Genomic DNA, 144,179 nt, shown 5'->3' with positions numbered 1-144,179 from the left:
ATTTATGTCTTAAGTAATTAACTTTACTTCGTCTCTCACAAAAAATTTGATATTATGTAATAGCTCTACAACTCAGATCCTTCTACTAACTGTCTTTCAGGTTTCCATTAGCCTACATGTCATTCCCAAACAGGTCTCAATCCCAAAGTGATCTTTACTCTGCACGTACAGTTTTAGAAAAAAAAAATGGTTCAAATGGCTCTGAGCACTATGGGACTCAACTGCTGAGGTCATAAGTCCCCTAGAACTTAGAACTACTTAAACCTCACTAACCTAAGGACAACACACACATCCATGCCCGAGGCAGGATTCGAACCTGCGACCGTGGCGGTCGCGCGGTTCCAGACTGTAGCGCCAGACCCGCTCGGCCACCAGCGGCCGGCACACAGTTTTCGAAGCTGTTTACTTTGTTATTTAGCAAGTTTGAGATTAGTACCTTTTTTGCATGTGTAGTTTTCTTTTCGTAAAGGTAAAATGAGAAAACAAGGAGAAAGAACTGCAGTAACGGCACGTGGCGGAGGTGCTGCGAAAGTGAAGAAGTTTATATATTTATGAAAATTTGTAATATGGTAGCAAAACTTGCAGCAGGCAACAGGAAGTACTATGTCATTCCCATTGTCTGAAATCTAAGGACATTGAGCCCGACATCAAAGATAAAATTATGTGAGAATGTAGATAGATGGTAACATATGGGGCATGGAACAGAATCATAGACAGCATCAAAAAGGAATGAAAAGCTGCTACAGAGAAGTGAACCGCTGTGTGAAAACGGGAGTGAAAGATTTGGAAGTAAAATGGGAGAATGAGATGGGGAGAACACGCACAAGATATAGAAGAAGCAAGAGCAGTGACGGCATAATACTAGTGGAAATAAGATGGAAGAAGAGTGAATGGAGGGTAAAACACGATGGGTAAAAGAACAGTTAATGTGAAGTGGCGGATGTGGCTCGTTAAGGTGCAAGATGGAGACAGTTGGGAAGAGAGATGACTGGATCACTGTTTTATTGGAGAGCCGATGAGTATGTAAAGGCCGTAAGAATGTAAGTAAGATTTTCCTTTTGTATGTCTTCTTGTGTCACTTTGCTTCCAAGTCGGACGAAATCTTTAATGTTTTCTGTGTGTTATTCCTTCTAAGATAAACCGCGAGTCATTTTTTGATACACATTATTTGTGCTTTATTTCTCTGGAATCAAAATTCCTTCCCAATCACTTGTTTAACCGTTTTTACAGTTCCGTGCCTCAGTCTGTGAAAACGGAACCCTTGGAGGATCCCTTTGTTGTCCGTCGGTCCGTCTATCTGTCTGTCCGACTGTTAAGAACCCTTTTTCTCAGGAACGGCTAGAGTTCAGATTTATGTTAATGTTAAGAAGGTCTATGGTCCCTTGTATCTGTAAGAGTTGTAAGCTTCTAAGTCAATCCAATAAAAAGATACAGACATTTATGTCACGTATTTTGAAACGCGGAAACCACTCATCAAAACATCCCGCTGACTTAGAATCATGAAATTCGGCAATAAGCAAGGTTTCACAGTACAAATAAAGGAAAAAATCCGAAAATTGTCAGTTTGTAACTGCATTACACGCAATTATTTCGTTTTTTATCCGTCTGTCCGTCTTTTCCTCTGGGAGAGATTGCTGTATCAAGTTCAAATTTATATCACCTACTAAGATCTATAATCCGTTGGCGGTGTAAATGTTGTAAGCTTTTAAATCAATGCAATCAAAAGATACGGTCAGTTATGTTATGTATTTTGATCATTGAAAATACCGTTATCAAAGCCCGTAGGGTGCTTCCCGGTGACCTGGAATCATGACATTTTGCGAGAAGCAAGGTTTCTTGTTGTTGTTGTTGTTGTTGTTGTTGTTGTGGTCTTCAGTCCTGAGAGTGGTTTGATGCAGCTGTCGATGCTACCCTATCCCGTGCAAGCTTCTTCATCTCTCAGTACTTACTGCAACCTACATCCTTCTGAATCTGCTTAGTGTATTCATCTCTTGGTCTCCCTCTACGATTTCTACCCTCCATGCTGCCCTCCAATGCTAAATTTGGGGATCCCTTGATGCCACAGAACATGTCCTACCAACCGGTCCCTTCTTCTTGTCAAGTTGTGCCACAAACTTCTCTTCTTCCCAATTCTATTCGATACCTCCTCATTAGTTATGTGATCTACCCATCTAATCTTCAGCATTCTTCTGTAGCACCACATTTGGAAAGCTTCTATTCTCTTCTTGTCCAAACTATTTATCGTCCATGTTTCACTTTAATACATGGCTACACTCCGTACAAATACTTTCAGAAACGAATTCCTGACACTTAAATCTATACTCGACGTTAACAAATTTCTCTTCTTCAGAAACGCTTTCCCTGCCATTGCCAGTCTACATTTTATATCTTCTCTGCTTCGACCATCATCAGTTATTTGGTTCCTCAAATGGCAAAACTCCTTTACTACTTTAAGTGTCTCATTTCCCAATCTAATTCCCTCAGCATCACCCGACTTAATTCGACTACATTCCATTATCCTCGTTTTGCTTTTGTTGATGTTCATCTTATATCCTCCTTTCAAGACCATGTCCTTTCCGTTCAACTGCTCTTTCAAGTCCTTTGCTGTCTGTGACAGAATTACAATGTCATCGGCGAACCTCGAAGTTTTTATTTCTTCTTCATGGATTTTAATACCTACTCCAAATTTTTCTTTTGTGTCCTTTACTGCTTGCTGAATATACGTATTGAATAACATCGGCGAGAGGCTACAACCCTGTCTCACTCCCTTCCCAACCACTGCTTCCCTTTCATACCCCTCGACTCTTATAACTGCCATCTGGTTTCTGTACAAATTGTAAATAGCCTTTCGCTCCTTGAATTTTACCCCTGCCACGTTTTGAATTTGAAAGAGAGTATTCCAGTCAACATTGTCGAAAGCTTTCTCTATGTCTACAAATGCTAGAAACGTAGGTTTGCCTTTCCTTAATCATTCTTCTAAGATAAGTCGTAATGTCAGTATTGCCTCACGTGTTCCAATATTTCTACGGAACCCAAACTGATCTTCCCCGAGGTCGGCTTCTACCAATTTTTCCTTCGTCTGTAAAGGATTCGTGTTAGTAATTTGCAGCTGTGGGTTATTAAACTGGTAGTTCGGTAATTTTCACATCTATCAACACCTGCTTTCTTTGGGATTGGAATTATTATATTCTTCTTGAAGTCTGAGGGTATTTCGCCTGTCTCATACATCTTGCTCACCAGATGGTAGAGATTTGTCAGGACTGGCTCTCCCAAGGCCGTCAGTAGTTCTAATGGAATATTGTCTACTCCAGGGGCCTTGTATCGACTCAGGTGTTTCAGTGCTCTGTCAAACTCTTCATGCAGTATCGTATCTCCCATTTCATCTTCATCTACATCCTCTTCCATTTCCATAATATTGCCCTCAAGTACCTCGCCCTTGTATAGACCCTCTATATACTCCTTCCACCTTTTTGCTTTTCCTTCTTTGCTTAGAACTGGGTTTCCATCTGAGCTCTTGATATTCATACAAGTGGTTCTCTTTTCTCCAAAGGTGTCTTTAATTTTCCTGTAGGCATTATCTATCTTACCCCTAGTGAGATAAGCCTCTACATCCTTACATTTGTCTTCCAGCCATCCGTGCTTAGCCATTTTGCACTTCATGTCGATCTAATTTTTGAGACGTTTGTATTCCTTTTTGCCTGCTTCATTTGCTGCATTTTTATATTTTCTCCTTTCATCAATTAAATTCAATATTTCTTCTGTTACCCAAGGATTTCTACTAGCCCTCGTCTTTTTACCTACTTGATCGTCTGCTGCCTTCACTACTTCATCCCTCAGAGCTACCCATTCTTTTTCTACTGTATTTTTTCCCCCAATCCTGTCAATTGTTCCCTTATGCTCTCCCTGAAACTCTGTACAACCTCTGGTTTAACCAGTTTATCCAGATCCCATCTCCTTAAATTACCACCTTTTTGCAGTTTCTTCAGTTTTAATCTACAGTTCATAACCAATAGATTATGGTCAGAGTCCACATCTGCCCGTGGAAATGTCTTACAATTTAAAACCTGGTTCCTAAGCCTCTGTGTTACCATTATATATTCTATCTGATACCTTCTAGTATCTCCAGGATTCTTACATGTATACAACCTTCTTTTGTGATTCTTGAACCAAGATTTTTTAGTACAAGTAAAATAAAAAAATCAGAAAATTGTTAATTTGTACTTGTATCAAACGAAAAAAATTATTTGTCGTTGTTTGTCGACGTGTGTGTCTGTTCATCTCTTAAGATCCCGTTTTCTCTGGAACAAGTTGGTGCAATTATGTCGGAAACCAAAGTCTATGGTCCCTTGGTTGTGTAAGAAATTTAAGTAACGCAGTAAAAAATACAGCAATTTATGTCACATATTTTGATAGTAGCAAACTCACTCATCAGATCCTAAAGGGCTAGAGCTTCGGTAAGAAGCAAAGTTTAGTGGTGTAAGTAAAGCGAAAAAAAATCTTGAACTTTTTAAATTGTATTCATATCACATAAAAATATGTTTTTCTATGTGGACACACATTACAGTCATCATCCGCCAAGAACATAATAGACGAACAACATTTTATGCAAACATAAAATTAAAGTAAGTTGTAGTATTGTTTTAGTAAGTAAATAAAAAGTGCTTTTTCAAATCTCCTCTCTCTTTGTACATATACTGAATTCCCCTGCTCTCTTCTTTTTGTATGTCCATGCTAGTCTGAGGAACTATCGTAGAGATTTTGATACGGTCTTGGAATTCCCAGTACCAGAATCTTGCCGCTATAGATATCGATAGGCAAAAATAATTGAGAGTCTCGATTCCCAGGATTGATGAACTACATATACGTGCACATAATTAAGTTTGTACGGAACTCTCAGTGCGCGAGCCCTACTCGCACTTTTACACAAGTTTTTTACGTTGTCACGGCCTAGCTTCCGCTTAGAACCGGTGTTTTCAAACTATAAGAAAAAAGTTTGTGACATGTTTTAGCGCTACGCTGTATCACCGCTATTAACGTTTCTCTTCATAATCGGTTGCAGAGAATGTAAATATACAAAACAGTTTTACCTTCTATGGAATGTGCAGAAGACCCGACAATTTTACCCGCATCTGCGATGCGTCCCATAGCACTGCTTGCATGCTTGCAACACAGTGCGACCTCCCTTCGTTGTCTGCCATTGGTCTGTCCTATTACTTCACTGCTGTAGTAGAGTCGGTGGAAGAGGCACACTGACAGTGGCAGTTAACCAGGCGTGGCTGCTTCGCGCGTCTACCTCAGTCAGACGGGTAACACGATTTGTTTTCGTCACTGTGGTAACACTTCAGTCTTGTCGCAGCGCTGTAGACGATTGTCGGTTTCGTCTGCAGTCGTTTGCTCTTCGCAGTTGTGAGCTGACAACAGCGCTGCCAGCGGCACACTTCTTTCGCCGACTCAACGTTGCACCGAATCACCGTAGAATCGCTCTGGCGGATACGCCGCACAGTGAGCTGCTTACTTGTACTAAGTCTAACCTATTCCCTCAACAAAAAGCAGTGACGGTATGTTACATGCACACGTTAGTCCTGTAATGTAAATTTCATATTAGTATGTTATTAACTGACTTTTAGTGATAATGGTGACATGTTTGTGGTAAATTTTCAGTGTTCTGTCACCTTGAAGCGGAATACTGAAAATTATCATACAAGCGTTTTTCAGGCTTAATTTTTAAATTAGTGACGATATCAACTTTCGAGTCAGCACTCTTACATGAAAGCATTAACTGTCGATAAATCATTAAATGATGTTTAATTATGGAGATAATTATTGTCAATCATTCCAAGAATGACGTACCTTTATAAATCTCCGATACGCCTCCATGAAGTCTTGTGAGAGGCCGTATCGAACGCTAACTAAAGTCGATGGCAGCTACTGCGATCGTCGATATTGCGCGTGACGTCAAAACGATGTCACGTACGCGTGAAGTGTTGCGAAACGAGCGTTACCCGTACGTTTACAAAGCATAATTAGCTAAGCAATGATAATGTTGCATTTCACTGATTGGATTTTGCAGTGAATTATATCTTTGGTCTGCGTATGTTTTGTTGTTCGTATGTACTACCCATTTTCGTATTCCAGTTTTTCAACAAAGTTTTGCCGGTTTAAAATATACACGAGAAACGTCATTTATAATAATTAATCTAGCTCCTCTTTACGTCTAAAAAACCAACACCATACAGCCGAGAAAATTGCAATTGCATTACAGATACTACACAGAATACCGAAAGAACATACCTAAAGAGTTGGAGATATGTTCACAATTACGTGCATAAGACTATTCACACGAAATACTGAGCGAAAACACAGACTTTAAACACAGATATTATCTGAAAGACGTTATTGGAGTACTGGGTCACCAAAAGGGATAGTACATATAGACAACAAAAGATACTCAGATCAATGATACAGTACGTAGCAAAATCTTATCACTGAAACATAACACTGTCGTTGCTTATCTAATTACACATTCTAAACATTTAGCATCACAGTAAACGAAATGTCTAGTAAATGTCAAATCGTACTTTGTAGTAAACAAACTATCAAATAAGTGTCAAAATTTATCAGATACGTTTAGAATTACTACATGGCACGTAATAACTACGAAATAGGCAATGACAATTTAATATAGATTGAATATGAGCATAAAATCAAACTAGACGCAAGTATCATTGTGTGTTTTATTCATACGGACAATCATCGAATGTGCAGATAGTCTCACCAATGTTGGATTCACAGATTACGTGAGAATGGCAATAAAGCCAAAACAGTTGTAGTAAAGAATATTACGAGGAGTCGTACCACCCAAAATGACAAAGTTTGATGTTTTTACTTTTATGCAGATCATGAGAATATGGGTAGTTATACTTAATTTGGTGTTTTTCTATTGAAATATTCGAATATTTACTACTTTAAACCAATATTGAAAATAATCATTCCACTGACACTTCTGAAACTTTGGTTTGCGTCATTGGTGGAGAGTGAACCTTACGATGACTTGTCAATTACAAAACTAGGGTGCATTACTCATGTGCAGAAGAGGATGGTCACGAGACTACGTAGACTAAAACGGCAACTGAGAAGTACTAAGTTATCAAATGGTCAAAGCATAAGGCGTCGACGGACTGACAAATAAATTGAGCAGATTACACAATATTATGGTATGGCTTTCAGAAGTAACAGGTATAATTTAGATGGTATGAAGAGAGCTGTCCGGGCATTTATTTCTCCAAGCTGCCTACAGATGCTGTGTTCCATTGAGTGGTGTAAATACCTGGAGGCAAAATAGAAAGATAAACTAGACGCTTTCCCACACAAAATTACTAAACTAAATGCAGTTGTGCTTGCCATGGAACCTGTGTTTCAGCGCTGTTGAACAAATGTCTGAAAGGCAAACACAAAATACCAACGAATCTTTAAACATTGTTGTATGAACAAGGATGCCAAAAAATGTTTTTGTTGTAATGTCAGTCTTCGAACTTCATGTTTTTGACACTGCTCTTACTTTTCGCTGTTTCGGGAGACTACAGGGTCTGGAGCATCTTTGAATTCATATAGGTTAAAACACCACTAAAAGTGTGATGGACTTGGACCAACTGCGAATCATGAAGGCAGAGCTTGCAGCAAACAGTATGTCAAAAGAAAGCCAATAACACTGGGTCAGAAAGATGAAGAAGGAGATGAGGACTACCAGCCAGGAGGATCCTAATATATTTTGTGTGCATCACTTGGCTGTCTATTAAATTTTTTGTCTTTAAAAGACAATTTTCTCAAAATTACATTTTTAGTGTAAATGCCCATTTTTCACAGAAACACCTGTGAATTATTTACAACATTACACAGATAGTACTATGATGTTGTAGGTCTCCTTTAGTAGCATCTAGTCTGATGGTCAAAATTCAAGAAATTAAAATGGTGAAAATTTAAATCAAAAATTATTTGTTTAGGAAAAAAATCATAACTTTTTTCCTAACTGTCATTTTAAAGTGACTGTAGAGCAATATGTCATAAAATATGAGAACTTATGGTAAAAACCTCGCATTTACATATTCAACAGTTCCTGGACAAATGGAGCATTTATACAGCCAATAACACATTGTCAAGATAAGCTGGTACGATTCCCCTTAAACCTATTTGAGATAGTCTGGACATTCGAAAGTTGGCATCGGTATGTAGAGCAACTAGATTTGTTTATTGCCAACAGGAAACGGAAATTTAAAAATGGGAAAATAACTACAAACAAAGCTGTGGAACACAGAAAACAATGTATATAAAGACCGAAATCTGAAAAAACACATTCCTGCTGCTAGGTCCTCATAGAAGATCTGCGTTAGCGAGCCACAATTTTATTCTTCATGCGTTCTGAAGACGCTTTCGTAATCAGCAAATTTCCAACTGTTCTTTTTTAAAATTGTGTATATATTACTCTTTGCGTCCCACAACTCTGGTCATAAATGTACTGCATTTATGAAATTAATAGTTATGTCAGTGTACTGGTGAACCGCAATAAAATATTAACATTATTCCAAACTAACTTAATGAATTTCCTCGAGTCCTTCAACCAAAGTGTTACAAACGTCTTGCACCAAGAGACAAATCGATGAGAAGTGTGCTGAAAACAGGCAAAACAAACTTCTAAATGAATCACCACTGGCCAACAACTGAAAGGTGGTCTCCAATCTGGTCGTAAGAGGTATACAGTTCTTAATATTGGTGTTCAGCTTAACAATTCTCTGACGAATTGCTCTCAAACTATATATTTAAAAACGTGCTTCAATATTTTGGAAAATTCTCTTATCCAGAATCAGTCCAGGAGTCCAAATTTCGGACGCAGACTGCTTTTTAACAATAAAAAAAAAACACGAGCTCCGATTTCTCTTTTTCTTCATAATGTATTTCCTTGTAGAAAGTAATTGCAGAAGAGCTATGCTAACTTCCATTTGCTAGCTCTCATGCATTTCGCGGCCATAGTGTGGCTCCTTAAACATTTCTCACCCACAAAGGTATCGCTGCGAACACCGCCAGGCGACATGAGCGGCAGTATTGCCTGTATGTGTGGCTGCAATTCGTGTGGCTGCAATGTTACGGCCAATATAGCCGACAATATGCAATTTTGATGGTCCATGTAGGAAAGAGGTACAGAAGGTGGCTACACAAATGAAAATGGGGAAATTACTAGGTCCTGGAAATGTACCAATAGAGTTAGTGAAGTATGACCCAAAGATTCTGCACGATTATCAAAGAAAGTTATGTGATAGATGTGGAATGGTGAGGTAATTCCAGCAGAGTGGCACTTAGATAATTTAGGACCTATAGATAAAAATGGAAGTAAGATAGTTTGCAGCAATTATCGTGGCTTAAGTGACATGATCAGTTAGCAGGCTGTATGAGTGAATTTTAAAATCAAGTATGAAGAAGATTACAAATGAAGTTAACTAACGCAGTGACTTTCAAAGGGGTAAGTCATGTGTGGATAATATCTATACCCTAAGACAGATAACAAAGGAGGGATTAGAAAGAATTTAAAGCAGTCATTTTGTCTTCATAGATCTTCAGAAAGCATATGACACAGTGCCACTAAAGATATCGTTCGAGGTGCTATGGTCAGAGGAACTGCCATAAAATTATGTAAGGAATGTCATAAACCCTTAGAAGTCAGCAGAAAGTGTTATAAAAGTGGGGAAATAAATTTCTAGAGATGGCTTCCGAATAACTAAAGGACTGAAACTATGATGCTGTCTGTCTCTCATACTCGTAAAGATGTATGTGCAGGAGGCTCCGAATTTCTGTTGCAGATTGTATGTGAGCATGGAGATTGAAGTACGGAACCAGTACACACTTTTACTTGCTGATTATCAGGTCGTTGCAACCAACAATGAAAAGCATATCTTACATGCTTAGGGAGTGTCTGGAAGAATATACAGAGTGTTTCAAAAATGACCGGTATATTTGAAACGGCAATAAAAACTAAACGAGCAGCGATAGAAATACACCGTTTGTTGCAATATGCTTGGGACAACAGTACATTTTCAGGCAGACAAACTTTCGAAATTACAGTAGTTACAATTTTCAACAACAGATGGCGCAGCAGTCTGGGAAACTCTATAGTACGATATTTTCCACATATCATCCATGCGTAGCAATAATATGGCGTAGTCTCTGAATGAAATTACCCGAAACCTTTGACAACGTGTCTGGTGGAATGGCTTCACATGCAGATGAGATGTACTGCTTGAGTTGTTCAATTGTTTCTGGATTCTGGCGGTACACCTGGTCTTTCAAGTGTCCCCACAGAAAGAAGTCACAGGGGCTCATGTCTGGCGAATAGGGAGGCCAATCCACGCCGCCTCCTGTATGTTTCGGATAGCCCAAAGCAATCACACGATCATCGAAATATTCATTCAGGAAATTAAAGACGTCGGCCGTGCGATGTGGCCGGGCACCATCTTGCATAAACCACGAGGTGTTCGCAGTGTCGTCTAAGGCAGTTTGTACGGCCACAAATTCACGAAGAATGTCCAGATAGCGTGATGCAGTAATCGTTTCGGATCTGAAAAATGGGCCAATGATTCCTTTGGAAGAAATGGCGGCCCAGACCAGTACTTTTTGAGGATGCAGGGACGATGGGACTGCAACATGGGGCTTTTCGGTTCCCCATATGCGCCAGTTCTGTTTATTGACGAAGCCGTCCAGGTAAAAATAAGCTTCGTCAGTAAACCAAATGCTGCCCACATGCATATCGCCGTCATCAATCCTGTGTACTATATCGTCAGCGAATGTCTCTCGTGCAGCAATGGTAGCGGCGCTGAGGGGTTGCCGCGTTTGAATTTTGTATGGACAGAGGTGTAAACTCTGGCGCATGAGACGATACGTGGACGTTGGCGTCATTTGGACCGCAGCTGCAACACGGCGAACGGAAACCCGAGGCCGCTGTTGGATCACCTGCTACACTAGCTGCGCGTTGCCCTCTGTGGTTGCCGTACGCGGTCGCCCTACCTTTCCAGCACGTTCATCCGTCACGTTCCCAGTCCGTTGAAATTTTTCAAACAGATCCTTTATTGTATCGCTTTTCGGTCCTTTGGTTACATTAAACCTCCGTTGAAAACTTCGTCTTGTTGCAACAACACTGTGTTCTAGGCGGTGGAATTCCAACACCAGAAAAATCCTCTGTTCTAAGGAATAAACCATGTTGTCTACAGCACACTTGCACGTTGTGAACAGCACACGCTTACAGCAGAAAGACGACGTAGAGAATGGCGCACCCACAGACTGCGTTGTCTTCTATATCTTTCACATCACTTGCAGCGCCATCTGTTGTTGAAAATTGTAACTACTGTAATTTCGAAAGTTTGTCCGCCTGAAAATGTACTGTTGTCCCAAGCATATTGCAACAAACGGTGTATTTCTATCGCTGCTCGTTTAGTTTTTATTGCCGTTTCAAATATACCGGTCATTTTTGAAACACCCTGTAAAAAGTGAGGTTTGAAAATTAATTTTTAGAAGACGGAATTTCTATGTTTACGGGGAGCAGGGGAGGAAACCGGACACTGGCGAACAGTAGAGTGTGTGTAGAGACTTTAAGTACCTGAGTCGTATCTTATTACGTGATGGAAAATGCGACAGAGATATCCGGCAACGGATCAGGTGAGGAAAGGCAGCTAATCAGAAATTAAATCCTACAATTTACCCTCAAAAATGAATTTATACTTAAGCGATTATACAAATCCATCGTGGAACCAGTACCAAGTTACGGGAGTGAGTGTTAGCAGAAAGAAATGAAAAGAGACTTTGAGTTTTAGAAATGGACCACTTAAGAAGAGCCTATAGAATTTCCCTACTTGACCGCGCAAGAAATGTGGAAAAAGAGAAGCAGTGCATACTCTTTATACTGTAAGTATGATAGACAGAACAGAAGAAAGACAGCCCGTATGGTCAGTGTTTCAAGAGAATGGAAGAAAGACAGGTGCCCCAAGAGAACACTTTCATGACTAGCTCCTGGAAAGAGAATAAGTGGAAGACACGAAATGGGTGTCTAATGGGTATCCAAGAAGCGATGGAGAGAAAAAGAGTAGAACGGGGTGAAAAAGAACGGCACTCGATGACAGGGAAGCGGAGTGCGGCGACGGCTGTAAGACCACCGCGTCAGACAGAAGAGTAAACGTACCTTAAAGGCGCTATAAATAACCATCCATTTTTTCACACTAAAGAAAAGGGAAGTGCCATGTTTATGCGATAATGTGTTGTAAGTGTTACATCCTGTATCTGAGCCCCAAGTAAAACTCTGGATTTTCCTAGTTACAACTCCCATTAGTGAAGTACGTCGAACAGTTTGTCAGAGGAAGTGCAGTGGATTTTAAAACGCACACTGCGGCCTCCCGGTGGATGATAAAATTATGAATATCGCACCTCTGCAGAACATTAGAAGTCAATATTTGCCGCTTGCGCTTGACAGCTACATTAGCGAACACGCGGCGCTGACGGACTGACAAATCGGGGGCTAGGCGAGCCTCAGAATGGAAACGAGCTGTGAATGCAGCGCCGCCCTGTGGCCCGCCACGGGACAAACGCAGTCGAATTAATCAATCAATCAATCAATCAGTCAGGCCCAGCGCGCCGCGCCGGCATACAGGCGTCGGACGCGTGGCGTGCACCCTGGCCGCTGCTCATTTGTCAGCTACTGTCGACCGCCGGTGGGGCGCGTTATAAAGCCCGCTCCTACCGCGCGCGCGCAATTTTTCTTCTCCGGCGAGAATAGAACAAGCTTTCGAGCAAGGATTATTCGGTTTGTCATCCGCTCTTGTCTTAGCACTCCCCGCGTCGCTCGTACACTGTTATCATTCATTATCTTGCACGAGCGTCTGACAAATCCTATTGAGCTTTCTTCTCCCACGTCTCTTTCATCGGCACTGTACTCGGTAGACTAAGCAATGCAGCAGAACACGCCCTTTCATTTATCTTCACGGGTTTCAATTTTTTAACGTGTGTAGCACACAGGGTGTAAATAAATTTGAGCCTCGCCGTCTAAATAATCGGGAAGTATGCTATATATTTCCCCCATTCATCTCGAAATTATTTCTGTGATAAGAACAGGTTATAACACAAGCCCATTTATTAGCACATTAGGCTCACATTCGGGAGGACGACGGTTCAAACCCGCTTCCAGCCGCCCTGATTTACATTTTCCGTGATTTCGCTAAATCGCTTCAGGCAAATGTTCTTTTCAAAGTATACGGCAGATTTCCTTCCCCATCCGCCCCTAATCCGGTGGGACCGATGACATCGCTGTTTGGTTCCCTCCCCCAAATCAACCAACTAGCCAAACAAGCAACCAACAAGTCCATTTATCCCTAGCTAGCTGAGTTCCCGGCGTCACACAGGTATGTATTTATTCCAACCTTCTATTAGTACATCTTCTCCTTCCCCCTCTTCTCTTCATCTCCTCCTTCACACTCTCTCTCTGTTCACATCCTCCACCTCCCACATCCTGTCCATCTCTTCCTGCCATTCTCTCTCTGTCAATCTCTCCTCCTCCCCCCTTTAATTCATTCTCCTCCTCCCCCCCTCTCTCTCCATTCTCTTCCCTCTTCCGTTCGTCCATTTCCTCCTCCCCCTCTATCTACTCCTCCCCCCCCTCTCTGTCCATCTCCTACTCCCCCCTTCCCCTTGTTCATCTCCTCCTCTTCTCTTTCTCTACCCATTTCCGCATTCCTCTCTGTCCATCTCCTCCTCATCCCCTCTATCTGTGACCTTAATCTCGTTCCCCCACCACCCATCTCCTCATCCCTCCTTCGCTCTCCACATCATCACGCTCATCCTACTAGGAGGCTGGTGGTTCTTATCCCCTCAGGATTTCTCTCCACATTGTGACTAATATGTGAACCAAATGCGGCTGAAACCGTTCCAGGGCTGCAGGACGAGCTTTTTACCTGTGGCTTTGCCCTCCTACACACATGTTAAATTTATTTCACACGTATTTGTAGACAAAATAAAATGTTATAATGTGTGTGAAATCTTATGGGAAAACTGCTAAGGTCATCAGCCCCTAAGCTTACACACTAGTTAACCTAAATTATCCTTAGGACAAACACACAGCCGGCCGGTGCGTGCCGAGCGGTTCTACGCGCTTCAGTCTGGAACCGCGCGACCGCTACGGTCGCAGGTTCGAATCCTCCCTCGGGCATGGATGTGTGTGATGTCCTTAGGTTAGTTAGGTTTAAGTAGTTCTAAGTTCTAGGGGACTGATGGCCTCAGATGTTAAGTCCCATAGTGCTCAGAGCCATTTGAACCATTTTGAACAAACTCACACGCCCATGGCCGAGGGAGGACTCGAACCTCCGCCGGGACCAGCCGCACAGACCATAACTGCAGCGCCTTGGACCGCTCGGCTAATCCCGAGCCGCATTTGTAGACATATTTCACCTGTATCTCTACCAAATTTCGCATTGCAGTTTCATTTTTACTCTGCTGAATGTTTATGACATCATATTTCTGGAACTACGTTCTGTACAATGATATAATTTTGCAGGTACAACCTGCTGTGGCTACTGTCTGCGAAATATGTTGTGAATAGAGTTAGTAGCAAAGAAGTAACAAAATGGCTCTGAGCACTATGGGACTTAACTGCTGTGGTCATCAGTCCCCTAGAACTTAGAACTACTTAAACCGAACGAAGTATAGTGTTAAACCTCCTGATAGGTGGTGTATTAAACGTTGGTATAAACAGTTTACAGAGAATGGGTGTTTGTGCAAAGGGGAAAGTTCTGGACGGCCGAGAATGAGTGATGAAAATGTAGCACGCATCCGGCAAGCATTTGTTCGCAGCCCAGGAAAATCGACTCGCAGAGCTAGCAGAGAGCTGCAAATTCCACAATCAACTGTATGGAGAGTCCTACGAAAAAGGTTAGTTATGAAACCTTATCGTCTGAAATTGGTTCAAGCACTGTCTGCAGCTGATAAGATCAAAAGAATCGATTTCTGTGATTTTATCCTTGCTCAAATGGAAACAGATGAATCTTTCGTTTCAAAGATTGTGTTTAGTGATGAAGCAACTTTCCACACTAACGGGAAAGTCAACCGTCACAATGTCTGTATATGGGGCACTGAGAATCCGCGGGAAACAACTCAGTATGAACGTGACTCGCCTATGGTGAACGTTTTCTGTGCCATTTCAGCCAATACAGTTTTTGGTCCCTTTTTCTTCGAAGGTGCTACTGTAACTGGACTACAGTATCTGGAGATGTTAGAGAATTGGCTGTTCCCTCAGCTCGAACAAGAAGCACAACAATTTATATTTCAGCAGGATGGAGCGCCACCACATTGGCACTTATCTGTCCGTAACTACCTGAACGTCAACTACCCGAGGCGATGGATCGGCCGCCAGGCAGCCCGTGACGGAGCACTTCATCACTGGCCTCCAAGAAGCCCTGATCTTACCCCCTGCGATTTTTTCTTATGGGGGTATGTTAAGGATATGGTGTTTCGGCCACCTCTCCCAGCCACCATTGATGATTTGAAACGAGAAATAACAGCAGCTATCCAAACTGTTACGCCTGATATGCTACAGAGAGTGTGGAACGAGTTGGAGTGTCGGGTTGATATTGCTCGTGTGTCTGGAGGGGGTCATATTGAACATCTCTGAACTTGTTTTTGAGTGAAAAAAAAACCTTTTTAAATACTCTTTGTAATGATGTATAACAGAAGGTTATATTATGTTTCTTTCATTAAATACACATGTTTAACGTTGTGGTATTCTTTTTGAATCACCCTGTATATTGACAATACAGTTAGTGTTAAAGGAGTAATAAATTGAAACACTATGTTTCATGCAGCAGTTTTACTGCATGAACAGCGAAAATGTTGTAAACGATCAAGTGTTTTCCTTTAATCATTTCGGTTAGGTTGAGGTGGGGTGGGGGGTGAGAGGGGGGATGGGGCCCATCAAAGAGAAAATTTTCGTAAAGGATTGAAACTGTACGTAAAGTTTGTTGCAAGGTCACGGTCTTACAGTCGTCTAGGGCCAATGTATTATGATCGCGAGCCGAGGAGAGGCACTTGAGCGCTTACCTGCTGCCATAGCCCATTATAGCTATTTCGCAGCACAGTCCTAGCAGATACGTTCGTCGTGCGCTCCACATTGATTTCTGCGGTTATTTCACACAGTGTTGCCTGTCTATTAGCACTAACATCTCTGCACAAACGCCGGTGCTCTCGGTTGTTAAATGAAGGCCGTCGGCCACTGCGTTGTCCGTTGTGATACGTAATGCTTGAAATCTGGTATTCTCGCACACTCTTGACACTGTAAATCTAGTAATATTGAATTATCTAACTATTTCCGAAATGGAAATCCAATGCGTCTAGCTCCAACTATTCATCGTTCAAAGTCTGTTAATTCCCATCGGAAATCTTTTCACATGAATCGCCTGAGTACAAATGACAGCTCCGCCAACGGATTGCCCTTTTATACCTTGTGTACGCGATACTATCGCCATCTGCATATGTGCATATCGCTATCGCATGACTTTCTTCTCCTCAATATATTGGATGTATCGTCTGGACCACTCTGCGCTTAGCTTATTAGGTGCCTTCACGATGTACTCTGACTTTTTTTGAAAACGTATGAATCTGGTCAGTGCAGAAAGTTGCTGTAGTGCGTGTCACGGCAGAAGGTTGCACTGTTTTGAATCGCTCCGTGCATCCCCGATAGTATCCCACAGCGTCCAGTGCTTTCACTGATGATCCAATTTTAATTCATTGCTGTCCAGAGCAACATTTATTAAACCTTGGCAACATCGTATCTGCCTCCACCTGTTAGCAAACGTCAACCGCTCCACTTTCGTGTAACACTCTCTCTCTCTCTATCTACACTCCTGGAAATGGAAAAAAGAACACATTGACACCGGTGTGTCAGACCTACCATACTTGCTCCGGACACTGCGAGAGGGCTGTACAAGCAATGATCACACGCACGGCACAGCGGACACACCAGGAACCGCGGTGTTGGCCGTCGAATGGCGCTAGCTGCGCAGCATTTGTGCACCGCCGCCGTCAGTGTCAGCCAGTTTGCCGTGGCATACGGAGCTCCATCGCAGTCTTTAACACTGGTAGCATGCCGCGACAGCGTGGACGTGAACCGTATGTGCAGTTGACGGACTTTGAGCGAGGGCGTATAGTGGGCATGCGGGAGGCCGGGTGAACGTACCGCCGAATTGCTCAACTCGTGGGGCGTGAGGTCTCCATAGTACATCGATGTTGTCGCCAGTGGTCGGCGGAAGGTGCACGTGCCCGTCGACCTGGGACCGGACCGCAGCGACGCACGGATGCACGCCAAGACCGTAGGATCCTACGCAGTGCCGTAGGGGACCGCACCGCCACTTCCCGGCAAATTAGGGACACTGTTGCTCCTGGGGTATCGGCGAGGACCATTCGCAACCGTCTCCATGAAGCTGGGAAACGGTCCCGCACACCATTAGGCCGTCTTCCGCTCACGCCCCAACATCGTGCAGCCCGCCTCCAGTGGTGTCGCGACAGGCGTGAATGGAGGGACGAATGGAGACGTGTCGTCTACAGCGATGAGAGTCGCTTCTGCCTTGGTGCCAATGATGGTCGTATGCGTGTTTGGCGCCGTGCAGGTGAGCGCCACAATCAGGACTGCATACGACCGAGGCACACAGGGCCAACACCCGGCATCATGGTGTGGGGAGCGATCTCCTACACTGGCCGTACACCACTGGTGATCGTCGAGGGGACACTGAATAGTGCACGGTACATCCAAACCGTCATCGAACCCATCGTTCTACCATTCCTAGACCGTCAAGGAAACTTGCTGTTCCAACAGGACAATGCACGACCGCATGTATCCCGTGCCACCCAACGTGCTCTAGAAGGTGTAAGTCAACTACCCTGGCCAGCAAGATCTCCGGATCTGTCCCCCATTGAGCATGTTTGGGACTGGATGAAGCGTCGTCTCACGCGGTCTGCACGTCCAGCACGAACGCTGCTCCAACTGAGGCGCCAGGTGGAAATGGCATGGCAAGCCGTTCCACAGGACTACATCCAGCATCTCCACGATCGTCTCCATGGGAGAATACCAGCCTGCATTGCTGCGAAAGGGTGATATACACTGTACTAGTGCCGACATTGTGCATGCTCTGTTGCCTGTGTCTATGTGCCTGTGGTTCTGTCAGTGTGATCATGTGATGTATCTGACCACAGGAATGTGTCAATAAAGTTTCCCCTTCCTGGGACAATGAATTCGCGGTGTTCTTATTTCAATTTCCAGGAGTGTATATATATCTCTCTCTCTTTCTCTTTCTCTCCCTCTGCCTCTCCCTCCAAATGTCTGCCGAAATGCTAAACACTATAATTATTTGGTTTGACGACTATAATTATAGGAGGAATTTCTTTCTTTCCTTCTTTGAAGATCGGCTTTGTTGAATGTCGTATAGGTTGTGACATTCCTCCTAGGGCCAGCCTAGCTTGGAACTGGAGAGGTGTGTGGGATTCGTAAGTCAGCAGACGGTGGACCAGGTTACGGCTGCGGCGCTGGCTTTCCTGGGGACATCAGTTTCAGCTGGCTGGGAATTCCAGTTCAATGGAATGAGTCCAGCAAATAACCAAGATCTTGGCGACTTAGTGTAGTGCTGTGTACAACAGCAGGCTAGCAGTGGCTCGTATACGCCAGAATGACGTCCAACGACCGGCACCATGTGTAGGATTAATTTTGAATCCATTGTGCGGGACCAGTATCCGGTCACACACCCTTTTCAAGCGGCACGCTAAGTACCGTTATTCCACCTGAACGGACTGTGAGCCACGTGACAGAAACGATCATTGGTATACGTGCCGCAGTGCAGCTTCATGATGTTAAAATCAAACCGCGGCCAACTTTCTGAACGTCCACAAATTACTGAAGGCCAGACAGAAGTCTTGTTAAAATATATACGTACCATTGTAAGCGGTGCATGTGTGACAGTCTGTTTAGCTTACACAACAATACTCAGAGCATGTCACTGGAGAAGGGCAAGTGGCCCGATAAGAGTCAGAAATAATGGATTTAAAATTTATCGTAAACATCTGATCTCGTCATTTTTATTGTTAAAAAATAAGTTCCTGAGCTTCGTGCGATCAGCACAGCACTGAGTTTAAGTAAAATATGTAAGTAAAATGTGTAACAAACTAATTATAAAACACGGGCGCCACAGCTACAAATGTAGTGGAAGACAGTTCAATTTTGCACCCTGTTTGCTATATAATCACTGTCATTTATACCACGATCAGCTGGTTTTGACTGTTTACATTTTCCAGTATATACGCCTGTACTCGTAAATTTACGTCACCCTCTGTTGATATTTTTTAGTGCGGGATGAGGAGGAAACGGCGACCGGTCGGTGCAGTTGGTCCTTCATGGCCTGTTCGTGAGGAGTTTCTTTCTGTTGGTGTCTTTTAATATGTAACGGCTGCCATTGCAAAAAAGGGTGACAACAACGTTTCAGACAGATCAGCGCTTCTAAGTAACATTACTGCTGTAGTGGTGTATTGTAATACTCCTTGGATGGGAGATGTCGGCAAATATGTTAAGTGATAAACATATTCTAATTACAGTTAAGGTCCAATGAAATTCAAATACTCTCAATGACAATCAATACTTCATTCACAATAATGGCAACCTGTGGCAGTCTCTTAATAACATGCCAACCTGTGGGAACGCAGATCTGACAAATCTAACCTGAAGCCTGAGGGAAAACTGAAATAATCCAGCAAGTACTTAGTGAATACATGCAATTGGTTAACATAGAATAGAACTACTGGATGTAATATGTAGAACTATTGAAGGTAATACGTCACATCGGTTGCGGATATTGGAACCAAACTGTTCATGACTTTTCAAGGCAAATCTTCAAAGTGGGGTTCTAAGATTGTAAATTATGAATTGACTTGAAATTCCCTATATCTCACATGTCAGTTGCCCAGTCTCGCCATAATGTAGCTGTCAGGGAACGAAGTACTGTGACTTCAGTCTGTGGTAGCGGCAGCAGCCCTGTTCTGCGGTTTTGAAAACGGTCTAAGTTCCCAAAATGCATCAGATCACCTGGTGACTGAAGCCGGCGAAAATGGAGGACTGGTAGGAGTAGTGCTCCAAGACCAAAGTCTCTTTAAAATAGGTATCGAGACGGGAATTGAGACGAGACAAGACGAGATAAGATGAGACAAGTGAGTAAAGTGATCTCTTCGCGAAAGAGTCTGGCAAGAAAACTTCACTTTGCCGCTTTTCTTCTCATACGCATAATTTGATTCGCTGGGCTCTGAATCTTCCAAGCTCTGATCGACCATAATGCTCCATTGAGAACTCATGTCCCATTCCATGGGCTATGATTTACTTGGTTAATCACTGATCTCCATCCTCCCATTCTCTTGTGAAAGAAGTCTGTGGTGTCACCGCCAGACACCACACTTGCTAGGTGGTAGCTTTAAATCGGCCGCGGTCCATTAGTACATGTCGGACCCGCGTGTCGCCACTGTCAGTGATAGCAGACCGAGCGCCACCACACGGCAGGTCTCGAGAGACTTACTAGCACTCGCCCCAGTTGTACGGACGACTTAGCTAGCGATGCAACACTGACGAAGCCTCGTTTATTTGCAGAGAATATAGTTAGAATAGCCTTCAGCTAAGTCAATGGCTATGACCTAGCAAGGCGCCATAGCAATTGATAGTTATCATATGAAGCATGTCTCATCAAGAACGATGTATACAAATGATGGATTAAAGTTAAGTATTCCAGAAGCTACGTACTTTTCTTTATAGCATTCATTACGTATCCTGTTTCAGAACTCACGCCATCCTGCGTGAGCTTATAGCGTGCATTTCGGCCTTCTCTAGCAATATAACAAAGTCACTTCTTGCTATTCCTGTCTCTCTCCTTGACCAACGAAGCAGCTTTCTGTAGTCACTGTCTCTCTGGAAACACTTCAGTCGAACCAATGTCCATGGATCTTACATTATCAAAAATATTTTATTTGTTTGTAAGATTTATGCATTCAGTGGCGCCTCACGGATTTCAAAGTCCTAGGTTGGGATTTTCTTTCCACATGCAAGATACCGATCTCCAGGATCCATCGAAAAGACAGCTTTCTGCGTTTGGCTGGCTGACAGTAGCACCTTCCACTACAAGTTCGTCTTCGTTCCACCTTCTAAGAACATTTGCGAACTGTTGTCCATCTCCATGGTGGCGTCCTGTGATGTCTCAAAGGAGCATGTCTGCGACAATGATTGCCTCCTCACACTAGCCTGCAAAGAAGGGCTCAGCAGGGTTCTGGACTGTTCCAACGTTCGGCTCTGTGCCTGTGACAGCCAGTGTGTCTCCAAAACATTCCCTTATTTCCAGCCAGCATGCAATTCTGTTTTAGGCTACTGCAGAAGCTGACAATCACACAGACATTTAATATTAGTTCATTTCTCCAATTGCAGTTAATTATTCAGGTCGAAGGTGGGTTTCTAATATGAATTTATATGAATTTACACATATTGCGGGACTGTTCAAAAATACCACCTACAACAGTACATATATAAATATGCCGCGCGGGATTAGCCGAGAGGTCTAATGTGCTGCAGTCATGGCCTGCGCGGCTGGTCCCGGCGGAGGTTCGAGTCCTCCCTCGGGCATGGGTGTGTTTGTTTGTCCTTAGGATAATTTAGGTTAAGTAGTGTGTAAGCTTAGGGGCTGATGACCTTAGCAGTTAAGTCCCATAAGATTTCACACATTTTTTTGAACATATATAAATATAAACATTCACAATATATTGTACAGAATATTCCTCAGCCTGCAGTGGTATGACACAGTCCAGTTTGGAGAAAAAATCTGTCCAGATATATACAGACAGGCAGTCACCACTGCCGAGTTGATCACATCTTTCGATATGTACCAATGACATGGAGCCGTTCTACACACTGAAGAACAAAAGAAACTGGTACACCTGCCTAATGTCGAGTAGGGCCCCTGCAAGCACGCAGAAGTGCCGCAGCTCGACGTGCTATGGACTAGACTAACGTCTGAAGTAGCGCTGCAGGGAACTGACACCATGAATCCTGCAGGGCTGTCCATAAATCCGTAAGAGTACGAGGGGTTGGAGATCTATTCTGAACACCACGTTGCAAGGCATCCCAGATATGTTCAATAATATTCATGTGTGGGGAGCTTGGTGGCCAACGGAAGCGTTTAAACTCAACGTAGTGTTCCTGGAGCCACTCTGTAGCAATTCTAGACGTGTGGGGTGTCGCATTGTCCTGCTGGAATTTCCCAATTCCGTCGTAATGCACTATGGACATGAATGGATGCAGGTGATCAGACAGAATGCTTACGTTCGTGTCACCTGTCAGAGTCGGCTCTAGACGTATCACGGGTCCCACGTCACTCCAACTGCACACACCCCACACCATTACAGAGCCTCCACCAGCTTCAACAGTTCCCTGGTGTCGTGCAGGGTCCATGGATTCATGAGGTGGTCTCCATACCCGTATACGCCCATCCGCTCGATATAATTTCAAACGAGACTCGTCCGACCAGACAACATGTTTTCAGTCATCAAGAGTCCATTGTCGGTGCTGACAGGCTCAGGCGAGACGTAAAGTTTTGTGTCGTGCAGTCATCAAGGGTACACGAATGGGTCTTCGCTTTCGAAAGCCCATATCGGTTATGTTTCGTCGAATGGTTCGCACTCTGACACTTGTTGATTGCCCAGCACTGAAATCAGCAGCAATTTGTGGAAGCGTTGCACATCTGTCACGTTGAACGATTCTCTTCAGTCGTCGTTGGTCCCGTTCTTGCAGAATCTTTTTCCGGCTGCGGCGGTGTCGAAGATTCGATGTTTTATCAGATTCCTAATATTCACGGTATACTCGTGAAATGGTCGTACTGGAAAATCCACACTTCATAGTCACCTTGGAGATGCTGTGTCCCATCGTTCGCGCGCCGACTGTAACACCACGTTCAAACTCTCTTAAATCTCGATAACTTGCCTTTGTAGCAGCAGTAATCGATCTAATAACTGCGCCACACACTTGTTGTCTTATGTGGGCGTTGCCGACCTTAGCGCCGTATTATGTATGTTTACATCTCTCTGTACTTGAATAAGCATGCCTATACCAGTTTCTTTGGCGCTCCAGTGTATCTTCGTGCGGTAGCGTTCTCGCTACCCGCGCCCGGGTTCCCGGGTTCGATTCCCGGCGGTGTCAGGGATTTTCTCTGCCTCGTGATGACTGGGTGTTGTGTGATGTCCTTAGGTTAGTTAGGTTTAAGTAGTTCTAAGTTCTAGGGGACTGATGACCATAGATGTTAAGTCCCATAGTGCTCAGAGCCTCCAGTGTATCTTTTGTTGTTGAGTTTAAAATTACTACAATATATGTATCCTACATCACTGACAGAAATTAGTACATGTTTATGTCACGTCATACACTAAGTCATTCCATAAAATGAATTTAAAATTTTGAAAACAAATGTTTTCAGGTATTGAAATTAAAAATTTTCAAAAGATCAATGATGCTGGATGCTGTCATTGAGTATCAAGAACGTAACTTTTGACTGTCTGGGAACTTATTTGCAACATAAATACTGCTCCATTTCATCAAATACGCGGTTTAAATACTGCATACTGTGAATTAGAAACATTCACGCTGCACATCTGAATTCCTGCCCCACCCAGGAGAGTGAGCCAGCTCAGTTCACGCACTAAGCTCGTGTCAGAGAGTAAGCATTTCTGTGAATTTGGTGAGAGCAGTGCTATGGTGAAGCAGATTACGGTCCGACGTACAGAAGTAAAGTGACAACTTCAGCTTGGAGTCAGTGCCAGGGGCCGTGGAAAGTAGCTGACTCCCCTCGGTTCCATGCATGGAACCACAGCCGAACTTGTATGGGTTTTGGCGTGGCTGGTCCAGGAAGTACCGGTGTCTGCACACTTCCGTATAGATGGAATAAGTCCGGAATGTATCACAAAGATACCACAATGGATCTCACAATCAATAATAAGTCGTGTCATCCAAACATGCACAAAATGGGCATCTATTTTCAGCCAATGCTGCGTAGAGTCATTAGCGTTCCATTAGAAAGATATGAGGTAGAAACAAAATTGAGAATTCTGCCACAGGTAGCTAAAAATAACAATTTCAACAATAAAGAGTAGGTATAATGTACGCAGATAAATTGAAGACAAGAGAGCAACAAGTGACATGAAAATTACCGTGGCTAAGGAAGATAAGTAATCAGGTAAACCAAATACGGCCCGGTACTGTATGTTAGTAAACTTTCGGACAGAATCGCGCAGATTATTAGAAGAAAACGACAGAAAATATCAACTTCTGTACGGAATGTACATTAAATAGGTTGGCGTGCCACACAACCTCTCGTTTAGATCTGAGAACTACGAAATTAACGGTAACGGATATAGCATATTTTGTATAGATCAGACGGGACTTAATTTCAACACCAGATGTAAAGAGCACACTACGTTGACTGAGGGCAGTAATTCCTAAGACACCACACATTTAAAAGTGACCACTCGCCCTATTTCAGAAGCCACCAAAGCCCCACAAACGCTGCATAAATGCAAGAAAGAAAGAGTTATATATGCAGTCAAGGAAGTGGAATACTATATATATACATGCTAAAAGAGAGCGGGACAGTAGGTTGAACCAACAGACAGTATTACATAGTGTAGGTTTCTTACAGAATTTCAACCTAGTATTTGATGAATTGATTCAGTATAACGATTGCAAATAAGTGCCCAGACGGCAACAATTACTTGTTTCTTATTATATTGTGGCAGTTAGTCTTCACTACTACTATCGAGCAAAACTGAAGCACGAAGATCGATTTCCACGCTACCAGACATTAGCTGCCTCCTCAGCGTTCACTCTTCTGCCATATTATCTGTGGTGTGCATCGCTGTAGTGCAACTATCGATACGGGCAAGCCATTGCTATATCGACCAAATACAGCTATCTGTGCTGCAGCGAGTCCATACAAATGCCCACGGGAGGCAGTCTGCACACAACAGCGATTATACCATGACTGTCATTTTTGTTTCTTTTACTTAAATCAATTATGATAGTATTAGACGCACAAAATTTTATGTATGTAAAACATGTATTTATTGCCGTAACAAATTTTTTCCTATAAATTCTACTAAACCAACCAATATAGTGTATCTCACGCTTGACTGGTCATCAATGACGTAATTCTGTAGGCAACGGGCGGAGTTCACAGTAGGCCTATATAATCTCATCCAAAGCTGCATTATTCAGCAGTGACAACCATACTTCAAGGATCTCGCTCCGTCTACCGCCGCCAGCAGCCATAATGAGCATAGCATTGTACTTTTCAATTATTATAGGTTACATTTTAGACGTTGTTTAGTCATATTTTCATCCCTCTACACTGAACATGTATTATTACTGTACTGCAGCGGTCAAAAGACTGAAGAGGGCCTGAGGAAAGGGCTAAAACCGGTTTCAAATAAATTAAAACATCTAGAGACTGTTTTTATCTGATTTTTAACTTACAAGTTCGTCACGCCAGACAGACAAATACACTGTTCGTCGCGCCTGACAGAAAAATACATTGACAGACAAAAAAGTCGCAAGACCAAGAAGTATATTGCAGAAAGACAGGGCAGGGAAGTAACCACTGTATTGTACGTACATGACTGCTGCCAGAGATGGCGACGAGAACGTACGGTTGCATTCCACTGACCCCAGATCAACGCCATTTGCGATTTTAATGGTGTAGAGCGAGAGATCGTTGGAGAGCAGGGTGGAGAACTGTTGTGTTTTCTGATGGAAACTAGTTCTGCCTCGGTGCCAGTGATGGTCAGTTGAGGGTCTCAACCACCCTGTCTGTGTGCTAGACACACTGGACCTACATCTGGAGTTATGGTCTGGTGTGCGCTTTTCTATGGCAGCAGGAGCACGCGCCCTGACTGCAGATCTGTACTTCAGTCTGGTGACTCGACCTGTTGTGATGCCATTCATGAACGGTGTACCAGGGGATGTTTTCCAACAGCATAGCGCCTGCCCACACACCACTGCTGTAACCCAACATGTTGTACAGAGTGTCGACATGCTGTATCCAGTGCAGCACATATGAGACATCATCGGACGACCAATCCACCACCATCCACCTACAGCAATGACAGTCCCTGTATACACCCACAAGGTGCGACAGGATTGGAGCTCCATCCCACAAACTGACATACGGCTATTGTACAATACAATGCATGCACGTTTGCTACATGTATTCAACATTCTGATGGTTACACCGGTTATTAATGTACCAGCATTGCACATTTGCCATGGTTTACCTCGCGCTTACATTAACCTGTGATTTTGTAGCGTTAATCACTTAAATATGTTATACAGACAAATGTATTCCTGAAATTTTATTACTCTACATTAATTAATTTTTGGTGTTGTGATTTCTTTCCGTCAGTGTATTTGTTTTTAATTTTTTTACTTTATATATGATAGTAATTTTAATTCGACAAAATATGAATGACAGTGAGGCACCATGTCTCCGCACGTACCGATAGGTGCGATCAGCTGAACAGTGGTGACTGTTTGGAAGTACTGGGTGATCAAAATGTCAGTATAAATTTGAAAACTTAATAAACCACGGAATAATGTAGATAGAGAGGTAAAAGTTGACACACATGCTTGGAATGACATGGGGTTTTCTTCTTCTTCTTTCGTTTCACCCTCTTTGGGGTACGCTGGATCAATCATTTCTTTGTGCGTTGTTCTTTTCTTAGGGCCCAGTATTTCTTCATTCTTTCTGATCTTCTTCTCCTCTCTTCTTCCAAGATGAAGGATTTGGACTTTTGTATGGATTTGTCTTGGAACCTTACGTTTTCATCTTTAGTAATTAATTTAGCAGTTCGATCAATAGGTGAATTTTCTGAAATATGTAATTCCACTAGGTCTTTCTCAGTTTCTTTCAACCAGTTGGGTTTCGTTTTTCGGTTACGGAAGAAGTCAAAGATTTGTTTAGTTAATCTGTTGGAATTCATTCTGAGAAGATGACCATAAAAATTTATTCTCCTTTTTCGCGTAGAATCTGAAAGTTTTTCAATTTTCTTGTAGAGAGTTTCATTTTTGATGTATATAATCTTATTGTCTTGAAATTTTGGCCCAATGATTTTTCCAGAATGAGATTTTCACTCTGCAGCGGAGTGTGCGCTGATATGAAACTTCCTGGCAGATTAAAACTGTGTGCCCGACCGAGACTCGAACTCGGGACCTTTGCCTTTCGCGGGCAAGTGCTCTACCATCTGAGCTACCGAAGCACGACTCACGCCCGGTACTCACAGCTTACAGATACTGGCAGAAGTAAAGCTCCCTACCGTGAGGCTAAACAACGAAGGTATCGTCAACGTATCTAAAGAAACAGGCGGGTTTTAAAGGCTCCGACTCCAATGCACGTTCCCCGAAGTCTTCCATAAATAAATTTGCGATCACAGGAGACAACGGATTACCCATCGCAACTCCATCTGTCTGCTCGTAATACTGGTCATTAAATAAAAAGTAAGTGGATCTCAACACATGCCTAAAGAGATTAGTTAAATCAGCACCAAACCTGGCTTCAATTAACCGCAACGAATCAGACAGAGGAACACGAGTGAAGAGAGAGACCACATCGAAACTCACTAAAATATCAGAGTCATTCAGCCTCAGTCCCTCCAAACGACGTAAAAAATCAGCCGAGTTCCTGATATGATGTTTACACCGTCCTACTCGTGGACTCAACAGAGAAGCAAGATGCTTGGATACACGATGTGTCGGAGCGTCGATGTTACTCACTATAGGACGGAAAGGAACCCCTTCCTTATGAACCTTTGGAAGGTCATATAACCTGTATTACGAGCAGACAGATGGAGTTGCGATGGGTAGTCCGTTGTCTCCTGTGATCGCAAATTTATTTATGGAAAGCTTCGAGGAACGTGCATTGGAGTCGGCGCCTTTAAAACCCGCCTGTTTCTTTAGATACGTTGACGATACCTTCGTTGTTTGGCCTCACGGTAGGGAGATTTTGAATGTCTTTCTAGAACATCTGAACTCGATCCACCCGAATATTCGTTTTACGATGGAGGTGGAAGAGGATGGTTGCCTTCCCTTTCTCGACGTGTTGGTTAGGAGGAAGGATGATGGATCATTGGGACATGCAGTCTACAGGAAACGTACTCACACCGACTTGTACTTACAAGCTAATAGTTGTCACCATTCGGCTCAGCGTGAAGGGGTACTTCGTACCTTGGTACACAGGGCACATGTCGTTTCTGATGCTGAGACTTTGCCAGCTGAGCTGTCCCATCTTGAAGTTACATTTCGTCAAAATGGTTATAGTGATAGACAGATTGAACGTGCGTTGCGCTATCGACCAACTGTACATCGGGTGATTGATGATAATTCTGAGTCAACACCTAAGTCTACTGCCTTTTTGCCTTACGTAGGAAACACGTCCAATAAGATCGGTCGTATTTTTCGGAAATACGGTGTGAAATGTGTTTTCCGACCTCCATCTAAAATTAAAGCACTTTTGAGTTCCGTTAAGGATGATCTTGGACTGGGTAAGGCGGGTGTATACCGTATTCCTTGTAGCTGCGGCATGGCATATATTGGTCAAACCATCAGGACCGTGGAGGACAGATGTACTGAGCATAAACGGCACACACGATTACAGCAGCCAAGTAGATCTGCTATTGCCGAACATTGCTTGGATACTGGTCACCCCATGTTATATAATAACACCGAGATATTGGCATGCACGTCCAGCTATTGGGACAGTGTCATTAGGGAGGCAGTTGAGATTAAATTAGCGAGCAACCTCGTTAACAGGGATGGAGGTTTCTGTTTAAACTCTGTTTGGAATCCGGCTCTCTCCCTTGTCAAAAAACAGAGGAACAGAGTCAATGCAGCCTCACCTGCGAATTCATAGACTCACTAGCGATAGCGCTGACTTTGGTCATCTTTGGTGGCACTAGTGTTCAGTGTGTGTGTGTGTTATCTTTCCTGCTTCTGTCGGAGAACCGAGGTATTAAATTTGCATGTACGCCGCCTGTCCGTTGCAGTTTGCCTTGAAAATGGCGGGGTGTTCTCCCGCCGAAATATCGGCGGTCGCTGAAAGTGTTACCTGGCTGAATTCCCGGAAGTTATTTGAAAGTCGTATACGCCAGGAGAAACTCAGGTCTCACGAGCTTTTATGGTTATGCACGTATGGCACTACAGCTGTAATGTTATTTTAAAGCGTCGGCAACTATGGAACGTTATTCTCGCCCGTATGTATTACGACAGCGGTTGCGCATTAAAATGACAGATGTACATTTGTAGACGCCCACAAAGCGCGACGCTGTAAATATACTGGTACAAGTTAACACACTTGGAAGTGGCAAATGGACAAAATTAGCTGACCGTGGCATAATTGACAGCGATTGTACAACAGGCCCGGTGGTAAATTGGATTGTCTTTCAGCTGCTTTTAAAAGTCAGTAGTCATTCAAGAAATAGGATTACGCCAATGGCATGAAGGTCCCCATCGGGTTTGGATACACTTACCGAAGCGATACGGGAGGGATATGCACTGCTATCTACTCTGTCTTCCCCTGTGGCTCGTTGGCTCACTGCTATACCAATTGAGGCCCCTCATGTTGGAGATCGATACAGGGACGCAGTAAATGGCCCAGTTGATCTCTAGCGCAGACAGCTGAAAATAAAACGGAATGATAGTTTACGAGAAAAACACACAAGCAGTCAACACACTTGTGCACGATACATTAAAACATGTTTCAAAAGTTTTCATCTTCAGGCAATAAATTAAATCTTTAAAACTCTTGCCAAAATACATGAAATACTTTTGTTGATTTTCAATCAAGTTGTCTAATTGCCTACTGAATGACAGATTGTGGTGGCGGAAACTGAAGCAGACTAAATTGTCACATTCTGACACGTTTCGTAACACATGTTGCCACCTATCTTGTAAACTCCACAAGTGCCGGAGTATGCCTCTCCACTATAGTTGCGCATACTTATCTTTCTATTTGTTTGCGTAGTCCAGGGTTCCAGGTCAACAGGTTCACTATTTATAAATTACTGGTTTGTTTCGAAGGGTAGCACCTCGTTAGTAGCAAACAATGGAGTCGCTTGACTTGGGAAGGGTCCGCAGCCCTCATTTAATTATTAAGCTGTCGAAAATTGTTTTGTTATTTATTAATTATGATTATGATTTGGAATATCATTCATCTTCAGACAGAAATCTCAAATGCACACAGGTATTAATACAGCCGCTCGTACAAATATCAAGAAAGTTTTTCCTCCATAAACATATTGAAAATTTACGTGGAGTTCCAGGGGCACTAGATCTATAGACTACATTATTATAAATGTGAAAGCCGTCCCATTAAGAGAAGACACCAGAGTCTACAGAGAATATGATGTTAGCATTGACCATTTTCTTGTAATATCAAAACCAAGAAGCTCATTGTGAAACTGTAAAAGTACAGTGAAGAAATCACGAGAAGAATCACGAGAAGAAGTCTACAGAATAGATTTTCTACAAGATTCAAGCATTAGATGGTTATACGAGAAACGTTTATATGTCATCTAAAACGAGTGGAAGACAAACAGAACATTAATGAAGAGTGGGAATAATACAAATAGCTGCTGGTGAAGCTGTAGGGGAAAGGATGAAATATAAAAACAAAAGGTGACTCTCAATCTACAACTAAGAACTAGCAGACACCATAAAATGTAACAAACCGGCCTACCTGATAGATTACAATCAAAGAAACAAGAAGATTATATCCAGTATAAGCGACACACATAGCTGTGGTCAATAAATAAATAAGTAAAACACTTAATCTGGAAACTATAGCCTACATAGTCGTTTTGAGAGATTCAGCAACTGTTTAGACAATTAAGATAATTCTCATTTATTGTTCCACTTCAGCTGCACATTTTGAATTAGATTACATATTTCCATCACTTTGGATCATCGTCACATCTAAGTAGTTGCGTCAACAACCCATCTTGTCTACTCAGAACGACATTCAGAGCACTCTAGTTCTCTGAGTAGACAAGACAGGTTGTTGACACAGCTGCTTAGAAGTGAGAATGATCCAGAGTGATCGAAATACGTAATCCAATTAAAAATGTGCAACTGAGACGGAACAATAAACGAGAATTATCTTAAAAGCTGGCAACATTCTCTGAGTGAAATGTAGTATTATGTGCGTGAGAAACAAATTAAAACCTGTAGGAGGCTGAAACTTTTGTGTTAGCAGAAGAGCCAACACCGTGTTACGAGTGGAGCCCGAAATGCACCCATTTTAGCTCACGCAGGCTGGCGTGAGGAGGGAAGAACTATACTGACGTGAGGTCTGGAACATGACAAGGAATGAGGATTCAGAAAGCGGACGTAATTAGTTTGATATTTAACTTTATTCCATTAATGATGAACGTCGCTCTTGACGGTACATGATTCACAATATTATCTATTCAGAATACATTCTTGAAGATAGTAATTATAGTAACTGAATATGGCGCCTTGCTAGGTCGTAGCAAATGACGTAGCTGAAGGCTATGCTAAACTGTCGTCTCTGCAAATGAGAGCGTATGTAGACAGTGAACCATCGCTAGCAAAGTCGGCTGTACAACTGGGGCGAGTGCTAGAGAGTCTCTGTAGACTAGACCTGCCGTGTGGCGGCGCTCGGTCTGCAATCACTGATAGTGGCGACACGCGGGTCCGACGTATACTAACGGACCGCTGCCGATTTAAAGGCTACCACCTAGCAAGTGTGGTGCCTGGCGGCGACACCACAGAAACAATAAGGTGAAGGAGCTATGGTTCAAAATAAATCTATTCCAGATAATTAGTAACTGGATTATTTTCAGAATCTGTGGGCAGATGACGAGAAAGTTGTGAAAACTGCAGTTATGGACGAGCATGGTAGTTCTATATCAGTGGAAGAACTAAAGAGTTTGTTAAAAACATCTATAAACAGAAAATCCGCTGGGGGAGACAACCTCAATTCGGAATTATTTAAATATGCTTCGGAATCGTTACTCACTAAACTATTAAATTTTGTAAATACTTGCTCGAAGTACAGGAACACGCCAGACGACTGGCAAACAGCAGTTGCTACCCCATTACTTTTTTTTAAAAAAAAAAGAAAAACAAGAGGAATACAGAAGAACTGGTATGAATGAGGTCAAAGGATGGCAGAAGGACGAGTACCTAAAGTAATATAGAAATATACACCTCCAGGGAAAAGAAGTTTTGGGCGTCCTTTGAAGAGATGGAAAGATCAGCTGCAGTCTGCTTTAATTTGTACGCTGAGTCTGATATTCCTGCATCACACACGTTCGAAGTGTCACCTTGAGCGCAACAGTGGCACGATTTGCGGGTCAGCCTGTGCGGGCGGCTGAATGCAATGGCCCTGTAATTGTTTCGCAGAGATAATGTTGCCGCTGTATTGATTGACAAGCCTGCCAGGGCTGGCACGACGCCTGGGGGAGGTGGCGGAGGGGTGGTAAAGGGTGGAAAGGGGGGTGGCAGGGGGCGGGGGAGGGTCCGGTGTCCCGCCGCCCGGCGCGTCGCGCCGTGCCGACAGATATGATTATGATGGCCCGTTGATATATTTGTCAGTCAATCAATCGGTTATATTGCGTGCACATTATGATCTGTTGATGTGGTCCCATGCACGTTTATGTGTATTAACGCAATTACATGAGGCAATATAGCCAGCAATCACCACGGCCCGGCCGGCCAACAAGGTTACGCGGCTCGCTTGATGACGGCGGGACTCCGGGGGCGAAAGGCGCGCGCCCTAGTCGCTCCAGCGCCGTGCGCTGGACGCTCCAGCGCCGCGTTTAACTGCTGGAGACGCTTGTCGAGACAGTTCTTCTCAATATGTCTGACTTTTTGGCGGCGCTGCGGCTGTCTACGAATCTGTATTGTCCGAAAAAAATTGTAGAAATACCGTGTCACGATATGATAAAATATTATCCTGATAGATTGACAACTGGCATTTAGATGATATGTGCCATTGAACTGCTTACGCAGTGTCCAGTGTTCGTTGCACGGTCCCATTACAGGGTGCCTACTTAATAGCTGCCAGGAGCAACAACGCTTTGATTTCAAGATTTCATGTTATTATTCATAGACTTTAAAGATATAAAATGCTCTCGTAGTCTATTCATTTAGAGGAATAATCTTCACACTTTGACCGCCATCAACATTTTGATAAATGTTTCATTTTGGCCATGTCTTTTTTTCTACACATTATTTTCAAACATTGAAGCTAGTATGTCTGATCATGCATGAAATTGTAAAAAAATTACTATTAACCTGCTAAATATTATGTGATCAATTATGATGCACGTGGCTCATTTCAAACTTTGCAACTAGAAGCTTTATATGGTCATGTGCATCACTCTTGATGCACACTCATATATCTGAGGAAGGGGTTGTTAGTGGAAAATAAAAGCTCCAAATAGCTCTTATACGGCATGTTCAAAAAGTCTCTCCGCAGTGCCATTTGATTGTTCGCCTACCTGGGTTACCTCCCTTCAAGTGGACTCCACCAACATTCCACTGTTTCGTTTATCTCAGCCAGCATCAGTAGTATCGTTGGTGTGTGTCCTTAGGTGTTGACGTGAAGGTTTAAGTTTCCTTCCTTTGTTCGTTTGTTTCGTTTTTGTCAGTGTTAAAATGCTAACCATTGAAGAACGTGTGGTTTTAGTCGAAAAAGTGTTCGAAGCTGGCGATAAATATACAGTTTTAGTTTGTCAAACATTTAATTCAGTTTTCCCGAAGACAACACGCCTACATCACGATACTGTGCGAGATTCGATTAACAAATACGGGTTCAGTGACAAATGCATCGAGAAGTGGTCGTCCTAGCGTTTTGTCTGAGGATAAACTACTCGATATTTCCGATAAAATGTCCATGAGATCGAGCAAATCAGTAGGAAAACTCGGCCAGGAAATCGATGTTAGCATCAGAACGGCCCACACAGCTGTAAGGAAAAAATTAGAACTTTTCCCATAGAAAGTGGCAATCGTGCAAGAACTGAAAAAAACTGATCATGGTAAGACACTGCATTATTGTCAATGGTTCAAAAATTTCGTTCAGCGAAACGGAAGGGATATTCTTAATGAAACGTTTTTCACTGATGAGGCGTGGTTTCGTTTATCCAGGTACATGAACTCGCAAAATTCTCGTAAGTGGAGTACTGCAAATCCATTGTGTATTCATGAGGAACCACTTCATTCTGTGAAAATAGGAGTTTGGATTGCAATTTCTAGACGTCGGATTATGGGTCCCATATTTTTCAACGAAACGATTAACGTACAACGATACTGCAATGAGTTTCGTTTCGGTATATTCACTGCGGCACACGGCGCGCGCTGCTAACGGTCATACGGCACTGCGGAGAGACTTTTTGAACACCCCCTATAATTGCTTTAATCATCAAAACAAAAAACCTACATTTTTATACATCTGTGCAATACAAGAAAACAGTCCATGTACATGAAACTCTGAGGACAAATTTGGCATTTCAATGACACCAGATTGCTATGTTTGATAGCATGCTTTCGCCCACCTGCTTTGGATGGATTGTGGTAACAGCTTTTACAACGTCTTCTCACTGGAGTTTCAACCAGTTGGTGATTGCCATTCATTGATGTCTCCCGAATATCATCAATCCCGAGTACAGCATTTGCAACACGCTCGCGGAAAGCAAAGATGACCATTTTTTGTTTTGTAATTTGAACATACAAAGTATGAGCATTTACAAGAGTAGTATTCAATAGTAATTCAAAGGCCGCTTTGCGGTACCACTTCATAGATTTCCTCAAGCATGAGCCATAGGTTTTCTTTTGATATAAAAGGTCAATGAAGGGTTTGGCTACATTGTAATCCATAATTTCGTTTGGTTTTTCCATTTCACCTCTCTTTGTTTTCACTGCCACAAACTCAGGTTTGTGTTTGGTTGTCAAAAAAATGACGTCCCTCTTGTCACGCCACTTTCCAACAACAGCCTTTGAGTTGCTTTCCACAACCATCTTTCCCCCTTATACAACTTTTTTTGTGATAATTGATTTAGGATTTCTCCTTCCTTTTGCGCGGAGTGTTCCAACCAGGTGTGTTTGTTTTACTAGAAGAATGTGGGCCAAGTTCACAGTAGTGTAAAAGTTATCTACAAAGTGCGTCCGTACTGAATTTAAAAGTGAATCCATTAACTCTAAAACAGTTGCTGTTGTTACGTCTATAGCATTAACTTCTTTTCCGCAATGCGCTTTAACATTCCAAGTATATCACTACAGCACAGAGTTTTTACAATTTCACTCCGTATTTAAAACGTTTTCCAGGAATGAACTGATGAAATCGTTACCTTCCACGAAATAGAACCATTGCTTCATGGATACAAACAGCTACACCTGGAATGAAAGATTCCTGGAATTTTTGTGTTCAGACGATTCACAAGCTTCCTAATTTTGAACACCTTGTCATGCTCATCTATCTTTTCATTGTCGCAAACATGTATGCAACTGAGGAACAAATTAAACATATTTCGGGACATAATAGAAGATACCTGCTTTTTGCAAAGCGCATTCCGGCGCCAATTAATCATCCATTCTTGGCTTATGATCAATCTCCATCCACTACATAAGCCCCATGAATTTCCTCAAATCATCAACGCTCTATAAAGTCAGTCTGGATGATGGCGATAATGTTTCTGCAGCTATTCCACTACCAATCTTTTGCTCAGCATAACTGTTTGTTTCATTCACTATGAAATTACAAGAAAAAAAATTGTAAACGTCAATGGCACGAATATTTGCAGGTAATTTGTCCAAAAGTGCATTGCTTACTTCACAGTTACTAGAAAAAACAAAATTGATTAGGTTTTCCTGTACATCAGACCACGTTTTTCGTGAAGGAGATCTCTTTAGATACGAGCTCACTTTAACTGTCCTCATCAGTGGAAGATGAAACTTTGTTTGTCCCATTTGTAGACGTATTATTGGTAACTTGCATGTGTAGCTTTTGTTTCTTGAAAGAAATTACTTCATTTTCACTAGTGCTCTCGCTCAAGGAAAGAGCACGGTAATCTGGGTGGGAATCACTACCACTTCGAAACAGTGATCCATCAGATAAACTCGATTCCTCCAACCATTTTCGGATTCTCTCCTCTTGTGAATCCATTTTGCACCGAACATCTACAAACTAGTACTGTAAACAAACAGTACACAACGCCACATATGTAAACAAAGTGTCACTGCCAGTAAGGAACACGTACTGACCCTACATCGTAAACAGGTAGCAATTGCCTGTCATCCACTGCTGCCACTACAAAACATACATAACAATGCTTTTACCACTGGCCGATATAATGTGACGCCCATTTGATTTCAACGCAGGTGTAGTCGTGTGTGCACCACAGGCAAATGCTCACGAGCAATCGAGTGATCGTATATGATGTCCGTGGCAAAAGCGGAAAAACCGATGTCCATCAAATATGATACACATGGCGGTAAAAGTGTTAATAAGACCGTAAGGCAAATATTACACTTATAAACTGTGTATTCGTATTGGGACAGTGTATCTCAGAGCGCGCAAAGTATATAAACTACACTCTTAAGTCAATACAATCGTCGTACCAGGAGAGCACCACCCTTATGGAGCGGAAATTGATAGATGTGATTTACATATACAGACAAATGAATGATTACAATTTCAGAAAAATTGTATGATTTATTCAGTACAAACAACTTCACAGTTAAGCAAGTAAATAACGCGTTGGTCCACCTCTGCGCCTTATGCAAGCAGTTACTCGGATTGGCGTTGATTGATAGATTTGTTGGATGTCCTCCTGAAGGACAACGTGCCAAATTGTGTCCAACTGGCGCGTTCGCGTTACATGGTCGAATTCCCAAACTGGTTGGAAGGCGCTACCCAGAACGCTCCTACGTTCTCAATTGGGGAGAGATCCAGAGACCTTGTTGGTCAAGGTAGGGTTTGGCAACCACGAAGACAAGCAGCAGAAATGTCGCTGCGAGCGGGAGGGCACTATCTTGCTGAAATATAAACCCAAGATGTCTTGGCTTGAATGTCAGCAAAACCGGACGTAGAATGTTATCGACGTAATGCTGTGTAGTAAGTGTGCCACGGATGACAACCAAAGGGGTCCTGCTGTGAGATGTAATATCATCCCAGACAATCAGTCTCGATCGTCGGGCAGTATGGCATGTGACCCTCAGGTTGCTATCCCACCGCTGTCCGGGGCGTCTCCACACACGTCTTCACTCGTCATCGAGGATCAGTTCAAAGGGGTATTTATCACTGAAGACTATTCCCTCCAGCCAACGAGATTCCACGCCGAAGCCGTGTCTGGAGGCGCCTTGGACAGCGGTGGCATACCAACCTGACTGTCCATGCCTTGCAGCCTGACAACCAGGAGTATTTCTTTTCTTAACTTGACTCTCTTTGGTTCTCTTCCGCGGCACCCTTACAGTACAGCGGCATTCGACGACGCTGAACACCGTGTTTTGTTGTCGTTCATGAAAAGCGGGTTGGGGACTTTCCCTGCTTCGGGATGACTGGGTGTTTGTGTTGTCCTCATTGTTTCATCATCATTCATGAAAGTGGCGAAATTGGACGGAGCAAAGGTTGGGAATTTGTACAGGCGCTGACAACTGCGCAGTTGAGCCCCCCACAAACCAAACATCATCAATATCATCATTATTCATGAAAAACCATCCTGGGCTTACTTTTCAGGAATATAATCCCCATCCCTTCGTGGCGAGAGTTTGTACTGCTTGTCTTCAAGCTTGCCAAACCCATTCTGTGTCAGGAAGGTAGCTGGATCTCGCCCAGCTGAGAACATTTGGAGCATTATGGGCAGGGGCCTCCATCCAGCTTGGGAATTTGACGATCTAACGCGCCAGTTGGACAGAATTTTGCGCTCTTTTCCTCAGGAGGAAATCCAAGATCTCTATCAGTCAATGCCAGGCCGAATAACTGCTTGCACAGGGGCCAGAGGTAGACAATCGCATTATTTACTTGCTCAGTTCGTGAAGCTCTTTCTTTTGAATAAATCATCCAATTTTTCTGAAATTATAATCATTTGTTTTCCAGTACGTATGCGTCACATCTACCAATTTCCGTCCTAGTCGTACATTTCCTTTGTGGGAAGAGACTTTTTTTGTCTTAGAATGCATATTCATCCAGAATTTGGAAAAGAGAGCGCTTAACGACTTCCTACAAATTTCATACGTAATTTCAAACCTTTTTGTCGCTGACACTCCCCACTACACGGAGAATGAATAAATGTTAAAGATTTATTACATTTTCGCCGTTCATGTAAGACTTCAGCATCAGGCAGGACGTTTTAATTTATTATTACTTTACTACTAACTGCATTCGCAACACATTTTGCAGACAGTATCCACGTAAACCACTGAATGTATCGCCGGAAAGTAGATTGTTTTAGGACCTTTAGTTCAGGAGATATAGAGTCATGAACCTCGAGATGTGGAGGAAACTAGTTTTTGCTGAAAACAGAGCACAAATTACCAGAACTATACTCATCCAATGTTTCACAAAGAGAGTACTTAGCGACTTCTAGCAAAATTTAAACATAATTTCAAAACTTTTCTAACTTTTTTTCGCTTACATGCTTAACGTCAAATACTTGACACACTTATTCATTTTTAAGCAGTCAAACGTTTGATGCTGTTTTGTGCGTGGGAGCTCTATTCTTTAAAGAATCTGGATGAGGAGATTACTGTTACTAAACTATAAAAAACGCTGCCAATCTCAATAGCAGATTACGTATCTAATGGCTTCCAGGAGCAATGAAAATTGAGTTTCAATATTTCTGAAATTACTGACAGAATTTAAAAATTCAAAGTGCTGTTTTAATCTACACATTAAGATGTATAATCTTTCGGTAAAGTTTGAACACATTAAGTCTAGAATGAAAGTTAGGAACTGGTTATACGTTTTGAGGCAGTGTGACTCACAGCGCGCAAATTACCCAGATTATATCCTCCAGTATATGAGAATGAGAGTACTTAGCAACATCCAACAAATTTCACAGACAATTTCAAACGTTTCTAAACTTTTACTCGCTGACACTCAGTCACAAAATAGTGAAAGGAAAATCGTTTATCGCTTTCTACATTTTAGCTTTTCATGCTGTAAAACTTCAGCATCTGGCTTGATGCCCAGTTTATAACATCTTCTGTACTAGTTACATTCGTAACAAATTTTGCAGGCAGTATCCACTTATATTACTGGCTGTAGGGGAGAGTGTTGTACTTGGAGGGTAGTGTACCTAGGAACACATCATGTTTCCTTGTCGCTGTTTCTGTCTAGCGACTGAAGGAACGCTCTCTAGAGACCGGCATAAGTATTTAACGGAATTTTTTAACGTTTTCGTTGTTGCGAAACAACCCTTTATAAATATTACGAGTTCTCTGTATGTAAGTGCTGTATGTTACATTAAAGCTATTTTGAGAATATTAATTCTTAAGTTACATAGGTTTATTGTAAGAAAAATTCTGTATATTTTTAAAATTAGTTACATAATGTGTGGACATTTAAGTCGTACTTTGTCAGTCGTGCACCACTCAGTGTATGTGGCTTCGAACCGATGGGAATAGTTAACTGACGCTTTCAAAATAACCAAATTCCTGAAATGTTCTTTCTCCAAGTTTTCCTTTCACTGTCGTTATATAATACTGAGTAAGAAATTTAGCCGAGATCACAGGGGTTTGGGTACGCAACCACTGTTAGCATCAAATGCGATCTACAGATGTGAGGCCCCGCTAGCAGTTAACCAATCCGATACGTAAATTTGGCGACCTATAAAAGCAAATACTGATGGGAAGCTTATAGCCTCCATTGGAAATAGCGAAGTGAAAGAACACACTATGTTTGACATCGTGTTTGGACATAAAAAAATTGAAGGTAATGCTATTGTGATGGTTGCGAATGTGCCCGTCTTTAATAAAAAAGTGATTAATGAAATGTGGCAAACTTTAATCACTGTTAAACAACGGGTTACTCTGTAGAAGGCGTAAATGTCTTCTCATATCACTTTTGATGTTAATGGGTGTATTAGTTCAAGCACTAATCACCTTTAATATGAAGTTTCACTGCTCTGTAACAACATGAATTAAATTCAACCCTCAGTTTTTCTTTCATTATCTCTTCTGGAACGATACTATCATCGAACGGAATCATGATATATAGGGTGCTTGAAATATAGGTGCAGATATTGTGATAATTGGTACGTTAATATGAACCCACTTCAGTGTGTTACTTGTTTTTTCTTTCCATCTAACAGTCTTCCCTCATACACGTCACATAATTTATTACTGATGGTTTCTGCACTGTCCTGCCTACGTCGCAAATTAGTCTACGCCTATCAGTCACATGTCTATATCTGGTCTGCTGCCCAGTGGAAAATACGCATTAATGGCCTGCTTGCTCCACACGAACTTGGACGTGCTAACCAATCTAAAAACATGTATCTGGTAATAGCTATAGTAATGTGTCTGCAAACGAAGTAAATACTCATGTAACGATATTCAGTAGTGTTCTCTGTACCTGCACTTACACACTCAAACATAATAGATAGATGTACACACCACTAATTCATGCTCCTACTCAGTTAATAAAGCAAGAAAATATATATATTGTTATGATAATGATAATAAAGTAGTAGCCTGTATATCAGAATGGCAACATGTATTAAATGCTATTAGCATGAATTGTTTCATAATCAGTAGGGTGAATTATCCATTACTAGCGTCAGTGATTCAGCGACATAATTAATAAAATTGTCTTGCGAATCTTTACTTTTTTATCCTTTAATTCCCGACTACTATCTGTTCTTGCACTATTTGATGAGGATAAATCAGTTGATTTACTTATTTTAAGAAATGTCTCTTTCGAAAATCTCAACAATTGTTCAAACTGTAAAGCAATGTGCATATTGCTGTTGCATGGTCAGACTTAGTGAAATTAAATTAATTTTCTGCGTTCGTATCCCAAAAAATTTCTCTACTATACCAAACATTACAGTCTTTTAGCTGAATGAGGATATTTTAGTCAATTCATAGGTAAACAGTCGTTCACTAGCCAATAAAATCTCTGTTTTAAATGTGATAAAACTTCGTAAAACACGCTACTCCCTGAGATGTTATTTGTTTGTCGAAGCCAATGGATCCAGAGAAGTGATGGAACTGCAAAGACAATTTATTCACTCAAACTAACTTGACACTCGGAGTGGTGGCTGATGGGAGCGACTGTAAAAGCATTTCATATTTACTGTCGCTCCCATCAACCACCCCGCCGAGTGTAATCTTGGCTTCCGCAAATAGTACTGTGCCACAATCTAGCGACTTATCGCCAGTGCTGCATAGTACCTGCGTCTTATGCTAGGCCCAAGAAGATGGCGGTCGACCATAATGGCGTACCCCTCTTGGTACATTAAATTTAATAGCTAGTAAAAATCAGTTTATAGTAAATTAGTGCCGTAAAGCTGATACTGACTCTTCTCCCAGCATGTTCAGGGTTTCTTTAGCCACTGGAAACGTCAGAAGGAAATGTTAGGTTTAAAAGCTAGGTATATACTATTGTATTCCTGAGCACAACGTACACACCTGTACGGAGTTCATCGTTCTGTAGGACGCACGTTTGTTCCAGTTTTCGACTAGTTACAAATAAAACTCGCAAATGACCCTTACAGACTTTTTATTATGCTAAACTCTTTTTACCATGTACGTAAACATTAATCGATTAAACTTTCCTTTCTAATGTAAAACTGTTCCAAAGATGACTGTTTACAGTCGACACCCTTCAATACCCTTGTGACGCCGATAACACTTTTCATTTAGTTCTTTTACTTGTTAATACTCTTCCCGCATAATACAGGTCCAAAATTACAGGTTTCAAATGCTTGTCTCCTTGAACCATCAAACAGTCTGCTATTTGCATAACAGCACGGCGCATTATATTATGCTTACACATTCTCCTAGTCACATCACTTCAGCAAAACACCGCCAAATCCACAATCAGAATTAAGAATGGCCTCCAAGTTATTCACAACCGGATTACAATTTTCGAAATCAAAGCTCTGCGCTTCATTTTCGCATCTGTGTTTTAGCATGACCACGTAACGTCGCTTATTTTGGCAAAGTAACATTTCCAATTCTTACATATGTTATTAGTATGTCATCGCATTACGTTAAATACAGAGTAAAGTTTTTGCGACATCTAGAATATAAATAAAGAAGTTATACCAATACAGAAAAGATAAATAATAAATTTTCACCGCTTGTTTCCAGTTTTATATCAATATAGAAAATACTCCACACATTGAAATGAGAAAGCAGAAAAATGCTTACACACGCAACATACTAATTAAGTACAAATGAACCAAAAAATCCTCCGTTATAACAAGTAGACCATTGATGTCTTAAGTAGTAGCTGACATAAACCACGGTAACAATTCGTATAGGTTTAGCAGATCAGCGCTTCGAAGATTTTGGCTTAGAGGCAAATAAATGTTTGGTTGAAACAAGCATATATAAAATAGTGTAGTTAAATATTCGACAAGGACAAGTGATTCGCTTTTCTTTCAAATGAAGAAAATGAAATATGCCCTGCAAATAAACAATGTCATCTTATTTTGTAGACAAGTTTCACGAAATTGCACGGTTTGAGTTTTCCCATAACAAAGACTATGAAGTCTCACACTTGGCTTTCCAACTTTGTCACTGTTTCCTCGCCCGAACGAATCAGTATAATACTGGCTATAAACACTTGTTTTGTATTCCTTTCTCCAGAGATGAGAGATATTTGCCACCATATAATTTCTCAACAGTCAAGTACGGCGAGAAATTAATGCTGCGGCACGATCGAAGGGCGCACCGTTCATAATGAGAAAAGTTCAGAAACGATCAGTTGCGAGGCAGCTTTTAACGAGCTTGAGGAATGAGGTTATAAAATCGGAGCAACGCTAGAAAATTATGGTGGTTTCCGTGAATTACACGCTCAGCATGACGGAAAAGAGTTCCCAGGAATAATAAATAAAAGACGAAGTACTAGTGCGATATGTAAAGATCGAGAGACGTTGTTACGACAGGACTTGTGTCCATTGTAAAAATAACAAACATTGTTTGTCTTGAATGTGAAAAAATACGAAACGACTTATTGCTGTTTTGCTGGAGTGTAGAGCCGCTTCAGTGTTGATAACACCGGATGTTTTAAAATGGATGATGGGGTTTTTAAGGCTTTGTAACATTTATCACTAGGGGCGTTTAGTAAGTAATGCAACTTTTTTAAATACTGAAATCAGGTTGGTTTTATTCAGGATACCAATACAGTATCGTTGACATCAATCCGTTGTAGAATTATGGAACGTGTTTTATGCTCAAGAATGACGACGTTTGTGGAAAATGAACATCTCCTCTATAAAAATCATCATGGATTCCGCAAACAGAGATCCTGCGAAATTCAGCTCTCTCTGTTCCTCCATAAGATCCACAGCGCAGTGGACAAGGGCGCTCATGTTGATTCGGTGCTGCTTGATTGCAGTAAGAAATTTGACACCGTCCCGCATTGCCCTTTAATGAAAAATAAATACGAGCTTATGGAGTATCGGAGCGGGTTTGCCATTGGATTCGAGACTTTCTTGCACATAGAACTCAACACGTCGCTCTTAACTGGACTAAATCGACAGATGCAAAGGTAGTAATATCTGGGGTACTACAGGGAAGTGTGATAGGACCGTTGCTGTTCACAATATATATAAATGATCTAGTAGAAAGCTTCGGATGCTCTTTAAGGCTATTCGCAGATCATGCAGTTCTCCATATCAAAGTAGCAACGCCAGAAGATAGTAAGAATTTGCAGAACGACCTGCAGAGAAATGATAAATGGTGCAGGCTCTGGCAGTTGGCCCTGAAAGTAAATAAATGTAACATATTGCGCATACATAGGAAAAGAAATCCACTACTGTACAACTACACTATGATGACAAATAGCTGGAGACAGCGTCTGCCGTAATATATCTAGGCGTAACTATCCAGAGCGATCTTAAGTGGAATGATCACATAAAACAGATAGTGGGAAAAGCAGACACCAGAGTAAGATTCATAGGAATAATCTTAAGGAAATGTAACTCATCCACGAAAGAAGTGGCTTATAAGGCGCTTGTTCGCCCGATTCATTTGTTCATCTATCTGGAATCCCTATCAGGTACGACTGATAGGGGAGATAGAGAAGATCCAACGGAGAGAGGCGCGTTTCGTCACGGGATCGTTTAGCTGGCGAGAGAGCGTTACGAAGATGCTAAACAAACTCCACTGGCAGACGGTACAAAAGAGGCGTTGTGCATCAGGGAGAGATTTACTATTGGAATTTCGAGACAGCACTTTTCAGGAGGAGTCGCGCAACATATTACTTCCTATCACATACATCTCGCTTATTGACCAGGAAAAGAAAATTCGAAGAATTAGAGCCAATACAGAGGCTTAGCGACAATCATTCTTTTCACGCACTATTCGCGAGTGGAACAGGGTTAGAGGAATCAGATAGTGGTACCGAAAGTACCATCCGTCACACACAATTAGGTGGCTTGCGGAGTGATGTAGATGTAGACAACATATTATTACCCACTACTTTGGCTAAAAAACTCTATTTTTCAACATAATCGCCGTTTCATGTGACTGCCTTACGCCACATCCCTGAGCGGGCCCGTTTGCCCGCATTGTACCACTCTACAGGTCGACGTGGGAGCCAACGTCTTACTGCATCAATTGTCTCCCTGCCATCAATGTACTGCTTTCCGCGGAGTGCATCCTTCATTGGGCAGACCAACAGAAGGCGGAAGGTTCGAGGACCGCGCTGTAGGTTGGTTGAGGAAGAACAGTCCAATGAAGTTTTGTGAGCTCCTCTCGGATGTGCAGACTTGTGGAAGTCTTGCGTTGTCATGGAGAAGGGGAACTAATTTTCATCACCTCGAATGAGAATGTCCGTACGTTCCAACATTGAAGGAGTCACAACTGTGTGTGACTGGGCGGCACGCGGGACCTCGAACAGATTTGTGCGACCTTGTTTGCGATGATGACATCGCCCGACGACTTACCGTGCTTTTGTTCACAGCCAGGCTTTCATAGACATTCTTTAAGCGCCTATGAATATTTGCGATGTCCTGGTTTTTCATCAGAATAATCTCAATGACAAGTTCTCTTCTTGGACCGCACTTCCATTGGGGACGCCATTTTGAAGGCTACGTATAGTACCGCCATCTGTCGGAACTTCGCGAAAGTAGAGGGGTTGAAGCGGGAATATTCCACGATGTCTCACAACAAATTCCACATTTTTTTCAACCGAAATTGGGCGATAAAATAACGTGTTGCATTACTTATTGAGCGCCCCTCGAAAATTCGACTTACAATTATAAACAATACATCAAATCAAAGAGCAAGTCAAATAATTTTTCTTATAAGTGTTCACTGTGAACACCATTCGTCACATGGCACACACTGAGTCGACAAGCGAGTTCTTCCCAAACCCTAAGCAGTGTGTCTGGAGTAATTGTCGCAACAACTGTTTCAATCCCGTTTCTTAATTCGGGTTAGATCTGCTGCTGGCGGAGGCACATACATGCGACCTTGACGAACCCCCAAAGGTAAAAATTGCATGCAGATCGGATGAATTTGGAGGCCATGCGAAACAAGCTCTTTCACTCGGTCTCCGGCGACGAATCCAGCGGTCGGGCAAAATGTCATTTGACCAAGCGCGTAATGAGTTATGCCACTGAGGTGGCTCGCTATCTTGTCAAATAAAATTATGTGGTTCAGCTTTTCCCAGTTAAGGAAAGAACCATAGCTCTAACGTACTAAGTTAAGAAACACCAGTTACAATGGATTCACCGAAAAAGAAAGGCGTGTAATTTTTCCGCTGGGATATGGAACGAGAAACATTCAATTGAGGATAGTCTCGTTGCAAATGTACCATCTCGTGTGGATTTTCTGACCCCAGATGTGAATATATGTATATTCGTACTTCCACTTAGATGAAATGTCGATTAGTGACTGAAGACGTCAAGATCCAGAAAATCTTCATTGTTACACAGCAACATTTCATTCACAAAGTTGACAGCTAAACCATAGTCTGTAGGCTTTAGAGTTTGCAACAGCTGCAAAAGGTAAGGACGTAATTATAAGTGCCTCCTTAATATTCCCCATACAGACGTCACTGGAGCTGCTGATTCACGACTGGCCTTCCGAACTGTTTCTTGAGGCTAAGCATGGAAAACTCCCTTATTCATTCAACACGTTCTTCAATCACTCTTTGCAGTCCCATATTCTTCCCTATGCAAAAACAGCCGGTGTCTTCAGACTGATGATACGATCTGCGGATGTTATTATTACTTGGAGGATTAAATCTGAACTTAATAAGAACCGCACGTTGCGCTGCTGCAAACCGTAAAACACAAAAAGCTTTCTGTTCACTAAACGCCATCGTTGTGCTAACGTGTTCTAACAGAGAGCACAGTAAAAAGTGCATGCGTTTGTGTATAGGTATACAAACGAAACTATTTTGGTTGCTCTTTCATCTAATCTATTATTTATAATTGTAAGATGAACGTAATAAACGCTGCAAAACCTTAAAACCCTGATACTCAATTTGAAACACCCGGTATTATAGTAGGAAGAACGTTTACGTATGAGCATATATAGTGTACGTGTAATAGGAAGAATACGCGATTAAATCTAGAGATGATTTCGGGATGTACAGGGTGTAAGATTTAATACACAATTCTGTCATCTCTGACACTAGCAAAGGATCTAACTCAAATCAGTCAGAAGGCGGATGAAAGAAACAAAGAGAATACTTAAAAAATCCACGAAGGTTTCTCATTCTGAGTAGAGTATATTTGTGAGACTTTACAGTGTTTACAATTTTGGAATTAACCTTGAACATGCCAGACAGCATGAAACTGTATGTCAGACAAAAGCTTGTAAAGCATGTAAAGCAGTTCTTTCAAGTGAAACGCAGAGAAAGCATGTAACGTTGGAAATATTTGATACTGAGCAACTAGGTGGAAAGGAAGCCAGTCTTGCCTATATACAGAGCTAAACATTAAAATTGCAGTCCAAGGAACTGTCGATGGAAAAATATCTTTACTTACTGAGCATTAGAGATGGGTCGTTCGCGAACTAACGGCTCCAAAGGAACAGTTCACCAAGATGAACGAAAGGAGCGAGGAGCGAATTGTAAGTAACGGTCTTTCATAGTTCAGTTCTGTGGCGGCTTTCTACTTATAGTTCCATGGAACGGGAAACGGTCGGTCTCGTTCCCGCAACGGCACGTCGGCCGGTCTGGTTCCAGCCTCGGTTCCGTTCCCATCTGTCTCGGTCTCGGTCTCCCTCGGCCGGACTCGTCCTTCTTCGCGTGGCCACTGGCTGCAGCTTCACTGCCGACCGCTCCTAGTTAGTTCAGTATCGAGTTGTTGTTCGTATGCCGGCAGCTGTGTCCCAGCGGTTCTAGGCGCTTCAGTCTGGAACCGCGCGACCGCTACGGTCGCAGGTTCGAATCCTGCCTGGGGCATGGATGTGTGTGATGTCCTTAGGTTAGTTGTTGTTCGTATAGTTCGCTGTGCACGCCCATTCTAGATCTGTTTCAAACTTTTCTTGAACTCTGGACTTCTGGTTCTTTTCGTATTCTAGTCAGCGTCCACGACCTGTAATTAAAATATATTTTACAATTACGCAAATTGCATAAAAATTATGTCGTATGTAATACATGCAGCTTTCCAGGTAAGAAAAGGGCATATCTGCTTACTTCATTATTTCGATAAATAGCAGAAGACATACAAAAAGGCAAGATTTTTGTTATTACACACTAGTAGCCATTTTCCATCTTTTTTCGATGGAAGGTAAAACAGCATGTTCATTTTTATGAAAGGCAGACCGACTTACAACCGAATGAAGCCCGCACTCCATAATCGAGTGTCTGGTCTCGTATTTTGTAAAGAGAATACGAGAACTTCTGCATTATTATTTCTGTGGTGTAGGGTGGCGCACGAAAAAGAGGCCCGAGTTCTAGAGTGCTCACTGTTGCCCTCAATCGTCGTCTATTGTTTCGAAGTTATTGTTTGCTTTAGCTTATTTATTATTTCTTTACCGCCAAATTATTACATGTTTATCTATTCTGCTCGTAGCGGTCAACAAATCGTGCGTAATTGGCGAGCAGACTGTAATCGTAGCCGGTTTTTTGTGCGCCATCTTATGTTATTTCACCGCGATCAGTCACATAACGTTACAGTTGGCTAAACCACAGGTTTTGCAGAATCGCGGAAATTACTTCTACATGTGTGTGAGAATTCTGTAATGAATAAAAACTCTGTACTCCAGGGGGGAGGCAAGTGCCCCCTCTTGGCGCCTTCCATCGTTCACTCACCTGTGCTACTAATTTTCAATTTTTCATAAGAGCCATATACCATCCATCAAATGAAAGGCGAACGAGTAAAAATGAACTTTTCCCAAAAAAGAGCAATCACCAGTGAACTAGTTCCCAAGGATGAACGAGTTTGCCCATCTCTAATGTGCATCTACAGTAAAGTGCCAGAAATATAAATTCGTGAGTGATTTAGGTTTTACTCAGGTCACGAAATTTAGTACGTAGGGCTGTACTCAGATGGGATGACAGATGCCGGTATATCACTCCGTGCTTCTTCAACTCTTTGCCAGAGGTCATCAGGCCTAGTGTGTGTTGTAAGTGATAGTATTGAAACGGCGCCGTAGTAGCTCATTACACGTTATTTCAGTTATTGTTTTGTTTCGTCTGTGAAATCTCGTTGACAATGTTTTCTTGGTGTTTGGTTAAGCAGAGGCTAAGAACCTTGTGAGAAGAATGCGTCGGAGCGACTTCATATTAGCAACCTTTTTTCTTTATCACCGTTCCCTGGATAGTTTTGCGAAATGTGGGTGAGTAGTTGAATGATTTAGAACATTCCGGTGGTTGTCATGGACATGCATTCCGCCTCAGAAATTGTACCAACCCTATTTGATTCCCCACCACACATTTCGAGTAGTGTAGCATGCCGTCTGGTGAGAGTTTCTCGTTATTCCATGTGTATGATTGACTAAAGTCTGGAAATTAGAAAGATTTCCTCACCATGCGAATACACCGTTAGCGCTCTCCAGCAAATCACCGGTGGCTTCTTTTTGAGTTACTTTCAGGCCTGCTACGGAATGTAATTATGCTCGTACCTCAGATTTTACTCTAGTTTGAGACAACATCAGAAGTTTTTTGCGAGGCTTAACTGGTAGATGGGGTTACGTAACAACTTCGTTAATTTATGGGACAGGGAATAATGTTTTTCAATTTCTTAAATATTTCTGTTAAGTCAAGACGCAAAGCGTGAGTTTGCAACTGCACTTTGTCTTTGGTCAAGCTCTGACCATGTGTCTTCAACATATCTGTTAGCCTTTAGCCGTCTCGTTTGAACTTGCTAACTAATGTCTATCATTTCACCCAACCAGCACGGTGATGGAATGTCATGATTTTCTGATTCCCATTTGTTTCATGATCTGTGAGTAATAGCACCCCGTGCTTTCGTCCATGTCTCGTATAGTCTTGGAAGACCCTAAGTATTCATTATATCAGTCGCCTTCTGCGGTTTTCCTACGTTAACATGCATTTTCTGTCGAGTTTATCACGGTTTCATAGTTATTTCTTTGGTGGACTGAAGCGATCCTTTATGTGGCACTTATGGTCAAATCCGTCCAGTGATAACGGAGATTACTCCCATTATATAGATGATAGTGATTAGCACGAACCGTTGCACGTATGATGAAATTATACTCTTTAGCTATTTTCATCATCATCATCATCATCTTCCATTCAAGGGTTAGGCTGTTGTCTGTTCCGTACTCACAAACAAAATCATTCCCATCTTTTTGCGGTCTTTCCTTATTCGGCTTGTAGTTCAGGAGCATCTGAGGAATTTTGAGACATGGAATTCTCGTGAGGTGTTGTCTCCAGTCTTTGCGATATTTTTGAACTTTTTCATTGATGCTGAAAATTCTGTTGTAATATATTCGGTTTTAATCATATTTCTTCTTGTACAGCCCTTCGTCTTTCTTAATAACCTCAGCCCCGCTGTTTGAATTTTATTTTCTTGTTTTTGTGGTAACCCACCTTTGGCTTCCATAGGATAACACAGAAACCGCCATTACTTCTTAGAATTTCATGATGATTTCTTTTTGTACTTTATGGCCCAACGTTCTGCTGATGGTACCACAGACAACTTGGAATTTGTGTATTTTATCTTCGATATCAGAGTAATACTTGTTCTAAACACAAATTATCCTAAACAATTTCGGATCCAACCGGATATTTTCCTCGGAATGCCATTATTTTTGTTTTGTTTGCTAGAAATTTTGAAGTTGTACATCTTGCAAATTTCGTTCAGCTGTTTTACTGATCTTAGGAGGTCATCTTCACTCTTTTGAATAATGGCGGTGTCATCAGCAAGCAAAAGTACAATTAGATATCTTAATTCCTTTGTTTACTTTACGTTTCCATTTGCGAAGAATGAAATTAATGTAAATGCTAAAAAGACGAGAGCTGCGCGGGCGGCAGCGTAGCTACAGGGTGTGTCACCCTAGCTGGAGTGGTATCGACTGAGGAGCAGACGAGGAGCGTCACACAGCGTAGGACAGGGAGGGCTCTAGAGGGGTGGTGGGGCTAGCTTCCCTAAGGGAGACAACACAGACAGCAAATCAGGCAGGTCGCGATACCTAGACGTGGCAGCCCCATCACGCGACTTAATCTCCGCAGAGCCTGTAACGCAACCAGTGGATTCCAAAATTACTGGCAAACTCACAAACAGCCTCGGACACAGTACTGGATCAACTTCAGCTATTTTCAGAATTTTATTTATTTTTGTGGTGTGATCATCCCTTTCGTCCGAGTGGCCAACCACATACAACTAAACCAAGGCTCTCTTAGTGGGGAAACTATCTTCTATTGGCCAAGTAATTGCAAGTGAAATGATCCTGTGTATATGAATAAATTTTGAAGGGTCGGAATATTGAAAATAACATGATTTTTTAATTATGATGCAGAATTATTCAGTTCCTGGAGATTACCGGTATTTATACCCTAAGACTCCAGTGAGGTCTTCCTGCTGATATAATGATGAAAGTACACTACCCACTATCCTCATGTATGTTAAGGGACCGGTTTCAATTAATTTTTTCGTTGTGAAGTAATTGTGGTCTTATGTGAAGTGTCCAATATATGTTGATGGTGCAAAATAATCAGTTTATTCTGTTTAATCTTTCCCTAGCCACATGCTACCTCTCCTGAAGTTCCCAATTAAACTATCTCTGAAAGAAACAATATTTAAATTTAAAAACTCTTTCTTAAGTATATTATCAAAAGAGAATGAACTGTAACTACATGATCATAAAGAAAGCCGCGGCTTTTGTCTGTTGGGTGGTATTAACTTTATTTGGGCCTAATAGAGGAGCTTATAAATGGGCTCACATGATATAGCATGTGGTGTCACCGCCAGACACCACACTTGCTAGGTGGTAGCCTTTAAATCGGCCGCGGTCCATTAGTATACGCCGGACCCGCGTGTCGCCACTGTCAGTGATAGCAGACCGAGCGCCACCACACGGCAGGTCTAGAGAGACGTACTAGCACTCGCCCCAGTTGTACAGCCGACTTTGCAAGGAACAGTTCACTGACAAATACGCTCTCATTTGCCGAGACGATAGTTAGCATAGCCTTCAGCTACATTTGCTACGACCTAGCAAGGCGCCGTATTCAAGTGATATTGAGATTCTATTAATGTATCATCAAGAGCGATGTTCTACAAATGTGGATTAAAGTTAAGTATTCCAGAAGCTACGTACTTTTCTTTATAGCATTCATTACGTATACTGTTTCAGACCTCACGCCAGCCTGCGTGAGTTTAAGCGCGTGCCTTTCGGCTTCCTCTCATTGTGTCTAGGCTGTCTTGTCTAGACACAACATAGCATAGGTAGTGGGTGACGAAAGCATTACTAACGTGGGAAAAGTGAACCCACCACGTACGCTTTTCTCGCAAATATAAAACAGAATCTGGGATTAAGGCACCTGAATACTTCAAGAGGCCTGCCACACTTCTTGACAGGTCATGGGTCTCACGCCACCTACTGGCATCGAAATGGTATAAGACAAACCTGTGAATGTGCCTGTCGTGAAGAAAGCACGCCACAACACACTATATGTGGGGATGTCCGCTGTTACTGATATTGGTCAGCAGAAACTGAATCGTCATGGCGGACTGAATTTCAAGGAGATGCTGCGCTGCGAGACGGAATGGCAGACCCTGGACAGTATTTCCGACGCGATTTCAAATTTTGGAAATTTGTGGTAAGGTCTTATGGGACCAAACTGCTTAGGTCATCGGTCCCTAAGCTTACACACTGTTTATTGTAACTTAAACTAGCTCACGCTAAGGACGACACACACACCCATGCCCGAGGGAGCATTCGAACCTCCGACGAGGGGAGCCGCGCCGACCGTGACAAGGCGCCTGGAACGCGCGGCTATCCCGCCCAGCGATGCGATATCAGGAAAGGCTTGGGTAGCGCCTTATGTTATTAACCAAGCCCCCGTCTACTTTACTACATGATGTTGCGGCAGAAGATCGAAAAGCAGCTGTGTCGTACCTCGCCACCCAAGGTAGTGGGAACGGAGTGACGTGGCTGGCATGAGGTTAAACTTGTCACCTTCCGCAAAGACGCTCTCTCGGACCAGGGGAGATGTCCCCTGCAACCAGGGAGCCGACAGACCTCGGCAGAGCCAAATACTACCACAATGCCCTCGGCAGCACACAACGAATGGACGGTATATGCCCACGGATCGGGGAGCGATGGAGTGAAGTGTGGCAGACAGGAACTGATGTTATTATAATACTAGCAGATACAGTTTTATAGTAGTTATGTTGATGGTAAATAGTCCAACAATCAAATGGCTCTAAGCACTATGCGACTTAAAATCTGAGGTCATCAGTCCCCTAGACTTAGAACTACTTAAACCTAAGTACATCACACACATCCATATCCGTGGCAGGATTCAAACGTGCTACCGTAGCAGCACAACTTAGAACTACTTAAACCTAACTAACCTAAGGACATCACACACATCCATGCCCGAGGCAGGATTCGAACCTGCGACCGTAGCGGTCGCGCGGTTCCAAACTGAAGCGCCTAGAACCGCTCGGCAACCCCTGCCGTCGTCGGGAGTGAAGTTGCATATTATGAAGCCTATTGCGCACAGCTTGAGTCGTAACACGACATTCTGTGGCTGCACGAAATGCATTATCCAATATGGTGGCGTTGCTATCGGGGTTCCTCCGCGCCATAAGCCGTAGATAGCGGTCACCCACTGCAGTAGTAGCTCTTGGGCGGCCTGAGCGAGGCATGTCATCGATAGTTCCCGGCTCTCTGTATCTCCTCCATGTCCGAACACATCGCTTTGGTTCACCCCGAGACGCCAGGACACTTCCCTTGTTGAGAGCCCTTCCTGGCACGATGTGACAGTGCGGACGCGATCTAACCGCGGTATTGACCGTCTAGGCATGATTGAATTACAGACAACACGAGCCATGTACCTCCTTCCTGGTGGAATGACTGGAACTGATAGGCTGTTGGACTCCCTCCGTCTAATAGCTGCTGCTCATGCGTGGTTGTTAACGTTTTGGGAGGGTTTAGTGACATCTGAACAGTCAAAGGGACTGTGTCTGTGATACAGTATCCACAGTCTACGTCTGTCCTCAGGAGTTCTGGAAACTAGGGCAATGCAAAACTTTTTTATGTGTGTGTTTGAGGCTGTGATCCCATTTAAGTTACGATTAACTACGATTTATTACAGAAATGCGCACGTGGTGGAAAACAAAACCCAAACGAAAGCTTTAATAATCTCATCCAGAAGAGATGCCCAAAGACAACATTTTGCTCAACTACCGTTCTTAAAATTTCCTCGTATGATGCTTGTCTGGTGTTCAATTTTGGCACCACAGGACGAATCAAGGCCATTGGAGACAAGGATTTGATCCACGTTGCTTCAGTAGAACTTACCGAAGGAAACTGATGTGTGTATTGCTACTTCTGAGGTGTCTATTAAGGACGTTGCCAAAAGGGTAGGTCAGAAAGATCGGATTAGAAGGCAGCATGAAACATGAAGATCAAAAAGACAAAATATATAGGTGTCATAAATGTTAATAAAATCTTTTTTTATGGATTTCCCACAACTTTAATTTTTCAGTGTAAAAGGAACATTTTCTGCTGAACCATTGCAAATAAAAAAAGTGAAATTTGGGACATACTTCGTAAATAATATAACACAGCTTCCTGCGCTACACAGTTTTTCAAATACATTACTGTCAACTTTATTTAAATTTACGAGAAATAAAAGTTACTATGTGTCATACACATAAATTTAGAAAGTTGTTGCTAGAGCTCTAATACTGACATTAAAAAACTGGTATACAGAATAGTGTATTTAATTACTAGGAGTAATCTGCAACTTTTTGAAAGTGATAAGTTAAGTAACTGCTTGTCTGACAGTGTTCGAGCTCTGCAGACAAGACTCTTCAACACCGTGCTTGTTTGTGACGCACACTGATGTCTCGAGTCTTTGAGAGAACAGTGTGCGTGGGTTTTGTATACACACTGTGACACAGGGATTCGTCCGGTCTTCTCTTATCTAAAACGTCGTAGGACGATATCTGGCCTTCCTATTCAAATTGCACAGTGAATTTTATTTTACGTTAGATAGAGTTTAAGTGTTTCAGGAATTCTTCAAGGTTTTTCAGTCCATGTAGTCATACCAGAAATATGTCGCCTACGTATCGATTAGAAACACGTTAGTTTGAATTTGGCGGATTCTAGTGCCTTTGCTTCAAGGTGTCTCATTTATAGGTTCGTCGAGACAGGCGATAACGGACTAATCAAAACATCGTCGGGTTTTTCATCATACTATCCGACGAACAGGAAAGAATTTGAATTCAGAACGCGTCTAAAAAGTTCAGTGAAACTATCATGGAACTTCTCTATGATTAGTTCCCAGGATTCAGATTCTTGGACCCTAGTAAAGAGACTAATTCTTCATTCATTTATTACATTACACCTCATTACCTAAAATTTAAACACAAACTGTACTGGTTCCATAAACTGTTACTATCAATAACAATTTATTTTATTTACATCGGCAACTTATTGTACAATATACATTATTTCATACAACACAAAACTGTTTCTCATCACATAACAAATTCTACCATTAATTAAAACTACACCAACTATAAAAATGTTCAAATGTGTGTGAAATCTTATGCGACTTAACTTCTAAGGTTTTCAGTCCCTAAGCTTACACACTACTTAACTTAAATTATCCTAAGGACAAACACACACACCCATGCCCGAGGAAGGACTCCAACCTCCTCCGGGATCAGCCGCACAGTTCATGACTGCAGCGCCTCAGACCGCTCGGCTACACCAACTATAAAATCTAATCGTATCTACTAGTACTTTGATGATCTCTGTTCTCGTTTGCCACACTGCACAAATGACTCCATCGCTCCCCGGTCCGTATGCATACACCGCCCATTCCTGCGGAGAGCTTTGTGATAACATTTGCCTCTGCCGTTGTGAGTCGAGTCAGCTTCCTGTTTGCAGGGGGCGACTCCCCTGATCCGAAGGTAGCGTCGTTGCTGCCGGTGAAAAGTATAGCCACATGCAGACCCACCTCACCCCTGTTCTACTTCCTTGGGTGGCGAGGTGCAGCACGCGGATGCGTTACCACTCTGGTGGTGTTGTTACGTCCCCTCCTAACGTGCGTCTGGAGTTGAACTCAACTACAAATAGCGGAGCGAAATCAAGAGTAGTTCACCGTCTTGATGGAGTTCAGGCAGCGGGCATGCATGAAAGAGCCACGCCCAGCACCTGAAGAAGACTCCTGGGTCGGCCGTCGAAACACTGTGGGTAAGATGGAAACAAAAATTCAGCTGAACAACCGGAAGCACACCGTGAGTTTTGAGTTGGTGTCTGCATCCTGAAAGATCACTCCCTTATAAAATCCCTAGTTGAGACGTCAGATCCCTTTTTGGTAAATGGAACTGGTGGATCAGAAGATTTCATTTATAACTACCTGAGAGACGCTTGTTCATTCTAATGCCAGATCTCCAACTTCGTGTTCCTGACGGTGTGAGTCACGCCACGCGCTGTTCCCAGGCAGTTCCCCCGCCTGAGCGACGCGTATTAATTTCGGCCGTGACGGTTCAGTTGCGAATCAATTGCGGGCAGTTGGCGACGCCGCCTCGGGTGTGCCTAATGCCGGTGACGGATGGCGTTGCCCGTGGCTCAGGGCCAACGCTAGCGGCTTCTCACGTCCACCTGCCTGGGGCGGGCTCCTGTTCTCCATTCAAGGCAGGCCACGCCAGGCGAGAGCGACAGCAAGTGATTGCCTCTGTGTGTGTTGCGTTTCGTAATTAATTTTCTTTGCGGCACAGCACTACGCACACGGCCTGACCATACGAGTAGTCGTACCCTATCTGCACCTACATCCACGTAAATACTCCAAAAGCCTCCAGCCGGTACGCGACGGAGGATACGTTGTAACGTTGTCAGTCATGTTCCAATCGAAAAATGGGCGAGAAGAAAACGATGATGTGAAGGAAGTGCGATATTTGCAAATCATCAATGGTGATTTTGATTCTACTACTGGTGGCCGATAGTAATCGACCCAAGAAAATGATATTTTTAACGTCGAAGTTAAATGGTGAGTTTATTGAATGCCTTAAAAAGAAGCATAAAAACGTATATTATATTTACTAAAAATTACAGCTGTAATTAATGCTACATATCCCTCAAACTTTTTGTTTACAAACTGAATTGCTTTATTGTTACCTGCTGGTAGTTTCGGTGATGATACTGGTATACGCGACCGCTACGGTCGCAGGTTCGAATCCTGCCTCGGGCATGGATGTGTGTGATGTCCTTAGGTTAGTTAGGTTTAAGTAGTTCTGAGTTCTAGGGGACTAATGACCTTAGAAGTTAAGTCCCATAGTGCTCAGAGCCATTTTTTTGATACTGGTATAAACCAATTCTCACCGCTCACTCAACATTTAACGGAACACGTAATTCTCATCAATTTTTGGATTGCCTTTCCTAACGCGCACGCGCGCGCGCGCGCGCGCGTGTGTGTGTGTGTGTGTGTGTGTGTGTGTGTGTGTGTGTGTGTGTGTGTGTGCGTGTGCGTGAATTCCTAAGGGACCAAACTGCTGAGGTCAGACTTACACACTCCTTAAACTAACTTATGCTAAGAACAACACACACCCCATGCCCGAGGGAGGACTCGGATCTCCGGCAGGGGGGCCGCGCAATCCATGACATGGAGCCTGAATGACAATGAATATGTGACAATGACAATACGTGAAAATGACAGTGACAATATGTGACAGTGACAATTATAATATGTGACAATGACAATGAATATGTTAAAAAATAGAAAGTAAAGTATCAACATCTCACTGCCATCGGTCGTCAGCGAATACGACGTTCCTACACTGACTTACCATTTCGTAATCATCTTAATGTTGACACTGACTACTTGAGATGACAGAATATTGAAAGGATATATATTATTTGTGGTCATTACCTTCAAACTAACGAACGAAAAGAATAAATCTTTTAGACGACTAGCATACCAGAAACATCTGAAACACCTTAATTGTGGACACACTTGTTTCTTTTATATAAGTACTTACATTTATGTGGATAAAATCTTATCTTACGGCTCACTAGCAGGAATTGTACTTACATAATGGGAAGAACAGATTTTAGCAATTAAAAAAAATTACGAACAATGTGGGTGTACACAATTTGACACCACGGCTTCATGAACTGAATGAAAAATGATGCATCGATAATCTTAATTCCTTGAAAAAAATTGCTGACAGACTGTCACAGTTTGTAATTCTTTTGATTTTCGTTTATATGCAACAAGTAGTTTAGAATAAACATGGATGAATCTGTTGGAATTTTCGGTTGGCAGATGCATCTGATTACCTTTTTCCTTTTTTTGATAAGTAATATTTTCTTTGTTCCATATGTTAAGGGTTTGTGGGGAAAAGCATAGTATGCTTTGAGTAATAATTTATCATTAACACATGACATCAATTTGCTTAGCAAATATGTTACAGTTGCTAATTTCGTGCACAGATATTCATGATGACTTAAAAGGGTGGTCTTTAATGCTGCTGAGTCTCTTCCACTTGTAACAAATGTAATGCCATTTGTATACAGTGACTTACAAAACATAATACTGGACACATATACTGTGGATAACATAAGTAGCAATACAAACACTGCAACACATCCCATCTGACATCCGGCAGATTTGATTGATTTTAGTACTGTAATGTGTTTTGTCATTCAGGTACGGCCTAATCACAGAGCATTCCGAGCCTCTACATCCTTAGCAGTTTTGTGTGGCTAACAGAGGGGAATGCCTTGCTGAGATCCACAAGCGTAGCATTAACAGAATATTGATTCGTACAAGGATATCACAAATGAAACAATATCTTCAGGTGCTTTCACTGAGGATACACCGGATCTGACATATACAGCGCCATCTATTGATTAATTTTCACACTATTTTTTCTTCTTCTGCCATACGTTTTTCCCCTTCTCCGATAACATTCTGTTGCAATTTGGCATCAGTCTGACCAATGGTGTTATTTCTACAGCATTTTGGAAATTTAACTTTAATTATAATCACCCTGTACTTTGAAACCCTCAAAATGAAATTCAAAAGTAAAATCAAGCACATGATTAAAGTAGATGTACATTCCAATTGTGATTTATTTGATTATTCCTGAAAAACTGGCTGTGTTACTGGCGAACGATATTCCAGAGATACAAGTAAATAGCCTGCCGTTGAAAAAGTAGACTTATATGTTCCAGAGGTTAGGCTATTATTACTAAAAGATTCCGTTAGTCACTTTTATAGTATTCCACAATTCTGGAAAACTCTTAAAAGTTACATCGCTTTTTTACCCAGTAAATTTTTATTTTTGTGTCATAGGTAAGATTTCAAATTGAGAGGATGTGTACATTACATCGAGACTAATGCACTGACAGTCTAACAAAACAAGACTTCTATTCTGAATGGAGGTATACATGTATGCTGTTCTGTATCTTTGACATTTAAGTAATCGTTCATTTTTGTTGACATTCACAAGATACGACAGCATGCCTTGCTTCCTTCCTCAATGCACACGCTTATGGCATATCAAAGAACATGTAAGTAAGTTTTTGCAAACGTGAACTATAGAAATGCTGTGCATAGAAGTTGAAAGATGATAATGTGACGAACAAGAAGCAATACCAGTAAGCAAACAAGAATTGTTTTCGAAGTTCCAGTTTCATTTGCTATGTATACAAATGTAGTAAAAGTGGAGCTATAAGGATTACGAAAGCATGTTTTTGAGATAATTTTCTTCTCTTTTTGGTTATTCGGAATACACTGGTGTGCAAAATTAAAGCAACATACGGAAATTTTACAAGGTTGCTTTTATTTTACCACAAAACAGTATAACAGGTGATAGTAAAGTAGAAACAACGTAAAGAATACATAACATAATCAGCTGTAACATGCATAACGGCAGACAAAAATGTTCTTCATTTTTTCCAACTTAAAGGACTTGCACACACATTCTGACAACTAGTTAATATGCTCAGCGTGGGGTCTGATCACCTGTGGCACCAAATGCTCTATGAGGTCGAGCATTATCGTCCATCAGTACGAAGAATGGGCCCACAGCACTTCACGGTACCTTACAGCTGTTAAATCTTGCTAACTAACCTGCACAATTTCATGAAGAGGTGTTCGAGTAGTCAACATGATTCCTGCCCATACCATTGGGGATCCTCCTCGATATCAGTCTCTTTCCACAATGTTTGGGTCCCGAAATTGTGTTCCACATGCCATCCAGATTTGAATCCATTGAGAATCACTCTCCATACCACATTTGGACTCATCTGGGAAAAAGAACATTGGACCACCCTTCGAATGTCCAGGTAGCATGTTGACGGCTCCACTTTAGACATTCCATTCTGTGAAGACACCTCAGAGGTAAACCGACAGTAGGTCTCCAACAATAAAGGCCACTCTACTGAAGTCTTCGATACAACACGTCCAGGGGATGCTGCTAGGTAAGATGCCACATGCAGTGCAGTAGTAAGGCAGTAGTGCTGTGCCCTTACAGCCAAATAACGGTCCACGTTTTCTGCTGTTACACGTGGTCAGCCCTGTCCTGGCCTTGGATGTGTGTGAGCTATTGTCTCTGGCTGGACGGCCGGGATGGCCGAGCGGTTCTAGGCGCTACAGTCTGGAACCGTGCGACCGCTACGGTCGCAGGTTCGAATCCTGCCTCGGGCATGGATGTGTGTGATGTCCTTAGGTTAGTTAGGTTTAAGTGGTTCTCCGTTCTAGGGGACTGATGACCTCAGAAGTTAAGTCCCATAGTGCTCAGAGCCATTTGAACCATTTTTTGTCTCTGGCTGTCTTAGCAACGGACGATAACAACTGTATTCTGAACCAAGAATAATCTATCAGTGCTTTAGATTATCGTGAGATTTATTTACGGCACTAGTTCTACTAAACAAGAATGCTAGGATAAACGATTTCTTAGTAAGTGGTGATTCATTCAGTACTGGTGTAATATTTTTCAACACTTTCGTGAAATTACGGCCTTAACGGAGCTATCTTATGCGTCAGTTTAAGGATTACCAAGAACACTGAAAGACCAAATCGGTCAACGTACAGTATCAGAGCTGTTTATATCGTTTCGAACCTACGGCTATTAACTAATTACATGGTCGAGGAGATTCACGGACGCGATCAATTGACTAGTACGTTCTTCCTTTGCAGGCTCTGATACCCGTCACCCTTCTGAACAGCATTTCACAATTCTTCTGAGTGACTTCGGTAAATGTCTTGATGATCCCTTCCAGGAGGTGACTGGCAGTTAACATTCAGGCTTCTTCATCTCAGCTGTCGTTTCTCGGTTAACTACGTCAACTAACCAGGAGATGTTTCACTGTTATAAATGAAAAGCACAAATCTGTGAATACTCTACTGCAGTATTTTATTTCATTTCCGGTTTTCGGTTCTCAAGGCCATCGTCTGACCTTAGCTACCACGTCAAAGAAGGCGCAGTATTGGTGAACAACATTGGTAAACATGTTTTACGTCGCGAGAAAGATGCGAATGCAGAATAAATCTATGACGGTGCAGTGGCAACGCAATTAAAACGTCAAAGTTAAACAGTAAATACATATAAATGGAAGAAACCTGGAAAGACATTCATAATAATTCTCTTTTAAAAAAAGTCATTATTTTGGGGGATTTGGGGGGGGGGCTAGGTGGGGGGCGGGGGTGCATGTGTCTATCTGTACCCTCGCGAAGATAAGGTGGAAAGGACGAAGACAACACTGCGAAAAATTTCACTTAATAGAAGAGAGGATGTACATGTGGTAAAACAACGTAGTAGTCTATATACCAATTTAAAAGAAATTAACGATCCCAATGAAATAAAATTAATGCAAGATGCCACTACTGAAAAATACCTAAACAGGTTTTGCACATGGAAAGCGATACAGACACAGAGTAAAAGCTGTAATTGACAATTGAAGCAAGAAATACGTAAGATAAACTGGAATTGTAGGAATATTTTTTCATACTGTGAATCCAGTGTCTTACCAGTGCTCCACCTCGTTCGACTTGTTCCGGGTAAAGTCACAGTTTTTCTGCTGGTATATTAAATTTCTGCAGTTATGAAGTATTAAAAATTATATTAAGGAATACATGTCTACCGAATGAGTCCGGAAGAAGCTGAATCTAAGGTAACTGAAACTACAAAACTGAACTTCGTTACTTTGGCTCGATACGGCATTCATACATCAGTCTCGTGACTGATAGACAATGACAATGTAAATCTAGAGAACGGTTAATAATTAGTAGTCACATTATAGTCTACGTTATAAACCAATATTTTGTATAGAAGTAGATTTGTATAGAAATGAAGGAGGAATTTCACAATAAACGGTTTTCCAGTTGAATCGCTTATGTACTGGGCACACACCAGACGTATCTGCGGGATTAATGGTAATTGTCTTCTACGTCTTAAAACTTTCGTTTCGTTGCAGAGAAGTTGCGTGACGTCAATATAGCGCTAAGGCGAACACAACCTTCATTATACTGAGTGATGACGGAACAAAATTAATTCGTGTATGGTTACGTATACAAAATTGTCTTTCCTATACTCGCACATCTTGAAATAGAAATTTATAAGTGAATTTAACAAAACCGAGAAATATGAAGCAAGTTTTGGGTTTATCCGTGCTGCTTCATAAGCCAGGACCCATGAGCGGCAAGACTCGACAAATGTTTTGTGATGCGGTTGACCGTGGCGTTTATTCTCTTCTAACGGCTGAGGCACCACCTCAATTCATTACGAGCAATGATAACGTCAATTTAACCTTTTCTCTCACTTCCGTCGACGGGTGCTGTGGAGTGGGGTTAATTGCCATTGGTGGTGGTGGTGGTTAGTGTTTAACGTCCCGTCGACAACGAGGTCGTTAGAGACGGAGCGCAAGCTTGGGTTAGGGAAGGATTGGGAAGGAAATCGGCCGTGCCCTTTCAAAGGAACCATCCCGGCATTTGCCTGAAACGATTTAGGGAAATCACGAATTGCCATTGGCAAAAGAAGTAGAGAAGGAACTATATTAATATACATGCACTTTCTGATGTATTTGCTTTTGTTGGAACGTCGTTTTGCCTTGAGCAAATACAATTTTTCACTGAAGCAGTGGGTACATACATTTATAGACATAGCCTCCTCTCCCTCCCCAACCAACATTTCACAAAGCCCAATCACAATCAGCATACATTTCAGCACATTTTTTCGAAAACTAATACTGTAACCGAAAAAACGCAAGTCAAAGAATAAAACAGTGAATGTCTGTTTACGAAACAACCTAATGACAGTACTGCTGTAGGAGAAAAAAATTAAAAATCCATAACATCATATTACCCTTAAAAACTTGAGAAATTGTGTTAAAACATTGATAAATACTTATCAATTCCAGATGACATACTGAAAAGTAGTAATTATAGCCGTGCTGAAAATATTAAACAGAGTTGTCAAAATCAATATGTAATAATAAGGTATATATTTATTCTTCATGTTAATATTCCAATCAGTACTTATAATAATGTAAGTATTATAGTCTGAAAAACTGGCAAATATCATAATGGATAAACTCTTTGTATATTGTTCAAAAGATAATAAATATAACCCACTGAAGATGGAGAAACTCGTCCGAACCAGTATGGGTAGTAAAACAAGAAAAATCGAGTGTGCTCAAAGCAGAATCATATTTCTTTGTTAAACATTAGGAAGCAATCGAGGACCAGGAAAGAGCTTCGACAACAAAGTAATTAGCTCAAGATAGAAACAGATTTCCTTATTACATATTAGGAAGCAAACGCGGACAAGCAAAGAGGTTAGAACAACAAGAGGCATAAGATTCACAATGTTGTTGCTGTGGTTCTCAATCCGAGGACGTGTTATGCAGCTCTACTTGGGGTTTCAGCCAGCTCTTGGTCATGGCAATAATATGAACAGGTCAACTTTCCTGGAGGGCAGTGAGTTGGGATTCTTCGTAGGGATATTACGTCAATTTACTGATAAAATTTTGACAGTCTAAGTGTTTTTACTCAGCACTCAGCCTGAAAAAAAAATTGCACTCCAGAACTACTCTGCTGCCTGGCTGCCTGATCCTTTGTGTAGAGCACTCCTAGCGTATCAAGGGGCGTCCTACAACTCCCCACCGGATAACTGTGGTCCAGAAATCTGCAGCCAAAACCGTCACGGAATCGACTGAGCCTCTCGTTGAGACCCTCCACTCAGCTCCAAAATGAGTAATTAAGAGCGAGCCTGGAATCGAATTTTTTGGTGATTTTAGGTAAGAATCCCTTGTGGCAGCCTGCCTCGTAATTACTAAAATATGTATTTCTGAAGCGTTTGGTCAAGCCTATGAGCGCCGTGGAAGTCTACTCACTGTCGTCGTCAGAATTAATTCAATGCATCGTCTTTCGTACTGATATCAATGTACAGTAGGTCGAATCAGCGTGACAGGTGGACTGTGACGTCACCCTTCCGGCAGGTATCGCCGCGGTCGTCATCTGCAGACAATCTCGTGCCACCGCATCTGTCGCCGGGCGGCGACTTGACAGCCGCCCGCCATGTCACGTGTTGCTGGCGCCGACAGAGGCGCACCCTCGCTCACCCACACACCTGCTCGGCGTCACAGCTCTCCGGATCAATGGGGGCTGTGTTAATAACGGACGGCTGCGTTATGGGCGACACGGCGCGCGACCACTGGGGATTCCCCTACTGCTGGGTCTCTACCTGGTACATCTCTGTGTTCCTGGATCAAGGAAGACAAATCGAAATTTTTGCGATGTACCACCCATTTTACACATATCACAATTACCATCTCTCTTAAATTGTGTGCAGCTCATTCTCGTTAATCGCCCTCTCCCAGGACTTTTCTTCTACCCCATTCGTTCTGCTTCTGATAATGGCTCGTACACACTAAGCCAACGAAAGCCAACGAATGACAGCCAACCACTTCGTTGGCCGAGATTTGCTTAGTGTGTACGGACGTCGGACGAGAGCCAACGAATAAGTTGGCCTTGGTTGGGGTTCGGTCTGCTGGCGCTAACATCAATGCGTTGGCGGTTGGTTGTCTTTCGGACCCCTCTTCTAGTGTGGACGCCAGATCGAACGTTCGTAGGTTCAGTAACAATTTGCTGTGTTTCCAGAACGGGCGTGTATTTAAATTTTCCACGACACGAACAAATCGCATTTCATATGTCTTACTGATCGGTTCCGCTCTTTAATTTAACAAGAGCATCACCAGAAACTCTGGAATTTACAGTTTAAAGTATTGTAGGTGGCTGTTACATTAAAGAGCGAAACTAAACTAAAACGAAAACTACGTCCGAACAGGCCTTGGAAGGCCCAACGGTAACGACCGGCCGCCGTGTCACCCTCAGACCACAAGCGTCACGGGATGAGAATATGGAGAGGCATGTGGTCAGCACACCGCTCTCCCGGCCGTATGTCAGTTTACGAGATCGGAGCCGCTACTTCTCAATAAAGTAGCACCTCAGTTTGCCTCTCAAGGGCTGAGTGCAGCCCGCTAGCCAACAGCGCTCGGGAGCCCGGATGGTCCTAGCCCGACAGCGGTTAACTTTGGTGATCTGACGAGAAACGGTGTTACTTATACGCAAAGCCGTTGGCATTAAAGAGCGAAACCCGTCAATAAAACACTGAGTGTGGCTTGTGGCTGTCCTGGAAAACTTAATTGCAACAGTCGTAGTTTCCACCGCAGGTGACGCCTTCTTTCGCTACGGATATTTGTTTACTGTGTTTAAAAATACTGGAATATAGAGCGGCATATGGAGGAGCTGTCAAAGCTGATACAGGTTTATCGTGAACGGGAATGTTTATGGGCCCCTATGAACTTTCGTTATAAAAACAGGCCAAAAGGATTAGACTCTTGGAGAGAAATAGCCTAGTTATTAGAAAGTGATATAAACGACGTGAAAAAGATAATGTTGTCTATATCAACATCTTTTCGCCGTCAACGACAAAAAGAAACGAAGAAAGCTGCGAGTATCTATGAACTTTCTGCTGCAAAAATAGCTCTTCTAAGAGAGCAAATTTCATAGTCTATACAATTCAATAGCATTTCGTTATCTGTAGCTACGATTACGAAAAAATTATGAAATAGTCTATAGTCCAATTCACTTTTCAGATAGACACTGCTCTCCACCTTTTAAGTGAGAGGCCACCACCAGTGTCGTTCCTTTTTATGATGGTCAGATTTTTGCAGTAAAATAAATGCTGCACATGCGACGACTGCGAAATCCTCTTCTTCCCTTACAACGTCGGCCGGTGAAATTGTAATTATAACAATAAGAAAACGTGAGCAACATCGGCAAGTTATCAGAACCAACTGCGATTCCACGTGGCCGAATCCCTTAGCCGCGAAACCTTCGTTTTATGTGGATGAGAAGCCGAACGCCAATGCATTGGTTACCAACGTCGTGAAATTGTAATTAAAACGAAGCCACACAAGAGAACGGACTGGAGAAAGCTGCTGCTGGGGACCGGTTCTCAAAAATGGAGAAAGCTTACGGATCAACTAAGCTTTCACCGACCCTCACCGAGCTATTAGAATTTTTTTACCCTCTCATTCCGTCCAGTCTCTGTTTCAAAGAATTGTGGTCCATGTTTGTTACTTGTCATGAATCTGCTCTTCTCCTTCGATATCCTATGTCCTCCTTGCAGCGATTCTTTCTAGTAAATTTAGTATTATTATTATAGTTGTCATTAGAGTCAGTTATAATTACCATTACTACTATTATTATAACAATTATTATTGCGAAGGTTTTGTAACATCTTTCGTATGTGTTGCTCCTGGTCAGATGTAAATGAGCGCCTTAAGGCGTTAATCTTATCAGGGTAAATAAGCAATAAATAAACAAATTTACTTACTAATCTAATTAAAACTGATCGCTTTCGGAGGCTTTTGATATTACCCCTCACAACATAACTGTAAGTAATTTGGCCACCAACCCAACTATAAAATGTTGATGCCGTGAGACAAGGACGGTTCATTGTGACTCATCACGCCCTTCCGACTGCACAGCTCCCGAAGAAGCAGCATCCGTTCAAACAACTGGCAAACTATAGGGATATCATAGTCCGAAAATGCACAACAACAAATCGAATTTAATGAAAAACTCTTCCGTTCACTTCTATCTGCCACACAAAAGTATTACAGAACGCACAGGAATGCAGTACAACACGAAATATCTGAAAACTCTTTGCAGGAAGAAAAGACTAACTACTGTAGCGTAGGGATTTAGGTGGAGTGGGGCCCATGCTGGGAATTGTGCAGAATTGGGGCTCAATTCAACTCTAATTTAATTTAAAATCAACACAATAGAAATACACTTGACCAATATAAAGTATTTCTGTAGCCCATATACAATGATCAGTCAGAACACTAAGGCCACCTACCTAACCCGACTGGGTTGGGGATTTTCTCTGCCAGGGGACTGGATGTTTGTGTTGCACTCATTTCATCATCATCACTATTCATGAGAGTGGCTAGATTGGACTGTGTAAAAAAAAGGTTGGACTGTGAAAAACTTGGACTTTGTACAGGCGCTGATGACCGCGCTGTTGAGCGCTCCACAAACCAAACATCATCATCATCCTACCTAACAGCCGATATGTCCACCTCTGCCACGGATAGTAGCGGGCATGGAAGCAATGAGGCCTTGGTAGGTCGCTGGAGGGAGTTGGTAACACATCGGCACACACAAGTCACGTAATTCTCGTCAATTCTGGGGACAGGGGCGATGGGCTCTGACGCCACGTTCAATCACATCCCAGATGTGTTCGATCAGATTCAGATCTGGCAAGGGGGGAGGGTTCCTCGAACCACTTCATTACTCTCCTGGCCTTGTGACATGGTGCATTGTCTTGCTGAAAAATGTCACTGCCGTCTGGAAACATGGTTGTCATGAAGGTGAGTACGTGGTCTGCAACCAGTGTACGATGCTCCTTGGCCGACATGGTGCCTTGGCCGAGCTCTACTGGACTCGTGGATGCCCATGTGAATATTCCCATAGCATAATGGAGCCTCCGCCAGCTTGTCTCCATCCTGCAGCACAGGGATCAAAGAGCTGTTCCACTGGAAGACGACGGATTAGCGCCTCTCATAGGCGTGATGAAGAAGGCGAGACACATCTTCAGAAGTGTTCGGTGCTCTATGTGTTCAGACACACTTGTACTCTGCCCAGCATTTAAGTCTGAATTTAGCTCCGCCACATTTCACCACTGTCCTGCTTTACCACGCTGCCCAGCCTACGACGTCCAATGTCAGCAATGATGGGTGGCCGCCCAATGCCGAGACGTCTGGACGTGGCTTAAGCTTGGTTTCGCCACGTGTTGAAGGCACTCACCACAACACTCCTCGTGGACGTCCGACAAGCCGTGCAGTTTTCGGAATGATCGCGCCGAGCCTGTGGGCCGTCACAATCTGCTCTTGGTCAAACTCAGAGAGATCGGGTATCTTCCCCATTCTACATACGAACAGCGTCCTGACTGATGCACCGTGTGTGCGTCTGACTAGAAGTAATTCCTCGCCAGGTCAGTTGCTATACCCTGGACGGGTTTATACCGATAGTAAGTAGGTAGCTGATCGGTGTAGATGCTTAAACAGGGCTCCATAATATCAATACAGAAATATGATTCGATTAAATAAAAGAATAAAATACAATCCTTGCCTTAATATGCATAACCGCCAAACAGCATTAACGGTTTACAATGCCTGGCACTCGGCCATGAGCAGTAATAATATCTGACACAACTTCAGCACTAAAAAATTAGACGGAAAACCATCTCTTGGATTTAACTATTATCATCACACACAGTCATACACTGATCTACTACTACCAACATCACCTAATGGCTACCGCAACATCCCACACGCAACTCCCTACCAAACTTCCGACAGATATAGCTTAATAAATTGTAATAACATGGCACTATCAATAAATTATTCACACAGAAGAAGTAACGAGATGGATTCTCAGCAGAATTGTATCAACAACTGAGTCACGCTTACGGCATACTTTAAGCAAACACTTCAGGATAAATACACTTAATGGATTCTCACACCGTGTACTTAACAATCTCTGCTGCTCTCGCTCAAAGCATACGCACCTGCACTCCTCTAATCCATCAATAAAGAAACAACTTGTCACACGACAACCAGAGACTTACGTGCAGAAATTTGTAGCTAGCAGATACACCCAGTGCAGCTCCCGTACACGACACAGTACGCTTTATCACTCATGAAACCACCAGCAGCCATCAGCTGAAAAATCACTCAGGTAGTTCTTCTTTTGATATGCAAAAGATCCTTACTCCACCTCGACTGATATTACCGTCACCCAGCCGGCTAAGACACCACATGTTTCACAAGCGTGTTGTGTCCACACAGTGGTCACGCCCCGTGCTGGCCGTAGTGGTGTCAGTCAGATAGAAACACAATACACAAGACTCTAGAAGGCCACGCTCATAGCTCAACCGAGTACTCGCTCGTCCGTCTCCGTGCAGCGACTGACCACCCCATCCCCCGAGGCCCAGCTCGCCGTTACGGACACCTCGGCCACCAGTGGCACGCTGCAGGGTTGCTCACAGCTTCATTCGTACAGAGGAGCCCCGGAAGATGTTGCTTGTTCCATCGCTTTCACCGATGCGACAGCGCTGGGCTCCGGAGAAATTTGGAAATTTGTGGTAAGGTCTTATGGGACCAAACTGATAAGGTCATCCGTCCCTAAGCCTACGCACTACTTAATCTAGCTTACACTAAGCACAAAACACACAACCATGCCCGAGGGAGGACTCGAACCTCCGAGAGGGAGGGGGGAGGGGGGGCAGTGCCGTCCGGAACGTGACAAGGTGCATTTGACCGCACGACTACCCCGCGCGGCAATGGGCTCCGGAGAAACTAGTTGTTCTACTTGCTGCAGCTGTCTGACCCTTTCACTGTCCGTCCTTCCTACCAGCTCAACCACGGAGGCCCTTAGGACCACATCAAGTGCCCCTCTCGCAGCTACAGCATGACACTCCATACAAAATGACTCTCTGGAGGCGGAGAATCCAATTGTGCCATTCGACACGGCACACTTCTAACGAGGAGCTCTTTCATTAAATTTAAATTAAAAATTACACTATTAGATAAATGTCCAGCAATTCCTGACTTCGTTTCATACTGCTGCCTCAATATCTCTCGTAGCACACCACACTCGTCAACCCACACTCGGACGGCCATCACCAGCTCTCTTCCAGCTCCCAGATGCCAATACATATTCTTCATCTCTTCACTCTTTAGACTGGCAGCGTCGTAAATATCGATGCAAATATGGTCACACTGATCAAAAAGATGTTCAAATGTGTGTGGAATCTTATGGGACTTACCTGCTAAGGTCATCAGTCCCTAAGCTTACACATTACTTAACCTAAATTATCCCAAGGACAAACACACACACACATGCCCGAGGGAGGACTCGAACCTCCGCCGCAACCAGCCGCGCAGGCCATGACTGCAGCGTCTCAGACCGCTCGGCTAGTCCTGCGTGGCTCACTGATCACATTATGAAGCACATTTCTGGCTTTGGCACGTTATTGCCTACGGCAGATGTGCAATATTCATAAAAATGTTTCATCGAAAGCTATAGAAAATACTTAACAGTTGCTTCTAAAAACTCTGACGAAATGCTTTTCTCAATATTACACATCTGTCGATGGTAATGTGATTATTTTATAGCAATTAGCTGCCCTGATGATACAAAAATTACTATAGAAATCTGAATTTCGGTATTTGCCATTCATTGTGGAGAGCTCTTGATGATACACTAAAAATGTTTCCCTTGCTTATTAATCTATATCCTGGTGTTAGTGAGAAAACAGTCCGCCTGCTTCGGTGAGTTGCAACGTGTTTGCCTATCACGCAGCGTGCCCTGTTCCGACTCCCTGCACGGTTGAAAACTTTTCTCCGCTCGTGGACCGGGTGTTGTGTTGTCCTCATCACATTTCATCAACACCGACGCAACAATGCCGCACCATCAATTCATTTCATTTTTCATTCAAAAATCAGTATTTGTTTGTAGTCATCACGTTACTAACCGTTACTTTTTAGACGATATACTTGAAGTTCCGTAGACCAATTGCAAAATCAATTCGGGAAAATGTTTACAAATGATATATTATGAAATAAGTCTGAGAGAGCGTTAGAAATGTAGCTCCATTGTAGAAAGACAATTATTTCATATCTGCATCATTACCATCGAAGAATAGAAAGTTTCAAATGACTTACCAATGATACCGTCATTCGCTATGACATTATCGAAATCAACATGGTTATGTATCGTTTTTAGAGCTGATATTTTCAACTTACTAAGAGAGACTGGCTTTCACATCCCGTTCTTATCAAAGTTTTAAATTAATACTTATCAATAATCAGAATCTTCTGCAGTTTATCAAAAGCCTTTAATTTTGAGTTGTATCACTTAGCAGTGCAACTGATTTCCAGAGAAACTCTACATCAACTGGATGGCAGGAAATCATAACAGTTGTTCCGCAGGATTCATTCATGGACCCAGTATTGTACTGTGTTCTCATTCATGACCTAGGAGTTTATTTCAGACAGGAGTTAAATTGATTCGTTTTATAGACAACAGAGTCCGAATACAGATACAGTAATAACATAACATATGTCCTTGTCAAAATAATTACCTGGTTTTCAAAAATCAGACTAGCCTTAAACTTTTTAAAATCCAAGTTCTTCCAAGTTTTACTGCAAAAAGTATCTCACCTCCAGATATTTACTTCATCAATCATTGATAATAAACAATGTGCAAATCAATTTTTTTATCTTCAACTGTGAAAACAATGCATAAACAGTGGTTAAACATGTAATGTCAGGTATTTTAGGCATAAAAGTAACTGTCGAGTTTAGGAACACAGAAATCAGTATGCGAAGACATTCTAAGTATCTTCTTAATTGGGAATGGGATAAAACTTTGGGGCAAAGCTTCACTTAGGCAAAATTTATTCATTGCGTGTGAGAACATATCATACGAGGTGTGACTGGAAAGTTTTAAGAATGGATCCGCTACTGCTTACTGATTTGGCGGGCAGGTACACGGAGGGTGGGGAGTGATGGCATTGTCCTTGAACGCCCTCTGCCAGGAAACTGCGTTTCCTTTTTTTACTTCGTTGTGGCACATGGTTGAGTTCAGGTCTGTTAGGACACGTTGGCGGATTCTGTCTGCTTGAAAATGGACGTAAAAACGGAGCAAGGAGTTTGTGTGGAACTTTGTTTTAAAACCGTGAAATCAGCATGTGAGACTTACAAAATATTAAAAACAGCTTTTGGAGATAATTGTATGAACCAGTCAAATGTTTTTGTCGGGTTCAACAGATTTGAAAATGGCCGCGAATCATTTGAAGATGAACCACAGTCCAGTCGTCCTTCCGCCTCAAAAACAAATGAAAACTTTGTGAAAGTTAGCGACTTAGTGCGCTCTGGTCGTAAACTTACAATTATGGAGATTACTGATGAACTTAATATAAATTTCTATGCAGTTCAGTCAATTTTAACTGAAGATCTGAATATGCGTCGAGTGTCTGCAAAATTCATTTCAAAAGTGTCGTCAAGTGACCAGAGACAATACCGACTTAAAGTGCGCCAAGAACTGATAAAACGGACTAAAATGACCCAGATTTGTTAAATAGGGTAATTACAGGTGACGAGTCGTGGATATGTGGATATGATCCTGAAACCAAAGTGCAGTCTTCGCAGTGGAAGACTCCAGGTTCACCACGACCGGAAAAAGCACGGCAAAGTAGGTCGAAGGTGAGGACAATGTTGGTGAGTTTTTTCGGTTCTACCGGCATTGTGCATTATGAATTTACCCCTGGAGGACAGAAAATTAACCAGGAATACTACAAATGTTTCCTTGAGCGTTTTCGCGGAAAGGTGCGGAAGAAAAGGCCTGCACTGGGGAAAGGCAGGAGTTGGGTGCCACACCGTGACAATGCTCTGGCTCATCGTGCCTTCTCCATCGTTGAATTTTTGACCAAATTCAAAATTCCTGTGCTTCCATTGTTGTGACTTGGCAAGACAGCCAAGTCACTATGAGAGGAAGCCGAAAGGCACGCGCTTAAGCTCACGCAGGCTGGCGCGAGGTCTGGAACAGTTAAGGGAATTAATAGTAGCAAATAAAGTACGTAGTTGATAGAATACTTAACTTTAATCCACAATTGGTGTACATCGCTCTTGACGGTACATGTTATAATCTCAATATCAAATGCTATGGCGCTTTGCTAGGTCGTAGCAAATGACGTAGCTGAAGGCTATGCTAACTATCGTCTCGGCAAATGAGAGCGTAGTTGTCAGTGATCCATCTCTGGCAAAGTCGGCTGTACAACTGGGCGAGTGCTAGTAAGTCTCTCTAGACCTGCCGTGTGGTGGCGCTCGGTCTGCAATCACTGACAGTGGCGACAAGCGGGTCCGACGTATACTAACGGACCGCGGCCGATTTAAAGGCTACCACCTAGCAAGTGTGGTGTCTGGCGGTGACACTACATCCATAACTGCCAAATTCTGATTTGGCCGCTGCGGACTTATGGCTGCTTCAAATGGTTCAAATGGCTCTGAGCACTATGGGACTCAACTGCTGACGTCGTTAGTCCCCTAGAACTTAGAACTAGTTAAACCTAACTAACCTAAGGACATCACAAACATCCATGCCCGAGGCAGGATTCGAACCTGCGACTGTAGCGGTCTTGCGGTTTCAGACTTATGGCTGCTTCCTAAACTGAAATTTTCACTGAAAGGGAAGCGATTTGACTCGATTGAAAAGATCCAGACAAATACGGAGAGCGTCCTTAACACACTTCAGGAAAAAAATTTACAGGTATGTTTCCAAAAGTGGAAACACCGTTGGAGTCGGTGTGTTCAGTCAGAAGGGGGCTATTTTGAAGGAGATGCATCACAGTAGCATGTAAGTACCACCATTGTACAATTACAAGCCCATTCTTAAAACTTTTCAATCACACCTCGTACACTGTCCAGTCACATTACTGTGACCACCTGCCAAAAGCCAGTATAATCACCTTTTGAAGCGCGGACAGCTGTGAGACGTAGAGGAAGGAAGTCAGCGAGGTGCCGACAGCTGTATAGAGCCACGCCGACTCTAGTGCCGCTGTCAGCTGCGCTAGCTTTCTCGGTTGAGGGTCCATGGCGCGTACTGATCAATCGAAGTGGTACTACAGATTCTCGATTAGGTTTAAATCCGAGGAGTGGGGTGGAGTACGATAAACTCATCGTGGTGCTCTTCGAAGCACATACGTGCTCTGCGAGCATTGTGACACGTTGCGTTGTCCTGCTGATAGATGCCTCCTTGCCAAAGAAAAGCCGGCCGCTGTGGTCTAGCGGTTCTAGGCTCTTCAGTCCGGAACCGCGCGACCGCTACGGTCGCAGGTTCGAATTCTGCCTCGGACATGGATGTGTGTGATGTCCTTAGGATAGTTAGGTTTAAGTAGTTCTAAGTTCTAGGGAACTGATGACCTTAGATGTTAAGTCCCATGGTGCTCAGAGGCATTTTTTCGCCATGTAAAAACATACTGTATAAAGGGATGAGTATCGTCCCCAAGGAGAGATGCTTACCTGTGTTGATCCTTTGTACCTTCCAGAATGACGAGATCACCCATGGAATGGCACGAAACATATCTGAAACTATAACGCTCCCTCCTCCGGCTGGACCTTCCGACAATTTCAACAGAGTGTTCGCTTTCGGACGTTTCACGCCGTACACGCCAATGGCCACCTGTCATCTGGAAAGCCCTTCTGTCGCTATGGATGCCCAGTTGGGGTACTGGAGTGCAAATCCCAGCCCTCATCGCCGATGAATAGCAGTCAGCATGGGTGCACGAACGAAGCGCCTGTTGCAGGGGTCCCTACGTAGCCACGTTCGCCGCACGGTCGTTGAGCGAAAACTGTTGATAGCCCCTTGGTTCACCTGGACGATCAGTTGCTCAATAACTATCGAACATATATCCTCCCCTGCTAGTGCTGCCACCTGCCGTCAGCGAGTGGCTATTGTTAGTTGACGACGAACGTAGCTGGTTGTCACATGTGGCTGCATGGAGATCCCACATATAACTTTCAAGCATATGTTTTACCATTTGGGAACATTAACGACAGTTTTATCATTAAAAAATGTCAAGTTGCTTAGTGATGAAATCTGGTGTTAATTATCCATGTCAGTTTGAGATTAGTAGAATGATTCACAAGCAGGATAACAGAAGGAAAAATGCTCTGCACTATCCACCAGTGGCATAATAAGGTAGTGAAATATAAAGCTGTAAATTTTTGAGCATAAAATCTCTTGGAAACAAAATGTCAGAATGACAGTAACAGTTTTTCAAGTGCAAATTGAAGTTTATTTCCTTTATAACTTCTCTACTGTGCAGGAACTCTTGAACAGCGATAAGTTGTCTGTTACAAACGTGTAAATGGCATCATATAATCACATAAATATAAATTTCTGAGAAGTGAGTGTAGCTTCAACCGACGATTTACATGTTAAAATGTTTATCGACAGTTTGGCCCATCATTGATAAATGTATGTTAAGTAGCTCTCACTCACCGTGTCATGATATTCAAAAGTATTTAAATTTCATGTTACACAGTTGTTCGAGAAAGTGAAATAGTCTTTCGAAAAACAAAGGTAATGTAAAGGAGACGGATGATATATGTTCGTAAACGTATTCCGTTCGAAGAAAAAGAGTTATAAAAACGGATATATACAGAGACTCAGCATAAATTGAACAAAGAGGAACGTAGTGAAATGTAATAGAAAGGAAGACCCCAAAAGTAGATTACTGCAGGTAAGGCATGCTTCTTCATCAATAGAGGTCTATTGACATACAATTATGAAAAAAATTCTGAAACTAATTGTTTAAATCATAACATGATACGAAAGGGAGGCAGGGGACATGCAAAACCCAGAAAATGAAATTCGATGCTGCAGGAGGACGTTCACAATAAAAGGACAAGTGAAGGACGAAATGAAGAGACAGTGAAAGGTGTAGGCGACGGGAAAAGTACATGGGAAAATTTTGCTAAAATAAGGGGATGGTGGATGGGACATACGTTAAGGGTTGCAGTTAGCCGGAAAATGGAAGGAACAGCAAAGGCGAAAAATTTTGCGGTCAGCTTAATAGAAAAATATGTACAACACATTACTGACAACGGAGGACATACCAGGTTTCTTGATATGATAATATTAGCACAATATAGAAACAGATAGAAAATACACCAAGAAAGAGTCTAATGACTGGTTACCATGAAATATATCACTGAATGTTAGGTCTTTAAGTGTATTCTTTGAAAATAAATAGGAGAGTCCATGGTGCTTGTGATGTACCAATCATCAGCTTCACATGTTAATAGACAGCACTTTATATTCTAATAAGGGAGCACCGGTAAATTTAAGTCTACCCCTTCCCTGCATTTTAGCCATCACTGAGTTGGCCAAATGCCGTGATGGACACGGATGGCACCGATCAACTTATCTTTCCAGGCAGCGCTGCCGAGCGACACCACATGGGCGATGTAGAGAACTAAGTTGTCCTGAACATGGCCGAGGTGTCTTCTTCTGCGAGGGATACGCTGGACAACTAACAGCAGGTCGGCCTGCCACAATGGACGCCACTGCATTGGTGCACAGGCCACTGACTGATATGGCGCTGCCGACTTCCCCATATCTGCGATGTGGACGTAGAATATTGTTGGGTATCTACCGTGGCAGTTACATGTATTGTGTGCCGGTTGTTTTTCGAAGATTAATTGAATCAGTTCTGTGGTGTTACTGCAGTCGCTAGTTTCAGTGCAGTCGTAAGTAGCAGTTCCTCCCTTTAATATTCTGTCGTTGCAATCTTGTTCACATCTGATATTTTGAGAAATCTATAATGAAGCTGTTGCGAAACTGATGTTTTCCGCAAGGCTATTTTGCTGTCATGAAACATTATTAATTGGAATAGGTAGTTAGTGAGCGAATGTTCCATCTTTATGAAAGTTGTGTGACACTGTACTGCAAGCCTTGCAAAATTAATTTCTGAGTTTTCAAAATGGTCGTATTGTCATGGAGTTCGTTATTGTTAAACTGAATTTGTGAGTCTTCCACAGCTTTATACTTTGATTTGCTTAAAGACTGAAGAAATCTTGTGGACACAAGGCTGGCCGGCATAAATATTTTAATCACCTTTTGCAACGTCCATCTTTAGTAAATTAATTGCGAATCATTGTAAAATATGTTTACGCAGTGAGACCAGATCTCCCACTCTGCTCGGTTTTAAGATAGTGCAACTTTTTTGTCATTTCAGCCACTTTCATCTTATTACATTTTAGCAAAGCTACTGAAGACCTTGATGCCGAGATCTCAAACAATGCTATCACCATCAGCATTACGGGTACCGGCTTACCGAGAGGAATAATTGAAAGCTACTACACAGAGATGATCTATGTAGGACTCGCGACTGCAATGGCCCACGTTCCAACCTCTTTCTTTCTGTAGCTGGCCTTTCTGTGGCCATACTTGAGGTGCTTGTATGTGGGGACCGATGAGATCTTCTGGGTGACCAAAGAATCGGAATAAATGTTCACACAGAATTGGATCACCTACTCCTGCAAAGTCAAAGGATGATTTCGATCAATTAATAGAATATTAATGGAACCTAAAGAAAATTAGAAGAAGTGTTGTAATAGCACTGTTCAAACAAAAAATTGTTGTTCCAATTAAATTTACTGCACCTAGAACTGAAACTCCTGCTAAGTGTACTGAGACAGTAATTAAATCTTCCATAAGCAGTGGCGCCTGGTAATGGGGAATAAACTGTTCATCCTTTACCAGCACCGTTATCTATTACGAAAAATTTAAGAAAAAGAGTTAATGATGGAGGTAAAGGTCAACAATTTATAAATATTATTGGGGGAAATTATACATCTGGTGATCCGACCCACCAATTAGATTATGTATTACGTCAAAAAACATTACTACAAATTCATGGGTGATAATAATTACCTTGTGACGGGACATCGTCCTCTAGCATTATCTTTCCTCAACAGTAGTTGTCGATACCAGTATTATTTTTCGAATTTTGGACAGGATAATATTATCTCAGTTGCTCTTCTGAAAACTTTCATATAAGTTTTTACACAGGATGTTATATTTCAAGCTAAATTTTATGAAAAGGAATTACTTTATAAAATATTTTAGTTTCTATGTTACAATCGACACGTACTAGTTCTGAATGTACAGTTAAAATTATTTTTTTAGAAACATTTGAAATTACGAATTACTGGCACACTTAAAATTTCTATTATTAATTACGCAATCCTGTACTGTTTACTATGTTTGTTTCTGGATTAATTTATGAAATAATAATCTACATTAATAACGTAACGTAAACTAGTAGAAATTCATGTGTTAAGAAACACTGTAAACAATTTGGAATATGGTTATTTCCGCAGAATGTGCAACTCGTAAGCATGCCTCTGATGTTATCGCACGTATTTTTGTGTGAACAATGTAATTTCGGCTTTGTTAAGGTGGAAAATCAAAATACTGTATGATATACTAAAATGTGAGAAAATACACTCACGTAAAAAAAAAATGCTGCATCAGCAACCTTTAGATTTACTTAGTTCAAACCAGCCGTGAGGACCAGATGAGACATTTTCAGCTTCAAGAATCGGACCCCTAGACAAGAAGAACAGAATCCAACTCAACATGACAAGATAAAAAAAAAAAATGACGTGTGGCTAGGGCCTCCAGTCGGGTAGACCGTTCGCCTGGTGCAAGTCTCTAGAGTCGACGTCACTTCGGAGACTTGCGTGTCGATGGGGGTGAAATGATGATGATAAGGACAACACAACACCCAGTCCCTGAGCGGAGAAAATCTCCGACCCAGCCAGGAATCGAACCCGGGCTCTTAGGACTGACAGTCTGTCGTGTTGACCACTCAACTACCAGGACCGGACTTGACAAAGTAAATAAATTTGAAAGTTTACTGTAATCTTCGCTCCTCTCAACTCTTCAGAAGAGAGTTTAATGTGGACAATAGATGGAAGTAAAAAAAAAAAAATAAAATAAAGTAGGAAGGAGGGGGTAGATTACGATCTCCAATTATATATCCAGGTTGTCGTAGTCCAGCTCCAATAAGTACTAATATTGGTGTTCTTACTATTCCTGCTCATACTAAGAATATTAAGTGTTAAGTATCAGTTCCCTTCAGTGGTTTGTTCAGAATAGTCATTTTAGCAGTATGATGGCTGAGAGAGTGGATGGTAGTTTCTGTACATTTTAGAAAACTTAGGCCTTATATTTAATCATGATTGTAGACTGCATATCTAGACCTATAAACTCCCTATTTCTTTCTGTGGAAGTAGGCGTGTCCGTACTCGAGGTTTGAGCACGTGATGCAGCGTGTTCCGACACCCCGTCCCTACACGGTTCCTCTCGGTTCGCGCCTCTAGGCAGGCAAGCAGCGGCTTTGCCGGCAGCACGCGGATACCGACTGCGATAAGGCTGCAGCAGCCGCCGCGAGAGGGTCTGGCAGCAGTTTTATCCCAAGTTGCTGTTCAGGAAATTAGCCGCAAGAGTTGTGGGCGACGATAACTCGCCCAGGGCCCCCACCCCACCCCCACAATACGGGCCACAAATCGCGCCATTTCCGGTGGCGGCGGTGCCGCGTGGCTTCCACCCCCGGGGGTGGCGGAGTGGGTCGCTGGGCCGATCTGGACCCACAGCGACGGCGGCCCGCAATAACGCCTCATTAGCGGCGACCTCTGGAACTGGAGACTGTCGGCAGGTATCCGAACCGACGATGTGGCAGCGCGTGCAGTCTTCACTCACTCCACTGGTGACGTCAGGTGCCTGAAGAGTGCAGCCGCGTAATTAAATTCTAGCCCAGATATCAAGAGTATTAACTAAAGAGAATATAGTTCCTCCCCGTGGAGGAACTATACTCGACTGCTACATCTCTTAAATAAAAGCTGGAAGTGCAAGAGTATCCCCAAAGACTGGAAGAAGGTTCGATGGCTCGAGTGATTTTAAAGGAGACAAAAACTTATGCAGTAATTACAGAAAAATGCGTTTACTGGATTAAGCACTGAAGATTTACGGTAAGATTTTGAAGACATGACTCAAAAGCATAAAGGAAGCAGCATTGCATGAGGAACAAATGGGTCTTAGGAAAGAACACTCAACGAAAGATGCAGTTTCTATTTTAAAGCACGTAACACAGAAATGTAGATAAGATAATAAAGAAACACACACTGCTTTTATCGATTTTAAAAAAAGCTTTGTTAGTAGAAACTTTGAAAGAGGAGGATGAATCGCGGATATGCGAAACATGCAATAAACACGATAAAAAATTTGTATCTAGACCTCAGCGGAAAAAAATGACTAATGCGATACCAGCTAACAAAGGAGTGCGACGAGGATGCTGTATCTCCTCAACTTTGTTTAACATTTACCTACATGAAATAATGCATCCATACCGAGCGAGGTGGCGCAGTGGTTAGACACTGGACTCGCATTCGGGAGGACGACGGTTCAATCCCGCGTCCGGCCATCCTGATTTAGGTTTTCTGTGATTTCCCTAAATCGCTCCAGGCAAATGCCGAGATGGTTCCTTTCAAAGGGCACGGCCGACTTCCTTCCCCGTCCTTCCCTAATCCGATGAGACCGATGACCTCGCTGTCTGGTCTCCTTCCCCAAAAACAATCAACCAACCAACCAATGCATCTATGGAAAAAAGAATCCCAAAAAGCTATATGCATAGACAGGAGGACTATGTTAAATGACTTACTATATGGTAACGATGGAAGACGACCTCCAGAAAGGTGTTTACTTACTGAAACTAGTAAGTGACAGATTTGACATGGAGATCTACATCTACATCTACGTCATTACTCTGATATTCACAATAAAGTGCCTGGCAGAGGGTTCAATGAATCACCTTCATGCTGTCTCTCTACCGTTCTACTCTCGAACGGCACGCGGGAAAAATGAGCACTTACATATTTCTGTGCGAGCCCTGATTTCTCTTATTTTATCGTGATGATAATTTCTCCCTATGTAGGTGTGTGCCAACAGAATGTTTTCGTAATCGGAGGAGAAAACTGGTGATTGAAATTTCATGAGAACATCCCGTCGCAACGAAAAACGCCTTTGTTTTAATGATTGCCACTCCAATTCACCTATCATGTCTGTGACACTATCTCCCCTGTTTCGCGATAATACAAAATGAGCTGCCCTTCTTTGTACTTTTTTGATGTCATCCGTCAGTCCCACCTGATGCGGATCCCACTACCGCACAGCAGTACTCCAGAATAGGATGTACAAGCGAAGTGTAAGCAGTCTCTTTGGTAGACCTGTTGCACCTTCTAAGTGTTCTGCCAATGAATCGCAGTCTTTGGTTTGCTCTACCCACAATATTATCTATGTGATCGTTCCAATTTAGGTTATTTGTAACTGTAATCCCTAAGCATTTAGTTGAATTTACAGCCCTCAGATTTGTGTGACTTATCGCGTAATCGAAATTTAGCTGATTTCTTTTAGTACTCATGTGAAAAACTTCACACTTTTCTTTATTCAGGGTCAATTGCCACTTTTCGGACCATACAGCTTTCTTATCTAAATCATTTTGCAAGTCGTTTTGATCATCTGATGACTTTACAAGACGGTAAATGACAGCATCACCTGCAAACAATCTAAGACGGCTACTCAGATTGTTTCCCATATCGTTAATATAGATCAGCAACAGTAGAGGGCCTATAACACTTCCTTGGGGAACGCCGGATATTACTTCTGTTTTACTCGGTGACTTCCCGTCTATTACTACCTTTGTGACAGGAAATCACGAATCCAGTCGCACAAATGAGGCGATACTCCGTAGGCACGCAGTTTGGTTAGAAGACACTTGTGAGGAACGGTGTCAAAAGCCTTCTGGAAATCTAAAAATATGGAATCAATTTGATATCCCCAGTCGATAGCACTTCATGAGTATAAAGTGCTAGTTGTGTTTCACAAGAATGATATTTTCATGTTTTCAGCAGAAAATTCTACATTATAGGAGGAAATGGAACGAACACCTAGAAAGAATGGAGAGTAACCGACTCTCGTTAAAGGCTAGAATTTATAAATGCCAAGGAAGAAGAGATTGAGGAAGACACATGCAACGATGGCTACCGTAACGAGCCACTTCGGCTAATACATGAAGAGAAGATTTGACGTAAAGTAAGAGACCTGAACAACATTTGAACTGAGCTAGTCTCGAAAATGGCAAGGAAAAAGGAAAGAACCGCCGTTCTGCCGACAGACGGACGAATCGGGTCCGGCCGACCGCCGTGTCATCCTCAGGCAGTGGCTGCCATGTTGTACGAAGGAGCGAAGCGTCAGCACACCAGTGTCCCGGCCGTTGTCACGGTAGCAAACCTGGTGCTGCTACTTCTCAGCCAGTAGCTCCTCAACTGGCATCACGGTGCTAATTGACCCATATTACAATCCTCCCACCAAGGAAAAATCGCTGACAGTAGACTAACTGCCAGCTGCGTTCATGTAAGTCACAACTGTGACGAGATTTTCCCCTTTCTGGTGGAGTCAAAGCAGCAGCTTAGTAACCTTGCTATGTCTTTGATGCACAGATATCATTCTGGTTTCATCAACACTGAACACTCGGTGTGCGTTACGGTTTACATTAGATAGCAAAAATTCGTAAATACCAAAAAGTCTCAGCACTTTTGCTGCAGTAAAAGCTTTCACTGTTGCTACTGAGAGACCCCGAGGAGTTCTCATTGATAAAATGGGATGTCTCCTAAGAAAAGCTAGGAGCTATTTCCTTCCCGCTGAAGCCTTTTCTGAATAGAAGCGATTCTTTAGCCTGTTCCTGACAGCTAACTGGAACGTCATGCATCTTATCTCCTTACGTTTAAGAGCATAAAATTGCTCTTCTATTGCAACGCAGTATTTCAGAAGTTCATCTTCCAACTGAGATGAAAGAACAGGTCTTCTGCCAGGATGAACCACTACCAACTCTTCGATTGTACGAGGTTCATTCTTCACGTACTTTTCCAAACTACGTTTAGGTACAACAAACAGTTTTGAAGCTTTTAAGCACTCCATTTCGCCATTCATCACACAGGCAATCGCACGACGAACAATGGCTTCTTTACCTCATGCTTTCCTTTGGGGTAAACTTGTCATCTACTGGAGAAGTCCTCACAGGACTTTAGATTTTCTGGTTTTATTTATTAGATTATTTTTATAGCTACTGAGAGCTGAGAACTTTGAATTTTGAATTACCTTATGAGCAAATTTTGCCCTAATAGGAAGGTCGAAAAAACCTGCCAAGTTTAAACTCAAAGGACTCTTGAAAGTGATCTTTGTTTATGGTAATTTAATATAATACAAATAAACGAAAATGTTATTACTTTACTATTATAAATTATAAAATATTGTTGCCTTATCATGTTATTGTATAAATGGTATAAAACAAATTGTGAGAGAACGGTTTCCCCCAATATTCGACAGCAATCATCTTAATATGTGATACTATCGCTTGTTTGATCCACAAGCAATTGCGTATTAGGAATCTCGCCATCTTGCAGAAAGAGTCACCCTCATGATAACAACGTTTGTTGGAGGATATATCTGTCAATAATTATAGCTAATTCCATCACAAACAACAACAATAAAAGATTACAGTAATATCCACTCACCTTTAAGCACAAATTTTTACTCAGCACCGATGTCAGAACAATTTCAAACACTAAAAATTTTGTTACAGCGTCTACGCTCGAGAATGGGGACCTCGTCGCTGTGTCATCCTCAGACAAGCAAGAGTTTAAGAAACTGTCCACCAGGGCTCAGCGTCACCTACGAGCAGCGTCGACGTGTCGCACGTTAGGAAACTATCTAATAATTGGCACATTTTCTCTGTCTGGAATCGAACCCAGGTCTCCAGCATGGCGTTCAGCCGAGCTGACCATTCTACTAAAAAATGCCATGTATTACAGACTCTTGCTTTCAAGACGCTTGCCAGAGCGCCTCATGTGGAGGGCTTTTGGCTTCACCGACTGTGAAGATTCCAGCGAGGAACGGGAGCAAGTTCACAGTCTTCTTGAGTCCATAGGTAGAACTAGCAAACCACAGAAAGCTGAGTAAGACAAGACTCCACAAAGAGAAAAAACTCAGAATGACTCTCCCAAATGAAAAAAAAACAGCATTTTCTTGATTTACACGCTAGATTAACGCAGTCTGTAGGCCTGTGTTCACTATAGTAGTGGTTAGTGAAATACTGATAAAGCGAAGTACAGATAAAACTTACAGTTCCATCTTACATTTTGTAAATTATGGTATTCTCAAAGTTGGGAGGATAAGTTTCAGTTTTTCACATGAATCCTTTTGGAATTGTGTGTTCTTCTGAACTGTGATTTTTTGTAAAGTATGTTACAGTAATATACTGAGCACCAATCTAACAAACTTATCAACCAGCCGAAAATGTTCCTCTCCCAGAAAAAAGGGCAAATATGTTTCTGTTTAAAAGAGTCGATTAGCTGCCACAACCCTCGTTCTCATTCATCACCAAAAACTGTAGCATGCGAACATATTTACGCTGTTTTAACACAGGGCATTCTAAATCCTTTTACCTAGCTTCTCTTTGTAATTAAGTCTTCACACTCATTGTCGTTGTATTTGTATGTCCCTCTCCCATTGTCTCATTTTCCTCCAGTAGATTTACACTATATCCCACTGCCACTTTCTCCTCTCTAGCTAATGATGTCCTACATATACAGCGTGTTTCCGTAAGAGCGTGAAAAAATGTAACAGGACGTATAGAATGCTGCACTAAATAATTTGAGGTAGCGAACCTGGGGTCGGAGAAGCCAGCTTAAGGAGATGTGAAAGTGAACTTATCTACCGCTTTCTCTAACATTACTCTTTTCGAGCTTATTTACAACTAATAGTCGTACAAGATTAGACGTACTGTGTTCTTTATTTACATGTACATTCTTTATTTTCTCCAAGGAAACAAGGAGGACGAATCTGATTACCAGGGAGTCATGACGCAGAGTTACTTGTCTATAATGTAGCTCTGTTATATGGTATTTACATTGTTCCATGACAGAACGTGCTATGAAACAACGACAGACCTATTCATTAGTCAGTACTATTCACAGACGTACAGTGTCCGTCCCGATATCTGAGTGGTCAGCTTGTCGGATTGCCGTCCTACGGGCCCGGGTTCGATTCCTGGCTGTGTCGGGGATTTTCTCCGCTCAGGGATTGGGTGTTGTGCTGTCTTCATCATCAATTCATCACCATCCGGTGCGTAGGTCGCCCAATATGGCGTCGAATGTAATAAGACCTGCACCAAGGCGACCGGACCTGCCCCGCAAGGGGCCTCCCGGCCAATGACGCCAAACGCTCATTTCCATTTCTACAGACTAATAGTACAGTACGATGGAGCAGCACCGGTTCAGTATTTCCTGGTCGGTGGATTGGAAGGGCAGGTCCTATTCCATGGCCTGCAAGGTCACCTGACCTGAATCCCTTGATTATTTCCTATTGGGATATCTAAAGCCACTAGTGTATCATGAGACCCCAGTGGATGCGGATGGGGAATTAGTTGCCAGAATTGTAGCCTTTGATGTGATTCGAAATAAACCAGAGATATTAGTCAGGGTGCGTCAGAAGCTTATTCGCTGATGTCATTGTTGCATTGAGGTTAATGACCGTCAGTTTCAACATATTTCATACAAATGGTACGTTCATTCTATTAGTAATGGTACAAGGGCTATTCGGAAAGTAAGGAAAGATAGGTCGCGAAATGGAAACCACAGTGAAAATCAAAACTGTTTTATTTGCAACAGTTAGCTACAACTTCCAGCTACTTATTTCCATAGTCGCCGACCCGACTTAGACGTTTGTCGTAGCGTTTTACCAACTTTCCAATACCTTCGTTATAGAATGCAGCCGCCAGTGCATTCCGTCAATTCTCTACGCTGGCTTACAGCCCGTTGTCTGTGCCAAAATGTTGTATTCATAGCCAGCGGTTCATGTGAGCAGAGATGAAACTCAGATGAAGACAATTACGGGCTATATTGCGGGTAATCAAACATTTCCAATTGAAAACGATGCAGGAACATCTTCATTGTCCCTGCAGAATGCGGCTGAGCATTGTCTTGAAGAAGAAAACTCACGACCGTTATGTAATGTTGGCTGCATAGCTTCAGGCGAAATTTCTCACCAGGTCCTGGTACTTGGCGGGAGACACTATTGTTCTAGGTATCTTTATGTGCTCCCTGTGTGTTCAGAACTAAAAACAACGACGTAATGCCATTAACGAGCATACTACAGGCACTGCCCAACACGCCTGTGCAAAACTTCATCGGATTTTCATTGTGGTTTCCATTTCACGACCGATTGTTCCTTGCTTTCCGAATAACCTTCGTATTTCAGTTAACTGTAACCATCGTAAATAAAAAAGTGCACAGTAATGTGATTTTATTCCTAGTATTCCCTTAAGCTGGCTTCTCCGACTCCAGGTTCTCTAACTCAAATTCTTCTGTGGAACATCCTCTATGTCCTGTTAAATTTTTACACGCTCTTATGGAAAAAGCCTTGTATTTACTCTATACCACCATGTTTAGAAAGTTCACCGGTCTGGGAGAATCTAGACCCCCCCCCCCCCCCCAACCGTGCGTATGGTCTCTACTGATCTGTATTTTTTGCTTCCACTGTCTCCTCTCCCAGTGCTACCATCTCCATCCTTCAATCATTCACTTTTTACTACCACTGTCTCTCTCACTGAGCACCAGTATCCCTTCTAGCTTTGGTTCCCACTGTTATTATCTTAATCTATCTCTCTTTTTGCTGCCTATTTTTCTCTCTTCCTTTGTCTCCTCTCTCTTTCTCTCCCATTGGCATTGCCGCCTCTCTCTTCCAGCGTCACTATCTCTCTGCTACTCTCTTTCAACACTAAAAAGCAGCAAAATGTTCACAGGTCAAAACTTTTGGTGAGGAAAATGGAATGAGGATTCAGGCAGCTGGTTCCCCACTTTTCAGTTACGATCTTTTCAAGAGGATCATATTCGCTTTTTTTGTGCTCCCACAGGACCATTTTTCCCTGCGTTCCCTTCTTTTCTCTGTTACAGCATGCTGAACTGCTCATATAACATGAATTCTATAGTTCGATAAAGTTCTGGCATTTTATTGTATACGTCGATAGATTTATATACTTTGACACAGATAACTAACAAACACACACGCATAATAGAAGATTAACACAAAATCGTTAGCTTCACATTTCTTCTGGATACTACGCTCACCGATCGCAATTTATCGAAAACGTCACAATTCTCTATTATTCCAATCTCGTACAGCGCGCGGAAAGAACGAACATCAATATCTTCACAATTGAAAGAAAAACAGCCCTCGATCACTATCTATATCTTTCCGTGCGAGCTCTGATTTCCCTTATATTATTATGGTGATCGTTTGTCCCTATGGAGGTCGGCGTCAACAAAATATTTTCGCATTTGAAGGAGAAAGTTGGTGACTGAAATTCCGTGAGAAGATTGCGCCGAAACGAAAAACGCCTTTGTTTCAATGACGTCCACCGCAAATCCTGTATCATTTCTTTGACACTCTCTCCCATATTCCGCGATAATAAAAAACGTGCTGCTCTTCTTTGGATTTTCTCGACGTACTGCGTCTATCCTATCTGGTAAGGATCTCACACGGTGCAGCAGTATTCTATAAGAGGACAAGCGTAGTGTAGGCAGTCTCTTTAGTAGATCTTTAACATTTTCTAAGTGTCTTACCAGTAAAACGCAGTCTTTGGTTAGCCCTCCCCACAACATTTTCTATGTGTTCCTTCCAATTTAAGTTGTTCGTAATTGTAATTCCTAGGTATTTAGTAGAATTTACGACCTTTAGGTTTGACTGATTTACCGTGTAACGGAAGTTTAACGGTTTCCCTCTTAGCACTCATGTGGTTGATCTCACACTTTTGATTATTTAGGGTCAACTGCCAATTTTCGCAAAATACAGATATCTTTCCTAAATCGTTTTGCAATTTGTTTTGATCTTCTGATGACTTTACTAGTCGAAAAACGTCATCTGCAAACAATCTAAGACGGCTGCTCTGATTGTCTCCGAAATCGTTTATGTAGGTAAGGAACAGCAAAGGGACTATAACACTACCTTGGGGAACGCCATAAATCACTTCTCTTTTACTCGATGACTTTCCGTCAATTACTATGAAATGTGACCTCTCTGACAGGAAATCACGAATCCAGTCACAACTGAGACGATATTCCACAAGCACGCAATTTCACTACAAGTCGCTTGCGTAGTACAGTATCGAAAGCCTTCAGGAAAGCTAAAAATACAGAATCAATTTGACATCCCTTGTAAATAACACTCAATTAACGTGTGAGTAAAGAGTTAGTTGTGTTTCACAAGAACGATGTTTTCTTAATCCGTGTTGAATGTATGTCAATAGACCGATTTCTTCGACGTAATCCATAATGGTGGAACACAACATATGTTCCAAAATCCTGCTGCATATCGACGTTAATGATATGGGCCTGTAATTTGGTGGATTACTCCTACTACCTTTCTTGAATATCGATGTGACCTGCGCAACTTCCCAGTCTTTAGGTACGGATCTTTCGTCGAGCGAACAGTTGTATATGATTGTTAAATATGGAGCTATTGTATCAGCGTACTCTGAAAGGAACCCAATTGGTACACAGTCTGGATCGGAAGAGTTGCTTTTGTTAAGTGACTTAAGTTGCATCACTACTCCGAGTATGCCTGCTTCTACGTTACTCATGTTGACAGCTGTTCTCGAATATTTATTTCGTATTTTTTGGTGAAAAAATTTTGGAAGCCTGTGTTTGCAACTCTGCTTTGACAGCATTTTCTTCGATAGTATCTCCATTGCTATCGCCAGAGAAGGCATTGATTGTGTCTTGTCACTAGTATACTTCACGTATGACCAGAATCCCTTTGGATGTTCTGCCAGGTTTCGAGACAAAATTTCGTTTTGAAAACTGTTATAAGTATATCGTATTGAAGTCCGCGCTAAATTGCGAGCTTCGGCAAAAGATCGCCATTCTTGGAGATTTTATGTCCGTTTAAATTTGCATGCTTTTTGTTTGTTCCTGCAACAGTGTTCTGACCCGTTTTGTGTAGCAAGGAAAGTCAACTCAGTCGTTTGTTAATTTATTTGGCATAAATCTCTCTATAGCAGCCGATAATATTTCTTGAATTCAAGCCAATTCTGGTCTACACTTACATTGTTAATTTGAAAGGAGTGCAGATTGTCTCTCAGGAAGGGGTAAAGTTAATTCTTTTCTACTTTTTTGAATAGGTATATTTCTCTTTAATTTTTGGAAGATTTGGGGATTACAATATTCAATCTCGCTACGGCAACCCTCTGTTCACTAATCCCTGTATCTGTTTTGATGCTTGTTATTAACTCAGTATTATTTGTTGCTAAGAGTCCATGTGTGTTTTCACAACCGTTTACTGTTCGCGTGGGCTCGTGAACTAACGGCTCGAAATAATTTTCAGAGAATGCGTTTAGCACGATTTCGAATGATGCTTTATGCGTACCTGGGTAATTAAACATGTATTTTCGCCAACATATCTAGAGTAAATTAAACTCACCACCAACTATAATTGTATGAGTCGGGTACGTGTTTGAAATCAAACTCAAGAGTTGTTTGAAACTTTTAGCAGGTGTGTCATCTGAATTGGGAGGTCGGCAAAAGGATCTAATTATTATTTTATTGCGGTTTCAATGACCTTTGCCCATACTAACTCACAGGAACTATCTAATTCAATTTCGCGACAAGATAAATTACTCCTAACAACAAGAAGCACGCCACTGCCAATTTTGTTATGCCTGTTCTTTCGGAACACCGTTACGTTCTTCTGTTTCAGAATTTGCAGTCTTTCCAGTTTTGCACAATTTTTGGCAGTCATTTCAACTTCTTGTCAGGAATATTAGGACCCCTTTTAGCCCATCTCATGTCACTGCAGTATCTCTTTTCGCATATTTATATAAGCGTGAAAGGTACGTCATGCATAGAGAGTGCATCATAAAGTTTTATTGGTGAAAAAGTGGCGACTAAAAGCATAGCTCGATGACCTCAGAATCCTTACGATGTCCCTAGAAACTTTGGCACGTGTTCATTACGTCAGTGAAAACTACATTTACGCCTCAGGACGGATATTATGTCCATATTTTATGTGCATAAATGCGATAATTTAGAATGTCTGGATCTCTGAAACGGACAATGATACCGCAGAAATGTTCCCCAGGATCATTATCATAAGAACATATAATAAAAATTGATATGAATAGCAATGATGGAGGTGGCCGTTCTGGCCGTTCTTACTATTGGTACTTTTCGTGCCGAGAAATGACTGTTTTTCGGATCTATAACCGATAAAGATTTTCGAAAAGGGAAGAATGGAGATTCTAGTCAGCTCTCTAAAGAATACACAGCTAAAAATTTGAGCCATTTGCTTTGCTTAGTCCTTTAGATAATTGCGGCCCACGGTGCAAAAACGGCTAAAACTTGTTTTTTGCTGTTGTCTGGTAAGCACGGTAACGCTGAACCTCTGAATCTCGGTAACAGATAATGATACTGAAAACAGTTTCGAAGTTCCCCTTAATATTTAGTTAAGAAAACATGTTCAGGATTTCGACGATCTGCCATGAATAAAAATTATAGAAATGACCGTCCCCACGATTGGTATTTTTCGCACCCAAAAGTCATGATTTCTCGGGGTTTTCTCAAGAGCCGCTCATGAAAAAATAGAGCTTTTATAAGCCACCTAAGGTCCACCCTACATCACACCTAATGGAAAATTTGCCTGGGCTGGAGGATGTACGTAATGTTTAAATCTTGACCATGTGCAGGAGGATATCTACCGTACGCCCGTTATTACTTTAGATATAATAATGGTGAACTGTGAACAGCCACCCCTCCCTCTTCCATTGTACAGGACACTGGATTGTCGACTGGTGATACCATTTTTGAAAGTGTCAAGGTGATCCTAAGAATTATCGACCCTTATTATTGCACAGACTTATGTATTAACTGTTCAAAAGAATTATTGCCCATAAATTAATGGGCGCTTTCGAGCCATATTTGGTAATACAACAAATAAGAGTTTCACAGAAAGTGAGAACTACACATCCCAAGTTGACACAGCAGACTAATAATTGTTTTTAAGAAAAGAATATTACAGACGCTGTATTTACGGCCCTGACCGAAGCCCATCATACGGTCAACCATAGAAAGCGGTTTAATAAGTTTGGGTAATAACTGAAACCTTATTTTAATTTTCTGGCATTATACAAAAAAAAAAAAATTAGGATCTCCGTAGCTTTGGGGGTTTTCAGGGACGTAGAAGTCGATTGATGACTCATACAAGTTCAATCGGAACTTATCCCGTTCCATATTTTTTTCAATAAATTCCTGTACAGGAGAACTATAGCCAGAGTGTTTTGACTCTGCAGAAGCGAATTCCGTGTATGACAAACAGAAGAGAATGGAGCAAGAGGTGTTTATTTATTTATTTTATTTCATGTGTGCCACGTTTCCTTGTATCCTTTCCCGTATGCGACCTTGGACTGTATGAATGAGATAGTATGCGATGTAGCAGAAAGCTCTGGTCAGAGATCGTAGCATTGCATGTGTAGAGTCGTCTGTGGTAGGATAGTACCAACCCCCTAAACGTGAACAAGTTTAGCAAAGATGGTGAGCAAGTCAGGTCAGAGAGATCACGAAGGCCCGAGGTTGGCTCTGTTAGGTTGGCGAACCACCCCCTCCACCACCTATTGAACGAAGAATGCTTAGGCGAGGTCCGATCGAGCACTTGTTCCTGGGTCGTGGCGCTGGACAGACATGGAGACGTAGCTCTCGTTTTGGTAATGTTAACAAAGGTATTAGATTGTTTGAAATCTACTCAGTAATGAGGTGCAGATGTTGAAATTAGGTGCGAGATTACCACTAAACCCCGTAAGGGAATTTATTTTCATAACTTATTCGAATTTCAGTAGAACTTGGCGTTTGTGCCTTGATCAGGCCAAACACCATGGGCCTTAAGCTCACGGTCATATTATTGCTCTGTGCTTAACGGAAATTCACTCATTCGATGTATTTTAATCTACTCTTTCATTTACAGTAATATTTTGGAGGATTTTTATTTATTTTCCGTATGTTTTCTTTGTGAACTTGCTTTCGCGCCACGTGGTCGGTTGGAAGGAAGAATCTTGTGTGTTCGTATTTTTCTGGATTTCTTTCGGCTATTGAAACTTGGCCACTTCGGTTGAATAGCATTGAAGTGATGTTTCTTGTGCTCCTCCCTAACTATTTGATTTATTGGCAATGTTGTGCATTAAGAAAAATTCATGGTTTAAACTCGTGCCGCTAGGAAAAGTATCAGATTTGAATGCCCATTGATTTGATAAAGACTTGCGAAATACTCTTCCATCCTGACTTAATTTTGTTGGTAGTGTCTGTGCTGAACTTTGTAACGGAACTGAAATGATGGTGGGCTGACAGTAATTTGGAGCCCGCGCGTCAGAAACGGGCGCGCTGGTGTGAGACTGCCAGGGAGTGCACCCTGATGCCATCTATTGGCGAAACTGGGGATTAGCGCTGCCTCTCAGACAATGCACTAAACTCTCGGAGTCAAATGTATTCTTTTGGATGGTAATTATAAGTTATTACTGTATGATTTAATGTTATAAGGCGCTAGTAGTAAATTATTATGACTGGTATGAACTCCAGGGTAATAAATATAAATATTCTTAAATACTGAATGATTTCGGTGAAAAGGTGGTAGGGGAACGCCCCCACTCTTGGTGATACGAGCGTAGCTAGAGGTAGCTGGAGACACAGGGACTGAACAATGGAATGGCCTGGGGAGGCTTGACGTGAACGGACGTGCGTAACTGTGCTCACGCAAAAGTGATTGTGCAACAGCGAAGAGGGGAATATCGTCGCCGTTTGTGGAGTGGAACGCGACGAATGGTTGTCGAAGCCGTCTCTATGCCACTGGTGCTGATTGTAAGAGTTCCTGCGCCCAGATTTTATGGCGGACGTGCAGTAGCTTATACGAGTGCTACAGCTCGTAGTTCCAGCCGCCATTGAGGGCATGAGGCGCGAAGAGCTGCGTTAGCCACATGCATCTCACCACCAGCACCGACACGTCTACCCAAGGCAAGACTGCTTGAAATTGTTAAGTCGAACTTTGTATGCATGTAAAAGGAGAATACCAGTTTTCTTTTGTGCAAGTGCAGAGGACAGAATATAGTAATGAGTAAAATTACGAGGCATGTTGTTCATTGTAAAGTGTAGTAACCTGAAACATAGTGTAGTGAAATCAGACTGAGGCCACCATCGCCTCTTTCATTTACAATTCTTTTGGGTGTAGAATACTTTAGCGTATAAGAACCAGAAAAGAGCAATGGTCACACCAGAATGAGTCGCCTATTTATAGTTACTTACATTTTTCTGAGTAACCTTTCAAGTAAAGTCACTTAACTAATTCTATAGCAATTGTCCAAAGAGTAATATACCAAAATCATTAAATAACTTGAAGGATAGAATTTTGTTAACCTAAGATGCATAAATTGTCTTGGTAGTAATTACCAAGCCAACTCACAGAAATTGAGAGAGTATTTGCTTTGTAGAATCACCTAGAATGATCAGAAATAGTAATATTCAGAATTAAGTTTAAAATTCAACTCAAGCCATTTCACTTTGAAACGAGCCAAAAAATTGATTTATTCTTTTGCTCCTTCAGAGCTGGCGACCGTAGTTATAAGTATTTTCAGGAGGATTCGACGGTAAGTCTGCTGCTCTCGTCGTGCTGATAGGCTTATCTACTGCTGCTAGCAGTGGTGATTGGATACATAAGCTCACTACCAAGTTAAGTGGGTCAGGTAGGCAGTGTTACCGTGTGAACTGTAGGGCACTGTAGGCCGTGGATCGAACCCGTTCAATCATCACAGCTCTTTGAGGAATAGTCCGGTTAGGAGTGTACTAATCCAATAGGTAAATACTGGCGAGTAACGGTCAAAAATGTATACGCAAGTGAATTTAGCAAGGTCCATGTAGCACCTAGTTAATGTGGTGTAATGGCGAGGGTAGGAGTGGAGTAAAAGTGAGCTGAGAAGTGGCAGCTGTGCTGTCTTCAAAGATTAATAACGCCAGAATTCACTACTAACTCTTACCATTAGGGTTGAGCTATTTACGGTTAAAATACGTAGCAGTAAGCGCAAAGGCGTGACAGCTACAAGTCCGTATTGGCTTTATACATACGGAAGTAGGAAGCGGGTCATTCTGTCAGTGGAGGGGTTAAAACAACGGAGTCACTTGAGAACATACCCCATTTACTGATGGAAAGATTCGGCGGTTCGGTCGCATGTGGCGACCGTGACAGGATTTACCAAGTTTGTAGAATAATTGCTGCAATAAAAGTGTTTTATATAAACTTTTAGTTTGAGGAAAATTTTAAATTTAAAATTCTGTTGTAGACAAATATACCACAATTGGTAAGTTCAAGACGACAACCTGCAAAGCAGCAAAAGAAAGTCCAATAGTAGGAGTTAAACAAGTAATACTTGGTTTAATAAACATTTCTATTAGGCACGAAATACAGCAGTATAAGATGGAGTCGAATAGTAACAAGCAAGACGAAAACATTACAAGGTCAGACCCAGAATTAGGGACCATAGATACTGTTGTAGGGTTGGAAAATCCTATAGATGAATCCACACCCACAAAACAGGAGGAACGGGAAGTGAAACCAAAGGTAGTGAAAAGTGAACCCAATGTATCTGTGGATGCAAGTCACAAGGGAGAGGATATGGAATTAACAAGTTTGTTAAATAGTATGATGGCGCAAATTCGAGAAGGGAATGCTAGTTTGAAAGCAGAAATGGCTAGTCATATATCCCAACTGGATGAAAACCTATCTGGTAAAATAAAAGCCAATTTAGATATTTTGAATACGCAAAGCCAACGTATCACAGAGGTAAACAAATCAGTAAATAGCATTAGGGCTGAAATAACAAATGTTCAGAGAAAAGTCACAGAAATAGAGAAAAGATTTGATACCGAAATTCAGAGAATAGAGAAATCAGTGGAACCTTTGGTTAGTGAAAAATTAGAACCGATAATTGAAAGTAAATTACAGGTGATAGTACCAGTTGTAAAGAAAGAGATTGTTAAAGAAACGGCAGCTGATATTGAAACACTGCGCAATACCATGTTGAGTTTTGATGCATGTGTGCAGGAACAGGAAAATACACTGCGTAATGAGATAAAATTGTTAAGTCAGCAAGTTCAGAATCAGACGTTTCTTAACTGTAGTGGTATCCCATTGGTAATGCAAAAATCGGAAATACTGAGTAGGGAGGAAAAATACGATCCTCAAAAGAAACAAGGTGGATGGCATCCAATGGATTTTATAAAAAATTGTGAACGTGTCTTACCAACAGACATGTCGGATAAAGAAAAAATTAATTTAGTAATAGACGCCATAGCAGGTCATGCTAAACGTTGGGGATTGAATTTGGATATCGACAATTTGAAGTTTACAGACTTCAAAGAAAAGTTCCTTGAGGAATTCTGGGGCACACAACAGAGGGATAGGTTGTGGAGAGAATTCGTTGTCGCCAGAATGCCAGAACATGGGCGTGGGCTCATGAAAGAATACTGTGAAGGATGGTTCAAGCGTTTGGAGTATCTTAAAGATCGTAGGTCAGAATCGGAGATAGTGTGGGAGTTGTGGAAAAAGCTACCTGACGATTCGAAGCGTTATGTAGGAGGCACTCATCGAACATTCGATGAATTTTTAGAAAAAATCGAGAATGAAGATAGGTGGCGTGAAACTAGAGAGTTTCGAGGTTTCAGAAGTCAGAATGGAATAGTAAAAGGTGGTAGGAATGAACCGCAAATTAACATGATGAGAGAAAGAGGTCGAGGAGGTAACTCTCAGCGAGGGAGAGGACACTATCAGGGAAACGGGATGCATTATCAAAATCAGGAAAACTAAATACCGCGCAGGTCAAGGGCCTAACGCGCGCGGGAAGAAAGAAATGGCCCAAATATAGGGAAGATCGGAGTAGTCAGTACTATAGTAGGATAGTGCGTCGTTCGCCTGAAGAGCAGTTACATAAACGAAACTTTGCGAAGTATAATGCAGGGATACAAACAGAGGAGAGAGAGCAGGGAGGAATTATTAAGGGAAATGCAGTAGGAAAAGAATATCGGTCGGATGTGATGGCTCACGTAAATGAAATAAGTACAATTCGAGGTCAGAGTGACGAATTGATGAAGGAAGAGTCAGAGAAGGCGTTGTTTGTCGGTAGGGATGGCAACTGTGCAGAGAGGCAGGGGCAAGGTAGGAGTGATGTGACTTATGGTAAAAGGTTCGTACGAATAGTCGACGAATCGCATCGAGAAGTAATTAAAGAGGAAAGGGTGGATAAGAAAAAGGGGCATAGTGCAGAGACGCATGCCGATTCAGAAATTACCTCGTATGCAGAATATGTACATCAGCTCAAAAGCCAGCCAGCACAATTAGAAAGATCTTCCACTCAAGTGATTAGTTTGGACCCGAATATGACAGTGTTAGAGAGCCATACCGATTATGGTGTGTACTTAGTGACAGCAAGAGTACATGACTGTGATGAAGATTCTTTTAAAGAAATTAGAGAAAGTGTATCTAACCAAGAGAAAGAGTGTTGTGATCCCTGTAGTACTGAAGCAGATGAGTTGAGTGAGACTGGAATTCCATTAGTAGGGGAAAATAATGAAAGTAAGAGTGGCGAATGCACTATCCAACAAAGGGAAAGTAGAGAAATGGATTATAATTTGCAAGAATTATTTGAATCCGAAGAAGGTCATATTTCTAAGGAGGAGGAATTATCGTCAGAATCATCAGAAAGCATCCAGGGAGAAAAAGAAGTAGAGGAAGTTTCCGATTCTGCAACCGAGAGTTCAGGCATGACAGATTCGAATGAGAACGAGATGGCATTAAAGAGCCTAGACGAAGGACTATTGGAAAAAGTGGTGAAAGAATTTAGGATGAAAAGGAGAAAGAAACCTCCAGATGGAATGGTCAGTATAAAAACCGGAAAAATAATATGGCAAGACTTGGCGGTGGAAAAGGATTTATTATGGGAAGATAAGGAAAGTATGAGAGAGGACAATAGGATGCAAACAATCCTGCCCATTAATGTATGTGGGTACGATTTATATGTATTGTTGGATACGGGTGCTCAAATAAGTGCTATTTCGCACGCATTTTTTGAGATGATCAAAGAGCAACGAGGAGTAGTCATGATGCCAGTAACAGGTGTTAAAGTGATAGGGGCGACAGGGAAATGTAGTAAACCTGTTAAACATCAAGTGATGATGGAATTTAAGATAAAAAACAAGCTATTTTCGAATGCATTTTTAGTAGTTCCAGAGCTCAGTGCCGAGATCATTTTAGGCATTGACTGGTTAATAAAACAGAAAGTAATTATAGATTGTGACAAAGGGATAATAGTTTGTAAAGTTGATAGTGCGGTATTAGAAATACCATTTGAATCATCTAGAGTAATGGAAGAGAACCAGCTGAGATGGGTAGAATTTAGAGATGATCATGATTCAGGAATAGGTCAAAAATTCGATTGGTGTCTGGTGAGGCAGATAGTTGAAGATGGAAATAAGGAGACACTCCTTCGAAATGTAGTGGATAAAACGGAAGGACTATCTGATGCCCAAAGGGAGGATCTATGGCAAATTCTGAAAGAAAATCAGGAGGTATTTTCGGACAAACCGGGATGAGTGATAAATTATGAGTACTGCATGGAGGTAGAGGAGCATGAACCTTTCTTTGAACCACCATATAATGTACCCGTGTCTAAGAAAGAAGCAGTTCAAAAAGAAATGGATAAAATGGTTTCATGTGGGGTCATTGAACGGAGTTCTAGCCCATATAATAACCCATTGGTGATAGTAGGTAAGAAGGATGGAAGTGTACGAATAGTGATAGATGCTCGTACTCTGAATAAAGTAGTGAAGAGGGAGTTGGATCGTCCAGAGAACATAGATAATTTATTGCAGAAGTTTAATGGTGTAAAGTACATGACTAGTTTAGACCTAACTGCAGGATACTGGCAAATTCCATTAAGTGAGGAGTCTAGGAAGTACACGGCATTTTTATTCAATGGCAAATGCTACCATTTCACAGTGGTACCATTTGGCCTAAATACTTCCGTTTCAGTGTTCATTTGGGCTTTAGACAAAATTTTAGGGAGTGAACTTAGTTCGCTAATCACGGTTTATGTAGATGATTTGTTAATTGCTACAAGGACATGGGAAGAGCACATGGAGTTATGCGACAGGGTGTTCAAAGCTTTAATTAAAGGAGGAATGACCCTGAACCTGAAAAAATGCGAGTTTGTGAAGAAAGAAATAAAGTTTTTAGGTCACATAGTAACACCAGAGGGAATTGAAAAGGATCCCGATAAAGTCAAAGCAATAAGAAATTGTCCGGCTCCCAAGAATAAAAAACAACTAAAGTCGTTTATAGGACTTTGTTCCTTTTATCGTAAGTATGTGGATGATCAGGTGTTCAATAGCCCTCATCTGAACAACCTACTTAAGAAGAACAGTGTGTATATGTGGACTGAGGGATGTGAAACAGCATTCAACCAGCTAAAAGACAATTTGGCTAAAAACATAAAGTTATGGCACCCTGACCTGTGTGAACCATTCCACATGGCAACAGATAGTTCAGATTATGGATTGGGAGTATCCATATTTCAGGAGGTAATGATAGATGGGGAAAAAACTCATAGACAAATAGCATTTGCGAGTAGAACCATGTCTAAGTACGAAAGAAACTATACGGTTTCAGAGAAGGAGGCTTTAGCTATAGTATGGGGTTTTAGGAAATTTCAACTTTTCTTATGGGGGCATAAGACTGTGGTCCATACAGACCACAAAGCTTTAATATTTTTGAAGGACTGCAGATTGTTACATAACAGGTTGACCAGATGGGCGCTGTTTTTACAACAATTTGATATAGAGATCAAGTATGTTAAAGGGAAAGAACATGCAGTACCGGATGCTTTGTCGAGATTACCGGAAGGATGTGACACACTAGAAAGTGTAAAGAATAGGGAAGATGTTTTTGAGGTGAATTACTTCAAGAAAGCGGAAGGAAGAGAAAAAATTAGGGAAATATGTCGGAATATGCGAAGATATCAAAGTGATGATGATGCACTCAAGTCGGTAAAGGTCAAGTTTGACAATCCGGATGCAACTAACATAAGGGCTTCATATAAAATACATAAAGGTGTACTGTATCTTCAAAGATTAAATAATCCAGGGAAGTGGAGAGTATGTTGGCCGGAACAACAAACTGAAGTGCTGATAGATTATGTTCACTTGGCATATGGCCATTGTGGTGCACGGAAGTGTACCAATAAGTTAGATGAATGCATTACCTTTAACAACATGGCACGAAGGGTAGCACAGAGGATAAGATCTTGTGATCTATGCCAAAAGGCGAAAGTAACAAATGCAACTAATCAAGGGCCCATGCAATCAATAAAACCTGATGAAGTATTAGAAATAGTAGCAGTGGATATCTTTGGACCATTACCGAAAACCATGGGGGGTTTTGTGTACATATTTGTAGCAGTTGAACTTTTCTCAAAGTATATAAAGCTATATCCCTTGAGAAAAGCTACTGCCAGAGCTGTGTATGATAAAATGGTGTGTGATTATTTTGTGAAAGTAGGGAAGCCAAAGAGAATACTATCAGATAATGGTGTTCAGTTTTGCTCAAAAATGTGGAAGGATGGGATAACTGAGAAACAGGTAGAAGTGGTACATATCTCAGCTTATCACCCATCAAGCAATCCGGCAGAAAGATATATGCGTGAGATAGGTCGGTTATTTAGGACGTACTGCCATAGCAACCATAAGAAGTGGGGCATGTATGTGAGTGAATTCGAAGAAATCATGAATTCATTAACAAACGAGAGCACTGGATTTACTCCAGAAGAAATCCTGAAAAAGACGAGAAGTAAAAGTCTAGTAGAAGACCTACTATAATTTCCAGATAGAGTTGAATTAGATTATGATAGTAAAAAGAACTTAGTAAAAGACAAAATGAGAAAACAAGCAGATGCGAGAATTCGTCGTCATGACGAAAAAGTTAGGAATCCTAAATTCAAAATAGGTGATCTCGTTCTTGTAAAAACACATGAAAAGTCAAGTGAAATTAATAACGAGATCAGCAAATTTAAATATATATATAATGGACCATTTAAAATAGTGTCCATACCCAATGTGAACGCTTATTATTTAGAGTACCCATTAACAGGCAAACGCCTGGGAGTAAGAAACATAGTGGATCTCAAAAGGTATGAACCACGAATTCTACCAGATTGAAATTAAATATATAAATAAATATTAAAGTAAACCAATATGTAAATAGTTTTGTTTCTTTTGTTCTATGTGAAAGGTAAATGTTCACTAAAATATGTTGCAGTATTCTAATGAAACTTCTAGTTTAAGTAGAGACTAAACAGACTGGGAAAGAATGAGCTTCTAAGAAAGCCTTAATAGATGTGTAAATAAGTGTTGTGGAAGAGGTAGAAAAGTGAGGAGGTAAAGTGAAAAGGACGGGCTATAAAGTAATAGGCGCTTAAAGTGTGTTTTACTTGCCTGAGATAAAAGAAGTGTATTTAAAATTTTTGTAAAAAAGATGTTTAAAGTGTACTGTGTTTAGATGTAAGAAAATTGTAAAGAATATATGTAAATCATTTATGTAATGTTTAGCAGGAAAGATAGAAATAATCGGTGTTTAATTTTAAATAAGTAATATAAGTACCGAGGTGTATCAGTAAGAAAGAGAAAACCCTTGGTAAAAAGCTTAACGAAAATTTCAGATTCATTATAGGAGAGACTTCTTATTGAATTATCACTGTTAGATACTTCAATAAGAAGTGGGGCATGTGTAACGGAACTGAAATGATGGTGGGCTGACAGTAATTTGGAGCCCGCGCGTCAGAAACGGGCGCGCTGGTGTGAGACTGCCAGGGAGTGCACCCTGATGCCATCTATTGGCGAAACTGGGGATTAGCGCTGCCTCTCAGACAATGCACTAAACTCTCGGAGTCAAATGTATTCTTTTGGATGGTAATTATAAGTTATTACTGTATGATTTAATGTTATAAGGCGCTAGTAGTAAATTATTATGACTGGTATGAACTCCAGGGTAATAAATATAAATATTCTTAAATACTGAATGATTTCGGTGAAAAGGTGGTAGGGGAACGCCCCCACTCTTGGTGATACGAGCGTAGCTAGAGGTAGCTGGAGACACAGGGACTGAACAATGGAATGGCCTGGGGAGGCTTGACGTGAACGGACGTGCGTAACTGTGCTCACGCAAAAGTGATTGTGCAACAGCGAAGAGGGGAATATCGTCGCCGTTTGTGGAGTGGAACGCGACGAATGGTTGTCGAAGCCGTCTCTATGCCACTGGTGCTGATTGTAAGAGTTCCTGCGCCCAGATTTTATGGCGGACGTGCAGTAGCTTATACGAGTGCTACAGCTCGTAGTTAAAGCCGCCATTGAGGGCATGAGGCGCGAAGAGCTGCGTTAGCCACATGCATCTCACCACCAGCACCGACACGTCTACCCAAGGCAAGACTGCTTGAAATTGTTAAGTCGAACTTTGTATACATGTAAAAGGAGAATACCAGTTTTCTTTTGTGCAAGTGCAGAGGACAGAATATAGTGATGAGTAAAATTACGAGGCATGTTGTTCATTGTAAAGTGTAGTAACCTGAAACATAGTGTAGTGAAATCAGACTGAGGCCACCATCGCCTCTTTCATTTACAATTCTTTTGGGTGTAGAATACTTTAGCGTATAAGAACCAGAAAAGAGCAATGGTCACACCAGAATGAGTCGCCTATTTATAGTTACTTACATTTTTCTGAGTAACCTTTCAAGTAAAGTCACTTAACTAATTCTATAGCAATTGTCCAAAGAGTAATATCCCAAAATCATTAAATAACTTGAAGGATGGAATTTTGTTAACCTAAGATGCATAAATTGTCTTGGTAGTAATTACCAAGCCAACTCACAGAAATTGAGAGAGTATTTGCTTTGTAGAATCACCTAGAATGATCAGAAATAGTAATATTCAGAATTAAGTTTAAAATTCAACTCAAGCCATTTCACTTTGAAACGAGCCAAAAAATTGATTTATTCTTTTGCTCCTTCAGAGCTGGCGACCGTAGTTATAAGTATTTTCAGGAGGATTCGACGGTAAGTCTGCTGCTCTCGTCGTGCTGATAGGCTTATCTACTGCTGCTAGCAGTGGTGATTGGATACATAAGCTCACTACCAAGTTAAGTGGGTCAGGTAGGCAGTGTTACCGTGTGAACTGTAGGGCACTGTAGGCCGTGGATCGAACCCGTTCAATCATCACAGCTCTTTGAGGAATAGTCCGGTTAGGAGTGTACTAATCCAATAGGTAAATACTGGCGAGTAACGGTCAAAAATGTATACGCAAGTGAATTTAGCAAGGTCCATGTAGCACCTAGTTAATGTGGTGTAATGGCGAGGGTAGGAGTGGAGTAAAAGTGAGCTGAGAAGTGGCAGCTGTGCTGTCTTCAAAGATTAATAACGCCAGAATTCACTACTAACTCTTACCATTAGGGCTGAGCTATTTACGGTTAAAATACGTAGCAGTAAGCGCAAAGGCGTGACAGCTACAAGTCCGCATTGGCTTTATACATACGGAAGTAGGAAGCGGGTCATTCTATCAGTGGAGGGGTTAAAACAACGGAGTCACTTGAGAACATACCCCATTTACTGATGGAAAGATTCGGCGGTTCGGTCGCAACTTGTTCTGAGTCACCTGCAGTAATTGAATGTAGTAAGTATGGGTTTAGGTATCACTGTATGTTTGTATAAAATTATATTGAAGCCAGGTCTGCACTCCCCTGTCCCATTCCATAATTACGTGGCTAAACTGATCCATGTTAACTACAGAGACTAGTTTTGATGATGTGTATTGCAAGAGAAACACGACTGGTTGCTGAAATACCAATCAATAGAAATATCAATTAGTCTCTACCCTTGACTGATTATTTGCTCCCTCCATAATAAAGAATAGGTAAAAGTCAGTATCAAAGTCGAATCCTGGGTCATGAAAGCAAGTAAAAGCTATATACTGCCTATTAAGCCCTGTATAGGTGCCTTCTGTAGTGGTTCAAAAAATATTGCGTTATCCGTTGCGTTCAGATTTTTACTAGTTGGGTACAACCTTCCGCTAGAAATTATTAATGCCCGGCAATAACTAGCAGGGGCCAGTAATTTCGTGGACCACACGAATTTAAATAACCATTTACTATAGGCGGTAGCTTTCAGGAGCTGTAGGACATGACAAAAAGACGGTAATCTTACTACTTAGGTAAGGTTTTACCACCACCAGTACTGGAAGGTTACGTTGCACGTGGCGAGCCTGCCAGGATTTTGAGTCGCAGGTCCTTCTGATCAGTAATAAGGAAGTACTAATTATATCAAAATTTTTGTGTACTAATGATTATTTTTTCCTTGTACAGCTTAGCACAGTTCTGCTTGTGTTGAATACAGCGTTGTCGTCATTTGTGTTGAATTCGGTTGTTTTGTGTGTGTTGTGTTCTATTGTATAATTGAAGGTTTTTTTTTTTGGAACTTGTACTTAGGTAATTACAATTTTTCATTTGTGTTTTGCTTGCTTACTGTGTAAGGGGTAGCAAACAGTGGCCAGAAGGATAGAGATAGGTGATGAGTCAGATTATTACCAAGGTCCGCGCTAAAAGTATAGTGGATATGGACGCACTCAGTGTTGGAAACGGTAGTATGGAGAGCGCGTCGGCATTGCCGGGTGCAGCAGAGTCCGAAAGCGTGGCAGTGAACCTGCAAGGTCAGCTGACCACTGGTGGCGAACAAACAGGTAGGCCAGGCGCGACCCTAACAGAACCCGATGTAGGACACGTAGGGACGACCTTGGAGGCAGTAAGCATTGGCGAGGGTGCGAGAAACGGAGCTGCGGAAGAACCGCTTCCAACTGTCTTGGTGAGCGCGGGAAGCATGAGCGCTGAGAGTCCGTTTCTAGCAAGCATTCTTTAGTTCATGAAGCAGCAAGCTGCTGAGCAGAAGGGGTAATTTGATAACTTGAACAATTCAAACAAAGTACTGAGTGATAAATTGAAAGATTCAGAGAAAGCATTAAATGATAACCTGAACGAATCAAACAAAGAATTAAGTGAGAAATGGAGTAATTCAAATAATGCATTAAGTGATAACTTGAGATTTTTGCGAGATAACCTCACACGGAAATTGGAAGAGCGAATAGGCGCGATGAATACGCGATTTGACGAACAAGAACTCAAGCTAGGGCACCACCAGGAACGCCTAGAAGCATTAGAAAGTAGAATCGAAACAGCACTTGCTGGAAATCAAGCACTAGCTGACTCCATGTTAAAGGAGATACAGTCTGTGCAAACCGAAGTCAGTGAGGCCACCGGCAGGCTTGAAAATTGAGTAATAGTATTAGAAAACGAACTGTCATCGCGAGAAATCGTCATTTCTTTGGAGTCGCAAATAAGTCCTAGTAGACGTCTGCAGGGAGCAAGTGGCTGCTCAGGGTGAGAGATTACGGCGCAAGCGGACGAGATTGAGAAAGTAATCAATCAGGTGGGCGCCCTAACTAGAGTGGTAGAAAAGATCACGCTAACGAATGAGGCAGACTCGAACAGGACACAGCCAGCCGCAACTGCGGAATCCGAAGAAGTGCAGTCACTGCTGCAATTTAAAAGGGTGCAAGCAGACGTAAACAAGCGCTATCGGGACCTGATAGCTGACTTGCATAACAAGATGCAATAAAACGAAAGCGCAGAGGGCAGTGCCACCATTAGTAACACGGTTAGAGGAGCGGGAAGCATCAGCGGTAAGTGCAGGCGTGGAGAAGACGAGGAATACCGTGGCTTCAAAGAGAGAATCTGTAATCTGAGAGGAAATTCTGCGCCACCTGTACGCACGGTGAATTACGATAGTGTCGAGGAAGAATGCAGGAGACACTTTGTCTCTGTACAATCTTACTCTCTTTTCCCAGACCCCAATCACGACATAGCGCCCTCAATGTGGTTAAAACAGTTTGAGTACTTGTTACCTCGCTCATGGGGACATGTGCTCAGAATAAATTTTGCGTGCAGTCACCTGAGAGGTGAAGCGGCAACCCAAATGCAAATAATGCTTCAGGACTGTCGAAAGTACGGCGATTTTAAGGGGGGTAGGACGTCAAAAAGGGCCGACTTGGAGCAGGAGAGACACCACAGGACATTTTAATTTCCACTGTCTATACTTTTACAAATAAATTCATAAAACTTTGTCAGCATGACCAGGAAGGATTCGGGATTCATATTCATAACAGTGGAAGTTCAAAAACATAACAAAATAAATTTTTTTACATGTGAAATTTCATCATTTTCTCTTACTATTGGCTGCATTTGTTGCAATAGGTACATTTTTCTTTACAAGTAAGAGAGATGCTTTGATGAATTTTGCACAACATTCAAAACATAATTAAAGGTGTATGAAACTCTAGAATTTTCCAAATCTATTAAAAACTGTGGTAAAAATTGAGGCCGGCCAGAGTGGCCGGGCGGTTCTAGGCTGTACAGTCTGGAACCGCGCGACCGCTACGGTCGCAGGTTCGAATCCTGCCTCGGGCAAGGATGTGTGTGATGTTCTTAGGTTAGTTAGCTTTAAGTAGTTCTACGTTCTAGGGGACTGATGACCTCAGAAGTTAAGTGCCATAGTGCTCAGCGCCATTTGAACCATTAAAAAAAAATTGAGATAATTAACTACAAAATTTGACTTTTTCGAAACATAAAGTTTAAAACGTAACAGCTCATTCATTTTTTCATAAATTAAATAGATGCTGGAGTTTCAGACACCTGTAAGTATGGTTTGTATGCTGTGCAAAATTCATCGAACAGTGTCTCTTACTTATGAAGAAAAGTGTACCTATAGCAACAAATGCAGCCAATAGTAAGTGAAAAATTGATGAAATTTCATATGTAAAAAAAATTATTTTGTTATGTTTTGGAACTTCCGCTGCTACGAGTGTGAATCCTGAATCCTTCCTGGTCATGCTGACAAAATTTTATGAATTTACTTGTAAAAGTATAGACAGAGGAAATTAAAATGTCCTGTAGTGCCTCTCATGCTCCAAGTCGGCCCGTTTGACGTCCTACCCCCTTTAAAACGGTTTTCCTCAACGAGTTCTGGTAGCGGAGCATGCAAGAACGGGTAAAGTTAGGCATCTTGATGCGAGAAAACTATGCTGAAACTACATACAAGCATCTCGTGAAATTTTACAAACAACCTGTGAAAAGTAAACAGTTTCTCGACGCACCATATGATCCCTAGGAACTTAACAGCATTTGTCTAAGCTTCCGAATAAATTGTGCAAAGATATTACAATTGCGGGAAGAGGTATGGATGACATTAGTGGTTTCCAGAACCTGCTGCAAGAATTAGGTACTGAAAGAAATGTAATTGAGCAGCAAAATGTAGTTAGGTTCGAAGATAATCATGACGGGAACCAAAAAACGGAGCCGACTTAAGTTCATATGTTTATATAAAAACTTGATATTCATTGTTAACTTGGCTTTGCTTCATAGATGCCCCCATTGGCGTAGTACACATCGGTAATTTGAGACCCGTTTTCCATTCAAGTAAGAACTTCAACAGTTTTTGCACACCGTTCATGTTTCTGGCTAAAGGCGCAAGGTTATTAGCAAACGCTAAAAACTTGATTTCTAAGTTGTTTCTAATTTTCTCAGGGTGTATTCCACTTGTCTCTTCCAACTTCAGAGTTTCTTATGAGGTATTCACTATTTTCTCCAGGACGATACTGAAAAAAATTGAGGATGATCCTTCTCCTTGCCTGACCCCTGGCTTTATTTCAAAGAGCATAGAGGTCTCCAAAAACTTATTTTCTAGATAGTGTCTGTGGATTTTCTTTTACGATTTTCATTTTTCTAGAAATTCCAAATTCCCTAAAACCCTAAATGAAGTTTGTCTGTCAATTTAGCCAGTTGCTTTTTGGAAGTCAATAGGAATTATTACTAGAATGCAACGCTCAGTCTCGAAAAATCTAAGTTTATTACAGATCGCTTTCCTCTGTAGAACAGCCATTGTATGTTAGAGATAACAGAACCAAATAAGATACAAGAGTATAAAAGAAAGTATAACACAGTAAAAATCGAAGTGAGAAAAATATATACGTACATCATCACAAGACTAATAATTTCTATTCTATAGAAACCGATCTGCAGTAGCAGCAAACTCAGATTATTCACGACTCTACAGGGTGGTCCATTGACGTGACCGGGCCAAATATCTCACGAAATAAGCGTCAAACGTAAAAACTACAAAGAACGAAACATGTCTAGCGTCTAGCTTGAAGGGGGAAACAAGATGGCGCTATGGTTGGCCCGCTAGATGTCGCTACCACAGGTCAAAGAGATATCAACTGCGTTTTTCTAAATAGAAACCACAATTTTTTATTGGATATTCGTGTAACACATAAAGATATATGAATGTTTTAGTTGGGCCACTTTTTTCGCTTTGTGATAGATGGCGCTGTAATAGTCACAAACATATGGTTCACAATTTTAGACGAACAGTTGGTAGTAGGTAGGTTTTCTAAAGTGAAATACAGAGCGTAGGTACGTTTGAACATTTTATTTCGCTTGTTCCAATGTTCAAATGGTTCAAATGGCTCTGAGCACTATGGGACTTAACTAACATCTTAGGTCATCAGTCCCCTAAAACTTAAAACTACTTGAACTTAACTAACCTAAGGACATCACACACATCCATGCCCGAGGCAGTATTCGAACATGCTACCGGAGCGGTCGCGCGGTTCCAGACTGAAGCGCCTAGAACCGCTCGGCCACACCGGCCGGCTGTTCCAATGTGATACATCTAACTTTGTGAATTTATCATTTCTGAGAACGCATGCTGTTACAGTGTGATTAATTGTAAGTACCACATTAGTGCAATAAATGCTCAAAATTAAGTCCGTCAACGTCAATGCATTTGGCAATACGTGTAACGTAATGTTCGCACATGCATTGACAATGCGCTGACGCATGTTGTCAGGCGTTGTCGATGGATCACGATAGCAAATATCCTTCAACTTTCCCCACAGAAAGAAATCCGGGGACGTCAGATCCGGTGAACGTGCGGGCCATGGTATGGTGATTCGACGACCAATCCACCTGTCATGAAATATGCTATTCAATACGGCTTCAACCGCACGCGAGCTATGTGCCGGACATCCATCTTGTTGGAAGTACATCGCCATTCTGTCATGCAGTGAAACATCTTGTAGTAACATCGGTAGAACATTACGTAGGAAATCAGCATACTTTGCACCATTTAGATTGCCATCGATAAAATGGGGGCCAATTATCCTTCCTCCTATAATGCCGCACCATACATTAACCCGCCAAGGTCGCTGATGTTCCACTTGTCGCAGCCATCGTGGATCTTCCGTTGCCCAGTAGTGTATATTATGCGGTTTACGTTACCGCTGTTGGTGAATGACGCTTCGTCGCTAAACAGAACGCGTGCAAAAAATCTGTCATCGTCCCATAATTTCTCTTGTGCCCAGTGGCAGAATTGGACACTTGGTTCAAAGTCGTCGCCATGCAATTCCTGGAGCATAGAAATATGCTACGGGTGCAATCGATGTTGATGTAGCGTTCTCAACACCGACGTTTCTGAGATTCCCGAATCTCGCACAATTTGTCTGCTACTGATGTGCGGATTAGCCGCGACAGCAGCTAAAACACCTACTTGGGCATCATCATTTGTTGCAGGTCGTGGCAGACGTTTCACACATGGCTGAACACTTCATGTTTCCTTAAATAACGAAACTATCCGGCGAACGGTCTGCACACTTGGATAATATCGTCCTTGGGGTATTATGGTCACAATAGCCATACATCAACACGATATCGACCCTTTACGCAATTGGTAAAAGGTCCATTTCAACACGCGTAATGTATCACGAAGCCAATATCGTCTTCACTGGCTGAATGTTACGTGATACCACGTACTTATACGTTTGTGACTATTACAGCGCTATCTATCACAAAGCGAGAAATGTGGTCCAACTAAAACATTCATATATCTTTACGTACTATACGAATATGTAATAAAAAATGCGGGTTCCTATTTAAAAAAACGCAGTTGATATCCGTTTGAGCTATGGCGGCGCCATCTAGCGGGCCAACCATAGCGCCATCTGGTTTCCCTCTTGAAGTTAGGCGAGTTTCGTTCTTTGTAGTTTTTTCGTTTGATGCTTATTTCGTGAGATATTTGGCCCGGTCACTGTCAATGGACCACCCTGTGTAGTCCTCTACTGAAGTGGCCCCTCCAGCCTGCTGTGTAGGCTACCCACTGGACAATGTTGTATGACGGGTTGCTACGTGAGAGGGCGAAGAGGCCCAACATTGCACAAACGTATAAAAAGGTGGACTATAGGGAACACAGACACCAAGGGGAGAAAGGGAGGTAAAATATAGGAAGATTGGGAGGCAGATAAATTATTGTATTTAGGGGAATGTATAACGAGTATCTCAAAAAAAGAGCTAGAAAATTGAACTATGCTTACAAACTAGAGTATAACAGGTACAGCAGATAAGTAATATTCTAGAAGCCAAAATTCAGGCACTACAATTCAGTTACATAGCTAGAAGGGCTCTATGCTTTGAAACGTCTTTTATTTAAAAAAAAAAAAAAAAAAAAAAAAAGAAAGAGGGGGGCAGTTAGAAGAGGCTGAAAAGAGTGAAAGAAAGATTGTCAGGAAAATTCTGGGACTACAGGAGACTACAGATGGGACTTCAATGAATAGAAAAAAATAGAAGCTCTACAAATACAGTGAATGGATCACAGACACAACGCAGAAACGCAGTTGAAATTATATGGACCAAAACCAACTGACGCAAGAGATATTCAACTACATCACGTCGTTAAAGTTCACCACTGAGTCTGTATATGGGGTCAAAAGAAATTCTTGAGAAAGAAGGAGGGAAAAATAGAACTGGGAGACTAAACAGGATCTGGGAAGAGAGAAGCCTTAAGTTTCACTTGGTCCATTGTTGGCCAAATTTGGAAGAAGGAAAGAAGAATTGTGCTATTCAATCTGGATTGCAATTTGGGGAAAGATTACATGTGCATTAAGTAAGACATGAGAGACTATCGTAGCATGGGCGTTATTTGCTGTCACTGAGACCTCAGCAGATGTTCCGGAAGGGCATCCATGCGAGAAGCACCTATCAGCTCTCAGGCGCCATATCGTTGCCAGATACTACCAGCTTAGCATGTTTTACGGTACCGAAATGTGCCAGTATTCTCAGAATATTCCTGAAAATGGTTCTGAGATATCTTAAGTTTCAGAGAGTTTGCCATGGCACCAGTGGTAAATTTTTTCTGTTTAGTAATAGCAAGAAGAGATCCTGCCAAGATAGAGAAACACATTTGGCATAAAAGAGATTCGAACCAATGTAAATGCTCAGTACTGAAACACAAAATTCTCAGTTTGCAACTGTATGTAAATTTGTTTACTGGCCCGGGTACTATATGAGAGCTTTGAGGCCTCTTGTATATCAGACAGACACCTTATAATTTACTGTGCAGGCAAACTGTGTAGGGCAAAGTTAAATAAAATACAGGAAACTACATAAACACCTTGTATTATAATAATTATACTTGTTATAATAAACATGAGGGCATCAAAACTTACGTAAACAGGGAATAAATAGAATGGATGAAGTGAATTGGAAAAAGTGAAACAAATAACTGAAACTTTTTTAAGTCTAGATAACACTGAGACTGCAGAATGTGTTACACACGGACTCAACGAGAAAAGAGCGCTGCCATTATTTAGAAACATTAGTCATTAGTTTATGAAGCTTTGGGTATGACGCAAATATTTCTTAAGTATTCGGACACTGCTCTAGACCGACAAGGAATCAGTCACACACAGACACTTGTTGAGTGTGGAACGCAGGAACTGAGAAAACGATGCATTTTTTGAGAAAAATCTGCTTTTCAAAGGGACCGCTGTCTTTAACCCATTCATTTGTTTTTCAAGAAGGCTTTTTGGAGGATTAAGAGGCTCAGGCAGAAGGTTTGCGTCGAGAAAATGAACTTGGTTAGGTTTATTAAAAGGGCAAGAAAATACATTATTTCAAGGAAACTATGGTATTTTTATTACAGTTATTATACTCAGACTTTACTTCTATGAGACTCGAGGGTGCTCCCGGGATTTTGTCTGAGAGATGAGGTGGAGAGAATTAGCGATGTGCCATTTTCAGCTCAGTGTCTGGGATAAGAATTCCTTTGGCGAAACAAGATGAAAATAAAATTATCATATGCAGTGCAGAAGTTGCGATTACATAGGGTTCATTAACAGATCAGAGTTCGTGCTAGCGACATTTACTAAAATTATTACATATATATGAGTCTGTTTTCAGTTAAATAACATACTTCAAAGCCCTTTTATGATGCCACGGAGGACAGACAATACAGTCAGTACATTAACGAAGGAAGAAAGGTTGGAATTTTTCATGTCTCATCGACATCGGAGTCAGCAGACACAGCGTATCATTTCGTACAGTACGGGAATGGGAGAATAAACCTGTCACTGACTCTTCCAGAAACCATTTCAGTAGTCACCTGTCGTGAATGTGGGGAAACCACGACACATACTATTCTCGACGATTGGACAGATATTTGATCTTAGGCTTTCCCAGCGAATTAACTGTTTGTACTGTTCTCGGGTCTCCAGCCGGGTGCAGTCGTTTTCAAAACACGATATTTCGACACCGTTCCTTGCCGTCATCTTCAGGTGATACCTGCAGACTGAGCATCTTCGCTGAATCTCCTCCCCTTTACAGTCTGATCGCTCCCCACCCCTTCCCCCGCTTCCTGCCGCACGCGGCGCTGCGTGGAGTGGTGATGGGGAGGGGCGGGCTGCTGGATGCGAACTGTGGACCATCAGATGTCCTGTGGCCTTCTTCGGGCACGGACGTCACTTTGGGTCGGTCCACTGCACCCGGCTGGAGACCCGAGAACAGTACAAACAGGACAGATATTGTCCAGCTAAATACGAGTCCAAATTCTTAGCTCAGACGTCTCTGTAGTTTGTATCATTTCCAGCTGATGACACTTTCCCTTAGTTTGTGCTTAGAGCCAACACTGTGGGCCCAAGGAAATGTTTAAGAGATTATGAAGTATGACTAAGCGCAATGTATTTAACTGAAAAAAATAGTGAGATGTTTTGCTTACTTATTTTCATTTTCTTTTTCCAGAATACCATCAGCTTACATTTTCACTATCTGCAACGAATATAGTTCTCAGCAGACGCCGTACTTCGTAAACAGATGGCAAAGAAATGACACATTTTTGAGTTGGTGGCACATAAGGGCTAGCGTCATTTTTCTCGAGTTTTTAAGGGAGTATTCTACGGGTAATATGCGAATCATAAAGTATTACGTTTCTTTAAGGCAGATAACGTTAGGAAGTAAGAGACGAACTTATGAATAAATGAGGTGTCATGGCATGTGACAAGGAAATGTAGCTTTTTCCTCTTGAAAATATTCATTTATATTCTAAGCGAATGTACAATCTGAAACGGTATGTCCCAATCACAGAAATTTTACTTTCACTGACAAGGACCCCAAGCCTGCAAATTTATTATTGTTTGCCAATAAACCCATTAGAACCAAGCAAAGTATTTAGAGATGGGAATTTGGCTTTCATTGCGCCCATATTTCTTTTAATGTCTTTGTCTGGACATCCTTTCTCCCTGCATTCCATGTTGTTTAAGTTTCCTTGGGTTTTCCTATTGGTCAGCTTCCTATTTGTGAATTTTGAACCTAACGATTTCATGGTTGGGTTTTACTCATGTTGTGATGTAATTCCTGACAATTTCATGACAGTTTTGATCTTGCCAATCCATTTCATCGTGTCCATTTTGACTTTACTCCTATTGTCAAAGAAATCGACTATTTGTTTTGTACGTCTGCCTTGGTTCTTTCTTTTAATGTGTCCATAGAATTTTATCCTGCGTTTTCTAATGTCAGTGTTTCTGTATTGTTTGATTTCCAGTTTGTCTCAGAGTCGATATTGTTTTTATATAAGTTTTGCGAGTAGAGTTTTTCTTACGAGTTTGGGTTCTTTTCTTTCATTGTTTTAAATGCGTGTTTTCCTCTTAAAATCAGTGTTTCTGAGAAATTATATTGTTATGTTTTAACTTTGCGTGTTTGGAGACACATTTCTTGTTGGAGATATTTTGGGTAAGTCGATGCGCAGTTTCCATCTTTTGGCATATAATTTCATTTTTTGAAGATGTATGTACTTGTACTGATGTACAAGTACAGCCACTCCCTCCAAAACCTCTTTAACTTTGCGGCGAAATGTCCGCTGACAGATTAAAGCGTTTACTCGGATGGTTCCAGTTTCGATTCTCAGTTCGGAAAGGCATGTGAAATATAACATTAGTGTTCCCTCTGACGCAGAGTGAAACATTCTTTCTACGTTGTGCCTTGTGACTTTATATACGTGTCTAAAATAAAGGGTCCAGGTTTGAGACCCACAGTGACTCACAACATTGCTAGAAAGTTTTGTGATAGTGTGCACTCTGCTGCAGAATGAGTTCATTCTGGGAAGACAATGTCTGATTACGTATTTTCACCTTCTAGTACTAGATAATTAATAAACATTGCTGGAATGTGGAGGTAAGGTTTCTCAGCCATCACTAACTCCGTAGAGTTTATTTATTCTGCATTTACCACCATACTAACAATGATAAAATATTCAAGCTTCAGTTGGCTATGAGGGAACAACTATGAATATGGTGGTTGTATTATGACTGCATTAGAAAACTATACCCATTCTGCAACTGACTTTTTTTTTCTCCTGGAGTAGAACTTACAAATAGATCACGATGCCAGACCACACTGCCTTTGCAGAGAGGCGACACTAACCTGATTGATCGATCAGAGAGCCGCAGCGGCAGGACACTGGACTTACATTATGGAGGGCAGTGTTTCAAATCCCCATCCAGCCATCCACCATTAGGTTTTCTCTTTTTTTTCCTAAGTCGCTAAGGCAAACACCAGAACTGTTTCCAGAAAGTTAATGTTTGCAGCCTTTCCCATCATTCCCCCAATCCAGTCTAGTGGGCTGTCCCTAATGATCTGGGCGTCGAAGAGACGTTAAACCTTCAAATCCTTCTTTATTACGACAGATATTGGGTGTGGGTGCTTACTGTGCAGGATGGCGACCGTGGCAGGACCTTTTGTAAAGTAATGCTCCTGGTACAGCTGTCTTTCATTCGCTCTAACTTCACATTCACTATGCCGATATTTTATCCATTCAGTGACGATGATCTGACACGAAAGTAACTGTTGGTTTTGGCGGTCACATTGTCCCGCCTTACCCGGAAGACTACGGCGGCGTCCTCGTTGGCGTTCGTGGGTGGCGGGAAGCAACTTCCTCCGCAGCTCCGGGGCCCCTGCGACGCAGAATGCGCGCGCCCGCGCAATCAGACGCCGATAGCGATCTGCGCCGCTCACAGCCAGACGCCCCTAAATCTTCACTCTCTGACTGCAGTGAGCACGTCTGCAATAAACTCGGCCTGGGCCGCATTATTTATGGCGGTTTTCGGGTTCAGTCGCCGCCGCCGCTGCCGCCTCCGTCGCAGCCCGCGCTCGGGCGGGCACACTTACCTAATAATTATAGCTCCTCCTTTGCTCATCTGACTGCCCCTGCCCTAAAGTAATTATTAGTTTCTGTGCGGAACTGGTCTATCTCTCTTCGTAGCCCGGCTTGCAGCCGAGCCGGGACGCATCTTCCACCCCCACCTCCTCCACCCTCTAGCTCCTTCGTCGCCGTTCACACTCCATCCACCCACGATGCCTTCCTAGCACAATAGCTGGCTGCCAGCGCCAGTAACTTGGAGCTATCTGTGTGTGTGTGTGTGTGTGTGTGTGTGTGTGTGTGTGTGTGTGTGTTCGCGAAGGCGGCCGTGGCTGATCTTCCCGAGGAATGTCTTGGGCGGTCTTCTGGTCACACAAACTGCGTCCTGCTGATAGGACGCTGCTCTTCTCCCAACTTGAGCCATTAAGCTTCTAGCTGCCGATCGCGGTCGTAGTAGTTAGTGGAATTGGCTTCGGCGCTAGCAATGTCCAGTGGAAATTGCCGGCCCATCTTAGTTCGCAATGATACCCCATTTATTACCATGGCAATATCCACCTTCAATATTATTGTTAAAAAAATGGAAAGTAACTGCTGGGAAGAGTCCTTTTGTAGATACTACTCTCAGATTCATTATATTAAGCGCCGTTATAATAGTAAATACATAAACTGCTCATTATCCAGTTTAATTTCTTCGTGCTCTATTGTTGATGTCATCCTATGGACGGTTCCATCAATGACTGCGAGTCGTCATACAATACTAACTGGGCCACCGTGACAACACACCCCACCTCACGGCACTATGTGTTACGTTTTAGGACTATTTTAATCCAAAATTCTTTCACTTAGTACCTATAATTCATAAAACCTGAGAACTGTAGGTAATATGTGAAGTATACGAACATAAAAGTCAGAAAAACATATTTGACACGCTGACCTCATTAATAATGCCACCTTAGGTCAGAACAGACATTTAGTTAGTCTTCCACATATCAGCACCAGTTTCCTTACTTTTGTGTTCGTACTTTCGTATTTTCTTACTGAAGCGTTGCAGAATGGTGTAAATGGCCCTTCAAACATAAATGGCACTCCTTTCAAATATTCCTTCAGAGCTGGTAACATGTAAAAGTATTTAGTTGCAAGACCTGGACTGTACGACTGTATTTGATTCTGTAGCTTTTCGAAATTTTGGACCATGTCTTGCCATGTGATTTTCCCTACTGTACGACTGTATTTGATGCTGTAGCTTTTCGAATTTTTGGACCACGTCTTGCCATGTGATTTTGCCGGGAACAGTTGCATGTAGGACGATACTAGACGCTCCTGGGCATTGTTCATCATGAGCTTTTTTAATTGGGTACAACACTCCTTTAAAATTTTCGAAATCAAATTTTCACCATCTGACTATAAGAATGTGTATTGTGTGCACTATTGAAATTTCGGTTTTGGAACAATTTTCAGATGCGACACATCATCCCTCAGCAGATACCAACATATCGCGTGAAAATCTGCATGCTTATGGTCGTCGAACGTACTCCATTTGATATCAGTCAATGGTGTCCTGTGACAATGTCAACGAACCAAAATGTTGTAGTATGTACGAAACAGCGCAGACATGAAATGACGGCGTCATAAGCCTAGGACGGCTCAGAGACTGTTACTGATGTCACCGTCGACGTGTTTCAGTCGTTTAATATAAAACTGTTCATTAGGTCTATGAAAGCTTAATGCCTGTTCCTTGGATGTTTTCCTTTCTTAACCATGAACAAACTTCTTTCCCTCTGAAATTCGAAAGATTTTGCTTCTCAAACGCATTCATAACAGCCTCACAATAGAGACGATTTTTCGACAAATATCTGGAGCTGTTTTCTCTTTCACTAAATAAACAAGCTCTCCTTCCATATGCGATATGGAAAGAGCGTAACCATTAAGAACTAGTCTATCGGGCACAATTTATTGCAACAGACATTCAATAAACAGTCATTAAAATGGGAAGCAACCTTACTTAAATCAGGTCGAGGAAGAAACTGAGCTACAGGCGTATCAAAGGAACCGTCCAGGATTTGCGATCTAGGCAAATCGTGTATAACTAAAATTTCGATTGTCATATTGGGATATGAGCCCAGCTTCTCTCGCTCATAGATGTATACGAGTGACAGTGGCACCATCTGAGAAAGAAAAGCGCACCTCTGTCTCCAGTTTTATTAGGATCGATTTTGCAGTTAACCTTCGGAGGACAGTTCCGAAAAAAGTAGCATCGAGTCATCATGGTGACGATATACGCGGACATGGAATCGCTACAGTATAAGAAAACAAGTGGCTTTGGAACCAACAGCACCTCCCTGCCTGAGTGAATATGATTAATGAAAGGACTTACAGTGAATTAAATTTACAATTTCGAATGGTAAAAGAATCAAGGCATAATTTTCAATTTATAGCTCACTACTCCCTTTCAGACTAGAAACAGGTTACTGGTAACCTTGTTTCAAAAGATCTTTTGTTTTAGGAAAGAGCCTTTCCTCTTCCACGATCTCCACATTAGTCAGTACACAATGAGCGACTCAGTAGTCGGAAAGCTACCAAGACCAAATATCTTTCAATTATTGGAAACATTTACTCTGGTTTGAGGTTTCTCACAGTACACTGCATTCCCGCGATCGTTTTGGAAGAGAAACTGTGTTAGCGTATCAGTTATTCAAGGCAATACATAGTTCTTTGAAGGACGACAGTATTTTCGCCAAATCTGTAAATTTTCTGAGGATCGTTTGGTTAAGGTGCTTTATCATCGATCCGACCTGCGAATGGTGCTTCAGTGATCATAAGGACTATTAATATGCGGCTCACAGAAATAGGCTTGAGCTGACGGCGCCCCTTAAGCTGACTATCATTGACCACCGTACACCAATAAGCCCGTCTGAAGTGATGTCGGCCACATTCGGCCTGGACTCCTATGGATAGGAGTATTCAGAAGTATAATTGTCTTTAGTGATGAGACTCCCTACGAACTAAGCCACGATGACCAGCAAAGATGTGTATGGAGGCGCCCCGAACAGCAGGGGATTGTCAACCTGATCATCAGCCTTCATATGGCCCGACAACCAGGAGTGATGGTCGAGAGTTCCTTTACTTCATAACAGGACTCCTTTAGTTGTGATCCGCGCCACTCTTACAGCACAGCGGTACATCGACGATATTCCACGTCCCGTTTTGTTGCCCTTCACCGCAAGTCATCCTGGGCTTACATCTAACAAAATAAGGCCTGCCTGTACATAATGCTAGTTTCTGTTGCTTGTTTTCCTGCTTGACAAACCCCAGCTTAGCCAGAAAGGTCGCCGGATCTCTCCCTAATCGGGAACGTTTGTAGCATTATGGTCAGGGACCTCCAATCAGATCGGTATTTGGATGATTTGACGTACCAGTTGGACATAATTTGGCATCTTATCCCTCAGAGGGACATACAACAACTTTATCAATCAGTGCCAAGCCGGATAACAGCTCGCACAAGGGCAACACCTCATTGACTTGCTCACTTGCTGAAGCTCTTTCTCTTGAATAAATCATCGAATGTTTCTGAAACTGTAATGATTTGTTTGTCTGTGAATGTACATTGCATCTACCGATTTCCATCCCATTCGGATAATTCCTTCGTGATGTGTCGTTTTTTCTTATCGTAGAGTGTACACGGACTTCATTCGTCCAGTGTTTCAGAACGAGAGCACTTAGGGACTTCCAACAAACGTTGTATAGGATTTCAATACCTGTATGAAACGTTTCCTCATTGGAACACACCGCAAAATAACGGAAGGAAAAAAGTTTATCGCTAACTACATTTTCGCCGTTGATGCAGTAAAAATTCTGAAGACAGTTGACGTTTTAATTTATTACTTCTTTACTTCCAGCTCTATTCGCAACATAGTTTGCCGACAGTACACACGTACACTAATGAGTGTACTTGCAAAATTATACCATACCATGATACATAATTCAGGAGGTATCACGACATAAATATTGAGATGCGTGAAAAACTTGCTTTCGCTTAAAACTGAGCCCAAATTACCCAAACTATATCCGTCCAGTCTTTTACAGTGAGAATACTCAGCGGCTCCCAACAAAGTTTAAAGAGTAGTTGAGACACTTTCTAAACTTTTCTCGCGTTAAATATTTAGCACATTAATTCATTCGTAAAATACGACGTTTGAAGTTGCCTTATTCACGATAATTCAATTCTTCAAGAAATCAAAGGTTTACTTTTGTTACATTAAACTAATAGCTTAGCACCCGCTGTTCACTCGCCTATACTCTACGGCTGCAGAGATATTTTTGCTTTTCTTTACTCGATTTTTTTATGTAGTTCACAAACTGAAACATCTTCTAAACATTGCACGCTAATTGTGGTCATAGAAGCATGGTCCTTTCTGAATGTACTTCTGACCAAAAAGCGATTCTGGTAACTAGAGTCGGAGGCATTTTTTAATCCTGCCTTTTGAGTTCTTGTGGTGGTACTTCCACAGAAAATTTCGTTTACCAACACATGATTCTTTAGAAGTCAAATACTAATTTTCATAAATGTAACCTTAAAAATGTTTCAATATAAACAAATACTTTCATAAAAATTTCATTCCCTGTTTCACCCCCTTAACGCTCGAATTTCCAAAAACACTGAAACATGTTATTTTTTGTTTCTAACCGAGAATCACAATACAAGTTTTGATAGATTTAGCTTCGAAAAGGCTAATAAAATAATAAAAGAATATTTCATCGCCTATTTCACCCACTTACGGGTTGAATTTTCAAAAGCACTAAAACATATGTTTTTTTTATTGCTAACCGAGAAGTCAATACCAATTTTTACAGATGTAGCTTAAATATGACTTAGCATTTCTTTAACAATGATTCGTTGACAAAACAACATTCACGAACCATTTCATCCCCAGAGGGGTTAACTTTCAAAAAATGGTGGAACACGAATTTCTTCACTCCTGACCGAATTACCAAATACCAGTTTTCGTAGTTCTACCTTCAAAATTGCATTAATAGCGACGTATTTTCAAAAACAAACTTTCATCTCCTATTTCGCCACCGTAGGGGTGGAATTTCGAAAAATCCATTCAGTAATCCCTTCAGTAAATCCCTGTAGTATAAGATCATCGCCCTCTCCAAATTTCAAATTTATGTTCTTTTTGGGCTGGGCTGCCTATTACATATTACAGATGGTTCCATCGGGAATCTAAGGTCAAGAAAGGAGAAAAGCATGAATATTAGTTACTAAAATTCGAGTTACTCTCTGGTTTCTTTGGTTAAAATGATTTTCACCCTTTCCTCGATCTGTTCGTCGATGTTAAAGTGTTCTGCTGTGAAGTTAACGGGCAACATGAAAGACATCATAGGCGGAAAAGTTAAGAATTCAGTGAGTTGTAATATTTTACTTTGCTTCTGATTTGCGAATCGCTAAAACGTTAATATCGGGACCCTGCGAGCGACGCCACTCCGCTCGCCTCCAAAGGAGCCGCCCTGCGGAGATGTCATCGCTTTTAAGCCGAAGCGCGCTGTCTTGATTGCGATTTATTTGTTTTTCAAGTCGGTGACACGGGCTGGAGCTGAGTTATGTGTCCGCGGCTAATGTTTAAAATTGTAGCGGCGCGCAGCGCCCGGCTTTGTCCTTTGTCTCGCAAACGGCGGCGCCGGCGGCGGAATGAGATTACTGTAAACCGTTCTTCATCCTCAATGGCCATTACTTGTCTTCGTTTTGATGACTTATTGCTCAACAATTACAAACGCCCCCGACTTATGCAGCCAGCGCCCGTGGCGGCCGCCTCTGGAACTAGCCGCCCTCTTCCTTACATCCCCACTGCATCCCTCCGCTCTTTCCGTTATGTCTCGGCAGCCGCTGTGCCATGAGAACAGCAGAGACTATTCATCATCGTCTACTGTTCCTTTTTCGTCTGTCTCTTACTCTTCCAACTCTTGTTCTCTTTTGCCAGATTCCCAACGAGTCGCAGTTTTAGAAAGGATTAACAAACGACGATTCTTTATCCTTTTTTCCTTCCACAGGAAACAAGGCCGTACTCAGAACTGAACAGAACATTCTGATCTTCACCATTTGGCTATGAACCTTTAGCAGCAACCGTGTTTGATGCGGAGGGTACTTTTATTCAGGCCTGTCATACACAAACGTATTTTAAGTGATAATTGTAGCAACGAAAATTGGGCCTAAACCATTAAATGTGTAATGTGATTATAACTTTATTCTCTATAATGTTTGGTTCTGCAGGATCTTATGTAGACTATTATATTGCTTGCCCCCTAAAACTAAATTAAAGTATTGTGAGGTTGGTTATTAAGTTCACAAAATTTGTCAACGAAATTGCTTCAACGTAATCAGGAAATACAGTCACTAACTACAAACGTCAATATTTTCTAAAAAACAAACCATTATTTGATAGCATCTTCTCTTGAGATACCTGCTTGTCACTGACGAAATGAGATGTAAGATCTCATATTGTGAAATGTTCCTCCCAGTGATGAATAAGCCAAGGGTACCGCCAGATCCAATACAGGGTATTGTTTACATCCTCTGAACTGATTCTTCGAAGGTTATCACAAAGGTGCTCTATGGCACTCGGATCTGCAGATTGAGAAGGCCGCTATAGCACTTGAATATTGTGTCTTTCAAATTATTCAGACACCGCCTCAGCTCTATGTTGTCTGACATTATCAAACATGTAGAGAAATTCATGTCTGTACTCTTCAGCGAGTGGAAGAACCAAAGATTGCAAAATGTTTCGAATATTAAGATTTGCTCTGTGTGTTCCTCTTATAAAACGAGACCTGTTTTTTTGTTGGTCGTTATTCCTCTCCAGGGCATGAAAGAATCTGCTCGAATTCTTTTGGTTCTCCTGTACATTTCTTAGACTTTCTGTCACCAGTCGTAACATTTGGTCTTCCTTGGTGCTTCTTTTGTGGACTACCAAATCGTTGACAGTGACTCCAAATTCTTCAAGTTATATCACTTCCTATATTTATAGCCCTTGTAGCCTTAGTTTGTGCTCCATCATTCTCTGTAATGCCAATCAACATAAACATTTCATCATGGTTCAAATAATGACGTTCTTCCATCGTTGAATCTATTCTTCTCTGTTTATTACGATTTTGCACAGTTTGGGTTACTTGTGTCTTCTGTAAAAACCACCCTTAATCCTTTCCAATCTAAAAATACAAAATGACAACATTAGTTATCACACTGAAGCACCAAAGAAACTGGTATAGACATGCGTATTAATATACAGAGATATGTAAACAGGCAGAATACGGCGTTGCGGTCGGCAACCCGTGTATAAGACAACAAGTGTCTGGCGCAGTTTTTAGATCGGTTACTGCAGCTACCGAGGGAGATTCTCAAGATGTAAGTGAGTATGAACGTGATGTTATAGTCGACGCACGAGCGATGGGACAAAGCATTTCCGAGGTAGCGGTGAAGTGGGGATTTTTCCATAGTACCATTTCATGAGTGTATCGTGAATACCAGGAATCCGGTAAAACATCAAATCTCTGACATCGCTGCGGGCGGGAAAAGATCCTGCAAGAACGGGACCAACGATGAGTGAAGAGAATCCTTCAACGTGACAGAAGTGCAACACTTCCGCAAATTGCTGCAGATTTCAATGCTGGACCATCAACAAGTGCCAACGTGCGAACCATTCAACGAAACATCATCGATAAGGGCTTTCGGAGCCGAAAGCCCACTCGTGGACACTCGATGACTGCATGACACAAAGCTTTCGCCTGGGGCCGTTCAACACCGCCATTGGACTTTTGATGACTAGAAACATGTTGCCTGGTCGAACGAGTCTCGCTCAAATTGTGTCGAGCGGATAGACGTGTGCGGGTATGGAGACAACCTCACGAATACATGGAGCCCTCATGTCAGCAGGGGACTGTTCAAGCTGGTGGAGGCTCTGTGTGTTGGGCGTGTGCAGTTGGAGTGATAAGGGGGGGGGGGCGTTGTTTGGGGGAAGAGACCAAACTGCGAGGTCATCGATCTCATCGGATTAGGGAAGGACGGGAAAGGAAATTGGCCGTGCCCTTTCAAAGGAAACATCCTGGCATTTGCCTGGAGCGATTTGGGAAAATCACGGAAAATGAGGATGGCCTGACGCGGGGAGTGATAAGGGACCCACAATACGTCCAGATACGACTCTGATAGGCGACACGAACGTAAGCATCCTATCTGATCACCTGCAACCATTCATGTCCACTGTGCATTCTGACGGACGGGCAATTCCAGCAGTACAGTGCGGTACCCCACACATCTGGAATTGCTACAGAGTGGCTCCAGGAACACTCTGCTGAGTTTAAACACCCCCGCTGGCCACCAAACTCCGAAGACTTGAACAATATTGACCATATCTGGGATGCCTTGTAGCGTGCTGTTCAGAAGAGATCTCCACCACCTCGTACTCTTACGGATTTATGGACAGCCCTGCAAAATTCATGGTGTCAGTTCTCTCCAGCATTATTTCAGACATGCCACGTCGTGTTGCAGTACTTCAGCGTGATCGCGGGGGCTCTACACGATGTTTGTCAGGTGTACCAGTTTCTTTGGCTCTTCAGTGTACGATGATTTGGTAGAACGACAAATGACTAGTACTTTCATATTAACTTGCAATCAGTTTCGGCAAGCTATTTTGCACGCCTTTTTCATTCTGTATGAAGTCGAGTAAGGAATAAAAGAAAGATAACGGTTCGGATTACATGTGAAGTGTCTTTTAAAGTACATCAGATCCTAGAGACTGGACATACTGCGCCCTTTCAAGCCTCAGTTCTATTTATTTTTAACTTGGCGCTGGAACAGCTTGCTTTCTGGATGACTTCTGTGGGTGTGGGAAGGCACAGCGTCTCTGGTTTGGGATTAGAGTGACAGATTACTAAGAAAAAAGAGCGGCTCTTTGCCGTGAGTGGAGACTTCGGCCTCAGGCGCCTGTATTCATGGAAGTTCGGTCGCCATCATGCAATGAGAGGACCCAGTGACTGTTGTCTATTTTACCACCTGGGCCTACCAAGCGGCAGAACTGCGGCCGACTCGCCATGCAAACAGCGGGAAAGCTTCACTTTCCTATGTTTCGCAAAAAGTTTTTGAGGATAACCATACCTTAATTTCCGAAAGAAATACAGAGTGCTGAAATAAAGGGCCTGATCTTTTGTACGGCTCTCCGATTTCAGAGGAGCTCTGATGTGAGACTAATGCTGGCCGCAGAAACATGCCATTGGGAGTCAGAGGAGATGGGCGACTGTTTTCTTAGAAGTGGGAAGACGATTTGCGACATCATTGTATTGATACTGTGACACGTCGTCTTGGCTGGAGGGAATTCACGCTACTGGGTTGCCATGCAAGCACTTCTCGCTATTGACGGACATGTACGGCTTGGAGGGAAAGGATATAGAGCCATTGGTGAGAGCTCGAGCTGGAGGGAGGTTGGAGCATGTGATCGGGACACTGAAGCCGCGTCCGGAGAGCGCATCTTAGAGCAACTGCAGAACGCGTCCATGTCCTCGACAGCAGAGCCATCTACACGTCAGCAGAATCCGGTGCCGCTGTCCAAGAATAATCACGGCGAGCATAAGTTGCAGCCCTGGCGTGTTAGGGCATTATGAGATTGCACTTGCCGATTTCTGAACGATAACCTGTCTCAGCGTCGCAGATGCTGTACTGAGGGCATAAGCCCCTTGGTTAGTCAGCAAGTATCCGATCATTGTATTTGTTTGCAGTTAACGAATTTTCAGACCACATTACTGTTTAATATTTTGCCTTAGAAGGACATATTTATCTCTTTAGGGAATGTAACTCTGTAAACCATTGCAAATACAGTAGTTGAAGTTAGATACATTGAGTTTGCAAATCATTCAGCAATCTTGAATAGTCTCGTCATTTTTATCATATTTTATTTTATTTACTGAAAGTTTTTTCGGTTAGACACCTTCCATTCATATTAAAATAAAGTTTTGCGTAAATCTCCATTTTAGGATATAGTTAGGTTCAAAATGGCTCTGAGCACTATGGGACTTAACTTCTAAGGTCATCAGTCCCCTCGAACTTAGAACTACTTAAACCTAACTAACCTAAGGAAATCACACACATCCATGTCCGAGGCAGGATTCGAACCTGCGACCGTAAGGGTCGCGCGGTTCCAGACTGTAGCGCCTAGAACCGCTCGGCCATCCCGGCCGGCGATATAATTAGGGCCTTTGTGTTATCTGTTAAAATTATGCATATTAACGCAAAATTGGCATTTTTTTATTTCATATCTATTAGCTGTTACTTACACAATTTATGCGTGTATTTTCGCGCAACTAATTTAGGTTAACACGTTTTTTGTATACTTTGGATTTATAAAATACAGATAAGCATTGTTAGGGAACACTCAGAATAATAACAAAATCAGGACTGCTGCCACTTACTCCATTGGTAGATTCAATAGCCTCATCATTTCGCATTCTATTTTTGTGTTATTGTGTAATGTCCGAACAGGACTGGGCAGCCTTCATGACCGACTATCTGGAGTTTTCTCTTGTTTTCCATTTGTTCATGTGTTGAGAGTCCATATACTGTAACAAGCACGAGATTTCGTGCATCTTCCTGCCAATCATCTGAGAAATCTATTCCTAAATAAGGCCTAAAGAAGGATCTTATTTAACTAGATAACGTAAAACTACGCACTTTTTTTATTATTGGTATGTAGGTACCTCTATCTTCCCCCATGAACGATGGACTTTGCCATTGGTAACGTGCCCTGCGAGCCTCTGTGATAAAGACTACCGTACCGTAGGAGAAGCCACAATGGAGTGGTATCTGTTGATAGCTCACACACACGTATTTTTCTTGAAAACGGGCAGCAGCCTTTTCAGTAGTTGCAGGGACAACAGTCTGGATGACTTAACTGATCCTGACTTGTAAAATCAAACAAAACTGCCTCACTGTGCTCGTATTGTGAACAGCTGAAAGCAAGAGGAAACTACAGAAGTAATTATTCCCGAGGGCATGCAGCTCTACTGTAAGGTTTAATGATGATGGCAGCCTCTTAGGTAAATATGTTCCGGAGGTAAAATAGTCCCACATTCGGATCTCTAGGAAGCAACATTAGAAGGATGTCATCATCAGGAGAAACAAAACTGGATTTCTATGTACAGGAGCGTGAAATGTTGGATCCCTTAATCGTACAGGTAGGTTAGAAAATGAAAACAGGGAAATGGATGGTTTGGATTTGGGAATTAATTAAGTTCGGTGGCGGGGGGGACAGAACTTCTGGTCAGGTGAAAACAGGGTTATAAATACAAAATCAGTTAGGGGCAATGCAAGAGTCGGTTTCATAATGAATTAGAAAATAGGGATGCGTGTAAGCTACTACGAAACGCCTTGGTAATGTATTATTGTAGCCAAGACAGACACAAAGCCTACACCCAACACAGTAGTACAAGTTTATGTAAACCCAGCTCCGCAGGTGATGAAGAGAGTGAAGAAATATGTGATGAGATTTAAAGCAACATATAAAAAAGGATTTTCAGATAGTTAATGCAGACGAAAATTTAATTGTGGTGGGGGACTGGAATTAGATAGTAGGAAAAGGAAGGGAAGGAAAAATTGTAGACGAATATGTACTGGGGAAAGGAATGAAAGAGGAAGCCACCTGGAAGTATTTTGCACAGAGTATAATTTAATCATCGCTAATACTTCTTTTAAGGACCACGAAAGAAGGCTGTAAACGAGGGAGAGACCTGGAGACACCGGAAGGTTTCAGATTTATTAAATAAAGGCAAGACAGAGATTTCGGAACCAGATTTTAAATTGTAGGAAATTTGCAGGGACAGTTGTTGACTTTGACCACAATTCATTGGTTATGAACTGTAGATTGAAACAAAATAAATTGCAAAATGGTAGTAAATTAACGAGTTGAGACTGTAGTGCCTAGAACTGATCGGCCACTACGGCCGGCCATGTTCAGATCACCTAATCAACGATGAAGTACAGCATCGTGATAATAACAATTCTGAAGTCGTAATTACCATCAAACACAGGAAATCAGGTTATTTCGGACACATTTTTCAAACTAAAATGTACATCTACATACAACGTATCACTGAAAAGAAAGATAGGAGGCAAAAGTAGGCGTGGACAGTGAAGAGTTCGTGGTCGGAGAATCTTCGACCGGCTCAGCATCTCGGACCACCTTCGTTAGAACAGCTGCGAAACAAGAAAAACACTCAATAATAATCGCCAACCCTCTGTAAGGAGGCGGCACTTGAAGGAAACAGAGATATCTAAAGTGTAACTTTCTTATAGGATTATTTTTCGCAACATAAGAATCACAGACGTACATAAACGAGGCTCGAGACAATTGCGTCGTGTTCCGCTTTGATACCCAGGGCAGCAGACTGAACGAAATGTCTGACAGTTAGTTCTCTCGAAACAGTACGAGAGTAATTCATCCATCTATATGTAGAACAGCTCGCCGTGGCGTGTCAGCTGACCAATTTAGGAAGCAGCAGGAAGCCGACACCAGCATTCGCATCTGACACAGGCGAAATAATTTCTTCCGACATTGACAAATCTAAAGCTATCTGAGTATTCATGGGATGTATCATTGAGTGAAAATGTATTGCCTCGAGCGAGCTGAAGACTGTATATATGAGGAACAGGGAAGACAGTCATTAAGAGTGCGTGACGTTTCGTGGTACTATAGGAGAGAGAGAAAACTTAAATATTTCCCCACAACGGATTGTGAATTTGATTCCAGCAGCTTCCTGTGGACGGGAACGACGGCTTTACATCCAGCGCAGAGGATCATATCTCAGTGTTTTGAAAACTGGTAAATATATGTGCAAAATACGAGGGCTGTCCAGAAAGTAAGTTACGATAGGTCGCAAAATGGAAACGACTATGAAAATCCGATAAAGCTTTGCAAAGATGTGTTGGGCAGTGTCTCTAGTACGACTCTAGGTAGAATTATGTCGCTCTTTTCATTCCTGAGCCCTTAGTGAGCGCGTAAAGCTGTTATAGAGAATAGTGTCTCCCGCCAAGTACGAGGGCCTGGTGAGAATTTTCCCCTGAAGCTATGCAAGCAACATTACATAACTGTCATAAGGTTTCTTCTTCAAGACAACTCTCAGCCTCATTCTGCAGGGGCAATGAAGATGTTCCTGCATCGTTTCAATTGAAAATGTTTGGTTACCCACAATACAGCCCGTAATTGTCTCCCACTGAGTTTCATCTCTGATCAAACGAACCGCTGGCTATGAAGACGACATTTTGGCGCAGACAACGAGCTTTAGGCCAGCGTACAGAATTGGTGGAAAGCACAGGCGGCTGCCTTCTATGATGAGGGTATTGGAAAGTTGGTACAACACTACGACGAATGTCTGAGTCAGAACGGCGACTACGTAGAGAAGTAGCTGAAAGGTGTAGCTAACTGTTACAAATGAAACATTTCTGATTTTCACTGTGATTTTCATTTCGCAATCAATCGTAACTTACTTTCTGGACAGCCCTCGTATGTTTTCAATCTCTCTTTAATATAGTTCTTTCTGAAGTCAAAAAGAAAGCAGTGAGAAAAGCTATAAGTAGCAGCAGAAAAGCGAGTATTTTGTTAGAAATAAATGTATGAGGGTGTAACTCAGTTCTGCTACGTAGAAAGTAAGACTACGCTAAAATAATGATAGACGAAGCAAGAGAAGCTCACAGATTACGCTAAAGCGGGCAACGGAGGCTTATCTTCGACGCGAGTATACAATAGTGACCAAAAATGGTTATGGAGTGGTACATTTGGTACGCAGCACTCTGACACACGAAGCTGAAAATATGGAAGAGAACTATAAACTTTTGTATTGTGACAATACAAATATGCTTTGTAAGTACCAAAATATAACTGGGCTTATCGTAACGTATGGGTAGAGCATTTAACATATCCTTGAGATGGTGAGAGATCTGAGTTTGGTAACCTATCCAGTGAATAGATCGCTCCCCATGAAGTCATGTGAAATGAAAAAGAGAAGTCGCGCAACGGATAAGTAATTAAATGTCTGAACTAAAAAGAGGTGGCTCAGTTAAACACTAAATATGTGCACCATAACTTACATACACATACTGCTACAGGTTTCCATCAAACTACTAAATGAAATTACACTCATGCTCATAAATTAGGGATAATTGCAGAATGTGGTGCCACACAATGTCGCACTACAGAAAACTGGCGCTAATAGCGTAGGCACATAGGGAACTCATACGACACAGATCTGTAAGTCCACGGTATTGGTGATAAGTTGAGAAAACCGTCCCAAAACACATGTGCTACAAAACGCCACTGTTTCCTGTGCATGTACCCCGACGTCAATATTGGATATGATCACCATGCACACGTACACAGGCAGCACAAGGGGTTGGTATACTCTGGATCAGGTGGTCGAGCTGCTGCTGGGGTATAGCCTACCATTCTTGCACCAGTGCCTGTCGGAGCTCCTGATGTGTCGTAGAGGTTTGAAGACGTGCAGCGATACGTCGACCGAGAGCATCCCAGACGTGCTCTATGGGGTTTAGGTCTGGAGAACAGGTAGGCCACTCCATTCACCTGACATCTTTTGTTTCAAGGTACTCCTCCACGATGGCAGCTCGGTGGGACCGTGCGTTATCATCCATCACGAGGAAGGTGGGACCCACTGCACCCTTGAAAAGGCGAACATACTGGTGCAAAATGACGTCCCGATACACCTGATCTGTTACAGTTCCTCTGTCAAAGACATGTGGGGGTATACGTGCACCCATCATAATCCCACCCCACACCATCAAACCACGACCTCCATACAGGTCCCCTTCAAGGAAATTAAGGGGTATCTGGTTCCTAGCTCACGCCAGATGAAAACCCGTAGAGAATCACTGTTCAGACTATACCTGGACTCGTCCGTGAACATAACCTGGGACCACTGTTCCAATAACCATGTACTGTGTTCTTGACACCAGACTTTACGGGCTCTCCTGTGACCAGGGGTCAGTAGAATGCACCTTGCAGGTCTCTGGGCGAATACACTATGTCTGTCCAGTCGTCTGTAGACTGTGCGTCTGGAGACAACTGTTCCAGTGGCTGCCGTAAGGATCCGAGCAAGCCTACCTGCAGTACCCCGTGGCCGTCTACGGGCACTGATGGTGGGATATCGGTCTTCTTGTGGTGTTGTACACTGTGGACGTCCCGTACTGTAGCGCCTGGACAGGTTTCCTGTCTGCTGGAATCGTTGCCATAATCTTGAGATCACACTTTGTGTCACACGGAGGGCGCGTGCTACGACCTGCTGTGTTTGACCAGCCTCCAGTCGCCCTAGTATTATGCCCCTCATAACGTCATCAATATGTGTTCTTTGAGACAGTTTCAACACACAGTCACCATTAGCAAGTCTGAAAACGTCTGCACACTTACTCGCTGCACCGTACTCTGACATGCACCATGACACCTCTGTCTAAGTGGACTGCTGCCAGCGCCACCATGCGACGACCGCAGGTCAAATGCACCGCATGATCATACCCCAAGGCGATTTAAACCCCCAAACTGCCCACCAGAGCGTTGTTTCACCATCTATCAGCATTATCCTTAATTTAAGAGCATGAGTGTAAATGTCACTATAAAAGTCCGATTTATTGAGACATGCATTAAGGTGATTTTATCCGCTGAATAAACAAGACGCATAATTACAAAGTGCTACAAAACACCTTGGAACATGTGGGTGGATTTGAAATAGGAGTGATACGACGGGCGTACAGTAGCTAATACAAAACATTTTTTTATGAAAGCAGGTTGGTTTTATTCAGGATTTCAATACACCATATTATTCCCCTATTGTCTGGTTACAAATCCTTATTTTTCAACTTAATCTCCATTCAATGCGACGGTCTTACGCCATCTTACTGGGGTGGGAGAGCCTGTACACCCGCATTGCACCACTCTACTTATCGATGTCGGAGAACGTCTTTCTGCATCAGTAACCTTCCCGTCATCCACGAACTGCTTGCCGCAGAGTGGATCCTTCCACACAGGTGCAAGACGCGGGATGTAGAGTGGATGATAGAGAACAGTCGAATAAAGTTTTATGAGCTCCACTTTGGTGCGCAGACTTGGGTAAGGTCTTGGGTTGTCATGGAGGATGAGACGTTCGTTTGCATTTTTGTGGCGACGACTATGCTGAAGTCGTTTCTTCAGTTTTCTGAGGGTAACATAGTACATTTCAGAGTTCATCGTTGAACCATGAGGGAGGAGATCAAACAGAGTAATCCCTTCAGAGTTGCAGAAGCTTGTCTTGATGACTTCCCGGTTGAGGGTGGCTCTTTTCTTCGGGGGAGCGGTAACGTGGTGCCTCTCAATGTATCGCCGTTTTATTTTCGGTTCGAAGTGATGAACCTATGTTTCATCTGCCGTGACGATGTTCGACAAAAAATTGTCACGATAGGCCTACTAGTGCGAAAGCAGTTCTGCACAAAATCTCCTTCGTTGATCTTTATGCTCTAGTGTGAGGCAGTGGGGAACGCAGCGGGCACACATCTTTCAGTATCCCAACTGGTGGACGAGATGTCAGCACTACCAACAGAGAAATCAATTTCTGCAGCGAGGTGTTTGACTGTGAACCGTCAGTCACCCAGAACGAGAGTCATTGCATGTTTAATCATTGCAGGCGTCACAGCTGGCTGCCTGGCTGGCTGAAGATTGAACAGGTTTGCGTGACCATGTTGCGATGATGACAGATGCCCCTCCAACGATTCACCGTGCTTTTGTTCACATCCACGTCTCCAAAGCCATTCTGCAAGCGCCTCTGGATATCTGCAGTGCTCTGGTTTTTCGCCAGATGAAACTGCTTGGAAGGCACCTCGGTTACTAACGCCATTTTGAAGCCTATATATAGCGCCGTGACCTATCAGAACTTCATGAAACTAAAGGAGCTGAAGTGGGAGTCTTCCACAATGTTCCGCTACGAATTCAGTATTTTTCAGCCTAAATCGGCCGAAAAAAGTGTGTTGCATTACTTACAGAGCGCCCCTCATACAAGAACGGTGTCAACGAGAATCGCCAGTTATTACTAAATAATTAGCCTAGAGAAAAGACTCAGAAAAGTACTTAAAAGTGACAGTTCTCTCACATAACTGCATAGTGAGTGCATCTTGTTGACTGTATGGATTAATTCAGGAATTCAACTTTGACGTGAAACGAATTACTTTGTAGTCCACTTGACACAATGTAAGCAGATGCGGTCCGTGATTACTACTCTGCTGATACTTAGGTGCAGAAGATGGCCGCAGTAGAGGCTGACAATTCTAATTTTAGTCCTGACGTCTGTGATCAGCTCTAAAGCGAAGACATCTTCGTCTGCAGTCCCAAGGCGAAGTTTCCTTCTCTTCTGCACAAAATCTAAATGGGTCTGCCAGCGCCAGAATCTCAGTAGCCTATAGAAACAGAGTTTCTGAGTTTCAATTAATAAAAAGTTTATAAAAATGCAACAGTTTCCTTTCTCCTAACGACACTGCCGTGGTTAAGCAATACTGCTCAGTAAAATTTGCTACTAACAGTCTTGGCCGAATAAATATTTTATTTAAACTGGTGACTGGTTTCAAGCTATTGTACTCAGATCATCTTCAGACTTGGCACTCTATGATGGTCATAGGAGCTGGGCTAGTTGAGTAGGCTGCTATAGAGCATCTTTCTTGAACAGCCTGCTCAGCCAGGCCCACTCCTGACACCATCATGGAGAGCATGGTCTGAAGATGATATAAATACAATAGATCGAAACCGGTTACCGCACCATTACGAAATTAACTGTCGTGAGCAAACTATAGGCCTCTTTACAGAATTTAAACATCTACACTTACGGCATCCTCCTACATCAACGGCTAGGTTCCATGCCGAGTAAGTCATGTTTTTCTCTTCCCAGCTCAGATCTTGTCATTTCTAAAGGACATTCTTTTAGCTCCTCACACTGTAACACGATGAGCGCTCTCTCTTTAATAATTCTTACATTTTGATGAAATATGCTAAATTGGAAACATGATGTCCTCGGAAGGTGATTCCTTAGTTAGAGGACTTCCTTTAAGGGTCATTATTCACAGTGTTGAGAATGGCTGTGATGTGAGGTCTGAGTGGGGTGCGGTCAAAGGGGGTGTGACCCAGAGATCAGTGTCGGGGTCATTCCTGTTCCTTATTTATATAAATGATATTCCCTCTAGTATTACGGGTAAACCTAAAATACTTCTGTTTGCTGAAGACACTAGCTTGGTAGTAAAGTATGTTGTGTGCAACATTGGCACGGTTTCAGTGCAGCTCATGACGTAAGTTCATAGCTTGTAGAAAATAAACGCTAAATCACAGCAAGACTCAGTTTTTACAGTTTCCAACATATAATTCACCAAAACCCGACGTTTTAATTTCATAGCATGGGCATATGATTAGTGAAACTGAACAGTTCAAATTTCTAGGTGTTCAGGTAGATAGTAAACTGTCGTGGAAAGCCCACGTTCAGGATCTTGTTGAAACACTTAATGCTGCCATTTTCACTCTTCGAACAGCATCTGAACTAAGTGATCGTTCGACACGAAAATTAGTCTACTTTGCTTACTATCATTCGCTTATGTCGTGTGGTATTATATTTTGGGATAACTCTTCCCAGCCTAAAAGGATATTTTTTGTTTCAGAAACGGACGGTTCGGGCAATAAGTGGTGTAATTTCGCGAACCTGTTGACGATCTCTGTTCACTAGTCTGCGTATTTTGACATTGCCCACTCAATATATATATTCTTTACTGCCGTTACTTGTTAACAATATAAACTGATTCCCAAGAATAAGCAGCTTTCATTCAGTTAATACTCTGCAGAATTCCAACGTGCATTGGGATTGGACTTCCTTAACTCTTGTGCAGAAAGGTGTGCAGTATACTGATGCATCTATTTTCAATAAGCTACCACAAGAATTCAAAAATCATAGCAGTAATCCACGAGATTTCAAGTCGAAACTAAAGAGTTTCCTCATGGGTCACTCCTAGAAAATTAAACTGATTCTTATGTTATATTGTTGATTGCATGTACTAAAACTTATGGCTTGACTTTTTTTTGGGTTCATAAACATTTTATTTTCATTTGTTATTACTTTTATGTTGTGATTTCATGTACTGACACATTCCATGACCTTGGAGATTTGCTCCTCAATTTGGTCATACTGAACTTGACGTGTAAATAAATAAATGAATAAACTCTCGGTCTGCTGACCCCCCCCCCCCTCCCCCCCCCCCTCCTAAGTCGGCTGCTCAGAGTTTTCACATCTGCCGAAAACCGGCGTTCAGTTCCAGGTGTGTACCTGAGTCCTGGATTTCAGCAGAAACGTTTTTATGGTCTGTGCAGCATCCTCCCTGTGGAGACCTTGTTCGTTCTCATAGCCAGCTAACAATTCAAAGTTGCAAAATAACATTACATAGACCTGTCACCGCACAGAATTAAAGGAAACGATACTTCTTAGATTTGTAGTTGTAGGTATTAGATTTAATTGTGTGCATATCTTCAAGCACTGTTAATAATTTAAATGGGCTACGTATTTTTATCTGAATAATGGTTTATTTGTAAGTTTATGAACCATTTTTTGGAAAAAATTATCCTGTAGCAATATGAATCAAGAGATGAAGTTAAATAAAAGAGAGTACAGCCGGATATATGGAATGATAAACAGAAAAGAGGACGGGATGGTGGGGTGTTTGATATGACCATCACTAGCTAATTTGAAGGCATCATTAAAGAAGAAAAAATGTATAACAAGCAAATACCTAAATTGTTTTTCATATAATTGTTCAGTCATAAGCTTTGCAAAAATTATGTTTGTTTACTTCTTGGATTGTTTTCCTCTCGCATTCCTTCCGATGCTACATTAAACGACGGACAATTGAGGTTCTGTGTCCTGTCGATGGCGAGTTCGTTAGTGATGGAACGCAAGCTTGGGATGGACAAGGATGAGGACGGAAAACGACTATGTCCTCTTTAAGGGCACCACCCAATATTTGCGTCAACCAATCTAGACAAACAATGAAAAAAAATTAACTTATTTGTGGATGAAGTGAGGCAATATGGCGCGGAGTAGTTTTTAAGATAATTTGCTGGGCTTCTGAGGTTTTCCTAAATCACTGGAGGCAAATGCAAAAACGTGTCTTTAAAGAAGGCGACAACGCCTTCATCCTTTCCTCATCCCAATTCAGTCCAAGCTTGCACTCCATATTTAACAATCTCAGAGTCGACTGGGTGTCGACCTGTGTTCCCAAGTGCATTGGAAACCTCATTTTCACACTCCAGAATCCTCATCTTGTGACAGCTAGCTTGAACATAAAAACTGCTGCGGCCATTACGCTTCAACAGCTGTCATAGCAGTAAGAAAATAAAGAGTGTACTTACTGGAATAATGTCGCTTATCGCACTATAACACCAACAGGTGGAAGGTTTCCCTTTCTCTCATTTTCTTGCACTTTATTTGTTTTCGTTTACTGACTCAATTAATTGTCTCTGTGAGAAGCAAGTGGACTTCTTCTGTAACTATTCACTTACGTGACTTGTACGTAGAATGACCATCCTTTTCAAATCAGCGGAGCGAGTTTTCGGATGAAAAGCAGAGGGCAGTATTTCAAGGATGACGATAAAATCCTAGTCTTCTTCATGAAATAAGAGTAAAAATTAGTAAATTCTCAAAATGTATATAACTGAGGAAGCGATGCGAAGCACTTCTTTCTAGCATGGGACTATTCCTTCTTATCAGTAACTGGCGTTAACTAACGTCACTTAAAGGGATTCACTTAATTTGAAAAGTGGTCTCCTTGGGCTCGGGAGGACAGTAGCATTTTTTTTTCATCAAGTCATTTTTCATTTATCAGGGTGTAGTTCTATTTCAAACAAAAACTTATTTCACACAGAGTTAGCTAATTTCATCCCCTTGGACATTTAAAACCAACGTTAGACATAAATTATGGTAATAGAATCCATTTTTCAGAGGCATATCATGATCCACAAATAATGTAATAGAAAAGGTCATCAGGGTGCCAAATTACCACCAAATGCCGTAATATTACACATCCACAGATACGAATTACTACAGTCAGAATGAACAAGTAGAACCCTTGTTCATGCTGTTTGATACTAATACGTCGACCACACCTCGTGTTTAGACTTATGTTAACCACAAACTTCTTGGCGGATTAAAACTGTGCACCGGATTGAGACTCAAACCTGGGGCATTTACCTTTCACGAGAAAGTGCTTAGTCTGCCAGGAAGATTCAAATCAGTGCACAATCCGCTGCAGAGTGAAAACTGATTGACCCGTGTCAACACAATCTACTTTTGTGCTAGTATTGTCACTATTCTTAAATATGAAGGGCTTATTTCAATAGTGATACAAGAACATTTTTGTTCATGTTGAGATACAGAGTCCTAAAGTGAAATGAGCGCTGAAAAATCTGCACTTGAGATACCAGAAATATTCGAGCATGTGGCTTCTTGATAGAGCTGAACCTTTCTTTCTGTTTGGTCCAAAAGTGATTGAAATGGCTCTGAGCGCTATTGGACTCAACATCTGAGGTCATCAGTTCCCTAGAACTTAGAACTACTTAAACCTAACTAACCTAAGGACATCACACACATCCATGCCCGAGGCAGGATTCGAACCTGCGACCGTAGCGGTCGCGCTGTGCCAGACTGAAGCGCCAAAACCGCTCGGTCACACCGGCCGGCTTTCTGTTTGTTTGGATCATTAATTTCAGAAGCATTATAGGCAGAAAAGTTGACGTAATGTACTTGTACCACTAGTGAAATAAGCCCTTCATATGGCCCACAGTTATTCGTTTTGGTTGTAGAAATTGTAGTCTGTGAACGTACGAGATTACGCTATTTGTAATAGTAGACGCTGTTACATGTTGGAATATTCCACATTTCAGTATCTTCGAGATATGAGATATTGAGAAATGAACCCTAATAACATTTTACTGTGTAATGTTGCTTGAAATGTGTTCCAGAGCACGAAATTAGCCAACTGCCCAATAGATGTTTCTTTCAGTTGAAAATACTACCTGTTGCAGAAAAAAATAAGTACAGTATAAAGCTATTCCAAAAGTTTTGTATGAGTTTTTATACCTAAAACGTTAATATTTTGAGAGAACTGTGGTATCAGTATTAAATTTATAAAACGACGCTGTATTCAACGAATCTAAACTTTACAATGCGGTAGCAATAGAAACGTTATTTGAGAGTGACTTGAATGCATAGTTTCACGTGTTCACAAAACGTCGGAAGGTATTCAGACTTTATGTTCTTCTTTCGAGAATGGTTTGCAAATGACTCTTGGTCATCAGTATATACACTGACCAGCCAGAACATTGTGACTATCTACCTACTATCGATATAAGGTCGTCGAGGCGATAGCAGCGTCGCTTGGCGAGAAATGACTGCTAGTCACGCACACACACGTTGCATGTAGTGTCAGTGAGTGTGTTGCACGTGTGTGGAATGGGGAAGACGCGAGATCTATCTGCGTTTCACAGTGGGCAGACGGTGATGGCCGGCTGTTGTGGCCGAGTGGTTCTAGGCTCTACAGTCTGGAACTACGCGACCGCTACGATCGCAGGTTCTAATCCTGCCTCGGGCATGGATGTGTGTGATGTCCTTAGGTTAGTTAGGTTTAAGTATGTAAGATGGCAAGAACTATGCCCCTTACATGAAGTCATTAAAGATCACCTAACTCACGTTGAGCGAACAGTAGGGCTGAACAAAAATGACTGACAAGGCACAATGCATCTTGTAGAGGGTATAGTATGGACGTATTGGAATAATTAATGTCGGGTGATGGTTTTAAAGTAATTCACACGACATGAAAACTTTGTGGAAACGAGTCGATTTACTGGAGGCTATTTTACCCCAGGGAAGTACTCAGAATTGACCGTGGCCGCCAGGGGAGTGGCTAAGGGAAGTGACAGTAGGCAGCTTAGGGCGGCTCAAGCTCTGAGAAAGCGGTAACGGTGCGCGGCCTCCAGCCACCTTAAGATGAGTGACAGTGAGTGGGTGGTTGACCCCGACTCCATGCTGGTGTACTGTAAAACAGACGGAGAACTTGTACGCCTGTTAATAAATGTACGCCGTCCCGTTTTCTGTGAAACATGCGAGAAAGCTGCCCAAAGCTATGGTGGAGCGGTCAACAGAGGTCGAAATATGCCTGTTCGTGACTATAGCCACTTCATGCTGAATTCACGATCTGCAGAGTCTGAAGCAAATCAGGTGAAGAGCGACAGAATGAAATACGACGGCCTCCGATGGGAACGTAGGACTAAGGAATTTGAAGTACTCTCCTGGGAGTCAGAATTCCGGAAAACTTGGTGTTTATGCAGACGCTAGCCTTGATGGGTGGCCTGGGAGGAGCAAAATAGAAGTTGAGAGGAAGGGAAATTTTCTGGGAACTGGTCGGCGTTGGGAAGCGACACATAATTGACTCGACTTGCGCTGCAATTGGCGTAAGTGATTTTGCTGGAGGGGAAATCGAGGCGAAGAGCGGACTGTGAGAAGTCTCCATAAAGGTCTTCCATTCCCAGCTTGCTCAGAGTGCGGACATGGCATTCTTTACTCAGCTCGCCTGGGAAAGAGTGAGCATCTCTGCAGTTTAGGACCTAGCAAATGGAACAATTGAGCTTGGAGATAGGAAGTTTTGGTTCAGCTATATACTGAGCAAGATAGCTAGGAGTGAATAGACGAGCACAGCCTTGCAGCACCACGAGGTCGGCCGACGTCTGCACAACGACGCCGCTCCGCCACGCTGTATTTGGTGATATTGCGCCCTCTCCGGCCACTGATTAATTTGTTGGATCATGTCGGCAAAGTTTCCACGAGGGTTTCATGGGCTGTGTATTGTAGAATTCTTCTCACACCTCACATTACGCCTGTATCAGTCGATAGGAATTACTTTTGAGTTATCGCGCTTTACTCCGCGCAAACGCAATTTATTACCACTGCCTGATAGGAGGGTCTTGTAATGTGATGACTGAAGGTCAGGAGTTAAAATAAATTTGTGCTAATCGACTGCATCTGTTTTCAATCAAGTAGTTGAAATCCTAGGTCACATTCTTAATTAATTTTATGTTCAACATTTGCATCTGGCGTTCAATAGCTGAATATAATATCAATGTGCGCCCCTTTTTAATTAAAGTGATCATTTCTGAATAAATTAATGTCAACACTGCCACCTCTGTTCAATCAGGAGTCACAGGGCCATATTACTTTTTTGCGTTATCCGATATTGCGGCAGTTTTGCACTCTCTGTTGATCTGTTAGTCAGTTAGTTGGCGGTGAACACACGCCAAAACCAGCTAAGTGACGGGTGGGGTGTTACAAGTAGTACTAAGTTCTAGGGTACTGATGACCTCAGATGTTAAGTCCCATAGTGCTCAGAGCCATTTGAAGCATTTTTAGACTGTGATGGCCTGGAGGTTCGGCACGAGCATTTCGGAAACTGCAGGACTTGTCTGGTGATGGAGAAGTGTTGTGGTGAGTGTCTTCAACATGTGGCGATACCAAGGTGCAAGGGCGGCCACCCCTTATTACAGATGTCGGATGCTGTAAGCTGAGCAGACTGGTAAAATGGGAACGACGTCAAACTGCAGTGAAACTAATATAAGAATTTAATGCTGGGCAGAGCACATGTGTGTCTGAACACACAGTGCACCGAACGCTTCTAACGGTGGGCCTTCATAACGGCGACCCATGCATGTACAGTCTTAACCCCACGACATCGGCAACTACGACTGAAATGTGTACGTGACCGTTGGCATGGTCTGACGAATCTCGATACCTTCTTCAGCATTCCGATGGGATGGCAGGGGTCCGTCGTCTTCCAGGGGAGCAGCTCCTTGACATCTGTACTGTGGGACGGAGAAAAGCTGGCGGAGGCCCCATTATGCTCTGGGGAGCATTCATGTGTGCATCCATGCGTCCAGTGGAGCTCGTGCAAGGCACTATGACGTCCAAGAAGCATCGTACATCCCTTCATGACGATCACGTTTCCCGACGGCAGTAGCATTTTTCGGCAAGGTAATACTCCACGTCACAAGGCTAGCAGTGTGATGGAGTGGTTCGAGGAACACAGTGGCGAGTTCCAATTGATGTGCTGGCCTTTCAATTCGACAGATCTGAACCTTATCGAACACATCCGGCGTTGTGATTGAACACGGCGTCAGATCTCATCGTCCCCTCCGAGGAATTTACTCCCTACAGCGACCTACAAAGGCTTCATTGCTTCCATGCCACAACGCGTCGCCGCTGTTATCTGTGCCAAAGGTGGACATACCGGCTGTTAGGTAGGTGGTCATAATATTATGGCTGATCAGTGTATTTCTATTTTTTTTTTTTGTTTATGATTTCTGCGAGAGGTTCATTTTCATATATAAATTTTCTTGGGTATTTTTATTGCGTTTCTGCGATTCTCTATGCACTTAAGCTACCACGTGGAAGACCGCATGAAGTTCCTCAGACACGCCACATTGGAATAAGTGGGACGGTGGTCCGTCGCGCTTTAGCCATATTATTTACAGTATTGTTAAAGGCACATTATCCAGCAAAAGAAGCAGAATATTCAGCAAAAATTCCACATAAGTGCATCCATTAGGTCGTTCTGTTGTGGGATAACAACTAATGCAAATATGTGGTTTCCAATGATCTCGGCTCAACCAATGATGCTAAGCCGCGCGGAGTGGCCGCGCGGTTAGAGGAGCCATGTCAAGGACTGCGCAGCCCCTCCCGCCGGAGCTTCGAGTCCTCCTTTGGGCATGGGTGTGTGTGTTGTTCTTAGCAAAAGTTAATTTAAGTTAGTTTAAGTAGTGTGTAAGTCTAGGGACCGATGACCTCAGCAGTTTGGTCCCTTAATAATTCACACACATTTGAACATTTGAGTGATGCTAAAGCGTTGCTGGTGCAACATTCATCGATTCCCCGAGGATTTTCTGTAGCTCACAGATGACGACTGTCGAGGTCTATGATGCCATCTTTTCCAAAGGTCGCTTCACTGGTGAAGAGTACTGCTGATATAAATGCCATAATGACGTGGTCTGTCGCAACAACCAGTAACAAAACCTTTCTCATGAAGTAAAATCTACTGCCTGTAATCCCTGCCCACGAAGCAAGTGAGAGGGAAGGTATTTGTTTTCATCCAAGATACTTAACACCGTCCTTTGGCTTACTACAACCTGACGGACAACGTGACTGGAGCTTGATCTGGGATTGGACACAATCTAGCGTATAACCTGTTGTTGCAGAGCTAGTGCACGAGCATCCAACAATTATCAGTGGTGTTCATCTCTCTCGTATGACATTGGCCCACACAAACGCCGAAACCTGGATCTAAAAATTTTGTGAGCTTTGGGGACATGGGTGAGGGGTGCTATGTATCAAAGTAAGCAGCTTAGTAAATCCATGCTGCAGTATCACCGTTCCCACATGATTGAACGTAGACGAAAACCATCTCGTATTGCTCCTGGAATGAACAACGGACTATCGTGCATCGATTCGGTAATTGCATGTCGTTCAACACTTCCGTTGAATTTGGATACACGTATAAATTAAATGATAAATTGATACCATGTAATGTGTAATGCAGTGCATCGCTACTACAATGCTAAGAATTAAAAATTATTTCCACTCTTGTCAATGGGTGAGAGATGTGGAGAACTTGACGGTCATAGCAACTGTCAAACAACAGGAAGAAAAGCAAATAAATAAAATTTTCTTACTCTGCGTGTACAGTATACTCACAAATGTAGTTAAGTGAGAGAACTATCGTACAAGCAGATTAACAGCTCATGCATCGAAGCAGCTGACAAGGATAATATACAGAAGACTAGAAAAGAAAACTGAAAATGTCAGATGACGATGAATTTGGTTTTATGAAAGATAAGGTCACAACAGAGGCAGCTAGATAATGGAAGCAAAACTGAACATAAATCAAGACACGTTCATAGGATTTGTCAACCTAGGAGAAGCGTTCGGCAGTGTAAAATGGTGGAAGATATTCGAAATTCTGAGAAAAGTAGGAGAAAGCTATTTAAATATGGCTGATATAGAATGTGGAAGACCAAAAACGAAGTGACTGGATTAGAAAGAGTTTAAGACAGTCTGTCGCCGCTGCCGTTCAGTCTATGCCGCTGGAGATCTAATGAACTTAATTAACTAATGCGTAACATACAAATTATAATTACTTGGAATATAAGTGGAGCCGTAACCTTTATGGTGGTTTAGGAGTAATGTAACATTCCCCCCTTTTAGTGTTCTAGGGTTAATAACGTGTCGGAAGACTATTGATTTCCCTTCATTAATGGCATACAGATAAAACTGGAAGACCAAGAACAAAGTTATCAGCTTAAGAAGGGTTTAACGTAGGTTGGTTGCTTAATTTGGGGGGGAGGGGGACAAATAGCGATGTCATCGGTCCCATCGGATTAGGGAAGGATGGGGAAGTAAGTGGCTCTGAGCACTATTGGACTTAACAGCTGTGGTCATCAGTCCCCTAGAACTTAGAACTACTTAAACCTAACTAACCTAAGGACATCACACACATCCATGCCCGAGGCAGGATTCGAACCTGCGACCGTAGCAGTCGCGCGGTTCCGGACTGCGCGCCTAGAACCGCGAGACCACCGCGGCCGGCGGGGAAGTAAGTCGACCGTACTCTGTCAGAGGAACCATCCCGCAATTTGTCTGAAGCGTTTTTAGGGAAATCACGGAAAATCAAATCAGGATGGCCGGACGCGTGTTTAAACCGTCGTGGGCCGGACGGAGTGGCCGTGCGGTCCTAGGCGCTACAGCCTGGAACCGCGCGACCGCTACGGTCGCAGGTTCGAATCCTGCCTCGGGCATGGATGTTTGTGATGTCGTTAGGTTCAAGTATTTCTAAGTTCTAGGGGACTGATGACCTCAGAAGTCCCATAGTGCTCACAGCCATTTGAACCAGTTTTGAGCCCAATGGTATCATGTACCATCTCGAGAGCTGCTGGACCCTTGTGACCATGACAAATGCAATCCGACAACTTTCGTTCTTCTTGAAGTCTCTACATATCAATGCATACGTTGTCTTGTTGTAAGCAGAACCGACACGTTGTCACTCGTGTGTCCAATGTTGCCACAGGGCACCACTGTGTGTTCCTCTCGCTGCTGTCAAAGAACACAGCAACAGTGATCGACGAATCGATAGTCCATTATACTCCAGACGCCATCATCCTGTCTGTATGGATATTTTTGTTGCTGAAAACAAGCTCATGTCCTGATCCAAGGTACATGGCGTGGTTGTCCGAGTCTACAGAGCAGGGTAAACACGATGTCTATCCTGTCAGGCTCTAGTCGCGTGCGTGACGACATTGAGATCATCTGCTACACTACATGTCAATATGACGCCTGTTACCTGAGACCTCCACGATGCTGTTGTGTTAGTGGCCAACAGTGTAATTGCTTTATTCCATAATCATCGTCCATATCCTGTCAGGGTTCATCCCATGAAATTTGTCCAATTCATCCTGTTGAAACTAAAACTAGGCAACATCCAGCGGGTAGATGCTCAAGTGAGAGTTTCTGAGACTACTTGCACCAGGCCAGAGGGTGTCTCAGCGCCTGGCCGCGGAAGAGTGATGGGTGTGCGCGGCCGTTTGGTGTTGGGTGCTCGAGCGACACCCCTTGCGGCGTCGTGCTGCGGCGCGGCCCAGGGGTTTAAAACTTGTTTTATTGCTGCGTAGCGGGCGGTTTCCTCCGGTTTATGCAGCGCTGTAATAACCGGCCCCCAGGAATGGCCATAAATCCAGAGCTCGGCCTCGGCCTGCCGTGATGCGCGAGGGTCCGAGGGGTGGTCGGGGGCGGCGGTGGGCGTCGGGCCGCTCTTTGTGCCGGTGACTCAGCGCACCTCAACCCTAGCGGGTCATGTGTCACTCCGGTTTCAATCTACAGTTAATGTCCCGGGCCGCCGGACACTTGGGCCGCCCCTCGCCAAGATAATGTCCTTGCTGCGCCAGTATAACGCCGTGTTCATGACGGCACGCGCGCCACCGTCGCCACCACCGCTACAGCCGCCACTGGATGGCCGCCTCCGGGGCCCGCAGCGAAAGGGCAAACGGAAGAGAGACGCCGGGCTCTGCCATTGTTTAGGGATGCAATCGGAAGACGCGCGCGGTTTGATTCCTACTGTGTTTCTTGACAGTGGTTTAAGTCGTACGCGAATTTATTCAGCCTGTTGCGATGCTTCCGTGGAAATTCGG

The sequence above is a fragment of the Schistocerca americana genome, chromosome 1 (assembly GCF_021461395.2).
Source record: "Schistocerca americana isolate TAMUIC-IGC-003095 chromosome 1, iqSchAmer2.1, whole genome shotgun sequence".
NCBI classification, from domain to species: Eukaryota; Metazoa; Arthropoda; class Insecta; order Orthoptera; family Acrididae; genus Schistocerca; species Schistocerca americana.
The sequence above is the reverse complement of the archived record's forward strand: the minus strand, read 5'-3'. Positions refer to the sequence as shown.